At 38.6% G+C, this 144179-nt stretch overlaps 1 pseudogene; it reads left to right on the plus strand.

Annotated features, from left to right (window-relative positions):
* The first annotated feature begins 29438 nt into the window (after nt 1-29438).
* On the plus strand, nt 29439-96075 carry LOC149157704 (pyrophosphate-energized membrane proton pump 2 pseudogene; annotated as a pseudogene).
* Nucleotides 96076-144179: the final 48104 nt, after the last annotated feature.

Here is a 144179-nt window from a genome sequence, read left to right on the forward strand (position 1 = left end):
TTCATGTGTTTTTTCTTATTATTTAGTTCAAAATCAATATAAATAATTTTGTAGTGATAGTTTTCTATGAGGACTTTAACAATGAAAAATTGTGTATTAATATGTAAGATTAAATTCTTGACATGAGAGGTAAAGTCATGTTTACTATATTTGAATTACAATTCTTGCAACATTGTGTAAACTAAAATGAGGTCTTATGCATGTATAAAATGTTTCTTACATCTTTTTATGAACCATAAGAGAAAAAAATGGGCTTACACGGATGCATGAGAGGTTTTAATTTTTTCTTCATGGATAATGGCACAGTTTTGACTTTTCTTTTCAATGGTAATTATAAATAAAAGTTGAATTAATAAATATGTTATGGCTATGAATTAATTGATAAATAATGTGATGGTGATTATGAGGCATTTATTTGACTTTCAAATAGATTTGGTGATGCATTTTTCTTTCCAATTTAGATTATGTAAAATAAATATTTATTTTTATGTATTTATAAGTAAATTATTTAAAGTATACATCTTTATCATCGTGAACATGATGTAATATTAGCTAGGAGAAGTGTGAAAACATGAATTTTAGTGACTATCTCTGGATAAGTATGTGTTGGAAATAACACTGAGAGGGGGGGTGAATCAGTATTATCAGATCAATAAAACTTTTTCATTTCCATACTTAGGTACATATACGCTACTTCATCCAAGGGAACCCGCGTGTATACGCAACTGTGTCTAAAGCAACTACCGTATATCCAAAATACTTATGATTCAGTTAATCATTAAATGTTGATCTTTAGTTAGTGCATCAGATCTTCATTAACCATATGAACAGTAAGCAGGTGCAGTAAAAACAGAACAGATCATCAAACACAAGAAGCACACATGAACACCATGATATAAGGTGGAAACCCAATGTGGGTGAAAACCACCTACTGCAATTCGTTTCTATATTCCTTTATTAAGAAACTTCTTTTACAATGTACTAGTGCAGTCCTTTACCAGCACGCAGGCTACAACCTGCAGAAGGCTACAACCTTCTCTCGTTCTCCAGACTCTCCTGGAAGGGAGCTCCAACCCCCTTTGCTCTTGTACTAGCTAAGATACTAGTACGTAGGCGCCGACCTACAATCTTCTCTCCTCCAGGTACCACGTTTCATAAATTTTCAGACTGGATACTCCTGAAGCACAACACATAATCTGAAGGCCACGTTTCATCAAATTTTCATACTGGACCCATAAATATCATTGAAGCACAAAACAGTCAATACTAGCATCATCAATTTCTGAATCATTGAAACACTGAAACCCTGTCAATAACACAGTCACCAGAACACAGAGCAGATAACAGAACTCTGCCATAACCATCAAATCCATCTGAAACTTCAAATATTATCCTTCATAATGTATACACTACTATAATGAATCAAACCCGCGTACATACGCGCTTTTGCCAAAGACAACCCGCGGATAGATCTAAAAATAATTTCTCATAACTTGCAGCTGTATCAGACATCAGTCATACTCATAACACTTACAAAACAATACATGCGTCAGTATGTAGATCTAGAATAAGCATCATAAAGATAGTTCATTTCAAACCATTTGATCCCGATCTCTCCTTAGATCTTGTTCTCCATCAACCGGTGAGATCCCTCCTTAGCTCAGATCAATCAATGCATCATCAACGCATAACCTGCATCCTGGATCTCATACTTCTTCAGATATTCAAGACTTTTGGGATACACTTGCCTAATGATATTCTTCTCCTTTTATAGTCTTAGCCCTTGCTCAATACCACGGTCCAAAACCATAATAAATCAATACCAAGAGCCCAATACTTGAGATCAACACACTTGTCGAGATATCATGGTCCAAAACCATAGGTTCAGGTACCGAGGACTAACTACCACGGACCAAGACATAAGTTTTCCCACATGTACGCGCTTTTCCTTGCGTGAAAGTGCGTGTATACGCATACGCGTCTTCGGCATGTCCAACCCGCGTGTATACGCTGATTTGTCACAATGAACCTGCATACATCTTTTTCTTGACCTGCTGTACTAAGATCTGTCCTCTGATTACGTTGCCATCACTTGTATCAACCTCTGAGTGAGTTGCCATCAAGGACAACACTTGTATCATAATGCCAACAATCTCCCCCTTTGGACTTGATGGCAACCACCACACCAAGTCACTCTCCCCCTTTGACATCAAGGGCAAAGGGCGGACCAAGATATTCTCTTCCTTGGTATACCTTTTGCTGTCCATACTCCCCCTGAGTACATGCTGAAGTTTCTGATTGAGCTCCCCTTTGTATATGCCAAGTTGTATCAATCCATCCATGCTCCCCCTGAGCAGGTGCAAGTTCTAAGATCAGCAATTCATTCAAGACCATGACTATCATTCATCATATATGATCTGCACCATAAGCATCAGCATCCAAACCTGCAATACCATTCCTTTGATCAAGCAGAAAGATGTATCATTTAGCTTCATAGACTTTATCAACAACTTCTAACCATAATGCCAACAATGCATTATTTGAAGTATATTCTCCCCCTGAGCCTGAGCCAACCATGATCGAACCATTTCCTGGGTCTGTTTCTGCTGCCCTTTCTTCTGATCTCTATATACGCGACTCTGCAGCCTGCAACTCGCGTATATACACGACTTATCTTCATTATATCAGCGTATGCAAGATGGAATACTGAATTTCTTCACTTTCAGATTCCCCTATGTCTGTTATGTCAGCGAACTGAGTTATGTCACACCTTTCTGTCTCAAATTCTGTCTTCTTCAATTCCTGGAACTGTGATGATGTATGGTCCTCTTGTTTTGAATTTTGAAATTTGCTCCTGCATTCCCTTGCTTTATGTCCAAGTTTGTTGCATGTATAACATCTTACATATTTCATGTTCCTTCTATTGCAATCAATTGCTTTGTGTCCATATGCATTGCAGGCAAAGCAATATCCTCTGAAATACCTGGGATGCGATGATCTTTTGTGATGGTCTTGAACCATTCTACTTCTACATCTGGCTGCAACATATCCAAGATTATGACATACATAACATTCAACATTATTCAGTGGAGGAAATAATCGTCTATCACTTCCATAGTTAGGAGTAAAGGATTTTCCTTGAGGAATTTCTTTCCTTGGTTTTTCCTTGCTGAGCATTTCAGATTTCTCATTAGAGTTTCTTGCCTCACCTTGTGAGCTGGATTCACCTTCAACGGATTCATAAAAACCAAGACCAGTTTCGATAATAGGGGATCTTTGACTACCAAGAATGTCATCCAAAATCTTAGTACTATCTTGAAATCGCAACAATTTATCCTTTTCTTCTAATTTACCTTTTAAGATATTTACCTCAACCTGATGTTGTTCTTCCTTTTCCAGATACTGATTCCTTAGGTCTTCTTCAGCTTTTCTTCCTTCTTCCACTTGTTGCTTTAATTTGATCACTTCATGATCTTGATCTTCAAGAGCTTCTCTGTTCTGCTCTCTTGATTTTTCAAGATCTTCTTTTAGAGAGAGGATCTTTGATTCAAGTCTCTGAATTGTTATGCTCTGATCATTTACTATATCCTGCAATTTCTCCCTTACCCTGGTTACTGTCTCCAATTGTTCGTTTAATTTGGTAACTTCCTCAGTTTCTGCATTCTTATTTTCATATGCCATGAGACTTCTAATGTCTTCACTACCATTGAATGAGTCATTACTTTTAACATGGGTATAATAGCTTCTATTACCTTCTTCAGACATCCTTCCTTTGTTATGAGGGCATCTAGCAGCATAGTGACCAACTCTACCACATGAAAAACATTTGAAAGGTAGCTTACCTTTGAACCGTCCAGTTCCCCATTCAAGATTCTTGACAAAATTTACCTCATCTTCTTCCTCTGACATGTATCCTGATGCTTCGAATGCGGCTTCTGATGGTCCCTCTTTTCGCATTTCAAAAGCAGTTAAGATTCCGTGAAGCTGTGACATGGTGATTTTCTGCAGATTCTCCTTTTCTTCTATGGCAGACACTTTGGAATCAAATTTAGCAGACAGAGATCTCAAAACCTTTTCAACTAAGATGACTTCCTTAAATTATTCACCCAGATCCCTCATACAATTTACAATTTCATCCATACGCAGGAAATAATTAGCTATGCTTTCATTACTATGCATCTTAAGATTTTCATACCCGATTCTAAGAGTTTGAAGCTTTGCTCTTTTTACCTGATCATCTCCTTCGTAGCTCAGAATGATTTTGTCCCATATTTCCTTAGCTGATTTGAAATGCATGACCTTCATAAATTCTGATTGTGTCAAACTTCCCAATAAGACAGTAACAGCTTTGGCATTGAGCTCATATTGCTTTCTCTCTGCTGCATATGTAGGAGTTGCTGATGGGAATTTGTACCCTCCTTCTACGATTCCCCAAACTTCTGCTCCAAGTGATTGTAGATATGCAGTGGTTCTTATTTTCCAGTGGGTAAAATTGTTCCCGTCAAAGATTGGTGGCCTGATGTGTGCCTCTCTTTCTGGATTAGTCATCCTGATGGATCTTTTCCTTCAAGCGATCAAGCTACCTCTGAAGGACCTGCTCTGATACCAATTGTTGGAAATAATACTGAGAGGGGGGGGGGGGGGGGGGGTGAATCAGTATTATCAGATCAATAAAACTTTTTCATTTCCATACTTAGGTACATATACGCTACTTCATCCAAGGGAACCCGCGTGTATACGCAGCTGTGTCTAAAGCAACTAGCGTATATCCAAAATACTTATGATTCAGTTAATCATTAAATGTTGATCTTTAGTTAGTGCATCAGATCTTCATTAACCATATGAACAGTAAGCAGGTGCAGTAAAAACAGAACAGATCATCAAACACAAGAAGCACACATGAACACCATGATATAAGGTGGAAACCCAATGTGGGTGAAAACCACCTACTGCAATTCGTTTCTATCTTCCTTTATTAAGAAAATTCTTTTACAATGTACTGGTGCAGTCCTTTACCAACACGCAGGCTACAACCTGCAGAAGGCTACAACCTTATCTCATTCTCCAGACTCTCCTGGAAGGGAGCTCCAACCCCCTTTGCTCTTGTACTAGCTAAGATACTAGTACGTAGGTGCCGGCCTACAATCTTCTCTCCTCTAGGTACCACGTTTCATAAATTTTCAGACTGGATACTCCTGAAGCACAACACATAATCTGAAGGCCACGTTTCATTAAATTTTCATACTGGACCCATAAATATCATTGAAGCACAAAACAGTCAATACTAGCATCATCAATTTCTGAATCACTGAAACACTGAAACCCTGTCAATAACACAGTCACCAGAACACAGAGCAGATAATAGAACTCTGCCATAACCATCAAATCCATCTGCAACTTCAAATATTATCCTTCATAATGTATACGCTACTATAATGAATCAAACCCGCGTACATACGTGCTTTTGCCTAAGACTACCCGCATACAGATCTAAAAATAATTTCTCATAACTTGCAGCTGTACCAGACATCAGTCATACTCATAACACTTACAAAACAATACATGCGTCAGTATGTAGATCTAGAATAAGCATCATAAAGATAGTTCATTTCAAACCATTTGATCCCGATCTCTCCTTAGATCTTGTTCTCCATCAACCGGTGAGATCCCTCCTTAGCTCAGATCAAGCAATGCATCATCAACCCATAACCTGCATCCTGGATCTCATACTTCTTCAAATATTCAAGACTTTTTGGATACACTTGCCTAATGATCTTCTTCTCCTTTTATAGTCTTAGGCCTTGCTCAATACCACGTTCCAAAACCATAATAAATCAATACCAAGAGCCCAATACTTGAGATCAACACACTTGTCGAGATACCATGGTCCAAAACCATAGGTTCAGGTACCGAGGACTAACTACCACAGACCAAGACATAAGTTTTCCCACATGTACGCGCTTTTCCTTGCGTGAAAGTGCGTGTATACGCATACGCGTCTTCGACACGTCCAACCCGCGTGTATACGCTGATTTGTCACAATGAACCTGCGTATATCTCTTTCTTGACCTGTTGTACTAAGATCTGTCCTCTGATTACGTTGCCATCACCTGTATCAACCTCTGAGTGAGTTGCCATCAAGGACAACACTTGTATCATAATGCCAACAGTATGTGGAAAAAATAATATTTTTTGAGTTGTTCATTAAGAAATAATCAAATATATCATTTGCCAAAAGTTTAAATCTAATATAGTATCATTTTTGTATTATTTAACTCATATTTATTATTAACAAGAGTTAAATTTAAACCAATACAATAGCAAATAAAGAACCAAAATAACACCAACATATTATATCTTTAGGACTAGAAAATCATTCACTTGTCTCTTTAAGGGAGAACTTCCAATAAAAAATTCCGCAACTACAAGTAACTTCACAAATCTTATTTTACATTTCTTGATCCTCATCTTTAGAGAGAGAAATTTCCAATTTAAATTGGTAAGAGCTGCTATAAATGTTAAATTTAAATTGCTTGAAAAACTCATAACTTTAATAATAAATTAAAATTTATAAAATAGAATTTTTTAAGTTATAACTACGTTTTCTGAACTTGTTCACTCTGATGAGAAAATTCGTGAAATCCTATGTGTAGATGATTTACCATGGGAAGATCTCCATCACAGATCTTCATTTTTACCTGAGGATGATCGTTTTGAAAATGATTTCTCATCAATCTCTACGACTGAGTATGTCAAGGAACCTCAGAATCCAATGAAACATCCCGATTCAGAGTTAAATTTGGGAAACATCTCTCGAACTATTCCCATTGACATTTCGGTTAAGCCCGGAATTGTTGAGAACATTCATATAGGTGCCTCGTGTACAGATGACGAAATTCAATTATACAAGGCCCTATTTCAAGAATTCCACGACGTGTTTGCCTGCTCCTATGAGGAAATGCCAGGAATTGATCCCGCGATTGTTGTTCATGAGATCAAGACTTACCCGGACGCTAAACCCGTCCGGCAACGTTTGCGTCAGATTCACCGACGAAAAGCTGCTGCAATTAAAGTAGAAGTTGAAAAACTGTTGAAAGCAGGTTTCATTTATCCGATCCCGCTAACGGATTGGGTATCGAATATTGTTCCAGTTAACAAAAAATAGGGGACAATAAGAATATGCATCGACTATAGGGATAATAATCGAGCCTGTCCAAAGGACAACTACCCAACTCCCTATATCGATCAAATCATTGATGATTGTGTCGGCAACGAAATATTTTCCTTTATGGACGATTTTTCCGGATAAAATCAAATCAACATTCTACCTGCCGATCAACCAAAAATGGCTTTCATTTGTCCATGGGGGACGTTTGCTTATTGCAAATTACCTTTTGGGCTTAAGAATGCCGGAGCAACTTTTCAGAGGGCGATGTCTTATGCGTTTCATGACATCAAGCACATTGTGCAACCCTATCTCGATGACTTGCCTGCTCATTCATTACATCGAGCTAATCACCTCGTCCATTTACGTGCAATCTTTATGAGGTGTAGGCATTATCGTATTCGGTTGAACCCACACAAATGTGTCTTCTGTATAGAAACGGGTCGATTGCTGGGATTTGTAGTTTCGAAAGCCGGCATTCGCGTTGATCCCTCGAAGGTCGAAGCTATCATCAATTTGCCTCCTCCTTCGAGTCTTCGCCAACTCCAAAGTTTGCAGGGGAAAGCAAACTTTTTACGACGATTCATTCCTAACTACATCGAGGTTACAAAGGGTTTTACACGGTTGTTGAAACAGAACACTCAATTCTCTTGGGATGAGATAGCTCAGAAATCTTTTGATGCACTCGAACACGCGTTGACCCATGCACCGTTGTTGCATCCTCCCAACTACAACCAGGATTACTTTTAGTATCTCGCCGCCTCCCATTCCACTATTGGAATGGTCTTAGTTCAGGAAGATGAATTCGGAACGGAACATGTGATATATTACCTTAGTCACACATTAAATCCAACTGAGTTAAAATACTCACATGTGGAGAAATTGGCATTGGTAGCCGTTCAAGCTGTCCAACGTTTTCGTCACTACATTTTACTACGTAAAACTATGGTAACTTCGGATACCCTATGATCTACATTTTGACCAAACAATTGCTAGGGGGCAAGTACTCTAAATGGATCGTTATCCTGCAGGAGTTCGACTTGGAGTTTGAAAAATCTAAGTCTAAGAAATCCTTAGTTTTTGCAGAGTTAATGTGTGACTTCCCGCGTGCTGACACGGAAACTGTGGCGGAGGAGCCCATTGCGGACGAATCCTTGTTTCTAATCAGCACTTTAGATCCGTGGTATGGAGATATTATCGTCTATCTCCAGACCCAATCCTTTCGGCCAGAAATTTCAAGGTCTGAACGTCGGAAAATTCGCTTCCAGTCCCAACAATTCAAAATTATTGGAGATACTCTTTATCGCCGTGGGGCGGACTCTATTTTTCGACGTTGCTTAACTCATGAAGAAGCTGAAAGGGTTCTAAATGACTTTCACTCTGGAGCATGTGGCGGTCATATGTCTGGGTATGCCACAGCCCAAAAGATATTGTGCGCTGGCTATTTTTGGTCGTCCTTGTTTAAAGATTGTATTACGGCGGTCCGAAAATGCCACAACTACCAGATTTTTGATCGTAAGATGCGCACTCCACCTGCTCCTCTCCACCCTATAATTGCCGTTGGACCTTTTTCCAAATGGGGTATCGATTTTATTACATGTAACCCTCACTCGGCCGGGGGGCATGTGTATATCATCCTTGCGGTAGATTATTTTACTAAGTGGGCCGAGGCGATGCCTACATTCAAGGCAGACGGCAAGACAGCTGCAATTTTCGTGTTCAATCATATAATTGCTAGGTTTGGTGTCCCACAAGCGATAATCACTGATCATGGGCATCATTTTCGAAACATTATGATGACCGAACTTACAGGCCAGCTTGGTTTACGTCACGATAGTTCAACTCCTTATTATCCACAAGAAAATGGTCTGGTTGAGTCCATCAACAAAGTTTTAGTTATCATGATCTGACGAATCATTGGGATTCATCGGTCGAATTGGCACAACATGCTATTTTCAGCGCTTTGGGCATACCGAACTTCAGTAAAAACATCAACAGGGTCCACTCCTTTCCAACTAGTCTATGGTTTGGAAGCTGTGTTACCCATTGAGTGCGAAATCCCGTCACTGCAAATGGCCGTCGAGTTACTTCCAGCTACTTCCGAAGAGGAAAAGCGTTTGTTATACTTAGCTCAATTAGATGAGAATCGACGTGATGCTGCATTGGCGATCGAGACTCACACAAAACGTATGAAAGCTCAGTATGATCGGAATGTGACCCCTCGAAATTTTTCGGAAGGAGACCTAGTGTTATTGTATGATCAAGCTAATGATAAATTAGGCGCTGGGAAATTCGTTCCTATGTTGATCCAGGTGGACGTTGGTGGCCACCCACCTATCCCATTTGGACCCCCACAATTGTCCCTTTCAGTCTTTTCAGTTTCCTAAATTGTAGCACAGTTTACTATTTTTAGCAGTTTTTCGGGTCCTGAACTTCCAGAGCCGTTTTGAGGCCCTAAACAACGTTTTTTTGGGAATCTGGGGCAACATGGGGCAATGGACCATGTTGCCTCCCAAAGTGGTAGTACTCGGATAGATCTTTCTAACGAGCTATCGTACGCGTCAAACAGAGATCGTATGCCAAAATTATGACCCCGGGAAATTGATGTACCAATTTACCCAAACGGGGCCCACAATTTGGCGTTTCATCTTCCAGGGTTAGATTTCGGGATGTGAAGGGTTTTCCATTGTTTCTCAATAATAAATAGGCCTTCGAGCCTCATTGTAACACAGTTCAGAACAGTTCGAAACAGTTCAGAGGCATGTAGCCACCACATCTCTTCTCAGAGATAAGCTACCATCGCCCTAGCTGGTGTATTTCCATTTCTGGTTGTACGCATATTTCAGTATTTTCCATTAATGAAATGAAGTATTATTTCCGCTGCATCTTTGTGTATATGGTTATCTCTGTAATTTGTTGCGTTCCTGTTTAAATCCGGATCAGTGGTATCAGAGCGGTCTGCTTTGTCTCTGTTTTTCTTTGCATGTCCCCAAAAAGGTCGGGATATAAGGAGTTAGGGCTCGAATTGGTCGAACCTTTGCAAGACCAGCCTCGGAAATCCTGACGGCCTCCCATGGCGGATGAGAAGAAAGACGAGGGGGCAGGAGATCCCATCAAAATCTTGCTCGAAGAAGCCCTCGAGCGACAACGGAACGTGACGATGGACAGCTTTGCCCAGATCCTTCAGCGGCTACCCAGAAGTGACGCATCGGCTTCCAGCAGCTACTCTGGAAATGCCACGCCCTTTAAGGTACAAGTTAATTTTGAAATCCCCATATTCGAGGGTCAGATAGACGCAGATGCCGTAGATAAATGGTTAAATTTGCTAGAGGGTTATTTTTCTGTTCATGAATTTTCGAGTCGGGAAAAGATTGTTTTCGCTCTTCTCAAAGCAGCCCCCCACGTCAAGGACTGGTGGGAAACTTACTGCAAGCAAAAGGATGAAAGTACTGGCTCACTATTTTCAGCCGCACCCACCTGGAATTCATTCCGAGAGGCCATCAAGGAGCAGTACTACCCTGTCGGAAGCTATGAGGATGAATACATAAAGTGGACCACGCTGCGGCAGGGAAGGGACCAAGACGTGCCGGAGTTCACCAATCTTTTCCATACCCTTCGCACAAAGTTGGGTATCAAGGATTCGGAGCAACATTTGATACTCAAATATCGTGGCTACCTACACAAGTACATCGAAGAAATACAATTCCTGAACATCTCCTCGCTCGGCGCAGCATACCGATATGCCGTCAAGGTCGAGCAGAAGTTTAAGCAAAAGAAGCAAGACTTTGGATCTGCGAATCAAAAGCAGGGGAAAGGTGCCCCTAAACCACAGAACAAAGGAAAAAGCCAAGGCGGGACAGCCCAAGACAACCCGCCAAAGCTGCAAGCAAAGAACATCACCGCGAAGCCGAAAAAGGACACGGGAAAATGGTGTGAGTTCCATAAGAGCTCCACCCACAACACAAGTGAGTGTCGGGCCAAGCAGTTACTGGTGGCTGAGCTAAAGGTTTCAGAATTAGATGCATGTTCCAACTCTGAGTCAGAACCCGATAAGGGGAATGACAAAGGGAAGCAGATCATTGATGCGGATCTCAGCGCCACTGTTGCCACTGCCAAGATCCAGAAAGATGAGCCTGAAAATCCAGAGGAAGGGGAGCGTCTTTTCCACTCACAGATGTGGGTGAAGGGTTCGCCGCTACAATTCATTGTCGACAGTGGCAGCCAAAAGAACCTCATTTCAGCAGAGGTTGTGAAGCGGTTGGGCCTACCGACTACACCACACCCGCAGCCGTACAGTATCGGGTGGCTTCACGAAGGACGAGATCTGAAAGTTCGCCAGCAGTGCCGCCTTCCATACAGCATCAAGCCCTTCACAGACGAGGTATTGTGTGATGTTACACCTCTGGATGTTTGTGATGTATTATTAGGCCAGCCATACTTGTGGAGGCGACATGCTGTGTATGAGTCAAGGCCTCGTGCTGTCATTATTTCTTTGAGTAATTCATTATACAGGATACCAGAGATAGCCCCACCTACTGCCACATCTTTGACCACTGCTAAGAATGGCAGCAAGCTCATCTCACAGACCAGGAAATTTATCTGTCTGGTTCAATCCCAAAATAAAGGGAAGATCGTTGCTACCTCCATGACCCCTGCAAAGGGTTCCTCCATGCAGCAGCAGCAGCAAAGGGATACGGTCATGATAGAACACAGGAACAACTTCTCCTCACCCACAGAGATACCACACAAGTTTCAGGTGGGCAACAAAGTTTGGTTACATCTGCAGAAAGAACGCCTTACAAGAGCCCATCAAAAGCTCCGACCACTCCGACATGGTCCTTACACCAGTACCAAGGCTACGAGAAATAATGCTTTGAAGCACAACATTCCTCCATTACTTCGCTTGCACCAAGTGCTCAATGTGGACCATCGCCGACCATGCTTCCCACCATTTCTGGTCACAACAGAGATTTCATAACAGCTCACCAGAGACCCAGCTCAGCAGAAGCTTCCTCATGTCAGGGAGGAACTCAACGCAATGGGGACCATTGCTTCCTAAGGGGGGAGGAATGATCCAGGTGGACGTTGGTGGCCACCCACCTATCCCATTTGGACCCCCACAATTGTCCCTTTCAGTCTTTTCAGTTTCCTAAATTGTAGCACAGTTTACTATTTTTAGCAGTTTTTCGGGTCCTGAACTTCCAGAGCCGTTTTGAGGCCCTAAACGACGTTTTTTTGGGAATCTGGGGCAACATGGGTCAATGGACCCATGTTGCCTCCCAAAGTGGTAGTACTCGGATAGATCTTTCTAACGAGCTATCGTACGCGTCAAACGGAGATCGTATGCCAAAGTTACGACCCTGGGAAATTGATGTACCAATTTACCCAAACGGGGCCCACAATTTGGCGTTTCATCTTCCAGGGTTAGATTTCGGGATGTGAAGGGTTTTCCATTGTTTCTCAATAATAAATAGGCCTTCGAGCCTCATTGTAACACAGTTCAGAACAGTTCGAAACAGTTCAGAGGCATGTAGCCACCACATCTCTTCTCAGAGATAAGCTACCATCGCCCTAGCTGGTTTATTTCCATTTCTGGTTGTAAGCACATTTCAGTATTTTCCATTAATGAAATGAAGTATTATTTCCGCTGCATCTTTGTGTATATGGTTATCTCTGTAATTTGTTGCGTTCCTGTTTAAATCCGGATCATATGTGGCATGGTCCCTATATTGTTAAGCGAAAGCTAGCAAAAGGGGCCTATGAATTGGTAGACTTTGATGGGGACTCTTTGGGTAAACCCAGAAATGGCCTTTACTTGAAGAGGTACTATGCTTAAAAGAATGGGGTATGGAGATTTTTAGTTAGGATAGTTTTTTCTTTCTAGCTGGTGTGTTTAAGTTTACAAAGTGTGCTTAGTTTAGAGAGTGTTTTTTCGTCATTATTCCTGCTTATCTTGGTTTTACTCTTGATATTGCAGATGTTGATGCCTCTCCAAACATACATTGGATTTGCTGATGATGCTTGTCGTAATACACGGAACATCTCTTCCGCAGCTTGGGTTATCTATTCGCCCTCTGACGAGTTAGTCTCTATGCATGGGGTAAGCCTCGGTCAAACAACAAACAACATTGCAGAGTACAGTGCAGTGATTGAGTTATTGTCTGAATCTATTTCATTTGGGATTCGGAGTTTGATAGTGAGGTTAGATTCTGAACTCATTGTGTTACAGCTTAATAGAGTGTATGCCATTAGAAATCCAGTGTTATTAAGATTATTTTTGAGAGTGCGTCTCTTGGAACGTGAGTTTGATTACATTAATAACAACATATTCCAAGGTCTTTAAATACATTAGCAGATGCAATTGCTTCTCGAATGTTAAATAGACATTTGCAATAAACATACATGTAAATTTAAAACCATTCCATAACATGATTTACAAGATAAGCCGGGAATAGTGATATATATATATATAGGAGTGTGTCAAAAGATACATCGTCTTCGATCATAGGTTGAAAAACACCTTATGATCGGCAAAAATGATAAGTACAAAAAACAAAAATGTCATATGTGCCCACAAAAGGCGATCATCCTATCACTAGTGATGATCTCTATAAGAAACCACTGCCCGTGCCACCTTGCAAAGGAACCTCCTAAAAGGTCCCGAGACTCCAATCACATAGCGTTGAAGTCGACGAGGAATGTCGTCTATAGTGGTCTCAGGAATATCCCCTGTCAAGCGCTCAAGATGACCCTCCAACTCGGCCAAAACCTCTACTGATTCGTCTGTGGGGTTGGCGCGGGTGCAACTGGTTGTCTCCTCTCGAAAGGCCGGAGAGCGGCTGGTCGCTGTGGACCCACATCTGCATTTGAAATTTTTACTATCAGTTTTGAGACGATGAAAAATATAAAAAAAATTAAAATAGGAAAAGTTGAAAAGGATTTTACCTGACTCGTCCCACTGCTCTCTTGGTGGAAGAGCCATGTCTGGGTCACCACGGAAATCTATCCCAGCGTAAGGGAAATCCTGAATGGAAAAGACCTTGTTTTCCAACCATTGGAAATACTCAGGTTTGAACCGAGCAACTTCTGTCCTCTCGTCCGGGTGACGGGCCATGACTGCGACCCATCGCATCAGTTTGGGTTCTCGAGGAAGCCCAGCTCCAACAGTAAGGTGCTGTGGGATCAGCATAGGAACCCTCTCCAGGCCAAAACTCACGACCAAAGCCCTATAACCAAAAGTCTTTAGTCGTCCGCTCTTGGCCCTGGTCAGTTGGCCTTTCACATTGGCCAGCACAGCATTGCACCAGTTGAAGATGGTGCCTTGAAAGAAATCAACTGCCATACGCATCTGGGATCCGGTGGCAACATGTAATGCGGCAGCTCCGCAAATTTTGGTGACAGTAAACGCAATCACCATGAGCTCAGGACGGGATATGGTCTTTATGTCTATCCCTTTGTCTTTAGCCTAGCTGTTGCAGTACTCTAGCCGGAGGCTATCGACAGATTGGCCACCTGGCCTAGTCCCGTATAGAGTCAAGTCTTCGCCTCTCTTAGGCAAACCAGTCAAGAAATAAATGTCCTCCGGCTCGATTTCGAGCCGGTGCCTGCCAATGAAGAAACACTGGTCCTGTATGCTCCATCTGTCAACCAGCCACTGTAAGAAATCCACCTGAGCCCTCATGCCAGGAATGGTCCAGAAATTGTACAATTTGCACGCCCTCAAAGCATCAAGTGAAGGCTGATGATTCCATGCGGCGGTATCCACGTCCTCATGCTCTCGTTCATGCCAATCTAGCATGATATACTCTCTGCATCAAGTATAAAGATTAATTAAATTGCTAGAAAACATTTTGATTGGTCCATTTTTGAGAAATTTTGGGTTCAAAACCCTTGCGGCGAGGTACGCACCCTCCAAGTTAGACACAGTGCGTGGGTACGCACTTTATCTACACAGAAGGTGCGGACCCCGAGCTTTTTCCCAATGGAGAAAAAGTCGGGGTCCGCGGGTCCGCAATGGTAAACCTGCGGACCCCCGCGCGCGGATTTTGCGCCTAAAAACCCTCCCAAAAAATGAAATGAAGGACTAAATCAAAAAACTAAACGGTTGAAAATGAAGAGTAGGATGATGTGGATTACCTGGAGAAGACGGCGCTCGATTCCGACGGTTGGATTTTCCACAATCTTCATGGGAAGTTTTCTAAGCAAAAGCACTATTTTCTCACCCAAACTCGAACGGTAAAAATGAATTGACAAAGGCCCTTTTTATAATTTTTTTGAGTAAATAAATCGCAAATTTGTTTATGTTTCACTTTGAAAATGTATTTTGCAACGCTTTTATCCATTTCAAACAGGTATGAGTAATGTTTGTGTTTCTGTGCAGAATAAAGGATTATTCAGGTGAAATCTGTCATTTTCAACGAAAAAACAAGTAAAGTCATGTTTAAGCCCTTTTCTGACTCCTAAAATATGAAAAGATTGCCGAGCGTTTCTTTTACACTCGTTGAAACAGAATTAAAAGATGGTCCACTTACAGCTCTTTTCCGACCGTAAAAACATGAAAAGATTGCCGGATTTTTGTCGTTTCAAATTCGATATTGGTTATAAAACGACGTGTCGTTGATCACTTTTTTACTTTTTCGGATCAATGACACTAATAACGAAAAGTACTCCTTGGTCGTAAAAGATCAAGCGGTTCTCTCAAGTATTATTTTATACTTTTTCGGGCTTGGGAGACACAAATTTACGAAAAAGGTCAACCCTGGAGTCTTCTTAAGTTTTTCAGACTCTCTAAAATTGAAAAACGCCGAGTTTCTCCTATACTGGACTCGTTAAAATTTCACAGTAAAGGACCTGTTCAATTACAAACAGGAACGAACCACTCCTTCTTAGGGTTCGAATCTAAACTAAGTTGGACTCATCCGAAGGATGAGCTTATAATCAAGCAAATGTTATTCTCCTCAAGCTTGTCAAAAATAAAGAGGTACTTGCTAGAAATGGTGGGGAAAAGAGAGGAAAATGAGTTTGTTTATCATACTTTGTAACCACTCTTGAACACGACACTTTTATTCACCTGGGTTGGGAAATCCTTTGCCTAACAGTTGATCAAACCACATTGAAAGTCTTCAGCCGGTTTCTGGGTATTAACTTTGGGTCAATTGTTACCAAGCCATCTGTCGTGTCGTTATGTGTTCAAGAGGTCACTGCCAATAAGCCATTCATCTGCAAAATATCTGTCATCCATCTTGACCATCCCTGAGTCAGTCCTTGCAACTAAATTTCTTCAACTTGATCTATGATTTCGTGTTGTGGGCTTGCCTACGACGGATCGCTTTCTATCGACATCAGCACATTATCTAGAAAGATGATCTAGGAATCGTCAGTACCTTGAGATCTGCATGCCTCAATGGCAGGTTTCTCGCCTTTGACGACAATTTACATCATTGACTTTCGATCGAAGGATTCCGTGACATGTTCGACATCAACACATTTATTCACATCTCATGGATTGTACTGAGTACTTTGAGAGCCATTGACATCACTGGTGGTTTCTCTCACACTTGTTAACAATTTACATCATTGACTGGTAATCAAGTGGTTTCTACCATGTTTGACTTCAACACATTTATTCGCATGGATAGAATCGTACTATTTCGGGATATAGAAGTGAATACCCTGGATCTAGTTTCCACCATCCAGGCTGCGAGGAATTTTGTATTCATTATGTTGTGGACTATTCATAAACAGATGGCTACGTCCATACTATGTTCACACGAGTCTATACTTATGATGTTTTACAAGATCATTCCTATATCAGAGCAGTAGATAGTTTTCTAGTTAGTTTTGATCTGAGTATGGGAATGCCTACCTCAGCGATGATATGATCTCATATATATATCTTGCATTGAATGTTTTTACAGGTTCCGACTGGGCTCTCCACAAGATGATCCTCGAAATGATAAAGTACTTCACTCTTCCTATATGATAAATGAAATCCTTATCTACTACAGACTTCGCACTTTAGGGGGCAATCTGTTACACAAAAATATCGTCACCATGATTATTTGCAGTCAGTATGGGTCTATCATCACTTGTACTGTCCTCCTGAGTAAGTCTAAGACCTCAACTCTTCAAATCAAGCTTTGGAAATGAGAGAAAGACATTAAAAATCAATGTAACTCTGGTTTCGCACTTTCTCTCATGGTCACCTGCAGTCCCGCACCTTCTGTGTACAAAAGATGCGTACCTACCCGCTCTGTCCCTAACGGTGTAGGTGCGGACCCCTGTGAAAGTCAAAAGGCGCAAGTTTTATCTTTAAAAACTCACTTTGGGTTAATTCTAGAGTTTTCTAGAAGGAATTTTGACGTGGATTGTTCGCTCTGAGGTGGTTCATGCATCCCAAAAGAGAAGGAGCTAATCCCTTGACTAAAGGAGCTGTCCCTTTGAAGGAGGGCTTTATCCCTTTGAAGGAGGACCTAGTAACTTCCCTCCATTGCACTATAAATACAGGCATTGGGGTGAGGACTAGGGAGGTTAGAAGATGAACATTTTGAGGGTAAATGCTGGTGAAATTAAGACTCTTTGGTTGAGCTTGAGAGGAGAGATCACATACCTCTTGGTTCTATTGGAGAGTGAGTGAAACTTGTCAAAGTAGAGAAGACATCTTGTTGGACCCTGGGAGGAGCTTGTACAACGTCAAGGCAAAGGTTGTAAGGTTCTTCTTCTTTTGAATTAATACAATCAAACTCATTTTTCTCAACAAGTATATTATGTTATTTGTTTCATGGACTCCTTGACTTTCATGTTAAATATGTTTTATGCAATTGGTTTTTCAGGTGTTATTTAATTTGTTTGCCTTGTTTGTGTTTGCAGATTCGTGAAAAGGAGCTCATTTGGATCAAAGGAGCGAGGGCATCCACAAGCTTGCGTTGGACCAAAGGTAGGCCCTAAAAACACTTGTTTTCTATTGTTTATTGAAGCATATTTAGGGAAAGATAGTGTCTGGTTGGTTTGCTTTTCATTAGGTCTTCTTTAGATTCTAGGAAGGTCTATCTTGTCCGCAAGATCGACCCATTCCGTGCAACAGAAAGGAAAATTATTTTGGTCTAAATCTCAATAGAAGGCATTCACATAGTTGAAACATCGCCTCTGCTCTGCATCAGTGCTAACTTTACCAGACTAGAAACAACCATTTGAGATTGAGACATATGCCTCTGACTATGCTATTGGGGCAGTCCTTACTCAATAGGGGCATCCAATGGCATATCACAGTGAGACGCTTTCAGACACAGTCTCGAAGTAACCCACTTATGAAAAAGGCATGTATTCCATTGTGCAAGCCTGCCGACAATGGAAGCATTAAATTTTGGGGAAGGAAACGGTAATCCACACAAACCACCGACCCCTGCAGTTTATACAGACGCAAGGGAAGTTGTATAATGATTGCCATGAGAAGTGGTCCACATACCTGCAATAGTTCCATTTGAATATCACGTATAAGAATGGCAGCACCAATAATGTTGCACACTGCCTCAGCCGACCACCGATCATGGTGTTAACCAGCATGCTCAACTCTTGTGGGCATGAGACTTCTGATTAGCCACTTCTCTACAAAAGCAACCCAGAATTCAACCACACATACCAGACGCTCTTGGAGGGTCAACAAGTTCTAGATTTTCACCTCCAGGATGCCCTGTTATGCCACCTAGGGCACCTTTGTGTTCCTTCAAGCGAGCGTACCAAGATGATTTGGGAAGCGCACTACATTTGAGCCACTGGGAATTTCGAGGTCAAGAAAACAGTGAAAATACTGCAAAAGTATTTCTATTGGTTGAATCTTCAACGGGATGTTGGGAAGTACATCAGATCCTGCACTTCCTATGCCATTTCCAAACCAACCAATGAGCCCCAAAAGTGGATAATTATTTGGGCTCATTCAACCTCATAATTTGACTTAATCCACCATTCTCATTAGTTTATTGCATGTTTTTTATTATATTTATGCTAATAGAGTGAATTGGGTTAGTCATTATGCCAACAAGTCTAATGTGTGCTTTGTGTAGCCTTTTTGGTCAATTTGGAGACAAAATTGAAGGTATTAATGAGCACTTGGCAGCCAAATTCGTGGGAGAACAAGGGAGAGGATTTGTAGGAAGGTGTCCCCTTCATTTATGGGCGCTTACCTCGAATTCTCCACCATCAGCTCGGAGTTCAAGGGCCACCAAATCAATTAGCACAAGGGCAGCCAAGCAAGTCAAGTAGGACTGCAGTTAACTGCAAGTTTTGGGCAATCGAGTCCCTAAAGTTTAGGAGGACTGTTGGGTCCTCAATTTGTATAAATAAGAGGGCTTAGGGCCTTATTTCAGTTAGTCATTTTTGTTAGCTAGTAGTTAGTCTCTTTATAGTCATTTTTGTAGTCATTTTGTAGTTCAATTTTTAGGCAGTAGATTAGCTTTGCTTTCAGCACATTTTCAAGTTCTCCTTGTGGATAGTTTTTGGAATGTAACATTTCTTTTGATCAATAAAGATGAATCCAGCTTTGCACCAGCTTTAAATCTCTCTTAGGAGGTTGTAGATCTTGGGGTTGGGCCCATCTCAAGCGCCTAGTACCTCCTTTGTTTACTTTCATGTGTCTTTGCTGCATTCTTAGAATAAAATCTGCTATTTAGATTTAAATCTTGTTTTGTTATTTAGGTTGTTTTTGATGAGTAAAATAGCTTTTCATGCTCAGATTTAGTTGATAGGCTGTTAACAGAAAAAGCTTCAAGAAAAGGGCCAACAAACATCTGTGGTTTCACCTCTCCCTCAGTGGTATCAGGAGCTGTGACTAGGATGACTTTGTTGCCTACAAAAACACTGATTTTGCTTTTCCATGCAATCACTAGTGTTTGATCTTCATGTGTAGAAGTTGGTTACAAGTTCAGACTGTCATTTTCTTAGTTGCATGAGTTAAAATACATGGTTTCATTGCAGGTCACACTTCTGTTCATTCTCTTTATTGACAGCTAGCAAATTAGGTCAACGTAACTAGGTCTTTGAATTTACAAGTCTTTGTTGGTTCAGATTGGAAAAACGACTTGTAGAGCACTTGTACCACTCCTTCATCTGCTTATTCTCTATCAGCACCATCCAATCCACCCTCTACTTAGAGTCCTTACCTCACGTTTGCCACATTTGCTCACATAACCCTAGTTTTTGTACATCATTGTTTCAGCCTTCTTTGAGCCAACTTAGCTATCTACACCTTCTCACCACTCCATCCACCAGTCCCTGGGCCACTTCAGACCCCTATCCTACCTCCATATCCATTCATGCATCTTCCCTCACTCAACCATCCTCCAAAATCCAATTTTAAAACATCCTGTAGAAATTCCTGAAACATCCTGTAGAACCCCTGCAGACTTCCTGTAGAATCTCACGAATGAGGTTTCTTGATAGCCAAACTCTGTGAAACTCTCTAGAAGGGTGTTAGGGACCCATTAGGCCCTCTCTGAACCTTCCCGACCTCTTCCAAGAATTTCCTCTCGCCAATCCACCTCTGCATAGTCACAAACAGTTAAAAGCACATGCATGATAATTCTAATGACTTATTCAAAAATAAAAAAAGATGTTTTCTTCAAATAGAGGTAGTCTAGACACATGTATTTTACCTTCATAGAAATAATGGCATCTCTTTCAATAGTTTGCATTCTCTCCTTTGCATCAGTAGGACTAGCTGGTAGAATTAGGGTTTGCTAGGGTTTGTGTTTTCCTTTAGTTTTTCAATCTCTTTTCGCAAATAGATTAGCTTCCTTCGAGTTAGCTTTCATCCATCAATTAAAAAGCTTCTTCTAAGAGCTCATAGAAGTTAGCTTAACCTCCTAGGGGACTTGTGCCAGCTGACCAAGTGACAGCTGCGGCAAGAGCTAGTACTTGTGCATACAGCACCGTCGCTTCCAAGTTTGTTACGAACTGCTGGGTTGATAAAATTAAAGAAGGGAGTCTCAGGAGTTGCAGCATTATTGCTGCAATACTGGAGCCCACCACCAACCATCAAGAAGTAAGGCCTATATACTCCAGTTCCTACCCCTAGTCGACCTTGGGAGTCCATCTCCATGGATACATGTCGGGCCTTCCTTCTATTAATCATGGCAATGACTATGTTTTTGTGGTCATCGACAGATTCTCAGAGATGGCCATTATAGTGACCTGCAAGAAGAATATCATAGCAAAAGCCACTGCTAAACTATTCTTTCAACGAGTGTGGGTAGACTTTGGGATCCCAAAGTCTATCATCTCAGATCAGGATAGCAGGTTCCTTAGTACATTTTTTTCCATTATTTGGTCGATGCTGGACACCAAGCTCACTAAGTCCACAACCTTCCATCCCCAAACTGATGGCCAAACAGAGCTTGTCAACAAGATGATCGTAAACATTCTGCACATGTACACCTCAAAGCATCCACGCACATGGGATGAGAGCCTCCCCTATGTCCAACACAACTATAATAGGGCTCTCCACAACTCGACTGGCCACAACCCTTTTCAGGTGGGATTGGGATTCTAGCCACTATGTCCCATTAATGTGGCCATGCCGTTTGCAGCTACTCAGGCAAATTCGGGTCATGTCCAATCTGAAGATGATAAGGAAAACAAATTCATTGAGCACATTCAACATATCCGCCAAAAGGTCCACAAAATTCTGGAGAAATAAAATTCCAAGTACAAGTAGCGACATTATCAATATCGGGTGCCACACAAGTTTCAGGTGGGTGACAAAGTTTGGTTGTATTTGCAGAAGGAACGCCTCACCGGATCTTATTAGAAACTCAAAACACTCTGATATGGTCCTTACACCATTACCAAGGTTGTGGGAGACAATGCATTTGAGCTTAGCATTCCCCCATTCCTTGGCCTACACCCAATGTTCAATGTGGACCACCTTTGACCATACTTCCAACCATTGCTAGACACATCAGACATTGCAGAACAACTCACACCTACAAAGTTAAATCCTGATTGCATGGAACAAGCCAAAACTAATTGGATCATGGAAACACAGATCAAGAACACCTAACAACAAAGGATCTAACTATATCAAGTTTTCAAAGCAGGGAAACTCCTTCACCAGGGCAAGTGGCTCACCAGGGACCAAGTTTAGCAGAAGTTTCCTCATCTCATGGAGGAACTCAATGCAATGGGAACCATTGCTTCCTAAAGGGGGAGGAATGATCCAGGTGGATATTTGTGGCCACCTTCCTATTCCACTTAGACCCCCACCATTGTTTCTTTCATTTTTTCAGTTTCCTTATCTGTAGCACAATTTACTATTTTTGGTAGTTTTTCAGGTCTTGAACTTCTGGAGCCGTTTTGAGACCATAAACGACATTTTTTGGAAAACTTGGGACCAACATGGGTCATGGACCAATCTTAGTCATTCAAAAGTTGTAGTCCTCGAATAGATCTTTCTAACGAGGTATTGTGCGCATCAAACAGAGATCATATGAAACAGAGATCATATGCCAAAGTTACAACCCTGGGAAGTTTATGTACCAATTTAGCCAAACGGGGCCCACAGTTTGGGGCTTCATCTCCGAGGGTTAGGTTTTTGGATATTTATGGTTTTCCATTGTTTCTCAATAATAAATAGGCCTTTGAGCATCATTATAACATAGTTCAAAGGCATGTAGCCGCCACATCTCTTCTCAGAGATAAGCTAACATCGCCTGAGCTAGTCTTATTTCCATTCTGTTTGTAAGCATATTTCAATATTTGATATTAATGAAATGAAGTGTTGTTTCTGCTACATCTTTGTATTTATGGTTATATCTATAATTTTTTGTGTTCTTGTTTAAATCTAGATTATGCAAGCATGGATTGATGGTAGACACTGCCAAGATAGCTGTCATTGTTAATTTGGAGGCCCCGAAGAACATAAAACAGTTGTGCACAACTTTGGGTCATAATGGATATTATAGAAAGTTTTTCAATGCATATGTGCAAATAACTACACCAATGAAGAGGTTGTTGAAGAAGGACAACATTCTGTTGGGACGAATATTGCCAAAGTAGTTTAGAAATTTTGAAGGAGAAAATGGTCACCGTGCCCATTCTGGTGTTCGCGGATCGGAAAAAGGAGTTTCATGTTCATGTGGATGCATCTTGTATTGCGCTAGGTACGGTGTTGACCCAACCAGGTGAAGGAGACATTGATCATCCTATAGCATTTGCAAGTAGAAAATTATTAAAGGCGAAGAAGAACTACTTGACCACAAAGCGCGGATGACTAGCGTTGGTGTACGTGCTATATAAATTATGGCGCTATCTATTAGGCACACACTTCAAAATGTATATAGACCATGTTGCTCTAAAATACCTAGTCAATAAGCTTGTGTTGGGGGGAATATTTGCAAGTGGTTGTTGCTATTGCAAGAATATGATTTTGAGGTGATTGTGAAGCCCAGATGCCTGAATGTTGGTCTTGATCACTTATCCAGGATTGAGACTAGTGATCAACCTACAAATTTGGAAGAAGGGTTACCTAATGTGCATCTCTTTGTTGTTCATGTCGCAGACAATCACTTCGCATATATAATTCATTTTTTGTCTACAGGAACAACCCCAGAAGGATATTCAACACAGTAGAAGAAGCAATTGGTGCTCCACGTGGCTAACTTCTCTGTGATCGCTCGACACTTATACAAAATAGGCTTCGATGAGATACTACGCAGATATGTCCTAGAGTACAAACGACCAAGAATTATTGTAGAAGCGTATGCAGGAGTAGTAGGAGTACATTATGCAAGCAGAGTGACTGCACGTAAGATCCTGCATGCAGGACTTTGGTGGCCAACAATGCTTAAGGACTTCAAGGTGTATTGTAGGGCATGCAATTCTTGTCAGAGAATGAGGAGACCATCACAAAGGGACGAGTTGCCATTAAATCTGCACATAACCTTGCAGGTGTTTGATAAATGGGCGATAGACTTTGTGGATCCAATTTAGCCACCAGGGAAAAAGGCCAGGGCGCAATACATTATTACCGCAAATGAATACTTGACACGATGGGCGGAGGCACAACCGGTAAGAGACTGTAGCGCAGCTACCGCTACGAAGTTCATATTTGAGTTTATTTTGTCTCGGTTTAGTTGCCCTAAAATTTTAATGAGTGATAGGGGCACTGACTTCTTAAATGAAATTATTGGTATGATTCTTGAGGAATTCCAGGTAAATCATAAGAAGAGTACGCCCTATCACCCTCAAGATAATGGTACGGTAGAAGCCTTAAAAAAAATCTTGGAGAACGCTTTGACAAAGGTTTTCAATGTAAAGCGGAATGACTGGGATGTGTGCATACCACTAGTCCTTTGGGCGTATCGGACCACTTGTAAAAAGTTGACAGGCGAAACCCCTTTCTGACTGGTATATGAGCAGGAGGTTGTAATGCCCATGGAATACATTTTGACAAGTCTGTGGATTACAGCATTAACAGATATGGCTAATCGTGATACTTTGGAGGAGCATCTCACACAGCTGGTAGAACTGAAAGAAGATCGTTTCCTAATGGGATTTTATCAATAGGTGCAAAAGGATCGTGAAAAGGCATGGCATGATTTCCATATAAAACATTGTACCTTCCAAATTAATGATTTGGTATTGTTATATGATAGTAAATTTACAAAATTCCCGGGGAAGTTTCAAATGCATTAGCTAGGAACCTATGTCGTAAAATAAATTACCGATGGTGGCGCAATTCAACTTACGAAGCTGAACGGGGAATTATTTATGGGAAAAGTCAATGGAATTCGATTGAAGTTGTACATGGGTGATCCCACCCCTGCGCAATGACTATCTGATGGTGGGATATTCTTAGCACTCCAGGAAACTACAAGTAAGTACGGGACTATAAACTACACTGCCCAAAAGTTGGAAAGACGGAGTAATAGGGTTGTGCAATGGGTGGAAGAGAGGTGTAGAGGGTATTTACGCTAAAGAATTTTGCCACAAGACTCAGTGTCGTGTGGCTTGGCCAACAAATGACCATTGGAAGCACTGCAGATGACTGGATGGCAAAATTTTCGTTGAAAGGAGCGGGGAAGATGCATTTATGTAGCATATCTTTGGAAATTTGTCACCAAAGATGCATTAATTATTGAAAATATGAGGAATGGTTGGATTCAAATTAAAAATCATCTATAAATATGACTTGCTTCCCATCATTCGAAAACTTTTCTTCCTGGTAGTTTGTATTGAGATTTTTCACCTTGCCATGTGCCAAGTGCAGAACTGTATGTCTGAGCCTAATTGGAAAGAGATCTTTTCACGACCAGGGTTGGCTGATGTACCTAACTTTCTTCGAGAATGTTTTGTGGTCAATAAGACTACAACTCCCCCCTAAGATGGAAGCAACGCCATCTATCCCTATAGGATTTCTGACTACAGCGCCTAGGTCTCCTAGACCCGAGCCTTCTGTATCGCAACCTTCTGCATCCAAGGTGACAGATAAGAAGCAGAAGAAACCTTAGCAAGTCTCGGTAAGGAAATCACCATGGAAAACCCCACAAAAGTTCGTCATAAGGGGAAGATGGATTGGTCACAATAGCCGACAGAGCCGAGAGATTTGAGTGAAGAAGAACTACGTTGAGGCATCGAAGAGATTGATGCTAAGGAGGGTGAGCCGATGACTCAGCTACTGAAGTATATCCCACTGCGCAAGGCCATAGCTAAAGTGCCTAAAGATCTCGACAATGAAAAATTCATGGTGATTACACCACTCTTGCCTAAGAAGGTGGTGTTTGAGGGTGAGCTATTGGCCTACATACTGACTCTAAAAATGGAGGAATGTGACTTAGGGGATCATGAGAAGTTCCCTCATCTCATGCCATCCAAATACCTGTCCAAGGTATCTTTTGAAGAATTGGGGGTTACTCGGTTGGAGTTGATGAAGTGGGTTGCTGGTATTGGGGCCGTGGGGTTCCTGAACATGCTCTGGTTGCCGCATTTCAGTCACACCAACATAAATAGCATATGTATACAAAAATTTCTTACATTGGTGCACAATGGGTGTCTCTTATTGGGAGAACCCATCCCAATCACAGACATGCTAATCCACTGGATCACCTTGTTGCCATATCAAGGCATGGATCCGACAAAAGCGTTTGGAGGGAAAACATAGAAGAAGAAACTCACGGACCAGATGAAGAGTGAGTTTGGGATAATAAAGAAGTCACTCAGATATTCTATCCACTCTATCATGGATCCCGTGATGCAGTTTCCTGCGCATATATTGGCGTGCAAGATCATGCGTAAGTGTCGCACAGACAAATTTCTAACTCCAGTTATCTCTTTGGTCACATATCATGCAAAAGGAGTCTAGTAAAATTGGGCCCAATACTTGTGAAAAGAAATTTTGGAGAACTACAAGGAGGCCTAGGATGAGGGCAAGGAATTTCATTATGCTTGGTTGATGTTGTTGATTGCTTTAGTGGCGTGGCGAATGCCCGAGGATAGTCAATTTCCTCAGTAGGAGTCAGACCTCCCGGAGGCAGCGAAGTTCACTTTGCTTTGGGCTACAAAGGACCCTATGTGAGTCACTAAGAAAAATATATTTTGGGTCCTGTTTGAAATGGATTTGCGGACGATGATTAGCCAGAGGTTGAGGTTGTCATCCACACTATACACCCGGTATGAGCCCCTCACTGAATTCAAGACAAAATTTCACAACCTGCATGTTCGTGCTAGGAGGGATCCCGGAAGACATGGCACAAGTTTCCATACTTGGTGGCTGTGGAAGACCTAGTAGAGATCGTGACCAACTGGCCACCTAAATGGCTAACCCCATTAGATGCGAGTGCAAGTACAAGCAATGCTACGGAGGATACCACTGCACACATAACAGCAGCAGAAAAATAGAAGGAAGCACAGAAGGATTCCACCTGAGAGAAAGATGTGCAATAGAAACAGGTTGTTACTAGAGAAAAGGAAGCGACAGACAAAGCACAAGCAACCTAAGAAATGACAGTGTCATGAACCACCATCGACGTTGAAGAGTCTGATACACAGCAAACACCAAAACAAGAAGAAACAAAGGAAGAAGAGGGAGGGGGCGTAGAACAGGAAACCCCCTTCGTGGTAAAGAAGCAACAGAGGCAGACATCCATGGGGCAGCAGAAGAAATAGAAGTCTAACCGAGCAACCGGGACAACCCCGTTAGTCCTTACTGAGGGGGACTTGGATGAGATCGGTGACATGGTCCGGGACACCACGACTGACCTTTGGAGTCATTTCGTGGAATAGTACTAGCAGGCGCTGGGAAAGGTTCAACAAGACCTGCATTAGTTGCAAGTCCAAATAGGTAGAGTACAAACGAGTGGGGTACAATAGAGCTTGCATCAAGAGAGCGTGTATGTTCTAGATACAGACAAGACTTTGGATCTATGTATAATTAAGTTACTAGATGGAGCCCTACCAGGGGAAATTTTAAGAACCCCCCCTAAATTTATAAATATAATAAATGGGCGAATCTCCATGGTATATAGGAAAAATGGAAGGCGATTTTATCAATAATATAATATCTATATATAATTTTTTGGCGAATCTCTCACTAGGCATGGCGAATATTTTACTCAATTATAAAATCTTGTAAGATGTTGGTGAGTCTTTCACTAAATAATAAAACTTTGTAATGTCCTAGTGAATCTTAGCATAGGCTACATGCTGGTTTAATTCCCCCATTTAAATAGGCTACATTCTAGGCGAATACCATGGGTCAATACCATGTGCCATTTTGGTGAATACCATGGGTCAATACCATGTGCCATTTTTATTTTTATTAGAATATTTTACTCAATTATAAAATCTTGTAAGATCTTGGCGAGTCTTTCACTAAATAATAAAACTTTGTAAAGTCCTAGTGAATCTTAGCATAGGCTACATGCTGGTTTAATTCCCCCATTTAAATAGGCTACATTCCAGGTGAATACCATGGGTCAATACCATGTTCCATTTTGGTGAATACCATGGGTCAATACCATGTGCCATTTTTATTTTTATTAATTCTAATATTAGGGTTAATAATGGTTTTTTGCATGGTATTAATAACAATCTAGTCCATGGTATTTGTCCCATAGTAATTTGGCCATAGGTTTCACCTAAATATAACCCATTTTTTTAGTGTTCTTAAATATAAGGTGACTTATGGAGTAAATATAAAAAAAATGTTTTATTTGTTTACCATAGCTCTCGTTTATTTATATTTTTATTAATTTACCATACCTCTTTTACAAATATGGTATTTGGCCCATAAGATTCACTTAAATAAAACCTCTTTCTTGAGCCTTCATAAATAGAATGAGGGTTATGGACTAAATATAAAAAGAGGTTTCATTTATTTACGATACGTCTAGTTTATTTATATTTTTATTTATTTACCATACCTTTTGAGTAAGTATAAAAAGACGTTTTATTTATTTACCATACCTCCACTTTACTTATATTTTTATTTGTTTACACCCTTACATGTATATAAGGTGACTTATGGAGTAAATATAAAAAATGTTTTATTTATTTACCATACCTCTCATTGATTTATATTTTTATTAATTTATCATACCTATTTTATAAATATGGTATTTGGCCCATAGGATTCACTTAAATAAAACCTATTCCTGAAAATGGGCGAATGGAAGGTTGTAAGTCCTAATTTCAAGGGCTAAATTTACCTTTTTTACCCTCTCCCTTAAAATAAGGTGGGCTATTTGAGGTGATTTGTAAAAATGTACTATGATACAAAATATTCGCCCACTAAAAATTTAAAACCCCTTAATTTCGCCAAAGGGCGAACATTCGCCCCTAAAATTATCCTTGAGCCCTACGCACCGAGATAGAAGAGGCCAACGCCCAACTATTGTAGATCAAGAACCTGGGTCTCAACCTTGCGACACTTCTTATCCAAACCTTGCAAGAGCTTCACTAGGGGGTATCTGATGAGTTGAGAATTAGGGAGCAGTGAGCGCTACTGGTTATCATTAAACTGAAAACAAAAAACTAGTAGATCTTTGAAGAGAAGGTGCAGGTGCTAAAGGAGAAAGAGGAAATCACCGTGTGAAGCCAACAATTAGAAGCCGCCATTACATAGGCTTGCAATGAGCTACCAAAACTTAACATTTCGCCTGAAGTAGCTTCCATAGAGAAGGTCCAAAAGCTGGTCGCAGTAGTAAAAGATTCTAGGGACGAAATTGGTCAAGTCTAGTTCCAGCTACAGTTACAAATATCAGAGCTGCAATTGAAGCTACAACCTATGACTCCTCCAGAGGTCCGAGAGCAGCATGGAGTTGCTATCAAGGAGGGCATGGCCACATTAGAAAATGTAGTCAAGGGCTACACCGAGCTATTTGACAAGGCCATGGAGTTATGGCCTTCACTACAGGAGGACTCGACTCTACAAAAGATTGGCACGAACATCAAGGAAAAACAGAGGCAGTTTGATGAGATCCGATCAATTGTGCAAACACTAGTGCCAGTGCAACCATTCATATGGTTACAGGAAGGCAAGCTAATACAAAATGAGATTGATGAGTTGCGTTGTAAGGAATAAATTATCACTGCCCAAAAAAACCCTTGGACAGATGAGGCCAACCAGTTGACTCTATCATTACAGAGTAAACTTAAGGGCATGCAGTAGACTCAGAGGACCATGCAGGGCCTCATAGTGGAAGTCCCAACCACCTACAAATTGGTTGAGGAAGTGCAGAAGGATGTTACGGAGGGAACAATTGATCTACAGGTTTTGAAGTTGGAGTTTTGCGAACTCCAAGCGAAGATCAAAGTGCCAATCGAGTGACTCGAGAACGAGTCACAAAATTGTGTTGGGGCCTGTTGGGATAGGGTCCCCTGGGGTCAAGTTTTGGTTCTTAATTTTTTTATAATTGTAAAGTCTTCGCGATTTGTGGAAGCAAAGCACAAAGGTAATAAGATTCAAAGGGGCTTTAGTCCCTTAGGTTTTTAGGAGATAAGAAGTTTTGAGACCTACCCATGGTCCGCAGACCATGGTATTATAAAAGCAAAGGATATATATAGAAGGCTCATAGCAAGTCTAGAAGGTAACTCATAACTAATTGATAGAAAATCATTGTATGGGCAAGTAAGCTAAGGCAACAAAGTATGTTTCCTATACTTAGGCGAAGGGGAAGGCTCCTATAGCTGAGTCCATGGAGACCTTGGTAAGTCTGCAGGCTGAGTGCATGGGCCCTTGCAGATGAGTGCATGAGGAAGAAGAATCTGTACTTGAAAGAATACATCTAATAAAGGAAGTTTTGATCCATAAATTGTGTATCTATGTATCTATATTTACTTCTGCATTTTTTGTATTTTCGCTCTGTATCTGAAATTATATGAATGAATGCTTATCTCATGCACAGAAGTAGTAGATCAATATGATTTATTGATGTTATGAATTTTTAAAGACCTTCACGAAGGTATAAATGTTGTTTATGTGAGTTATTGTAATCACCTATGTTAGAAGGGTTAGCGTTCGCGAAGACAGAACTGAGCCCTAAAAGCCGTAGGAACCCATCACACAGACCTCTGGATGTATAACCCTGGTTCTGTCATCCCCCAATAATGCTTCAGGTGAGACTGCAACCTGCATTATGCGGGTTGTTGCTGAAAGGGCTAGCAGTTTAGGGTTTTTTTGGTTGGCACAAATAACTTTGAACCTGGGTCAAGGCCCATCAAGCCAACACTGCTGATCACATCAGGGTTGAGTGTAATGGATAGCCCTCTCACCATAGTGGTAGCACTTGTTCTTGCTTGAGGGTTTAGTGCCATGGAAAACTCATAGGCTATATCATCATCATATCCCTTGAGCAACTCAAAGAAGCCTAACCAGTGATGCCTCCTAAAGATATCTACCATAGGGGGATGAAGGTGAATCCTTGATGTATCTGTGGGTTCTCTTCTATTGAATCCCCCTCCCATTTCTCTTCTTTGGTTATAGCTAAATGTAGGAGGTTTTGTAGGTGAGATTCAGTATGGGTTTTAGGGTGGCTGAGAGCTTAAAATTTTTAGTGGATGACTATAATTTATACCATTTCTTATAGCCACACAATTTCCTTATATTTCCCCCAAACTCTGTTTAATTCTCAAGCTCACTGTAATTACTAGAAGATTGCAAAGGAGTTTTTTTTTTTTTCTCAGTTATCAAAGCATGAAAAAAAGATATATGGGACACTTAATTCTCACTGTGATGCTTGGGATTATGATAATTGATGACTAATATGTCCCTGTCACCCCCTTGTAGTCATCCTGTGGGATTCCAATGCTTCCTGTAGCTTCCTATAGGTTTCTGAGTTTCCTGTAGCTTCTTGTAGCTTTGTTTCCTATAGGATGGCCAGAGCAGGGTTCGGCTTTCTGATGGCTTCCCAAGCTGGTCCCTATCTCTTTGATTTCGAAATGAGCAACAAGTGCATGAAATTTTGGGTTTTTATGCCATTTATGGTCGAGGCTTGGAGCATTGTGCTGGCTGGCAGTGGTACGAGATTTCCTAATTGGGATTGTTGGCCCACCGTTGGTGATCATGCACTTGCTCCTCGTAATTATCACCCACTCCCACATAACTGAATCAACCACCTTTTTTACTGATTCCTATTGATTTGACACTCCAACATGGCATGCTGACTAGAAGTTCACTTTTGATCACGAGCTGAGGGTGGCCAAGTTAACTGGCCACCTCCAGCTTATAAAAAGATATTTTTCAACATTTATACATTTTCCATCATATCGTACTTGAGGAAGAGCTAGGTGAGTTTCCATACTTGTGCCTACCTTTTGTTGATTGATGCATGTTGGAGGATTGGCCTTTTGTGTTGTTTCTCAGGGAAGTTTTCCTTTGCTCTCTTCCTGTGTATTTCTTCCTACTTGTATAGCTGATTGCTTGTTGGTCCATGTGTGCAGGTGCTTGATATATCTTTGTTGTTGTTGTTGTTATGGAGCTTTGGCTAGGAGAAACAAGGTATTTAGGGATGATGGTGCTCCCCTTTTCTCTGGTTGGGAAGAAAAATTAAAGCTCAGGCTAGTTGTAGTGAGGGCACAGGTTGCTATAGGAGATCCTGTAGCCTCCTTTTCTTCCTTTTTTTCAATGATTTTTCTCAGAGGGAGGCTAGGTAGTGGTGTAGGGTTTGGAGAATGATGGAAGGGATTTGATGGAGTAGTGAATGGTTGGGGCAAGGGAGGACATTTCCTCTGGTATTTTTTATTTTTTATTTTTTGACATTTTCATGTGTTGTTTTAGTGAGACATAGCTAGATATGGGTATGGTGACTTGGACCAGGGATGCACAGATGATGGGTGATTGGTTTGATGAGGTGTAAGGTCCATAATCAACATAGAATAGGCCTTCCTGATGATTTTCCTATCAGAACCCCTTTCCTATAGCATTTTAGGACATCTTGTAGTGCTATAGGATCTTCCTTTAGCAACTACATGACATCCTGTAGCAAGCCAGAAAATGCAAAAAAATTGATTTTTGATGCATGAAAATGGATATGAGTGGTAGAGACATGGTTGAAATGAATGAGATGGAGTTTATGGTGGGATAAATGGAATGAAACTTGGAATGTTATCCCTATAGCTCTACATCTTTTACAACCTTCAAAAACCTGCAAAATCACAGTATTTATTAGTGGATAGGTTTGAGTTCCCTACCATGGTATTTTTTTTTTCTTCTTTTCTCTTTTTTTTGAAAGACACACAGGCTACCTCAAGCGAGGTTTTCAACCTGCTTGCCTACCTGGGCACCTCAAGGGATGTTTTCACCAAGGGGTCTTTTTATTTTTCTTTTTTCACTCTTGGGTTGCCTCCAAGAGTTTTTCAACCCAAGAGTGGGCCTCAAATGCCTCATAGAGGTTTTCATATAGGCCTCTTATTGTTTTTTTTTCTTTTTTTTTTTCCAAATAAAATAGTTTTCAAGAATTGTGTTACTTGGAATCTAGGACACTTTCAATCACATTTACCTCCTTACTAATGGTGTTGATGAACTTCTCCCTAGACAGAGGTTTTTTGTAAGCTTTCAATTTGTATCCATCGACAAGCAAGGAAATACCTTCTAATAAGCCTTGGTATTGCAACACAAATGTTGCAACTCCCAAGGCTACCAACTTTAATTATCAACTCGAGGTTCGTAAAAACTTAAGAGGTATCGGCACTATATGTGCAACATACAATGTGTCCTTCATTTTCTATCATGATGTAATGGATTACATGTATTGAAGTCAAATCCTAAACTAATTGCAAAAATTGAAATGCTCGAAATGAAAACCTCAACCTATTGCAAGAAAGAAAGTAGAAGGAAAGAAACCTATTCTAATTGCATAAAATAAATATCATGAAATAAATATCAACCATTACATTTCAAAGACTTTAGATCCATTAAAAAAGTTCATTTTATGTGGAAATCAATCAAATCATCATCGTATTACCCATTCCATAAATATGTCCATTAGCCAAAATCGCCAAAATGTTTTGCATGGGTAAAGAGGCAAGTCATGAGTGGTCTTTAGTCTTCCCTAATCATTTATTTAGATCCGGTCGTTAGTCTTCCCTAATCATTTATTTAGAGCCTAAGGGTCTCGATTCAACCCCGAGGAACAATAACCAAGCTTCTTGAGTGAATATGGGAAAGTATATGCATATTGGAAGGCTACTACAGGGTTTCCTATAGTACTACTACAGGAAACAACATATTTTCTATAGGGGGTTATAATTCATCAAATGACCAACCAAATAAAATCCAAATTGGATGGGACTAATGTTCTTATTGACTAGGACATATTAGGTCTCCATTTCAAGTGGAATCACTCAAAAATACCTCTGTTAGCCCATGCTAAAAAATGGCAGAAAATCACTGGTCTAAAATCTAGAAATTTGAGAACTATTGAGCTAGTAAATCTATCAAATTCCTAACCTAATCAAGTGAAAATGCAATGGGGTAATTTTTTATTAACTAGATTTTTTTTGCAATCTAATGCAAGTAGAACCAAATCCGTTGAAGCTCGTTATCATTCTCTAAAAGATAGCATAAATTTGCTATTATTTTCCACAAAGGAGTTCCAGAAATCTAGATTTGGGAATAAGAAAGCTAATCCAAGTAGCTCAATGATTAATATGAACTTCCAAAGCTTTCATAAGGATGAAATGATGCTTGTGATCCTACAAAATAAATTACATCAATCATTTAACCCAATCCTACAACAATAAATCATTAATACTAAATGAAAAAATAGAAAGAAGACAAGAACAAGAGATGCATGTGAATAAGAAGTGAAAGGAAGAAAAATAAATGATACAAAAGGGCTCTGAGATATTACACAGTATTTTTTCACCAACCCCGCATCCCCTGATCCCAGGTAGAGCTGGTCCCTGAATGGCATTTGTTCTGTGTCATACATCAAAATATGTGTCCACATCTTCCATATCACTCAAGAAGATTAACCATGCTCATTAATCCTGAAGTTGACCCTTTTTACCTATGTTTCAAGATTGTCGCAGGACATCAGTATCCTACCTGTGATGATGGCTCAAAGTGAACGAGAACCTCGTGACAACGTCGCAAGAGTACATCTGTTCTCAGCAACGGTTAGATTTTAAGGATCGTTGCAGGTCATCAGTATCCTGCCTGTGATGATGGCCCAGAATGCACTAACGCCTTGCAATGTCATCTCTAAGTCTCAGTGTTTAACTTGTGACAACCCAGATATGGCGAATTAGTTCAAACAGAATGCTTTTAGGTCATTCTGGAGCTAGTTGTTGGGTCAAGGAAGTTCGCCTCTCCCAATTTGAGATGGTGGTTCTGCCTTTTGAGTAACCTCCCTTGAAGATAAGTTTCCTCTCCCCTCATTTATGGAGGCTCCTCCTCTTATAAAATCATCCTCCATGACTATGATCAGAGAGTTTAGAGTTCTGAGAGCGCTAGTTGTGTTTTGGTGTGCTAGTTCTTATCTTGTTGGATTGATAGCTTACAGTTTGGATTGCCTTTCATGTTGTGGATTGAGAGTGTAAAATGGTTTTGTAAGAAGGAAGCCTTGTTGTGATTGCCTTAGTTTCATAGTTGTGCTTTTTCGGTGAGAAAGAGAGTCATTAGTCTTTCTGGGAGACCTTTGAGATTGAATGCTTATGGAGACATACTGATCGAACCCTTCAAGGAATCTTGCGATGTCAAGGCATGGTTGTAAGCTTTATTATTGTTCATATTAGTACAGTCAATGGTTATTTCCTATATCATGTATGAAATGTATGTTGATATCATATGGTTCCTTAACTCTATAAATAGATAGTTCGTTGTTGTACTCTGTTATGTGTTTTGTCATTTTCTTATGTTGTTTCAGGTGCATCATTCATTAAGGAGAAGAAAGCAATAGCCGAAGTGACGTGATGAAGACTTCATCAAACACCAGTTTAAGGTCGGCCTCTTCAATGAGAACTATTTAAGGAATTAGCTATTGTTTTTGTCTTGCTGTGACTAGACCCAGTCTAGCGCTAGAGGGTTTGTATCTGTCAATAGAGGGAACTTACCTACATCACATGTTAGCGACTCCACTGGGGAGTCATTTGTGTGTTGTCTCTTGTTTTTTCTCTTGATTTGTTTTTATTGAATTACATAGTGTCTCCTTGTTTGGGACTGAACCATCAGTGTTTTGGATTTCTTGAGTAGATTTGGTAGTCCACCTCACTGTTTGAGTGATAAGCCTGGTGTCTTTCAGCTATTTTTTCCTTGTTTTCCCTCTCTGTTGAGATCGTCACTGTTTAATTCCTAGCAGCTGTGATGAATCACTCTTATCCTCTTTACCCAAGTTGTACGTCGTGGATATCCCGTCGTACAACTGTGACAATTCCTGAAATCGGATAGTCTCTAAGAACAGGTGTACCCTTCTGACGACGTCGCTCAGTTGCCTATGTAACGCCTGCGACGATTTTGCGATCGTCTCATGTTGTCAGTCTTACCCCTACGACGATTCCTGTAGAGTTTCTTTTTATAGCCCTACCTCCTGAATAGGCCAGTGTATCTTGTCCTTTGTTGTCTCTTACATCTCATTAAGCTTTTTTTTACTGTGTTTGCTAAGGCATATCCTTCTCGATTCCATTTGTATGAGTTTTGGTTTTTGGGCTGTGTGACCTAAGTCTTTTAAGGTTTCGTCAAGAATTCACTTGTTTTGGGTTGCTTGTCCTTCCAAGATTCTACACTACATCCACAACAGTCTTGTTGATTTGTTTGAAGTTGTTTTCTTGCTACTTTCCGATCTTCTTGGTTGATCTATAGTAATTGGTCATCAAACTAGCTTGTTGTGTTGACTTGGTTTCCATTCACTATTGAAGCATAGATTACATTTGCTTTTTGATCAATCAAGTTGTGCATTAGCTTGTTTTTTATTTATTCCAAAAATAAAATAAAAAATTGCACTCATATAGTATACGAAAATGAAAGCATGTTTGCATTAGTAGATTCTTTATGATTAGGAATTGAAAAGCGAAATTCGAATCTTTCATTTTTTCATCATAGTATTTGTGAGATAAGTGGAAATCGATGCATTGTGTTTCCTATTGATTGGATTACTTGCTTGCACTGTTGTTCTTGCATTTTCTTGTTTGGAAATGAACTCCTTACCCTCATTTAGGTAGTCGTTCATCGAAAGGAATGGTTTTTTGCTCATCTAGTTGCATTCTAGGGGTGTTAAAGACACATTCGATAAGGCCTTGAAATCGAAACTTAAGTCAAGATCAACTATTAAAACCTATTGAATGAACTCAAAAATGCATTGGAACATAACACTCACATATCTAGAGGTGTAGGCTAGAGACGTGTTCCGACATTGTTAAACCTAGTTGCTATTGTTTTCACTAAGGTTGGGTGATTCCTCCTTTTGTGATTCAATAGGTACTAGTACGGATTTGTGCTCCCCATACAGTCGCGTATATATTGGGAGACCCCACTAGGTTATCATCCTATTATCCATAGGAAGCCGAGTCTGTTGCCTTACGAGTCGCAACACACCGAACACAACATTCGGGAAGATTGACTACCGTACGGAAAGTCCTTGGTCATTTCTCTTTCATTTTATTACCAATGTGTATATGCAGTTTTATGATTTTTCTGGTAAACCTCTTGCCTAGAATTCCAGAGTAGTCACTTTCATTCCTTTTCGACTCTTTAAAAGTAAAAGGATCATCTGAGCACTTGTCCTTTCAGGCTCATTAAACTTTGAAGGTGACTAGATTCATCTTTAGCCTCTTTCTCAACTCTTTAAACATGAAAAGGCAAAGTTTTGTTCCAGCGTCATAAAATTTATTTGCCACGATAACATTTAACCTATTAATCTTGGTCGCATTGTGATCATATTTTGATAAATTTTTTGTAACTTTATTGATTTTCTCCTAGACCTTGTGAGCTAAGCCATCCTGGCGGACTCATTGATCCCGTCCTCTTTACCAAGTGACGAAGACTTTGCATCTCCTGCCTCTTTTGAGGTATCGAATGTTGGTGGTACCCTTCCCATTGTCCCAAGTGTTTAGCCTCTTGACTCTTGAGCTTTGGGAGAAGAACCTTTTGATTTCGATTGGGCTCCTCTCTACGAGTATTTAGACGACGATATCCCATCTACTCCTCCTAGTGTTTCGGTTGCAGTGGCTTCTTCCAACATGGATGAGACAAGTACCGTTAGCAGTGAAGAGAACCTTATGTCAAGTGGAGAACTTCCTCTTCCCCTGAAAGGTTTCCCTTTTAGCACTCCTCTTGGCGTGTCATTACCATTGTGCTATCGTGCCTTGTATGACATCATGAGTTCCACATCTCTAAATTGGAGTTCTGTGTGGTCTCATACTATGGCCCCAACTTTAGGGCCTTTCATGGCTACAACTTCCAGACCTCAGACTTAGGTTATATTGGTCACGTCCATTTCGTCAATGCCCAGTGTTTGTGTGGCTTCTACAACTCCTTCCATTAGTGCAGCTACTGCGTCCTCAGTGATTACTACTGTTGTTGGGCCTTCTTTTGAGCCTGCTAACACTGGTCCTTCATCCCTGGCATCCAGAGTTATTCACCCTATAGGTAATATACCACTTTCTTCCGGTTCCATTCCAGTAGGGTGGTCATATGAGAAATACATGTTTGCTCTTCAAAACCCGAATCATAACCCTCTGGGATCCCAACCACCATCCTATCCACATAACTTATTGCACTATTATGATCCTCAAGGAGCTCATATTTATCACAATGGGTATCTCCCTCTGGAGCCCACAGTCGAAGTTTCTATTCTGCTCTCGGTTGCCTAGAATCACACCACTTATCATGGCCCGCAAAGCCTACCTTTTCAAGGGAAACCATTTCAAGGGCAACCATTTCAGGGGCAACCTTCAGGCCTACAAGGAAAAATATTTCAGGGACAACCTTTGGCCACCACAGGTACCTCTTTTATTTATTTAGGTTAACCTTCTGGTCAACTAGGTCAGCCTCAATTCTAGCAAGGCCAACCTGCTATCCAGTAAGGTCAACCCTCTGGTCAAGCAGGACAACCTCAGATCCAGTAAGGCCAACCTGCTGTCTAGCAAGGTCAACCCTCTGGGCAAATGGGCCAGCCTCAGATCCAGCAAGGCCAACCTTGTTATGAAACCATCTCAAGAAAAGATAGAAAAGATAGATCAACGCCTTAGAATTCAGCCTCTTCGATGGGGCAACCTCCTTTACATTACATAAATGAACAATTCTTGAATGATTCAAATGACAAAACCTCCTTTCTATATATAGGAGTCTAAGGAGTCACAATATAATCCAGCTGACCTAACAACAATAATATAAAGCCACAAAAATAACAATAGAGGGATTCTATGGGGCACAGAAATAACAATATGGGGGTAATAGGGGCACAACAATATAAATAAGGGGTATAACTACAATAGTAATGGGGTAATCACTAGTATTATAGGGACCCAACATGCCCCTCTCCTTCAAAAAAAGTGTTGTCCTCAACGCTTGAGTAGTTCTGGATACTTCTGCATAAAATTCTCATCCTCCCATGTGGAATCTTCAGCGGATAAGTTCTTCCACTTGATAAGATACCCTGAAATTGATCGATTTCGTACCTGTCGAGTTCTTGTTTTTGTGGCTGCTTCTGGTTCCAATATAATTTTCCTTCCTCGTCAAGTTCTGGCAATATTGTTTGAACTGGGAGCTTGTCGCCTATAACCTTCTTTAAACATGAAACATGGAAAACTGGGTGCAATCGAGAAGCTGCAGGAAGCTCCAATTTGTATGCCATAGTACCAATCTTTTGCAACACCTTGTACGGACCATAATACTTTGGTGATAATTTATTATCCTTCTTAGCTTGCTTTAGGGACATTTGCTTATATGTTTGTAGCCGTAGGAATACCCAATCACCTACATCAAAACTTCTTTCACTGCGATGTTGATCTGCCTGTTGTTTCATTCTATTTTGTGCCAACACGAGGTTATCCTTTAAGAGTTGGAGGACTTGTTGTTGATGTTCGATGTGATGTTCCACTGCCTGAACCTTAGAATTTTCTCTTAAATATGATGTGATGGATGGTGGTTGATACCCATAAAGTGCCATAAATGGGGTCATTTTTGTTGATGTATGGAAGGAAGTGTTATACCACCATTCAGCGAGAGGCAACCATTTGACCCATTGTGTCTGTTTATCAGATACAAAGCAACGAAGATATCCTTCCAAACATTTGTTTACTATCTCAGTTTGCCCATCAGATTGAGGATGATAAGATGAGCTATGAGCTAACTGAGTACCAAGACAAGAAAATAATTATGTCCAAAAATTTCCAGTGAAAATGGGATCTCTGTCACTTACAATAATCTTTGGGTTTCCATGTAGCTTTTGAATTGTTTCCATAAATGCAGTAGAAACTGTACTGGCTTTAAATGGATGTGATAATGCACAAAAGTGTGCATACTTGGTAAGTCTATCAACTACCACCATGATGACACTCTTTCCCTCAGACTTGGGTAAACCTGTGATAAAATCCATTGAAACCTCCTCCCAACGTTGGCTTGGAATGGATAAAGGTTGTAATAGACCCGGTGTCTTAATTGTTTCAACTTTATTTTGTTGGCAAACCAAACATTCCGCCACAAACTTTTGAATATCTGATTTAAGGCCATCCCAAAAAAATTCCTTCTTAACCCTGTGGTAAGTTTTTAAAAATCCTGAGTGCCCTCCTAAGGGAGAAGTGTGCAATTCCATAAGAATCTTTTGTTTTAGCTGGGAATTCTTACAGAGGTATAAGCGATCTTTGTACCATAACGAATCATTTTGCCAGCTAAATGTATCAGAAGTACTGGAATCTTGTTGTAGCTTTCGAATAAGTGCCCACACTTCTTCGTCATTCTTCCATTCCTCCCTTGCTTCGTTTATCCAATCTGGTTGGATAATAGAAATGGCACACAACAATGCTTCCACATCCTCATCCTTTCTTGAGAGTGCATCTGCCACCACATTTTGCTTCCCTTTTTTGTAGATGATTTCAAAGTCATAACCCAACATCTTTGTGACCCACTTTTGTTGCTCTTCAGAGGATAATCTTTGTTCTAAAAAGTATTTAAGGCTATCATGATCCGTTTTTACCTTGAAGTGTCTTCCCATTAGGTAGGGTCGCCATTTCTTAAGTGCATGGAGTATTGCCAACATTTCCTTCTCATAAATAGCTTTGCTTAAAAACTTTCCCTTGATTGGACGACTTTCAAAAGCAATGGGTCTTTCATCTTGCATTAGAACAGCACCAATTCCATTTCCTGAAGCATCACATTCCACAATAAAGGTTTTTGTGAAGTCTGGTGTAGCTAAGACCGGTGCTTGGCACATTGCCTCTTTAAGATGTTCAAAGGCCTTTGTTGCTTCCGGAGTCCATGAAAATGAATCTTTCTTCAATAATGTTGTTAGAGGTGCTGCTATTCTCCCATAATTCTTAACAAACTTGCGATAATACCCTGTCAACCCAAGAAATCCTCGCAGATGCTTTATGGATGTGGGGATTTTCCATTCCTTAATGGCTTTAATTTTGCTAGGGTCTACCTTAACTCCTTCATGAGATACAATATGACCCAAATATTCCACCTCCTGGACTCCAAAGAAACATTTGGATCTTTTTGCATATAATTGTTTCTCCTCCAATAGTTGTAGCACCCTGTCAACATGTTCAACATGATCCTTCCAAGACTTGCTGTAGATTAGTATATCATCAAAAAATACTAACACAAATTTTCTAAGGAATGGTTTGAAAATTGAATTCATCAAACCTTGAAATGTTGAAGGTGCATTGGTAAGGCCAAAAGGCATGACCAAAAATTCATAATGACCCTCATGAGTTCTAAATGCCGTTTTCGGAATGTCTTCAATCTTCATTCTGATTTGATGATATCCCGAACGAAGATCCAACTTGGTGAAGTAAATTGATCCATGCAATTCATCCAGTAATTCATCAATGACAGGAATGGGGAACTTATCTTTAATAGTGAGCTTGTTGAGCTCCCTATAATCCAGACACATGCGCCATGATCCATCCTTCTTGTGCACCAATACTACTGGAGCTGAGAAAGAACTTTGACTTGGTTGAATTATACCAGCCTCTAGCATTTCTGCAACCATACGTTCAATTTCACTTTTTTGGACATAGGGATATCTGTACGGCCTGATGTTTGGAGGAACACTTCCTGGAATCAGATGAATAGCATGATCATGATCACGCATAGGTGGGAGACCTTTGGGAGTCTCAAATACCTTGGAATGATTGTCCAGGACTTTTTGGAGATCTGGAGAAATAGATGATTCCAATGTGGAAACATCTAGCGAACATAATTGTGCAATTACACCTCTTTGCTCCTTTTTTAGAAGCTTTGTCATGCCATTAGAGCTGATTATCTTTCCTGGTTTCCCTGCAATACCCCTTAATTCAACTTCCTTTCCTTCCGTAGAAAATTTGATGAAAAGTTCTTGAAAATTAAAAGCTATTGTACCCAAGGATTGTAGCCATTGGACTCCTAGTACAACATCAGCACCTCCCATTGGAATGGAAAGCATTGGGCTAGTCAATACATATTCTCCCATGGATAGCTTGATATTATGGCACTTTCCAAAGCAATTTATTGTTCCTCCATTTGCAATCATCACTTGACACTCTGGTGCTGGATATAGGAAGCAATTCAATTCTTTTGCTACCCTACAATGAATAAAATTGTGGGTGCTTCCTGAATCAATCAACACTATTACCTTTTTCTTCTTGATTTGTCCTTCTATCTTGATGGTTTGAGTGGTAATTCCCGCCAATGCATTACAATATATGGTCAGATTTATTTGTTCTTCATCTAGGCTTTGTTCCTGGAGTATATCCTCTTCTTTTGACCTTTCTTGCTCCTTTTCTTCTTCCTCTTCACAATCTATGTAGAATAATTTCTTCTCAGCACACTTATGACCTTTTGTGTATTTGCTATCACAATTGTAACAAAGCCCTTTTGCTCTTTTTTCTTCCAATTGTTGTGGTGTCAACCTTGTAGGTTGTGGAAGACTAGGGGCAACAACACTTCCGTCTTTATAGTTGTGAGTGGTATGCTTCCTAGTTGCCATAATTTTGCTTTCCATTTTTCTTGCTAACCTGAATGCCTTCTCTAATGAATCAGGTTCCCAAAGGCGAACATCATGTTGGATATTATCCTTTAAAGACCCTATGAACACATCAATCCTATGCTCCTCTGGAATATCTTTTACCCTTATGTTCAATTTTTGGAACTCCTCAATGTGCTCCATTATTGAACCCTTTTGTTTGAGACTTATCAATTGGCTAAAAAAAGTGTTGCTTTTTGTATCCTCATAATGTGCTATCAATTCTTCCGTAAAAATTGCCCAAGTGATAAATTGTTTACGAGAAAAAAGCCATTGATACCATACAAACTGATTTGGTTCCAAATATACAGTTTCCATACGTACCTTTTGTGCATTTTGCACATTATTGAGATCGAAGAATTGCTCCATCTGTAATATCCATGTGGCGGGATCCTTGCCATCAAACTTCCTCATATCGATTTTTGGAATATGGTGATTCTTCGATCCAACATTAGCGTCTATGGAATCATGATTAACATTTCTTTTGTTCTCATCATGAGTTTCCTTTACTACCTTTTCACCATTAGTAAGTATTTCTTGTAGAAAATTTGTCAAATCTGTCTTCAAATCTGCCATGCTTGTCTTCAAATTTGTGTTCAAATCTATCTTCAAATTGTCCATCTTAGCTTCCATGCCATTCATCTTAGCTTCCACGCCATTTATCTTAGCTTCTGTTAACTTTTGTGAGCGTGACATTTGTTGCACTTGTTCTTGTAATTTTGATATATCATGTAGCATTTCTTCCTCTTCTTCATGAGTCATGCTAGAGCTTTCAGGTTCCTTACTAGGTGTTTGCATTTTCTTTCCTAGGGGCATCAGTTACCGATAATAATGCTCTACTATGCCCTTTGAATTCCTTCAAAATAAATTTTCAAACCAAGCTTAAGCAAAAATTTAAAAAAATCTACACACCTTTTTTCACTTTGTAGGAGCTCGATATTGCCTCTGATGTATCTATGTACTTTCCAATCATCTAGTTTTGAATTTGTGACTTGTAGTAGCTCTCTATGTCCTCTTTCCAATGCCACTAGTCTGATCCAAATTGGATTCTCCAAGAAAGTGTTATGCACAATCTCCCAAGATGGCCTGATTATAGACCTTTCCAGAAGAGCGAACTTGTATGAAGTGCCACATGTACAATTTTCAATCTTTGGTTCTGAAAAAGATATACAAGAAACTACAGTCTATCCTCTTTTCGTACCTTCTTACAAAATTTCAATCTGATTCCCAGTGAGAAAGTTATGATGATTTTCCCCAGGTCACCTGTTTTGAATGTAATTTAGGAGTCTACAAAAAGACCAACTTCCTCAGATCATATCTCCACAAATATCGCGCGAAAAGATCTGAAATTCGGACCCAAGGTTCAACGCGCTTTCTTCTCAAATGGGTTCTTTTTTCGACTTCTGAAACGTCACAGAAAAAAAGTTAGAGCGAAAATTCCACGATGACCTGTTTGGAGCAGCGAAACCCTAAAATCCAAAGCTCTGATACCAAATGTTATGAAACCAGCTCAAGAAAAGATAGAAAAGATAGATCAACGCCTTAGAATTCAGCCTCTTCGAGGGGGCAACCTTCTTTACATTACATAAATGAACAATTCTTGGATGATTCAAATGACAAAACCTCCTTTCTATATATAGGAGTCTAAGGAGTCACAATATAATCCAGCCGACCTAACAATAATAATATAAAGCCACAAAAATAACAATAGAGGGATTCTATGGGGCACATAAATAACAATATGGGGGTAATAGGGGCACAACAATATAAATAAGGGGTATAACTACAATATTAATGGGGTAATCACTAGTATTATAGGGACCCAACAAGCCTACTGTCTAGCCAGGTCAACCCTCTGGTCAAATAGGTTAGCCTCAATTTCAGCTAGGTCAACCTATTACCCAGCAAGTTCAACCTTCTGGGAAAATGGGCTAACCTCAGTACCAACAAGGCCATGCTCCTCGCTAGTTGAGTCAACCCCAGTTTCAACAAGGACATCCATCCAGTCAAATTAATCCACCCCTTAGTCAACCGAGCGTTCAGACGCTAGCTGTTTCTCAAGCCGCACCTAGTTTCTAGACTTAGGCTAAACTCCAGACTCAACCCGGTCTCCAAACTCAAGTTGGATTTCAAGCCCAAGCTATTTATCAAATGTAGCCTGGGCCTCAAGCACAGTTTGGATCTCAGCCGCAATACAGTCTCCAAGTACTTCAGCAACCCGAAGGGCAACCTCAGGGTGCTCTGTATCAAAATTATCGGAAACCGCAGGTCAATCCTTATCAAAATTTCCAACAACCCTATGCTACCCTTGTTGGTCAAGCTGGTAACTAATGGTTTGCTAGTGGTAAAAATCCGGGACAACAACCAGGTTATGGCATTAACCTGCCTAACTATAACCCTTATAGACACAATCCATGGAGGCAAAAAGGATCTGGTTGGAACCCTAATGTTAGCCCTTATCAAAGGCCTATGATGTCCTTTAATCCTCAATTACCTTTTATGACAACCTTGGAATTGCCCGATGTGTCCAAGCTGACAAACGACCCTATCCTTCATAATCTGTATTGGCCACCAGTTCCAACCAAAATTCCTGGTGATTGTCCTAAATTTGATGGTAAATATGGAGAGTACCCCTAAGCGCATGTTATGACTTATCACCTCTGGTGCTCATCTAACTCATGGCTTGATGATTCTATCCGCCTCCATCTTTTTCAAAGGATTCTCACTAGTTCCACTGCAAAATGGTATATTGAGCTTGCTCGTGGAACTTTCCAAGACTTCAATTCGCTTGCAATGGCATTTCTTACCCATTTTCAGTTACCGATTCATTATGAAATAGGAACACATCTCCTTACTTATCTAAAACAGGACACGACTACTCACATCTTCGATCATATTCATGAATGGAGAAGGTGGCGCCGTTTGATTAAATTCTGGATCCCTGATCAGCTTCTGATTGATTGGTTTACTACCTCTTTTGTCGATCCGATAGCCCGAGATATTTCTATGGGGGCATTTGTTACTGAAGAGCAAGCTATTGCACATGCTCAGTATCTTGATTTGGTTTATTCCTAATTTGGTACGTTGTATCATGTCTTTCTTGACGTCGACGGTGTTATTGGTTCCGTTGTTTCACCTTCCCAAAAGTCTTCCATGACCCCTGTGAAGCAAAAACCTACTACTCCTAGTGAAAATGCTTCTCATTCCACATCTAATACTGGTAAAACCTCTGAAGTCAATGCCATCCAGTCCACCGCAGCAGATAAAGCTTAGAAAGGTAAGAAAAAGGGGAAAGGTAAAAATAAAGTCGATCCACCGAAGCAGGACCCTCCTAAGCCTCTGGCCGATGATGGTTCTAAATGCAAACCTAAGTATCCTTGTCTTATCTATGATGAGGATCACTACACTAAAGACTGTCCTAGACGGTCTAAGGTTAGTCGTTTGCTTAAGGGGACTCTAAGAACTCTTGTTGTACTTAAAGAGCCTTTTCCCTCTCAACAAACTTAAATGGTGGTTGATCAACCTCAATCCTCTTCCACTTTTGGTTCCCAAGATTTTATGGGCGGGACTATCCCTATTCATGTGAATACTTGAGCGAAAGAATATCCTCCGTCTGCCAGCAAGGAACCTGAAGTCCCTTCAAATGTTCCTTCATCCAGTTCTGGCCCTCTTCATATTGAACAGCCTAGTACTCAGTCTATCATTCGACCTCCTACTAAGGGTGTCCTCTGGAAATCTTCTTATAACCCCAATGCTCGTGTCGCGTAGCACTATAGTATTATTGAAGATTTAGCCCAAGATCCTTTGGATATGTCAGCTTTGGAAGTTCTTCAGAGTTGTCTCTCTTAACGGAAGTCTCTGTGATCATCCATTGGTGGCATTGACTCGGCTAATTTGAAATTAATTACATTCGATCTTGAGAACCATGTGCCACAATTGCCTCATCAAATTGCTTTTCACCTTTAAGTCATCATTAACTCGAAGAATATTCATCGTATTGTTATTGATGAGGGCACCTCCACTTGCATCATGTCTGTTGCTTGTTGGAAGGCTATCGGCTCCCCGTCTTTGAGTCAATCTCCTAATACTTTGGAAGCCTTTGATGGAAGAGATTCTCGTCCATTTGGTATTCTCCCACGCTTTCCTATCACCCTGGAAGGGAAGACAGTTGAGGTCGAAGTCGAAGTTGTTGATGCTAATTTGACTTACAACCTTTTTTTGGGGCGAAGCTGGACATATGCTATGCGTGCGGTGGATTCGTCATTATTTCATGTACTTCATTTTCCTCATCAGTGGAAAATCGTCACAATCGATCAGTTGTCTTTCTTCGCTTCCTCTTCCTCAGATGGAAATGTTCCATTTGTGGAGCATACCAGTATTCCATATGAGAGTGTGGGTGCTGGAATTTTTAAAGATCCTACCCTTATGGGTTTTTTTTCACTCCCACCTCCCAATGTTGCCTCTGTTAATATGATTTATGTCAATCCTGATCCTTGGGTGATTCCCCCGTTGATCAGGTAGATTCATGGGGTGAAGTTATGTCATTGAGCCCTACCAAGCTCAACTATGTTGAAATTGTTTCAGCTTCGGTTTCATCTTCTGACTCTGCTCCTTTGAGCAGATCTCTCGACACGTATGTGCAATCCCCTTGGCTTGGAGACATTGTTTCTCCAGATCCGTTACAAGAGACGTTTCCTTCCGATGAAGCAATTCTTGAGACTATGTCTTTTGAGGATCCTCCTTGGTTCGATCATCACCATCATTCCTCGTTTCTCCCAAGCCATGGGGCCATGACTACCTGTCTAGAGAAGTTTGCTTCATGTATTCCTTCTCAGCCACTTCAGATGCCTATCCTGATTCATGAGGTTTTTTCTGAGGGAAATATGGGGAATATTACGCAAACCATGCCCATTGACATCTCTATTAAACCAGGGATTGTTTAAAATATTCACATTGGAGTTACTTGTTCTCCAGAGGAGATCCAGCTTTACACAGAATTTTTCTGTGAGTTCAGTGATGTGTTTCAATGGTCATATGAAGAAATGATCGGTATTGATCCAAGTATTGTGCTACACGAGATACCTACATACCATGGTGCCAAGCTATTTTGCCAATGTTTACGCCTTGTGCACCGGAGAAAAGCCACGAACATCAAAGGAGAAGTTGAGAAACTTCTCAAGGCAGGGTTTATTTATCCTATCCCACTGATAGACTGGGTATCTAACATTGTCCCTGTGACCAAAAAGCAGGGCACTATTAGGGTTTGTGTTGATTATCGTGACATCAATCATACATGTCCGAAAGATAACTATCCTACTCCCTTCATTGACCAGCTTATCGATGATTGTGCTGGGAGTGAGATATTCTCTTTTATGGATGGCTTTTTTGGTTACAACCAGATCAATATTTCACCTGTCGATCAACACAAAACTACCTTCATCTGCCCATGGGGTACTTTTGCTTACAAAAAGCTCCCTTTTGGCCTGAAAAATGTCGGTGCCACTTTCCAGCGAGCAATGTCCTATGATTTTCATGACATCCATCACATTTTTCAGCCATATCTGGATGATCTTCTGGCTCATTCAGCTAAACACTCTGACCATCCAAACCACCTCCACAAGATTTTTCTTCACTGTAGACATTACCGTATTCATCTTAATCCACAGTGTGTCTTTTGCGTCGAATCCAGTAGACTCCTTGGGTTTGTCATTTCTAAAGAGGGCATTCATCTCGATCCCCTCAAGGTCAAATCTATACGGAATCTCCCGCCTCCCACTTCTTTGCATCAGTTGCAGAGTTTGTAGGGAAAACCCAATTTTCTACGTCGTTTTATCCCTAACTATGTCGAGATTGCTAAAGGTTACACGCGTCTCCTTAAGCATGACACTCCATTTATTTGGGATGACATCGCCCAAAGGTCATTTGAGCAACTCAAGACACTTCTTGTTTCTTCTCCTTTGTTGCATCCACCCGACTATCATCGTGACTATTCGCTTTATCTAGTTGTTGCTGATAGTACTATTGGTATGGTTTTGGTTCAAGACAATGATGATGGTTCCAAGCACGTTATCTATTATCTTAGCCGCAACCTTCTTGACACTGAGACTCGTTATGCTTATGTTGAGAAGCTCACCTTGGCAACTGTCCAAGCTGTCCAATGCTTTTGTCATTATATTTTGTTGCGTACGATGACCGTGATTTCAGATTGCAACCTGATGACATACATTTTGTCATGCCAATTGCTGGGGGTCAAGTACTCGAAATGGATTTTTATCCTTCAAGAGTTCGATTTGGAGTTTACTACTGCCAAGTCTAAAAAGTCACTAGTCTTCGCTGAGTTAATTTTCTTGTTACCATCTGCTTCCACTCCCTCTCAGATAGAGGACCACATTCCGGATGACACACTTTTCTTGATCAGTACCCTCGATCCCTGGTACAGTGACATTATTGTCTATCCCCAAACGTCTTCCTTCTATCTGATTTGTCTAAGGATGCTCGGTGAAACATTCGCCACCATTCTCAACCTTATCGTATTGTTGGAGACACTTTATACCGTCTTAGCATTGATTTTGTTCTCCGTCGTTGTTTGAATTTGAGGAAGCTAAATGAGTTTTGAATGACTGCCACTCTGGTGTGTGTGGTAGTCATTTGTATGGTTATGCTACTACCCAAAAAATCCTTCATGCTGGTTACTTTTGGCCCTCCATTTTTAAGGATTGCATTCTGGCTATCCGTTCCTATCACGTGTGCCAAATTTACCAGCGAAAGATGCATGCGCCACCTTCCCTTTTGCACCCTGTCATTATCATAGGCCCTTTTGCTAGATGGGGCATTGATTTTATGACCTGTAACCCTCGCTCAGTCAGGGGGCATGGATATATCATCGTTGTCGTCGATTATTTTACGAAATGGGCCGAAGTGATGCCTACATTGTCTAACAACAGTAAGACAGCTATGCAATTCCTATTCAATCATGTGATTACCCGATTCGGAGTCCCTTAGGCTATAGTCACTGATCATGGTTCCCATTTCCGTGGTTATATGATGACTAAGTTGACAACCCAGTTAGGCTTGCGTCACGATAGTTTGACACCTTATTACCCTTAGGCCAATGGCCAAGTCGAAGCCATAAACAAGGTATTGGTTACTATGCTTCAGCGTACCATTGGAATGCACAAGTCCAACTGGCATTTAATGTTGTTTTCCACCCTATGGGCCTACCATACCTTGGTTAAATATGCGACCAGATTCACACCATTTCAACTGGTTTATGGTCTGGAAGCTACACTCTTGATTGAATGTGAAATCCCTTCTCTCAAATTAGCTGTCGAATTGCTCCCGAATACTACTCTAGTGGAAGAGCGCCTTCTTTATCTAGAACGGTTGGACGAGACTCGTCAGCTTGGTTCTTTAGTTATTGAAGCACAAAAGAAGAGGGTCAGGACTCACTTTGATCAGATAGTCAATCCATGTTCCTTCAAGGAGGGAGATTTAGTCCTATTGTATGATCAAGCTAATGAAAAGCTAGGGGCAGGTAAATTTGAACCCATGTGGCATGGGCCCTATATCGTCAAATGAGTATTGCAAGATGGGGCTTATGATCTAATTGATTACAAAGGTAACCCTTTGGATAAGCCCCAGATTGGGCTTTATCTTAAGAAATACTATGCATGAGATTTTCATCCATTGTTGTGTACATAAGTGTGTTTTTCATTTTGTACATGTTTGGCTTGGTTTGTAAGAATTTGCCACTTATTGTGTCCCTTTTAATTCTTATGCAGATGTTTGTCGCACCTTATATCGGTTTCGCTAATGGTGCCTGTCGCAGTACCCGGAATATTTCCTCCACGGCATGGGTTATCTATGATCCTCACGGTGAGTTAGTGGATCTTCAAGGTGTTTGTCTAGGATGTACCACAAACAATGTTGCTGAATATAGCACCATCATCGAATTATTGGCTGAGGCTGTTGACCTCAATATTCGTGCATTAATTGTGAATCTAGACTCCCAGCTTGTTGTTCTTCAACTTAACGGGCGTTATTCCATCAGAAATCCTCAAATTTTAAGGTTGTATTTACGGGTTTGCTTACTGGAAAGGAATTTTGATTATATCACATATCGACACATTCCTAGAAGGCTAAATACGTTAACTGATGCATTGGCGAATCAAGTATTAGATAGACATTTGCGCAATTTATAAAAATCATAAGCAAGCATTCAGACACAATAAGTAGATATAGTAAAACATAAATAGATGTATATCATGTGTTGCGCACCATGGCGCTCATATATATATATATATATATATATATATATATATATATATATATATATATATATATATATATATATATATATATGTATGTATGTCCAAAAAAATATGTGTGTTCAGTTACATCGTGAGACACATGTCTCTCAAAAATCTGCAGAAAAGCAACCTAGAAGTCTACTATGCATTATGCTCTCTATAACAGACTACTATTCGGACCAAGCGTCAAAGCAGCCGGAGTATCCTATTCGACACACCCGCGGTGTGTCGCTAGTACTGCCTGGGAATCTCCTCGAATCCTCTATAGTATGGGATCCCCTCAGTCAAGCCCTCTAGGTTACGGGCTATCTCCTCCTCAGCATCTCCACCCAGAGGTGGTAAGTAAATCTCTCTAGCAGCCCTCCAGGGAGTAGGAGTGAGACCTACTGGTCTCTCAGGACCAACATCTACAAAGGATTGAACATAATAATTAGAGCATTTATATTTAAAATCCAAAAACAACAAAAAATTACAAAAAGTTTGTCGATCAAGCTGAGTATTTCACCTCTCTCATCCCATTGTTCGCCCGATGGAAGCAGCATGTCTGGATCTCCCCTAAAGTCCATCCCAGCGTATGGCCAATCCTCGACTACAACTTGTTGGCGGTTCATCGACTCAACAAATTCCAGACCCCATGATGTAGGCTGGCCACTGCCTCCTCGCGGCATCACGATCGCCCATCGAGTTATTCATGTCTATCGTGGCCCTAGCCATCCCAATGTCACATCCTGTCTCTGCAGGATTGGCACTCGCTCCAGCATGAATGGTATCAAGACAGAGTCGTATCCGAACTTTTTTTCCTCACCCTGATGGCACTTGGTCAGTTGTCTCTTCATGTTGAGAGACACGGCCTCTGCCCAGTTAAACATAGTAGGGTTCAAACAATCTTAGGCTAATCATAATTGGGTCTTGGTTGCCTCGTGCTGGGATTGGGAGCCAGCTGCTCTGGTTATGTTAAAAAGCAATACCCGAAGTGATAAATCATTAACAGTGACAATTTGCAGCTTGCCACTTGTTGATGATTTCGGTGCTCCTTGGGGGCACAGTCGTGTGATAAGTGTGTCCATCGAGTCTCTAATGACCCGAGTTCCCACCATGCAAGGCATCTTTCCTCTCCTTAACAAATCAGTCAAGAAATAGAAGTCTGTGGCATCAAATTCTATTTATGGCCCACGGATTATGAACTTGCCTTCATTTGGATTCCATGCTTGGATTAGGTACTCCAGGAGATCCAATTGTGCTCTTAGAAGTGGTGTTAGGAAGAACTTTAGTAACCCATAGTTCCGCAGGATGTTCAGACACTGAGGATCCACCATTCCCATGTCATCATCATGGTCGTGGGTATGTTCTTTTCATACAAATTCCATTGTTTATCCCTGCATGCATAAACATCTCGTTGCTAAAATATATCCAACCATTTTCACTTTTTAAAACTGATTAAAAATGAAGTTTTTTGGGTTCTGGCGCTCGTCACAATTGTTCTTAAAACAACTGTGACGGGCTTATTTGCATAGTTCACAAATTCTTGGTTCATCGCAGGTGTACATCACTTTCCTACAATGATCCTGTTTTTGCCCCATGAAAATTTCTCGATCGTCGCAACCCCGAGGGGGAAACTTGCGATGACCGAGGTAGAATTTTTTATCAAAAAATTCCTTTAAACCTCTGTCTAAAAGATGAAAATGCATCTAATTTGGGTGAAAAAAACAAAGGTAGGGATAGAGTATTTACCTGGAGGAAGCGCAAAATATAGTGGACCACTAAGTTTCCCGGAATCAATCGCCCAGTTTTACAAGGTACGCAATGTTTGAAGTTTTTTACCACTGTCAAAAAACACAAGTAAAATGGTTTTTCACCATAATGTCTCTTTTATAACCTTTTTTTCAAAAAATTTAGGGTTTTTCTTAAGGTTTTAAATTAGGGTTTTGACCTATATGCATGTTTTTGTGAGGCGGATCTTATGCTTGCATTTTCTTCTGCAGTGACAGGTGTTTCGAGCACTGGCGGTGATCGATGTATGAATTATATACTTAGTCAATACCGAAAAATCTTTTCCAAGTCAACTTTAAGCTCTTTTCTGACTCTTGAAACGTGAAAAGATTTTTGAGCCCTTGTTGTTTCTAGCTCGTTAATGGTTATGAAACGTCGTGTCCCCAGTAAGTTTTTTACTTTTTCAGGCTGGAGGCACTATTTATGAAAATTACTCCTTGACTGCAATGGTCAAGCGGTTCTCTCAAGTATTGTTTTCTACCTTTTCGGGCTTGAGAGACACAAACGTACGAAAAGGGCCCCTTTGGAGTTTTCTTTTCTGTGTCTTTTTCAAACTCTCTAAACATGAAAAGAACTTCAAGTTTTGCCTATGTCGGACTCGTTAAACCCTGACGACATTAGACTCGTCACCATGATGAGGCCTGAGCTTCTCCTCCCTAGGGCTCGTTAAAATTTCACTGGGTTGGATTTTTCCAAAGGATAAACTTATATTGCAAGCATATGCTATCCCCTTCAAGCTTGTGTTTCAAAAATAATTAGGGTACTCGCTAGAAATGGTGGGGGAAAATTTGGAAATATATTGTTGATTACCTATGGCAGCTTGTTGCTCTTGAACATCAAAACCTTTGTTGCTTCTCACCGGGTTTGGGATATCCTCACTTCGTCATTAGCCTTTTAGGGTTTGGGTTCTTCATTTTTCCTCATTCCATTCAATCCATGTTGTCTCTGCATGACCTTCGATCCCTTGATACCAAAATGTTGCCACATTCCAGAGTCATTTCGCCGATATGTTCAAGAGCTTAATCCTTCTGCAGTTTGCACACTTACACCCTCCTCTGATTCTTTGTTTCATCCATCTACATCTTTTTACTTTATGGCCCTCCTATAACGAATCACTTCCTATCGACGTCAACTCATTATCCAGGAAGTTGATCTAGAGACTCTTTTCTGGTACCTTGGAGCTTGCATACCACAATGGGACGTTCTTCACACTCGACAACAAGCTTGCATCATTGGTCTTCAATTGGTGATTTCACAAGTGTTTGACTCCAGATCATTCTTCACACTTTTTGGATTGTACTCGTGTTACCTTGAGAACCATTGACATTACTAGTGGTCTCTCTCGCACTTGTTAACAGTTCACATCATTGGCCAGTAATCAAGAGATTTTCTAGTATGCTCGACTTCAACACATTTATTCGCATATTAGAAATTGTACGATGGACAGGTTGGGATTCAAGACCCTGGGCTCAAATCACACAAGTCCAGGTTGTGTGGATTAGTTATACATGACTCTTTTGATTGGATGGCTGCGACCATACTTATGTTTTCATATGGTCTTTTCGACTGGATGGTTGCGTCCATACCACAGACTAGTTCTATTTGTCTTTTGAATGGCTGTGCCCATACCTCGACTACATGTATTTCTTTCACTATCAGAGATATCAGTTGTACTTTTGTCTGTAGATCCTCTGTGATGGTGTTCCATTTCAGTTATAGTTTCATAAATCATTTCACCCCTCCCACTCTCTTGGCCTTCATGCTTTAGGGGGCATCTGTTACACAGTATTTTGTCGCTGACCCTGCATCCCTTGATCCCGGGTAGACTCGGTCCCTGAATGGCATCTGTTTTGTGTCATACATCAAAATATGTGTCCACATCTTCCATATCACTCAAGAAGATTAACCATGCTCATTAATCGTGAAGTTGACCATTTTTACCTATGTTTCAAGATATCGCAGGACATCAGTATCTTGCCTGCAAAGATGGCTCAAAGTGAACAAGAACCTTGCGACAACGTCGCAAGAGTACATCTGTTCTCAGCAACGGTCGAATTTTAAGGACTGTCGTAGGTCATCAGTATCATGCCTGCGACGATAGCCCAAAATGCATTAACGCCTTGTGACGTCGTCTTTGAGTCTCAGTGTTTGACTTGTGATGACCCAGATATGGCAAATTAGTTCAAACAGAATGCTTCTGGGTGGTTCTGGAGCTGGTTGTTGGGTCAAGGAAGTTTGCCCCTCCCTATTTGAGATGGTGGTTCTGCCTTTTGAGTAACCTCCCTTGAAGATAAGCTTCCTCTCCCCTCATTTATGGAGGCTCCTCCTCTTATAAAAGCATCCTCCATGACTATGATCAGAGAGTTCGGAGTTCTGAGAGTGCTAGTTGAGTTTTGGTGTGCTAGTTCTTAGCTTGTTGGATTGACAGCTTACAGTTTGGATTGCCTTTCATGTTGTAGATTGAGAGTGTAAAATGGTTTTGTAAGAAGGAAGCCTTGTTGTGATTGCCTTAGTTTCATACTTGTGCTTTTTGGGTGAGAGAGAGAGTCATCAATCTTTTTAGGAGACCTTTGAGAGTGAATGCTTATGGAGACATATTGATCAGATCCTTCAAGGAAGCTTGTGATGTCAAGGCATGGTTGTAAGCTTTACTTTTTTCATATTAATACAATCAATGTTTATTTCCTATATCATGTATGAAATGTATGTTGATAGCTTATGGTTCCTTGACTCTATAAATAGATAGTTCGTTGTTGTACTCTATTATGTGTTTTGTTGTTTTCTTATGTTGTTTCAGGTGCATCATTCATTAAAGAGAAGAAAGCCATAGTTGAATCGATGTGACGAAGACTTCATCGAACACCGGTTTAATGTAGGCCTCTTCAATGAGAACTATTTAGGAAATTAGCTATTGTTTTTGTCTTGTTGTGACTAGACCCACTCTAGGGCTAGAGGGGTTGTCTCTATCTACAGAGGAAACTTACCTGCATCACATGAGGCTCCTGGGATATCGAAGCCCAAGGAAACTCAAAGTCCTATGAAGGAGACCAATATTTATAAGTTGAACATGTCACCAATCTTCATTATTTCCATCAATACAATTACATCCCTACAAGAAATGAAAGTGAAGCTGCAAAAATACAAGTTATCTCCACAAGACAACTAATAAAAATCAACCCCTAAAGGAAAATTCAACTTGGTACTTATAAAAAATGATTAATAAGCATTTCCCATGAAAGGAGGAATCCTTCCCCACCAAAACCCCTTGATTAGTGGATTTGGTTCCCAATACTAGGAATCTGCATTAAATGGAAAGGAACACATTCCTAGGTTTTCTCAATCACTGGAGCTCCACAATATGTGCCATAATTCCAAAATATCTTGTTGATTTATTATTTAATATTGATCCTCCTGTAGTATGGAGAAGGTCCCTATTTATCTCGTCCTCTAAACCTCCATAATCTGCCCAATATTCTCATAATATTCCACATAAATAGATAATATTATGCACAAATATGCAATTATCCATAAACCTTCCTAATGAACATATTAAATGTAAAAATACATTATCTAATGCAAAAAGAGAGGTTTAATATGAAGAAGGATGGTCAGATGGGCCATAATTTACTTCTAATTTAGAGGCATGGACCTTAATTTATTTCTAATTTAGAGGCCCATCATACCCCCCTACTGAAAGTGTTGCTCATCCTCTAAGCAATGTAGTGACCTCATTGTGCCTCATTCATGGCCCTGGAGGCCTCTCTCTTGTGCATTCCTTAGTTCTTTCTCTTAAGAATCTTGGTTTGTAAGTTCTGCAAGGACAAGCACAAAAATGTATTTGTTCTTATCATCATTGTTTTAACAGTATTTCAATCAAAAAACATAACTTTCCTCTTTGCAAGTGAACTCTGTTGGCTTGTAGATCCATTTCATTCATATCCTCTCCCTTAAAACCTTCATTCCATTTTCACTCATTTTTCAAAAAATGTTTGTGCATAGAAAAAATCATAGTGTTTCTAGAGACCATTAGCTTGCCTTCTTCCCCTTATTCAATATGGATTGTTGAATATTTTTCAGTTTGGCAAGGTCTTCCACATCCTTTTCTAACCTTCTAATACTTTTTTCCACCATTTAGACACCTCCGAACCCTTCAAAATGCCTTTAGATGAGAACTAGGACATCTTGTAGTAATTTTTTTGTTTCCTGTAGTACTACTATAGGAAACCCTGTAGTGGTTCCTGTAGTACTACAAGATACCCCTTTTAAACCTGTTTTGAGCATAAATGATAGTCTGAGCCTAAGATAGGTCCTCAACTTGACTTCCATGCCTTTCTCCCCTTTGTATAACATCTTTTAAGCCTTGTACAAAAGCTAGAAAGATATTAGAAACCTCTTGGAAAGCCTCTTTTCATCACCGCAGTTTGAGTTTCGTTTTGGTGGTGAATGCCTTATTTCCTTTTGTTTCCTTCTTATTCTCTTTTGTGGCCTAGATGATTACCTAATGGCCGTGGAGTTCTCTGTTTTGATTAGGTCTCTGTTAGGCATTGCCATTTTGGGTTTTAGCACAATTTGTTCCTTTCTTCCTTCTTGTAGCATCATTTTGTCTTCCTGCAGCAGCTATTCATTCTCTTTCAATGTCTTCTAATTATATCAGAGTGATGAGGAATGATGTAGAGGGTTAGGAGGGTGATGTTAGGGCTCAATGGGAGTAGTGTAGGTTTATGAAAATGGAGAGGATGTGCTCTGTGTGTGTTTTTCAAGAAATTTTCAGGGTGAAACAGAGTGTAGGGTTTGTGCTTGAAAAATATTAATTTTGTATTTATGAAATGGGATGAATGAATGACTGATAGATAGTGGATATGAAGTGGATGGAGGGCTTGGAGTGATTTGGTGACTTGGCCTTTGCATAAATTTCCTCTTTTAACTATTATCCCCATTCCTCGAAATCATCACCCTTCATAATTTGGATTTTCCACATTGCATGAGTGAAGGAGTGAGATGAAATTAACTATTTGATGGTGGTTGAGACTACTGACCCATCCTTAGCTTATAAAGCCTCATCTCTCATGCATTGACAACAAATTTCTAACTATAATATGCTCAAGATAAGAGTTCAAGAATATTGCATACATGTACCTACCTGATGGTTGTTGGAGAGACATGCATGCTGCAACTAAGTTGATGATTGATCCATGGTCCTTTAGAGGTGATAATTTTCTTTGTTTTCTTTTGCATAGGTCTTCATAGCTTGGTGATTATAAACCTCTGTCTTCCAGTTAGCATGAGCAAGCTATCCCAGTCAAATCCAGCCTTCTTGGAGTGATGGGCTTGTCTATGGGTGATTTTCACCTTCCCTATACCTTATTCCACCATTAGTCACCTTTCCCACACTTCATTCAACCTTTCCTACCATCTCCTAATATTTTGGCCTATTTCCTGTAGTAAAACAAGGCATCCTGTAGTAGAACTAGGACATCATGTAATAGTACTACAGGAAATAACAGATTTTCCTTGTTTTGTCCATATCTCCCAAACGGTAGAATGGATTGACTTGAAATTTTTTGAGCAGGTTGCCATCATCCTTATCAACCTCCCCATAAAAAAACTCCTGGCCAATGGATGCACTAATCTTGAGAAAAATTAAAAATGGTTTAAGTTGATGGAGGCCAATTTATTGGAAACCGTGCACTAGAATTTTCTGAAATTTCTTGGGCATGTTACCATCGTCTATATGCATGTCCCCATGAAAAAGATTTTTAAATGGATTAATGAATACCAAGAAAATTCAAAAATGGTTGTAGGTGATGGAGGTCAATTTCTCAAAAAATATGCACTGGAATTTGATGAAATCGCTTGAGCATGTTACCATCATCCATATGCATATCCACCTGAAATAGCTTGCAAAATGGATGCATGGTTTTCAAGATATGACAAAAATAAATTTGTGCTCTATGTATTTATGTTTCTTATAGTAAAAAAAGAGCATTATTGTATTATTTCAGGACAACAAGGAAAATGAGTGATAAAAGCTTTGGAATGATGAGTGGATGGTGGAAATAGACGAGGATGATGGATTGGCATGGCCTTGGCCCTTCTGCAACATCTGAGAAAAGGAGGAGAAAGTCCAAGTTTGACTTCCTTTGACTAGAATTTTGACCAGTTTCTCTTTTCTTTGGTGCCAACTTGCTTTTTTTGCTTCCATCCATTGGAGAGCACATACACTCATCAAATAGATACATGGACTGAAGATTTTTTTATTTTTTCCTTTTTTTCTTCTAGGCCTACTAGCCGCCTCAATGAGGTTTTCAACTCGTAGGTCTGCCTAGGCGCCTCAAAGAGGTTTTCACCTAAGATCTTTTCTTTTTCTCTTTTTTTCTTGTTTCCCAACTCATTGACCACCTCATGGAGGTTTTCAATCAATGAGCCAATCTTAGGCACCTCAAAGGAGGTTTTCACTAGAGTTTTTTATTATTTTCTCTTATTTTTCAATTTTTATTTTTTTTCCTATCCTACTCTACTTGAAAAAACAAAATCATTTTCAAGTGTAGGAATAATTCCAGTGAAGCCAAGTGCACATCAATATGATAGATAAACTGATGTGTAGGCTTGAAATGTATGCTTTGACATGTACCTGAATTTGAGAGATCAAATACTTTGAGTTTGATGATATCAAGCACAGTTGAAGAAGAGAGGATTATTACAACTAGTTCTTTTTAATATTTAAAAATAATAATAATGTATTTTTATCATTATATTTTTATTTCCAGATTTGAACATTATTATTTTTCATCCATATTGATGCATTTGGAATGGAAAAAGTGGAGGAATCAACTCATGAGACCATTTTTACTAGCGGGACTGAGTTTGGCAAAACAAGATTTAAAACCTCACGGGAGTGTTTTGAGGCATCAAACGATTTTTTTTCGAGGTAAAACTTTGTCGCTCTAGTGCGGCATCATTTCATGTTGTTCTACATACATAGATATTTCCAGTGATGCAAAAAGCGCATAAATCAGAATCTATATGCAAAAATTATGCTACTCAGAAGTTGACCTTCCTGTTTTCACACCTATAATTCAGGAAGATGTTGCGCTAGCCCCAATTATTCATGGAAAAGGGGCTATCCACATGTTTTCTATGTAAGAGACTCTAGAAGATTCTATATTGTAACACTAATTAAGAGTTGATATAATCAAAATTAACCATTAGTAGGCTATCGGGCTGTATTATAATCGGGCCACTAGGAGGAAGAGGCAATCCATTCTTTCGAGAGAATTTTGTTCCAAAGCTGAGAAAATATATCCAAGAGGGATAGGAGGTAGAGCACACAAGGAGGATGTGTATATTTTAGCAGCCCATGGGTGTTTTGGGCAAATTTAGTGTTTCTTCAAATGCCTAAAACTCTAGACCTAGTATCTAGTCTAGAAACAGTAGACAAAGTAATTCGTCACTTTTTCTATAGTTAACAGATAAGAGAAAGAAGAACAAAGGTACCAAATTGTAACTTTCACTCGATCCCTGTCTCCTTTGATCGATTTCGCCACTCCTTTCCGTACTTAACTCGCTTGGAAAGTACCTGCACACAAGCCGAGAGAGAAACCCATCAAAGCATACAATAATGACGATCTGTTAACTAAACATATCATAGAATCAAGAATACAATATACATCATATAAACACATGAATGGAAAAAGCTTAGAATTCTTTTTTAATAAAAGGAAAGATTACAACCCATGTAGATGCATGCATGATTCAGTGTCATCCTTCCAGCTTCAAACCCTTCTCCCCTCATGAAGCAACAATTTGACATAATTACAATACTCTTACTAATCTCATTCAAACAACATTTCCTTAGCTCTAGAAATTCCACCCTAGACCAGCCTTCAAATGCTTGGTCAATTTATAGTTGAATGGAGGAGGTTAAGCCATTAATGGTGCTCATGAATGCTTTGCCAAAATTGGGAAGTGGTTCCATGGAGGAAGGGATAATGGATTAAGGTTCATTCATCCTCTTCCTCATCCAAAAGCGAGCTCAATCCATTTGGAAACTTCCATAAGCATCCATTGGATGAGGAATCCAATGGATTCATTTCAAAAATTTGATGAATCTCTCTCAACGCAGGTGAAACAAAGGCCAACTGCATTTCAGTGCACCCAAATAGTGTAATTTCTGCATTGCAATGCAGCCTGATAAAGGGCCACATATGTTGATCTCTCTAGGGGCATTTTTTGGATGAATGGTGACATGAAACTCTTGGGAGGCAAGCATGATGTAGGTTGAATTAATTAGGGAATGAAAACAACTGAATTAGGGATTTATGAACCCTAATAATATGGATTTGGAATCTGGGGTTGATGTGCCCAAATTGACCTGTAACAGTTGCCCCCTGAAGCCTGAAGTTGAAAATAAACATGTTGAGTGAGATGTTTTACCACTTGGAGAGAAGGTTTCGAAGCGGAAGGATACCTGCATCAGTTACAATACATATATCATGATACTTTTATTTTTTCTCACAATTTCTAGTTGAGGGAAGGCATACCCATGCTCATCTTATAAACTTTCATTACATGTACGAATATAGTCATCTGCAGATATAGACCCATGAATGGTTGACCATGAATGTAAGGCCATTGTACATTTGATATAGTACTCCTAAAAAAATATATCGCAGCCCAGATGGATGGAACTAGATCTAGGGTCTTCAATCTAGTTCAATCTTCACTCAATGTACAATTCTAACCATGTGAATAGATGATCTGAGGTTGAACATGGAGAAACATCATCTGATTACCAGCCAATGATGTAAGTTGTTAACAGACGCGAGAGGAATCATCGGTAATGATAATGATCTTCAAGGTATTGTAGTACAATTCGCATGGTGTGAATAAATGATCTGATGTTGAACACCAAACGAAGTCTTTTGTCGAAGCAATTGATGTCAACCTATCGCCAGAAGCGAGAAACCTGCCATTGATGCATGCAAGCCTCAAGGTACTGAAGGGGTGTTTCTAAGTCAACTTATTAGATGATGTGCTAATGTCGACAAGAAGCGACTCGTCGCAAGAGGGCCTTGATGTATCCCACATCAACGACACGAAACAAGGTAAATGATTTTTGGAGATGAAACATCGACTGACGACACAAGGTTTAGGAATGGAGAACATGAAAATGAAGGTTTACTGTATTGTGAAGGATGAAGTTGTGAACTGAATGACTTCTCTTGAACATATCGACGACACTAAAGTGAATTGGTAGCATTGACCAAAACAAAGTGATGGATGGTATGATAGACCAATGGTGTGAAAACCATCAAGCTATGAATGACCCAACCCACATAGTCACGGTGATGAGGTGAAAGTGTCATGTTCAAGAGTGACCTACTACCATAAAGTGTTCTCAGCTTTTTCCCATTTTCCCCAGTCATTTCTAACCAATACCTCTTTATTTTTATCAAGCTTGAGGAGGATAACATATTCTTGTTGTATAATTCCACCCTTCGGGTGAATCCATCGCTATTTGATGCTTTAACGAGTCTAGCGAAGATGAAACTCGACATTGTCTAGATGGACAAGTTTGTCACTATTTTATGTTCTTAACAAGTTTAACGACAAAGATAACTCGGTCCTTTTCATGTTTAGAGAGTTTGAAAAGGGACGAAAAGGAAACTCCACAAGTTTATTTTTGTAAATTTGCCTCTCAAGTCCGAAAAATCATAAAATAATACCAGAGAGAACCTATTGATCATGTTCGATCAACAAGTACCTTTTTCGTAGTTAATCTATCTCAGCCCGAAGAAGGGATAAAACTATACTGAGTAGATATCGATTCTAATCTGTTAACGAGCTATAAATGACAACCCCTCGGTAATCTTTTCATGTTTAGAGAGTCTGAAAAGAGCTTAAAGAGGACTCCATTTTGAGGAACGAGTGGTATCTAGGGTAGAAACTGGTTCCAATGATGTTGGAGCTTCTCAAAACATGTGGATTTATGTGAAGAGGTTGGCTAATAAGACCACTCATTGCAACTCCTTAAAAAAGTTAAAACAACCAAGTGAAAGTGTATGATCAGCCAAAGGAATGGTGGCAATGGGACAAAAAAAACCAAGGCTCATCTGAAGAAAAAGGCTGATAGAATGGCAATCATGAGGGTTAAAAATGGAAATGGGTTCATTTTTAGACAAGCTTGAACCATAGGGAACTATGCTTGGATTCAATTTCATGTTTACACAAGCTTAAAACAACAAACTATGCAAGGATTTAGTTTCATTTTTACACAAGCTTAAAACGAAAAAACTATGCTTGAGATTGGTTTACATGCCCTTAGCATGATGAAAGGAAGAGTCTCTTTTAACCATATGGAAGTCACTACGGTGAAGCAGGATGGTTATCAAACACTTTTTGGCTTCGTCCAAATAGGGACAAAGGTAATTAGGGTGATTCCCTTCACATAACCTACAAGGAGACTGAAATTTATCATTAGGTGCATGCCCCCAAGCTTCATTACATTCACCTAAGTAGACTACTTGTGGCTATGAGGTGGATGGAATGAAGGTCTGCTTACGAGATCAAGTGAAAGACTCGACTGGGATTTTACGAGATCTAATCAAAGACTTGACTTGGAACTTTTCTCCAAGGGTCCTTCTTTCATTTTTTAACAAGCTTGACACAAGACAAGGAACTCTACTCATTCCCTTAGTTTCACTTTTTTAACGATGTTGAAACAAGATCAAGAACTGTCCTCATGGACCTGTTTCATTATTTTTAACGAGGTTGACACAATAAAAGAACTATTCGCATATTCCTTGTTTCTTTTTTAAATGAGGTTGACACAAGACCAGGAACTATCCTCGTAGCCTTGGTTTCATTTTTTAACGAGGTTGACACAAGACAAATAACTATCCTCATACTCCTTGTTTCATTTTTTAACGAGGTTGACACAAGACAAGGAACTATCCTCAAATTCAATCACAATTCATAAGAGGTCATGAAGCAGAGATCTAGTTCTAGTGCCCCCCAGTACATGATGTACAACATCACTGAATTGATCGTCAGTTGATGTAGGTATGGAACAAGTTGCCACATAATTAACCCATGGCGGGGATGATACCATTGGTACAAAAGGACCAATTAGGGACGATGGTTGATTAGGATCTATATTTGGACCGGGAAATGAAAGCTGGTCAACGGTAAAAATTCTGCCTTCATGCGGGAAACACATCACTCGAAAGAGTGTGGAAATAATAGCTCCCATGCCATAAACATAGTCGCGCCCAAGTAGTAAGTTATAATCTAAAGGGCCTAGGACTACCATCACATTCAGATAAATGGTTTTTCCTCCCAAAGTAATAGGTAACTGAGGGAGGATCCCTAATGGTTGACTCGTTCCTCTGTTAAAACCCAACAGATTCTGGGTAACTGGTACAAGCGGCGACGAACCAAGCGCTTGCCAAGTAGTTGAGGAAAGGATGCTTACCGATGCACCTTCATCTATAATAGTGCCTGATACAATCATATTACAAACTTGTACTATGATCTAGAAAGGCACATAAGAAGGAAGGTTGAATCCTATCAGTCGATTCCAATCAAAGGAAGTGACTAGTCTACTTGGAGGGGGTACCGTAGAAATGGGAGGATTAACCCCTTGAGTTACAAGAGCGGAGGATTTTCCTCTTGTCTTGATGGAAGAAGAGGACTACCCCCAAGCTCATTAGAATCTGAAGAAACAAAAAGAACCTGAGTGTTATCATTTTTACTCTCTTTGGGAAAGGTACAATTTACTGAAGGTGAAATCGGGTCAACTGTTGCCTCGACATGTTGAATTGGGTCAGGTATAGACTCATAGGATTCACTTTCAGAGAGAGTGTGTTGGACTGACGGTTGATTTGAGTCAGTCAATTCATCAATTAGTGAAGGATTTAGGGATAGTTTCCTGTAACCAAATGGAAGTCGCTGCGGTAAAGCAGGACGGTTATCCAACACCTTTTTGGCTTCATTGAGATAGGGACAAAGGTGAATGGGACGATTCCCTTCACATAACCTACATGGAAACTTAACTTTTCCCTTATTTCCATGAACTTTACTACCACTAGTTGATGGTGTGTCACCAACATGATCTCCAAAAGTTGATGACATAGGATGGTGTGAACGAGAAGACCATTCTTCTAAGATCTAAAGAATATCAGGACAATTTCGAAGAATATGGTTTCCCGTACAAAGTTTGGATATCGAACTTTGTGAGGCTTGGATGGTTTCTCATCAGATGTTGCATTAAAAGCAATGGTTTCTTGGTTTCCCCTCTGCTGAACTTGCTTCTTCTTCTTCTTCTTCTTCCCTTTCTTTTTCTTCTTAGCCACCTAGTTACTAGTACCAATACTTTCACCAGGCAAAGAGGAAGAATGGGAGGAAGAAACAATCGAGGAAGAAGGAAAAGGGTCAACTTTAGGATCAACTGGAGGTTGATTTTGTCCAGTTGGAGGTGTACTAAATTGCAGAGAAATCACGACATTTTGAACCAAGGAGGTTGAAAACAACCATACTGGCAAGCCAATGGTAAATCTCAGAAGGGACAATGTAGCCATATATGGAGCACCAATATTTCCAAATGGAGAAAAAGGACTAGGATTCCCATCAAAAGGAATTCCTTGATTGGTGGACTCCAGATTTTTCGCCATATGCTTCAACCTAAGATCAACTAAGGAGCCAGCATGGAGGATGTTATCTGTGGTCAATTAATTTTTACAACATTGGAACACAACTTTGCTTTTTCATTTTTAAAGAGTCAAGAAAAACAAAAGATGACTCTCGTTGCTTTCGATGTTTAATGAACCTGAAAGGACAAGTGCTCAGATGATCCTTTTACTTTTAAAGAGTCGAAAAGGAATGAAAGTGACTGCTCTGGAGATTCTAGACAAGAGGATTTACTAGACAAATTGCAAAACTGCAATATACTGTTATAGATCTCACCCAAAAATATATGATAATAGAAATAAACCCAAGAAATAACAAGATCTTAATATAGATAAATGATTCTTTTTATTGGTCAAACCCTTAAGGTAGGGCAACACCATACATTCACTCCTTAAAGAAGGAAAACACTCCACAAGCCATATGCATGTTCATACAATATTCCTTGACATCCCTCAATGTGGAGTCTCTAGCCTCTATATAGGCCTCATACATACAATACCATGGTTCCCTCAATACCATCTATCTAATACCATGGGCTTATTGCATTATTGCTAACTACTTGTGGTCCCTTACATGATACGGATTAACCACCTTATTTATTACTATTGTCCATCCCATTATTATTCCATTGGGTACCTCCCTTTGTACCCCATATTATCCCCCCTAGGTATACTACATTCCACCCCCCTTAACATGTTTCATCCTCGAAACATGGGAAGAACACAAATAATAAGATCTAATCAAAAGAGTATTCCATTGGTACTATGCACATGCATCTAGCCATCCAAGAGAAAGGTGAACCCTCGATCCAACTGGTGCCTCACTCGCTTGAGAAGGAAGTTGACCGTGGTGGTTCTTCTATGTTGATGTGTAGTAGGTGGATCTTCGCTCCTTTCTATCTGTCATGCGGGGGTTGTTGTCCTTGTGGCTAATTGGTTTCCATCTTGTTAATTGTTGTTTTGCGGGGTGATGTGGGTGATGATATGTTGAAGTTTCAACCCACGATATTTTTTTCTTTAATTCACCCCTTACTGGAGCCTGACAGTTATCTGGTGCATGTTGTGGTGTCTTATCTTCCAATATTGCTTCAACCACTGAGCCCTCATATGATGTATCAGCACTTGTAGCTTTTTCGGCTTCAACCTCTGTTTGTGTTTGATTGTCGATCATCAGTGACTCATCATCTGATATGTCAGTCCCTGGAACATCTTCTACTTCAACCTCCGTGGAATCTACCTATTTATTGATGGAAATATCCTGTAATGTAATTTTCTTCTTTTTATACCAGAGCTTCAGAAATTTATTCTGCACATTAATATTTATAGTACCCACCGATTCCATCCACAGGGATCCCAAAACAACATCCTCATTAGCCATATATGAAGCATAAAAATCAGAATGCAATACATACCTGTCCATAGAAATCTTCAAATCTTTATAAACTTGCACCTGCTCATTATTAATCTGTGTGTGCTCCATGTGTTTTGCTAGCACTTGTGATTTTTTTTCCAAATTGACATTTATGAGATTTTGCTTGCAACTAGGATTTATAGAAACAAAGATCTTCTCCTTCTGAATCAACCCATGAACCTGCAATAAGGATATACTGGTAGGAAATAACCCCACATGTTTCCCCTTATCATGTTTTCTAGCATGAGACCATTTTTCTAAAACAAGGAATTCGCTCCACTGAATTGTTAAGTGAGTCCCACCATTTAACAGCCTCATATTTTAGATTAAATAGTAGGTGACTTGTCCAAAATTGTTTGTGTCAAGATTTGTGATATTAGATAAATTCTTCAATAGTAGGACCCTTATGGTTCCCTGTAAAAAAATTCCTTTCTAGAAACCATGAAGGTTTGGAAAAAAATTCACGCACTTGGCTAAAATTTGAAATGGCCACATTTCCGTCAATATTGCTCAGAATATTTATTATGACCTGTTTTCAGAAATGGAATGACCATTTTGCATATTCCCATATGATAGAAATCCTGATCTAAGCATTGAAATTTCAGATCCACGCTGCAACTCTCCCGCCGTCACCAAAAAATCTGAAAATAAATAAATAAATAAATAAATTGATTTTAAATCAACGATATCTCCCTCATCCAGACTCCAATTTCGCTGATTTTTTTTGAAATTGGATATTTTTTCACAAAGAATCTAGATCTACAATTAAATTTTGTAGATTTTTCCCCAAAATGTACAGATCTACGCCACAAACTCGCTGCCCCGAAAAAATGTCTGCAACAGCACTGATTTTCAGATCAGCGATATCTCCTTCATCCGGACGCCGATTCAGCCGATTTTTTTTTTTGAAATCTGGTATTTTTTTACAAAAAATCTAGATCTTCAATTAGATTTTACATAATTTTCCCCAAAATGTATAGATCTGAGCCGCAAACTTGCTGCCCCGAAAGAATGTTTGCAACACCACTGATTTTTAGATCAGCAATATCTCCTTCATCCGGACTCCGATTCGGCCGATTTTTTTTTTTGAAATTGGGTATTTTTTCACAAAGAATCCAAATCTATAATTATATTTTCAATATTTTTCCCCAAAGCATACAAATATGATCTACAAACTCGCTGCCCCAGAAAATTCTTGTAAAAAAATTAAAAAAATTCTCCACTTTTGCCCAAGAAAGTGCTCTGATACCACTTTTTATACATCTCACCCAAAAATATATGATAATAGAAATAAACTCAAGAAATAAAAATATCTAAATATAGATAAATTCTTCTTTTTATTGATCAAACCATTAAGGTAGAGCAACACCATACATTCACTCCTTAAGGAAGGAGAACACTCCACAAGCCATATGCTTGTTCATACAATATTCCTTGACATCCCTCAATGTGGAGTCTCTAGCCTCTATATAGGCCTCATACATACAATACCATGGGTAATTACCATGGTTCCCTCAATACCATCTATCTAATACCATGGGCTTATTACATTATTGCCAACTACTTGTGGTCCCTTACATGATACGGGTTAACCACCTTATTTATTACTATTGTCCATCCCATTATTATTCCATTAGGTACCTCCCTTTGTACCCCATATTATCCCCCCTAGGTATACTATATATACACCTTGGTGATAAATGAAATAGAAATGACCAAGGACTTTACGTATGGCAATCAATCTTCTTGAATGTTGTGTTCAGTGCATTGAGATTGGTAAGGCGGCAGAATCAGATTCCTAGGGATAAAGGATTTCAACCCATTGGGGTCTCCCACTATATACTCGACAATACATGGAGCACAAGTCCGTACTAGTACTTATCGAATTAGAGAGGAGGAATCACCCAACCTCAATGAAAACGATAGCCACTAGGTTTTAAGACGCTGGAACACGTCTCTAGCCTAGACCTCTAGATGTTTTCGTTGACTTCCAATGCGTTATTAGGTTAATTGATGTAAATTTTAGGTTGATCTTGCTTAAAATTTGCCTTTGAGGTTTCACCACGAGATGCTTTTCAAAATTCCTAAGAATGAAACTAGAATGAGAAGCACTCTTTCCATTTGTTTTCGACAATGAAAATCCTAGCTATGAGGGATAGAGCATACAAGTACTTTTGGATCAAACAACAAAGAGCACAAACTAATGCAATTCCCTAAACCATTCCTTTTGAACACGCAAGCTCAAACTCTAAAATTAAATTTCATGTATTTCTTTTCCTTTTCAGTTCCTCTTAATGTGAATGATGCAATAAGAAAAACTAATGCACAAACGATTCAGAATTCTTTTCACAAAAAATGTCAATTTATGACAATTTCTCTTAAAGGGAAAGGAAGACTAAATGACACTTTCAACTTTAAAGAAATGAAGATTTTCGACACTTTAAATGAAAATATGAATCAAATGCACAAATAGATCAATAAAGGAAGACTTGACGACACTTCATTTTTTAACAAAAAAATTGATCGAAACTACTTTTCGACAATGGACTGCAAATGATAAAACAAATACATAAAAAAACATTCAACAATCCAATCTAAATCAGGTCGAAATAAGGAAACAAAGACTGTTTTCAGAGACAAGACCTCATCTATATCCAAGAAGCAATTCAAACAGTTGAAAATTGTCAAATGTGTTCAGTTCCTAGATGGGAAAAGTGACCCTAAAGGGATCAGCGAAGGCCACAGCTAGAGACAGTGCGCTGAATCGCACTGAGTCTATGTAGAAGGTGCACTGAAGTGCACTGTGTCAGTCATAGAACTACGTTGATCACAATAAGACAATTTTATGCTCAAAATTGACTCAACTTTCAGTGAATTAGACTTGAATTCGATGAATAACAGAAGGTATAATATGTCAAAGTGTTTTAAGAGATTGATAAGCTACTATAAGTGATAGGATCGTTCCCCAATAAGGTCACCATTTTGTTTTGGGCAAATTTAGTGTTTCTTCAAACGCCTAACCCTCTAGACCTAGTAGCTAGTCTAGAAACAACAGACAAAGTAATCCATCGCTTTTTCTATAGTTAACAGATAAGAGAAAGAAGAACAAAGGTACCAACCCATAACTTTCACTCGATACACTAGTTAGTTCAAAACGCGTCGACAAATGGTACTCCATGTGATTTTCGCTGAAAAATCTCTCACAGCCATAACACACTAGTGTAAAGATCCTAAAAACCACTGCAACATTGATGGCCATATAGAGGAGAAGTGTTGGAAGTTGCATCCAGAGCTAAATCCGAAGAACAAGAAGAAAGATAATAAGAAGAAGAATCTCATGTCCATTGATTCGAGCAACCAAGTTGAAAGCACCTCGGATGTGGATGAGAATATCATATGTACATCAGTGCAGAAGGAGGTGAATCTAAGTAGCCTTCAACAATAGGAATAGAAAGAAATGACCAAACTCTTCCATATAAAGATACAGGTCAATAAGACAAATATTGATGCTCTATTTGAATCAGGATCGCAAATCTCATTGCAGCAGAACTCAAGGTAACTAAACAGTGAAAAAATATATTTTCTATCGATGTTGATTTTGTTGATGAAGTAGATATAGATGTGGTTCCCCTTTATGTATGTGGAGTCGTGTTTGGGATTCCACACATGTACATGAGTGATGCAATATTCATGAGGAGAGTCAACCAATACTGGGTCATCAAGGATGGAAAATCGTTCATCATCAACGCGCATAAATGTAAGTTGAAAATTTCACTGGTAAGTCCCAACGAAACCAAGAAATTCATCAATTCCAGCAAGATGTTTTATTGTTTTTAAGATAAATTTAGTTTGAAGAGGAGTCAATAAGAGGGAAGGCATCCCTGGAGGGGTGTACCACGAAACAAAAACAAAAACTGGAGGAGTTGCTATAGGCATACATGGATGTGTTCTGAAAGCCTAAAATACTAGCACCTAAGAGGGAAGTGGAACATGAGATCCAACTATTTTCGAACTCCCCCTTGTCAAATATTGGGTTGTACAGGAAGTTTTTTATAGAAGCAAGTGAGTTGAAGAAACAATTGCAGCTACTACTGGAATAGAGTTTCATTCAACCGAGTACATCACCACATGGGTCACGCATCATCATTGTGCCGAAGAAGGATGGGACTTGGCGGATGTGTATATATTACAGGAAATGGAACAAAATCACGCTCAAGAACATATACTCCTTGCCCAGGATAGATGATTTCTTGGATCAGTTGCAGCAAGAAAAATAATTCACCAAGTTGGACTCGAAGTCTGGATATCACCAAGTTCGATTCAAAGAAGAAGATCCCTGGAAAACCGCCTTCAAAACCAGACAAGGTTTGTATGATTGGTTAGTCATGCCATTTGGCTTGTGTAATGCACTAGATACATTTATGAGATTAATGAATGATGTATTGCACCCTTTTATATATTCATTTGTTATTGTCTATTTAGATGATATACTAGTATATAGTGCTACTTTGGAGGAGCATATGTCACATTTGACACAGTTGTTAGAAACATTGAAGAAGCACCAGTTGCTAGAAAATCTCAAAAAGTGTGAGTTTTCGCAACAATATTTGGTGTATCTAGGGTATGTGATCGGTGGAGGAGATATGAGTATATATTCTTCCAAGATGGAGGCCATCATGAAATGGTTGGTTCCTAATAATGTTTATGAGGTTAGGAGTTTCATTGGGGTAGCACAGTAACTTAGGAAATTCATAGCCTAGTTTTCAGCAGTAGCAGCACCGCTCCATGCCATAACAGTAAGTGGCAAGAATTTCTAGTGGTGAAAATGTCAGCAAAGGGATTTCGAAGATCTAAAGAAGAAGATCATCCAAGCACTAGTTCTGGTATTACCAAACTTGCAGCAACCCTTTGAAGTGGAAAAAAATTTGAGTGGGTATGTTATGGGAGTTGTCTTGATGCAGGGAGGAAGGCCCATTTGCTACCATTCTAAAGTATTTCTTGGGGTAGTTCTTAACTACCCTACCTTCAACAAGAATCTCTATGTGATGATGTGAGTTTTGAATAAGTGGATGCATTATTTGATGGGTAAGGAGACAGTAATCCACATAGATCATCAGTAGTTATAGTACTTGCAGGCCTAGAGTAAGCTACAACATACCAGTCATTACAAGTGGGTGGGTTTTTTACAGTAGTTTCATTTGGTGATCAAGTATAAGAAGGCAACACAAACAAGTTGGTCGACATGCTTTCAAGGTTGCCCACATCAAATATCACAACTTTGGAGACACATGGAGACATTAACCCATGATGTATAGAGAGAGGCATATTTCGAGGATGAAGACTTCAAGGAGGTGTATCAGCAATTGAAGATTCAAAGTCATGTGCACGATGGTGACAACACCGTTGACTACCATCTCCAGGTTGGGATAAACTATGTGTTCCTAAAGGTGATTGATCGCAGATAATTAGAGAGGCTCACACCCCCAAGGTTGCAGGAAACTTTAGTATAGGGAAGATCATTGCTACCTTGTAGAGGTATGTGTATTGGCCTAAGATGCAAGAGTAGGTAGCTAGGTTCATAAGAAGATGCATGTTTTATTGTAACATCAAGCCTAGAAACATGAAATAGGGTCTATATCATCCCTTACCTGTACCTACTTGTCATTGGGAAAGCATTTCCATGGATTTTGTGGGAGGTTTGCCGACAACCAGGAAGGGACATGACTACCTGTCAGTGGTAGTTGTTAGGTTCAGGAAGATGTGTGTTTTGATGCCCTGTAAAAAGATCATCAACCGACAATAAGCAACAAAATTGTTCTTTGGACAGGTCTGGGTGCACTTTGAGATACCAAGAAGCATCATTTCAGATAGGGATACAAGATTTCTCAGTGCGTTTTGGACTACATTGTGAGAAAAGATGGACACAAAGTTGAAGAGATCTACAAAATTTCATCCACAAATATATGAGTAGACAAAAGTATTCAATAGGACTTTGCTGCAACTTCTAAGGGGATACAACTAGAAGCATATGAAGACCTGGGATGAAAATATGGTATATATACAACATTCTTACAACATAGCAGTCCACACTTCTACAAGAAAGTCCCCATTTGAGGCTTGTTTTGGATATTTTCCACCTTCACCTTTGGATGTTGCGTATGGGAAACAAGGAAGAGTGAGGGAAGATCTTACAGGAAATTATTTGAGGGTTGAAAAAATTATAGAGAAGATCAAGAAGATCCATCTACAGGTACAAGACACACTGGAGAAGTCGCAGGAGAAGTATAAGGTTATGCATGATTAGCACTAAACAGAGAAATCATTCAAGGTGGGAGATAGAGTATGCTATAGTTGAACAAGGAGAGGCTACAGGGGCCTGATAATAAAATTAAGGATTTGAGGTATGGTCCCTTAGAGATACTGGAAAAGGTAAGTGTTAATGCCCATCAACTCAGTTTACCAACATATATGTGCATTTACTCAGTTGTGAATGTAGAGAATTTGAAACTCTATGATCCTTCCATGCTAGATCAGGAAGAGGAATAGGTCCTACCTTCTATGGAGGATTTAGCACCATATGCTCACGCAGAGTTTACAGAAGATACAGTTTTGTAGAAGAGGTCTAGAACTACGAGATGGAGGCAGCATGAGCTTTGGTAGATTGGGTTGAAGGGACAACCTCCAGGCAAAGCTAAATGGTACACCAAAGAGAAGGTGGAGAAAACATTTCCTCACCTTATTTAGTAAAACGTTTTGGGGACCAAAAGCCTCCCAAAATGGGGGGTGTGGTCTCAATCAAATCATTATATTTGTTTTCTTCCATATCGATGCATTCGGAGTGGAAAAAGTGGAGGATTCATCTCACGTAACTGTTTTTACCAGTCGGACCCAGTTTGGCAACACGGGGTTTGAAACCTTCTAGGAGTGTTTTGAGGCATCTAATGAAATTTTTGGGTGGTAAATCTTTGTTGCAATAGCGTGACACCATTGTATGTTGTTCTACACACAGATATCTTTCCAACCGCACAAGAAGTGTGTCAATTAGAGTCTGTATTCAAAAGTTATGTCACCCAGAAGTTGACCTTCCTGTTTTCACACTTATAATTCGGGAAGATGTCGCATCAGCCCCCATTATTCATGGAAAAGGGGATAGTCACGTGTTTGTGATGTAAAAGACTCTAGAAGATTCTATACCATAACTCTAGTTAACATTTGATGTAGTAAAAAATAATCACTAGTAGGCTATCAAGCAGTGTTATAATCAGGCCACTCGGAGGAAGAGGCATTCCATTATTTTGAGAGAATTTTATTCCATAGCTGGGAAAATATAGCCAGGAGGGATATGAGGTAGAGCACACACAAAATATTTGTGCATTGTAGCAGCTAACGGGCCATAGGCCTTACTTCTTTGCACCTGCAATCATATTTCCAAACAGAGAAAGAGAGCGAAGCGACCTCACCTTCCAATAGGCTTTTCTCCCGAAAGGATTTCCCAGAGCATATTTTTTGTCTTATGTCTGTGTGTGTGAGCTTATTTTGTTGTTCTTTATTTTTCTATATAATTTCCATTTGCATGCATGCACTAATTACAGTAAAATCAACAAATCTAGAAATTAAATAAAATTGTATAGTATAGAACTTCAGGCTCTTAATATAATATTATCATATTTGTTGTGACAAATTGTCCAATGTAATATCTATGGCAGTTTATGGATCATGCGGCCGTCTCCCCAACCCTCCCCACGGCCCTTATCACCCAAGCGGGGGTGCACCAAGCCATTGATATATATATATATATATATATATATATATGAAAAAAATACATTCAAGAAAAAATATATATCTATATATATATATATGATATTGTATTTTTATTTTGAATGTTTTTTATTTATTGTTTTCAATCTCATGCTTTATTTTTTTCAAATATATATTTTTAGCGTTTTGGCCTTTATTTAAATTGCTTTGTAAATTGTAATTTTTTTTAATTATATTTTTTTATTTATTTCTAAATTTTTATTAATGTTTTAATTTTTTAAAAGTGTGTTTTATTTTTATTTTATTTTTTCGTTTTTATATTTTTTTTCAATTTTGTTTTTTAAATAAAAGTTTATTTTAACATGTTTATAATGATTTTATTTTTTATTTATTTATTTTTCCATACATATAATCTAATTTTTGTTTTAAATGTCTTTTATTTTTATTTATTTTTTTCTGGTTTGTTTTTCCAATATATGTTTTTTCTTAAAATTTTATTTGAATGATTTTGTCTTTTTAATCTTCACTTGTCATCATTTTTAGACATCAAATTCATAAAAAAATTCATAAAATTTACTATTTTTTGAACATTTGTTTTAAGTGTTTTTATTAGGAAAAATTATTTAACATGTTATTTTTAGTAAGATCATTTTGAAATACGTATTTTTTTATAATTATATCCATATGCAAAATGTTTATCTTTTGTTAATTGTTTAAATATTTTTTTTAGATTCATGTATATTCAAATATTAATTAACGATATATAAATATATATAAAATTGTAACTTCAAAATATTAAATTTATTATTTTTATTTAATTTTGAAATAAAATTGAAAATTTCATTATAAAAAAACATTGCAAAGAAAAACAAAAAAAAATCATAAAAACCCTTAAAAAACAAACATCTATGGATGAAAAACAAGAAAAAGAATAAGGCAACTTGAACAAGGTTAAATAATCAACATTTTTAAAAAATTGCACATACTTACTACATAAGAAAATTTAAAGTGTAAAAAATATACCAAAAAAAAAATTGATGATGCATCAACGCTTTTCAAAATTTGCATGAAAATCACCAACATTTTTAAAAAGTTATCCATACTTGATACATAAGAAATTTTGAAGTGTCGAAAATAAGCCCCAAAAAAAAGGGGTTGATATTGTATCAACACTTTTCAAAATTGGCTTGAAAATCGCTATTGTTTAAAAAAAAATGTGCATACTTATACATAAAAAAATTTAAAGTGTCAAAAATGTGCTCCAAAAAAATGTGTATTCCAAATCAACACTTTTCAAAATCAGATGATTTTTTCAACCTATAAAAAAGTGGGATCTAGGTACAATTCTTGTTTGATTGGAAACTCTGTTAGTTTTGAAACAAGAAAAGTTGTACGAGGATGAACACCTTATTTGACTTTATAAATGCTATCTAGTTTTTATTTTAAAAGCCTAATTATATATTACTTTGTGAGACATAATTCATTTAAGTCTCAACTTAAGAAAATATATATTATTTCCTCATACTTGTTCGCTGGTTGAAACATTTTTATAAATAATATTGCCAAAGATTTATATGGAAGAATTTTCTTACCCAACATTGGTCGACATGCATGGAGAATTTTTACTCTGTCAATTTCGTGGGTTTTGCATTTACCTTAAAGGGGCATATTTATTGAATTCTAAGTCTCTTCACCTTCATTTTTTCTCATAGAGGAACATACATCTTTTCCAAGTGATAAGTTCATTTTTCGAAGGAAAGAACTGCTTTGAGTCCAACTCAATGAATCTCACTCATCCCATTACCTCACATAAAAAGTCTTTAGATTGATAGTTGTAGGGAAAGATGACAGAGTCAAAACTTTATAAGTATTATATCCATTACCTTTAAAATCTCTTGTACGACCCCACCCTCTTTACCCAATTGCAAAAAAACAATTCTTTACACAAAGTTTATCAAAAGGGTGGTAAAAGAGGGTTGAAAACACGTGTGAGAAGCACAAGTAAACATGTTGGGACACTAAACAGACTCGCTAGCAGTAGGACTATGCTTGTGTGGTACTAAGACAATTTTTCCAGTAATTTTTCTAGTCTACTAAATAGGCTCGCTAGCAATGAAGCAATGTCGAGTGAGGGAGATTATTTATATTGATAGATGTATACTTTCTTTAAACTTCTTATTTGTATCTCTTCTATCACTTGCATGAGGTAAATTTAAAATTAATTATTTTCGTAAAGACTTGGATTCCTAGTTTTACACTTATCTTGCTTCAAGTACTTATCTTTTTAGAACTTATATTGTTTGATCAATAAATGTGAGACCCATGGGAAATACTTTATTATTTGAAGGCTTGATATAATTCATCATTTTAGCCCTTTTGTAAATTTGAACTCATTACATTTTTAACCAGAGATAATTGTTTCTTCCCTTTGTGTCGTCATTGTTGTGGCAAAATAACAATCCCCAGTTTACATTATTATCGTCATAATAATATTGGAGACCCTTTATGTAAATTTTGGTCATATTACTCATTTCATGCTTTGATTTTGTTTAATTTTGTGAGATTTTTATTTTTCTCAATTTTCCGTTTTGATTGCTTCATTGTATGCAGTTTCTCGCCATCTTCCCAACAACTAATTTTGTTGAGTTTGGATTTATGGTTTGAAAATGGAACTTGTTCAAAGTTTGATTGAATTTCACTGTCTAAACTTAAATGTGTAAAAATTATATATATATATATATATAATTATAATTAATTAACTTGTAAATATTATTATTTAATTAATTTATCTATTAATATTAATTTCTAATTAATTATTTTTACTTTTTATGTTTTAATCTACAAAACAGTCGCAACCAAAAATCTCTATACATAATTACATTTATTTTGAAACTTCACAGAAAAATGGTGAAATACATCAAGCACATGAAAAAACAATATGTCTCATAAACTATCTTTAACGTCATAGACGTTAAAATTGCTTTTTCCCAAATTGAATCCTTACATAAATTTATTATCTATTTTCGCAACCAAAAAAATTCTGTACACATTTTCTTTTTAAAAATTCCTGGGATGGTCAACATCGGGATGACCGGTTTGGGCTTCGAAAATTTCGTATGAGTTTTTCATGTATAGGCCATGGGAAGGAGGTCCCACCTCCACGTGGCCTCCTCCCATTTCGCCTCCAACATGATCATTATGAAGTATAAGAAACCTTACGTTGAATTTAAAAATAAATAAATAAAAGTTCGTAGTCATTCACTTTTTATAAAAAAATTGTTTATTAATATTTATTAATAAATTTTATTTATATGTTAGTTAATTTTTAAAAAAAAAATCAATACTTTTATTCGTTAGATTTTATTGATAAAACTGTTTTTAAGACTGGTATAATTATTAATATTAATAAAAGTCACTTAAAACTGAATTTTAATAATTGCTTAGAAATTTTGTTTAAATTATGTATTTTATGGTAAGTCGTTAGTTTTGGAATTCAATATTTAGAAGGTTTTAATTTGAGTTTTACTCAATTAAATGAGGTTCAGGATAGTTTGTTAGAAAATTAGAATCATGGAGAAGATTCTGGTAGTAGTTGCGTGTTAATTTTAGGTATGTTCTATGCTAGAGCAATTTATTTTAATTTTCCAATATTTTTTCTAGATTAGCAATCACATCAGCATTAAAGTAAACTGCAAATAGAACATAAATATAAATCGCAAAAGACAAGCCAAGACAAGAGGACACAAGATGTGGCGCTACCCAGGGACAAACCCCAATGTGGAGAAACCCTTGATCAGTTCTTCTTTTATGTTCTTCAAAGTTCAACAGAGAAAGTGAGAGAGATAGTACATTTACAATAAAAGTCAACATTTTGACTTTTGATATTTGCATGAGATCAATTGAAGACATATTGCTTCAACTGATTCTCCAAGCTGACTGCTTCACCTATCGTAGTGTTGCATTTCATCCATTTGTTGCACCTTACCGTGTAGCACCATGTTGTACCATCACAGTGTTGGACCTTGATGATTGCGCTGCTCTCATCATGTTCTCATCGTCATGCTGCTCATTACTAACATGCACATCATACTGCACCATACATTATCATGTTGTCTCATACATCAGCATGTTGTCTCATCCATCATCCTACTACTCATTATGCTACATCTTCTATCATTGTGCAGCCCTATTCATCTTCATGCTGCTCCTTATTGAGATCACTACAGAGATGGTCTCTACATATTCTTCAAGCCTTGCAACTGTACCCGCTGTAGATCATGATATGAGACCGTTCATTCTTGTCATTCTTTATTATCACTATGCCGAGGTCATGAAAGTGCATTTCTGTGGGATCACTGGAATCCTTCTCATCATAATTATGATGGGACTATGACTGTATCTAAAGAGTAGGCCGAGACAAAGAGTGTTCAAGACTCTCATCTTCACAAGTATGCTTGAGACTGTTATGTCTTCATGACAGCGTATCTCCATGACCATCTACAGGGTATCTCCATGACAGTGTATAGATGTCTTTATTGACTTCTTGTAACTTCGATTCCTCTTCATGACAGCAGATAACTGCAGCTACATGTCTTAATTGCGGTTCCATATACCTGACTGCGGCTCTTCTATTAACTACAGCTACATGTCTTTACTGCGGTTCCATATACCTAACTGCGGCTCTTCTATTAACTACAGCTACATGTCTTTACTGCGGTTCCATATACCTAACTGCGGCTCTTCTATCCCTATGGCTTCATATACCTTGGCTCTCTGCGGCTAGGTGTCTTCCTCACTGCGGCTAGGGCCTGCGGCCTTTGTTACCCTTACTGCATCTCCATTACCATGACTGCAGCTTTGTTACCCTGACTGCGGTTATGGACAGACTTCTCTGCAGTTGTGGTGCGTATAAACTTCTCCATGACCGTTTCTAGGGCTTCTACGCTTTAGATCTAGAGCATCATTCGTACATAGGCCATCGTATCCTCTATGTGTCTCTCCTTCACCAAAAGCCCAAGACGTGGAGAGGAGGAGATCACATGCAGAATGTCTCTCAAATGACTTCAAGTCCTCACCTATTTATACTAAAATGTAGATGATGAATAGACATGACTATTGGGCTTCTGAGCCTACACAAGTTGCTGGCCGACTTGACAATTTGTCTTATAATATAAATAAATTCATAACTCCATGAATACTTATCGGAATCCGATGATCTTTAGATCAATCCTACACCTCTCGATGAGAGGGATCCAATAAAAATATCAGCTGTCATAAATGAGATGACCCACATGGAGTTTGGCCCTAGTTGCCAATTCTAACACTCCCTCTCAACTAGGGAGAACTCCATCCGTTGATCCATATGTCTGACTATACTATCTTTGCCATCAATGCCCTGCACTACTTTGCTCTGCTCTGCTTAGCTCTGCAGGCTCTCCTCTGCTAGCTCTGCTCAGCTTTGCTGGCTCTGTTCTACTCACTCTGCTAGCTCTACTTTGCTCTGCTCTACTCTGCTCAACCATGAAGAAGAAGAATTGATCGCGAATGTGTCATACCATTCTCCACTGACCCAAAGTCAGTCTCAAAGTGTGTACCACTGGTCCCAGACCAGTCCTCAACCAACCCGAAGTTAGTGTCATAGTAGGTACAACTCCTACCACTGGTCCCGGACCAATATCATTGATCCCAGATCAATGAAGGTCATCCTAGCATAGGGAGTACGGTAGATACAGCAATGCATCCATTGATGCTACTATGGTCCCTATCCTCATTTCCCTGCTCATTGATCAGATGAGAGGTACTTCCCATGAGTCCCAGACTGCATGGGTAGGATGCCTCGACAGGAGAACTAATCATCCTGTCCATAGGAGAGTGAATCATCCTATCTAGTGGATGCCATGGAGAACTAATCATCCTGGCCCACAGGAGAGCGAATCATCTTGTTCCACAATCGCCATGGAGAACACATCATCCAGGCCTCATAAGAGAACTAATCATCCTACTACATAATCGTCATGGATAACACATCATCCAGACCTCACAGGAGAACTAATCATCCTTCTACATAATCGTCATGGAGAACACATCATCCAGACCTCACAAGAGAACTAATCATCCTACTACATAATCGCCATGGAGAACACATCATCCAGACCTCACAAGAGAAGTAATCATCATGTAGAACACATCATCCAGACCTCACAGGAGAACTAATCATCCTACTACATAGTCACCATGGGGTGTCACAGGGAAATTTTTGATTCTTTTACCCTGTACACGTACACCACCAGGGGATGGTGAGTCACCCTGTGGTCATATGTCACTCCAAGAAGTACCCCGCCCCGCCCCCCCCCCCCCCCCCCCCCCCCCCTGGAGCTCCAAGAGCTCCATACATCATATAGGACCCTCATCAAAGGGTTTCTGAACGACACCAAGTCATTCTCGAAAAGTCAAAAATTTGACCTTTCCTAGGGGCTTTGTCAGAATGTCGGCGACCTGTTCATCTGTACCGATATGTTGGAGCCTTATAGCTCCCCGCTGCACCATATCTCGAATATAGTGGTACCTGATATCGATATGCTTGGAGCAATCATGAAATACGAGATTCTCTGATAAACGAATCCCACTCTAGTTATCACACAGGATCACGGTGGTATCCAATGTAAATCCAAACAGCTCACTGAAGAGCTTTCGTAACCAAACTGCCTCACAGGTGGCCATGCTAGTAGCAATATACTCTGCCTCGGTGGTGCTCAAAGCCACTGACTTCTGCTTCCTACTCATCCAAGATATCGAAGCAGAATCTAAAGAGAACCAGCACTGAGAAGTGTTCTAGTGATCCTCCACACTACCTGCCCATTCAACATCATGCAGTTTCATATTTCCGACAGTGTATGTCAATCCATGAGAGATTGTGCCCTGAATATATCTCAGAAGATTCTTGGCACCAATCCAGTGAGGCTCAACCAGATATGAGCTCACCATGCTAACTGCAAAACATATGTCCGAACGGAAATTCACCAAGAACATCAACGCAAATGAGTTTATGAAACTATGGTCCGACATCACTACCATATGACTTCTAAAATTTAATATCCTTGAGGTAGTCACAAGTTTGCAGTTTACCATTCCACATTCAGAATCCAACTCCCTCTTACTTCTATAAATGAGAGGGTCTACACCTGTCAGAAATAGGTCGTCCTCATAAGGTGCCAGTATGAGAGATCTATCATCCACAACCTTTGAGTAATGGTTTGGATTGGTTTCACTTCTAGTGAATCTCAGTTTCATCGAACAACTATCAATCCTCTCATACTATGCCCAGGGTGTTTTACTTCAAGCCATAGAGGGTTTTCTTCCACCTTCATACGTGAGATTCCTGATTATCAATCTCAAACTCCTCGAGTTGTTCCAAAATTGTGGACCTGCTGCATGAGGGGAATGGTCCCCTTATAATATTTTCCTTCAGTACATCTCAGGCATGTACCTTCATGTTCTTTTTGAATTCAAGCATCCCTGTCACCATCTGACTCACAGACTTTCGGTGCTATGTGTCAATAGACATGGTCCCCAATGGACTTCCTGTAACTTGATACAACCCTGAACTAAAAAAAAACATCTTGAAAAATCTGTTTTCAAACACGTACCTTTCCATCGACGAGTGCCACCTTGAAACCTTCGACTTCCATTGCTGAAATGGACACCAGGTTGTTCTTGCGATCAGGTACATAAAAGAGATTTTGTAAATGAATCAAGTTACCCTCATTCAATTGAGAGGTAACATTCCATACACCCTTTTTCGGAATAGGTGGCATTGGCTCCAAGTATAATCCCACGATTGTTTCCATCTCTACCAAATTAGAGAGTGCACCCTTCTGTCCTATGAAGTACTTGTCATTCCTTTGATCATTGAAAATGTCCCTGGAATGACTGTAATCAACACCAAGTGATGTGTCCCAGCCATTCGGATACTCCTTTGCATAATGGCTGAACTAGTTATCTGTCTTTCCTTCCATCCTGAGATCTGGTCTTCCAATGAAGTGATCTTAAGGTAGACCATCAAAAACTTCCACTGCATCATTCTGATAATATTCTCTGCTGCGACTTCTCCCTCAGTGAATTTGAAGAGGGATGAGGAACCCATTTATCCTTTTGTCGAGTCCCAACTGTCTTCGGTGATTGCTCTTTCACTCTTGCTTGGGAATTGTCTTCACCTCAGCTCTGATACCATGTTGATTTTAGGTATGTTCCATGTTACAGCAATTTATTTTAATTTTCCAATATCTTTTCCAAATTAGCAATCACATCAGCATTAAAGTAAACCGTAGATAGAACATAAATATAAATCACAGAAGACAAGCCAAGGCAAGAGGACACAAGATGTGGCGGAAACCAGGGACAAACTCCAATGTGGAGAAACCCTTGATCAATTCTTCTTTTATGTTCTTCAAATTTCAGCAGAGAAAGTAAGAGAGATAGTACATTTACAATAGAAGTCAACATTTTGACTTTTGATATTTGCATGAGATCAGTTGAAGAAATATTGCTTCAACTAATTCTCCAAGTTGACTGCTTCACCTATCGTAGTGTTGCATTTCGTCCATTTGTTGCACCTTACCGTGTAGCACCATGTTGTACCATCATAGTGCTGGACCTTGATCACTGAGCTGCTCTCATCATGTTCTCATTGTCATGCTACTCTTTACTAACATGCCCATCATGCCGCACCATACATTATTATGCTGTCTCATCCATCAACATGTTGTCTCATCCATCATCTTGCTGCTCATTATGATGCATCTTCTATCATCGTGCAGCCCTATTCATATTCATGATGCTCTTTATTGAGATCACTACAGAGATGGTCTCTACATATTCTTCAAGCCTTGCAACTGTACCAGTTGAAGATCATGACATGAGACCATTCATTCTTGTCATTCTTTATTATCACTATGCTGAGGTCATGAAAGTGCATTTCTGTGGGATCATTGGCATCCTTCTCATCATAATTATGACGGGACTATGATTGTATCTAGAGAGTAGGCCGAGACAAAGAGTGTCACTTCAAGACTCTCGTCTTCACAAGTATGCCTGAGACTGTTATGTCTTCATGACAGCGTATCTCCATGACTGTGTACAAGGTATCTCCATGACAATGTATAAATGTCTTTATTGACTACGTGTAACTTTGGTTCCTCTTCATGACAGCAGATAACTGCAGCTACATGTCTTTACTTTGGTTCCATATACCTAACTGCGACTCTTCTATTAACTATGGCTACATGTCTTTACTGTGGTTCCATATACCTGACTACGGCTCTTCTATCCCTGTAGCTTCATATACCTTGGCTCTCTGCGGCTAAGTGTCTTCCTCACTGCGACTACTGCAGCCTTTGTTACCCTTACTGTGTCTTCATTACCATGACTGCAACTTCGTTACCCTTACTGCGGTTATGGACAGACTTCTCTGCAGCTGTGGTGCATATAGACTTCTCCATGACCGTTTCTAGGACTTCTGTGTTTTAGATCTAGGGCATCATTCGTACATAGGCCAGCATATCCTTTATGTGTCTCTCCTTCACCAAAAACCCAAGACGTGGAGAGGAGGAGATCACATGAAGAATGTCTCTCAAATGACTTCAATTCCTCACCTATTTATACTAAAACATAGATGATGAATAGACGTGACTATTGGGCTTTTGAGCCTACACAAGTTGTTGGTTGACTTGACAATTTGTCTTATAATATAAATAAATTCATAACTCCATGAATACTTATCGGAATCAATCCTGCACCTCTCAATGAGAGGGATCCAATAAAAATATCAGTTGTCATAAATAAGATGACCCACATGGAGTTTGGCCCTATTTGCCAATTTTAACATTGTGTGACTAGATTTGGTTATTTAATATGCCTAAAATTTATCAAAAGTAGAGGCTACAAAATTGTAACAAAAAACCAATTTTGGAATCTATTTTGAAGCAATTTCATTTTCCAAAACTCATGTTGTTGCACATTGGTTTGAAGACAATCTTCTTGGGCCAAAGAGGTTTCAACAAAGATCATTTGGAGGCACACATTTATTTTCATTTTATTTATTTAATTATAATTTATTTTGAGAGTTGTTTTCTAAATTTTGGTATTATGATTTTCATGTGCAAATCTAATTGGTTTTTGATGGAATTTTTGACAACATTTTTTGAAGAAAGTTGTTGAAGAGATGAGACCAATGAGTTGGAGCAATGAGGTTGATCCAACAAAAAAAAAGAAGGAATTTTAGCAGCCCCAAAATCAGAGAACAAATCTCCCTTCCAATAGCTTTCATTTCTGAAAATTATTGTAAATTACAAATATCAGTTTGGAGAATGAGGAAAGGGTTCCAGATCTGAAACCTTGGGAGAGATTATCTACAAAAAGAGGGATTTTTTGCACTACTATAGATAGCAGCAATTTTGTAGAGAATTAGCTAGTTTGGACCAGTTATAAAGAAATGTATTACAATTCAAAAAATTCATGATATCATGAAATTTTATGAAAAATTATGTGTTGAGAAGCTTTGATCATATCTTTAACTTTTGTACACTTTTTTTAGAGATAGAGGTTGACTAATGGTCTACATTTAATAAAAAATTGACACAATTCTTGATTCAAATAAGTATGTAGTTTTTGGGTTTTGCACTATTGTAAATTCATTTAATTATATGTTTATTTAAATCATTTGAAAGTAATCTTTTAATGATAGATCTAATTGATATCAAGTTAAATAATGAATTCGAATAGATAAGCATGGCATAATTGTTAACTATTTAGCAAATACATGTTAATTTTATCTTCGTTCTAATAATGATTGTTTTATGAGAACTATTTCCTTAATGCAATCATATTATTGAGTTTGAATTTATTTTATTTTAATTTGGATGTATGTGTAGCAGAGATATGATGACTATTCATTGGATAGTTGAATGTATATACCTGTTTGAATCAACAATAAGTCCTGGAACTATTTCCTTAGCTTACTAACTTCATTTTTATTCTAAATTCAATGTTGGTCCAAATCTCTTTTTACCTTGTTCTTGATTTAGAAAGGGACTAGTCCTTCTTTTAATTGAGAAAGATTTAGAATTTATTTTCTATTACTTGCATCTTAGAGTAGACTTTCATTTAGAATTAAATCTATTACATTGTATAAGTCTATTTACGCAATAGAAGTTTTAGGTGTGGCTTGATTGAGCCATTAAATTAGTGTGAGGACTGCCTTCTTGCATGTGCACTGCAAGAAGGTAAGTTTGATTTCCTCTTTATATTGGTAGATAATTAGAATATCACAAGTCGCCAAGAAGGGTGAGTGGGTAACTAGACCTAATAGAACCAGTTGGAGCCATCATTACAAACAGAAAAGAGTCTGATTTGGGACTCTAACCGGGTGATCTTCCTAAATGTTGATGAGGTCATTTTTTGCCATCAACATAGGGGTATGTGATAAAGTGGTATCAAAGCTTATTTTCAATCTAGTAAAAGGAAAAATAAAAATTTTGGGTACCCCGTAACCTTTGTAAGTGATTGAGGGAAATGGGTATGTTACAAAGTGGTATCAAAGCTTCCAAGTTCAACACTTCGAGTAGATGAGCTCTAAGATAGGTGAAATGAAAAGAAAAGGTGTTATGTTGAACGTTTGGAGATTAAATTTTGGAACTCTATGTTATTTGAAAGAATGATTGGTTGTTGGGTGCAAGTGTTTTCTATTTTTTCAATATCACTAGTGATTGTGTACACATGCATATGAGTTTATGTGAAATAATTTTGTTATATATATGAATACACTAATGTTACTTAAATATAGATTTGAGTCGATGCAACAAGATAAACATGGAGAATTCTAACTAGATTCCCTAAAGCATCCCAACAATATTGCAAAAGTTCATGACTGAATGATATAGTAAAAATTGCGAGAGGGAATCTCGTAACTTATTTCTTTCTAGTTTACACTTTTCTTAGATGTTTTGAGAAGTTGGCATAAGTTGATGAATAATAGCATAGGCATAATAAAATGCAAGAGATTAAATATTTTATAGATTCATGTCCATAAAATAGGTATTAAATAATGATAGGCAAGATGCATGTCTATCAAATAGGTATTAAATAATGATATTCTAGATGCATGAAGGTATGTTAAGTGCACACAGTAATGGATGTGTAGGAATAAAGACTTTTAGTACTTCGTTGTCATAACATGATTAAGATGAATAATAGTGGTTAATGATAAACATGTAACCAGGAGTAAGTTAACAACACAATTAGGAAGCCAATGAAAGTGTTGCATGTAGTCTTGGGGAACCAAGGCTATGGAAAATAAGGTGTTGATGAGAGCCTACAAAAGGTGAAATATATGCTTGTTGATATTCATGTTGTGAAAATGTGGTGAATTCATTAATATGAGATTTTTTATCAGTAAGTGGTCTTTTCCAAATGAGAGTTCTAAAAAACATTGATTATGATTATTGAAGTATTAATGGAATGCTTGATTAAGAGCATGATATGAGTATGTGCTAATGAGATTTCATGAAGAAATGAACATGTTTTAAGACAATTGTACTAATACCATGAGTGTTGAGATATCTTATATGCATAGGAGTGCAAGTGGGTGTTAATTATAGCATTGTGGTTGATGACTATGTGTTGATTGTAGATTATTTCATGGCTACTAACCTTGGTAAAAGGTTGATTTCAAAATTTGATGATGTTACTACTAGTAAAAGGTCGATTTCCAATCTTGTGATAACATTGTTATAAACATATTAATATGTATTCTTGATTCTTGGAACATGTGACCAGCATGAATTCTAGATGTGTGAACAGATGCGGATCAACATGTTTGGTAATAACATGGAAAGGTCACATCTTATTTGTGTATGTTGATGTAACTAAAAACTGGGTGTGTGTAACAGTACATAAGAAGACTCAATTACAGCAAGAAGTAAAAGCATGTGTAGTTGTATGGTGCAAGATAGCATGGACTAAGTCCATCGTAAACAAGAAAGTGGAAGATCCCTCCAAGAGTTATTTCAAGGGATGTTAAAATTTTAAGGTTGCAATAAAACCTTTGAAAATACTTGGTCTAATTGTGTGAGTGTGTGTCTATGTGTGGTGAAGGAAACATTAAACATTGGAATGCATGGGATTAAGATGTTGTGGGTTAATGAAAGTTTTATATGTTTTGTATTTTATTGATTAGCTTCATATTTTCTTTTTTTGTTTTGACTATTGACCTCGAGCATGGTCATGTTGTATGAGTTGTTATTATGGGTTGTTTTTGCAAGCTTTTTATCTTTCCTTGCCTCTTCTTTATTCTTGTCTTTTTGTTTTGGTCTTAGTGATTGTTGAGTATGGAGAAAGGAAAGAAGAGGACCTCTAGAGAAGATCTGAAGTAGAGCCCAACCAAAAGTGCAAGATCTTTCTTAAACCCTGTGCATAACATAAATGGTAGTCAAATGGTAGAATAAGATGATATAACAACTAATATGGACCCAAATGAGTCCACGTGAAATAAAATGAGAAGTAATGCAATAACCATAGAAATGGCACAAAAAGGGAAGTTCTCCTAAAATTTAATACGGCATGGTTGAGATATGTAAACCATAATGACACTATGTGGCTTGACAAGTCATTAGTTGAAAACCATCATAGTAGCATGGTAAGTGATAAATCTCTAAAAATGTGATCATTATGTGATGGCATGGGAGCAAAATTTGTATTTGCCATGATTGGGTAATGTAGCAAGGTTATTTAATGGGTTCCAGGTTGCATGGAACATCGTTGGGCGAGTGGGAAGGAATGGTCCATTGTTGATATTTAAGTTATATTTATGCTCTTAACAATTGTGGTGAGCATGCATGAAAAGGGAGAAAGGGTAAAAACGATAGCTTATGAACAACATGGATGAGGGCGTCATGAGTTAAATAAATTGTTGAATATTGTAATAGAAAAAGTATTAGCTGATAGCACTAATGATGGTAGTAAAAGGAAAGAAATTGGGGGATAATTCCTTTGGTTGAGTTTGGAAACTATTATTTGCAAATTAATGTATGCTCTACATGGATAATAGGATGTTTTTTAACCTTAAAACCGTGAATTAGCTATATTTCATGAACATGTAAATGATGAAATAAATTAAATGTTGTGATACAGGTGGCATGATGAAGTTATGAGCTTAGGAAGAATATTTCCAGGAAGGCATTACAGCCTGTGACACTTTGTTTAACTCATGGGAGCAAGGCATAACCCATACCTTGACAATAAGACTCCATGAGTAGTGTAGGGGAGCATTCCAAAATGTGACTTATCCTTAAGACTCCATGCACATGTCATTAGACCATGACAAATGGCTATTGGGTTTTAAGACTCTAATGACTACTGCCACACACATGAAATCCATTGGATAGGTAGAATGCACATAATGGTGATTTCCCAGGACTAAAAGGGTGAGTGGCTGATTAGAAGAGTATGTAGGAAATCCCTTGGACATGTATACTACCCAGAATGGAGGTTTCCTGGGCCCGGAAGGGTGAGTGACTAATGGAGACCCATGTAGGAAATCCTTTGGTTAGGTACAGTACCTGAAATGGGGGTTACCTAGGCCCATAAAGGTAAGTAGCTGGTGGGAGAAGAAATATACCTATGCTCACTAGGAGGTGAGCTTGATAAATCCATTGGGAGTTGTGTGAAAAGAATGTTTCAAGCAGTGTGGCCACCATCGAGTGTTGTCATTGGGGCTGAGAACCACTCAATGAGTTGGGTTTGAGGATGGAGCTATATGAAAATATTGTGCGGGGAAGTGTGACTACCACTCAGTGTTGCCTTAGGGCTAAAAACCACATGGTGAGCTAGAGTTGAGGATGGAGCTGGCTTAAAACTATGTGGAGCAAACACAACATTGATTGTTTACTTCAACTGATAAACCACTTAATGCAATAGAAAATAAGAAGTTATAGAGATAAGTATTCATTTTCAGTTTAAAGAAATTTTGTTAATATTATGCTTTAAATTGGTTTAAAGTTTTGATTCATAATGACTTGAGTTATGTTTTAATATAATTATGCTATGTTCTAAAATGATTTAAAACTTTATTATCATCTCTTATGACATGTGTTTCTGATGTATGACAATTAGTAAACTTCCCAACACATGTATATGAGTTTGATTGCAAGGTAAGCATCATCAGCTTAATGACATCAGTGTATGCAGCAACATAATGGAGCTTAAGACTTCATAAACTTGGTCATTTTGGTGACATTAGAACCCTTTGATATATATTGGTTTCCATGAGGTGTGTCATGACACGTGTGTTTTCAACATCATAATGGAGCTTAATACTTCATAAACTTGGTCATTTTGGTGACATTAGAACCCTTTGATATACATTGGTTTCCATGAGGTGTGCCATGACACGTGTGTTGTGTTATTAAATAAAGGCATAGGAATGTCTTGGCTAAGATAATTCTTCATCTAATAGGAAGCCTTCTGAAGGGATGGATTGCCCGAGGGACTGAGGAAGCAAAGAAGTGGATTCCTAAAATTGGAAGGTGAGTGACTACATGGAAGAAGAAATGGATTTCCTAAGTGACTAATGAAGTACAGAAAGGGATGTTGGAACTCAAAAGATGAATTGGTTTTCATAGAATCATGTGCATATCAATTGGGCTCAAGAATGCATTGAGTGTGTCTTGGAAATCAATGAGCTTTCCTGAAGGAAGATTGAGCATAGTGATGGCATGGATGGACATTAGAGGTGGATCATGCTCCAGAATTGAGTAATTGAATAGGTAAATGTGCAATGGAAACACTTTGGACCCAATGAAACCACCTAGGAGATGGCTAAGAAAAATAAGGGTGTTGTACCCATCTTTTGTTGTTAAATAATTGTATATAAGAGTTATTTATAAAGCTCAGTTTTGTTTTAGTATTATGCTTCTAAGAACACTAAGGACGGTGTTCCCCTTATCGGGGTCGAGTTTGTAACACCCTTGATATACTCCCCTTAATTTTTGTAATGTAATTGTGCTTTGATTATGAATGATTGCAAATTATTTGAATGGCCTGAAGAGTCAGACCACGGATCCATGATCTAAGGGGGGGAAGGAAGAAGAACATGAGAGGTGTTAGTTGGATCCACTACTTAATCAAATTTGCAAATAACAAGAAACATCTTGAAGAATGTTCCTAATAGACACACGAAAATTGATAAAAATGCTTTCAAATAGCAAGTGGGGGTTTGCTTTTTGTTAAATGAAAGAAGTTTGAGGAGAGAATTGGGTTTTGTTGGGAAATAATCCAAACTTGTGAGCATGATTACCAATAGAGATTTCTTGAAAAATACCCTTGTATCATGGATCTGACTCAGGGGTGACTATTGAAAGAAATACAAGTTGTAGCTAGTCTATTACTTAGGTGGAAAATCGAAATCCCACCTTCATTTTTAGCCATTGTTATGTCTCATATAAGTTTTATTAATTGAGATCTATTAATACAATTATTATTTCTTTATTTAAATTAATATATATCTCTATGATAATTTTGCATAGTTGTAGGAAATTGTTGCATGGAATCAATAGGAAAAATTCCTTAACTGTTTTATGGATTATATTGAAATTATACCTTGAGGCTACAAGAAACATGTCTTGATTTTTATGTGCAAGTTAATGTTGCATGTGGACATGCAAGGCTTTGTGATTACAATTGCTCACATTCCTGCTATAACTTTGTTGAAAATGTAACTAATATCAGTCTTCATAATTGTTGTTTACCTCATGAAATGATGTAATTTTTATATATTTGAAAAGAAAATTACTGTAAAAGATCAAAGAACAATTATTTTTATAAGAATGGGTTTCATTCTCATTTGATTATATTTCTAGGTCTAAGAACCCATTGTGTCCTTCTGTTAGTCCCTATAATATTCCCCTTATTTTAATTGTTAGTGTAGCCCCCTATTGTTGTTGTTGTGCCCATGCATCCCCCATGTTGTTATTTTTGTGCCGTATAGAATCCCACTATTGTTAATGGTGTGCCCTTACATTTTTATTGTTATGTAGGCTCTAACTATATTGTGACCCCTTAGACTCCTATATATACAAAGGAGGTTTTATCTTTTGAATCATCAAAGAATTGTTAATTTATGTAATGTAAAGGAGGTTTACCCCTTGAAGTGGATAATATTTAAGTTGTTGATTTATCTTTTCTTCTACTTTGTGAGTTGGTTACATAACATTTGGTATCATAGCTTTGGATTCTAGGGTTTCGATTCTTGAAATAGGTCATCTTTGAATTATCATTATAGTTTTTTTTCTACAAAGCTTAAGAAGCTTAAATTGAAACCGTGTAGAACAAAAATATTGATGAACTCTTTGTGTGAATTTTAGATCTTGGTTCTTTATACTTTCGGAGATATGATCTGAGGAAGTTAGGGTTTCTGCAGACTCCATAATTCCATCTCAAACAGGTGCCCTAGGAAAACTCATCATAAATTTCTCTCCAAATGTCAGATTTGAATTTCGTAAAAGGTGACTAAAATTTCATGGACTTTAGTTTTTCTTGTATCATTTTCAGGGTTGAAGGTCTAACAGTGACACATGGCGCTCCATATAATTTTGATCAACTGAACCAGACTATAATCAAGTCATCGTGGGAGATTGTGCATAAATCATTCTTGAAGAATCCAATCTTGGTTTGACTTGTGGAGTTGGAAAGAAGACTCAGAGGGATACCAAAGGATGAAATTTCATACCATGGAGATCCAAAATTACAAAGATACAACAATTTCAATATTGATCTCCTAAAAAGCATGAAAAATATGTGTATTTTTTTTTAATTTGCATAAATTTTGTTTGAAAAATCAGTTTGAAGTGATTCAAAGGGCATAGGGAAGCACAAATATAATTGTTTGATTCTGAAATGCCTCAAAAAAATGGACACACCTAGTAAGCAACCAGAAATATCTACCACGACACATGAAGAAGAGGAAGAAACCCAACATGATATATCAAAATTACATGACCAAGTGCAACAAATTTCGCTCTCGCAAAGAGTAACCAAAAATGAAATGGAAGCTACCATGGATGGTTTTAGGAATGTTTTAAAATCATACATGGAAGGTTTGAAGGATGGATTAAAAGCATACATGGAAGTTATGAAGGATGGACTAAAAGCGTACATGGAAGGTTTGAAGGAAGGTTTGACAAAGTTGCTACAAGAAATGCTTCCTAATGGCGAAAAGTTATTCTGTGAAACTCATGATGAGAATAAAAGGAATTTTCATCGTGATTTCAGAGACTATAACTTTGGATTGAATACCCACCATATTCCAAATATTTATATGAGGAAGTTTGATGGTAAGGATCCAATAACATGGATAGTAAAGATGGAAAAATATTTTGATCTACACGATGTGCAACACACACAAAAGGCATGCATTGCATATTTATATTTAGAACCCAATCATTTTGTATGGTATTGATGGATTTGTTCTCGTAAATCACTTGTCACTTTCTCAATGTTTATAGAAGAAATGATAGCACATTATGAGAATACAAAGAGCAACACCTTCTTTAGCTAGTTGATAAATCTCAAACAAAAGGGTTCAATGGCATAGCACATTCAAGACATCTAAAAATTGAATATCAGGGTAACCGATATTCTAGAGGAGCATAGGATTAATGTCTTCATAGTGAATTTGAAGGATAACATCCAACATGAGGTTATCCTTTGGGAACCTGATTCATTGGAGAATGAATTCAGGGTGGCAAGAAAAGTTGAAAGTAGAATTATGGCAACAAGGAAGCCTACCACTCACAACTATAAAGATGGAAGTGTTGTCGCTCCTAGCCTTACACAACCTGTTGTCTCTCCCAAAGACAGCCTTGGATTGCCTACAAGGCTAGTTCTTGGGCGCATATAAATTGGATGTATCTATTATTATCCTCATGAAACCGAAGGCATCATATGCATCTTCTACACATAGTAATTACAAATATACAAATATACACATAACAACATGGGTTGGTTCCTTCATCCAGGGATATAAGCCATGTACTTCTGGTATCCTTTCACATATAAAACTCACAAGAATAAGGCAAAAACAAGAGGAGGCCGAGTAATCAAGGACTTACAGTTTAATCAGATTTTGCAGAATAATGAAAGAAGAGAAAGGGAATAATAACTCATCACATAGAGCTTGAAACATCAAGAGTTCTATACTTATCCGAGTTAAAGATAGACATGTGGATGTAAGAAGAGCCGATGTTATGATTTCAGGAAGCACACATTTAAAGATATAATCTCAGACTTGGATACAGGCATATGTATTAACTAGTTAAAACCAATGAATCTGTAAGAATATAAGAGATATTTCTGGAAACAATTGCTTGAAATCAGAGAGGAAGTACGAACATAATGGAAGTTTAATAGAGAAACAACATACTTTAATAATCGAACATCGGAATCACCACTGTTTCATATATTAAGAAAGATGTAGATCTGGAATCCATACAACTTCAGAAGCACACACAGGTTTTTCCTAGAATTTAGAACATTTCTTCAATGTTTCTTCCTCCCTTTTATAATGAGAGGGAGGGTAAGAAAATTAGTTACAGAAATATCTTCATGTGGAAATTTACAGTTGTCAGTATGAATGGTTGTCTCAGCGTAAATATTCTAACTATTACACTAGGGAGATTCCTTTCTTGAAAGAAAAACAGAATAACAATACAGTGATCAAAACAACAAAACGGAATTAATCTGTTATCACTAAACAAATTTCAAAGGAAAAGGGTAAGGTAAGAAAGATTTGGTCTTGGTTATTCTCATGCTCCTTTCATGCATAAGAATCACTTGGCAAACTCAAGGTCAGCATACCTAAAAGTTCTTTGAAGGCTCAAGCAAGGCAAGTAAGGTAATCCTAAATTTTGATATGAATTACCTTTGTGAAGTTTTCCTTGAAAATTGGTGCCTCTGCATAGTTTCAAGGCAGATGAGAAGGACATTTCAAGATAAAAAGCTCAAGACAGTCGAATTTGGCATGTAAGCTGTGTTTTTGAAATTACACAGCAGTTTCGTAGCGCGCTACGAAACTGCTGTAGGTGATGTTTTTTACAGGCATATTTCTCTGTTTTAAGTAGTCAACTTCCAGGAGGTATTTAGAGCAGCTGAAAGAATATTTTCGAAAATTGAAAGAGGTTTTTATTCCTAACATACTGAACTAGAAAAACCTCTTTCAGTTTCTTCAAATTGATTATGAGCTGGGAGAAACGAGTGACTAAAAGTTGCGCTACGAAACTGCTGTAGGTGCAGTTTTTAATTTCCTGTTTTACACATCTTCTTCAAAGATAGATTCTGGGCGGTAGGGAAGGTGTTTCAAAAAACCAAGAGAGGCTTTTGTTAAGCACGGATTGGTTCACAAAAACCTCCTTCAGTTTTTCCAAATACGTTTTCTGTGAGAAATTATGAGCTCTGTCCCAAGACATATTTTTCAGCCAGAACAGCAGTTTCGTAGCAGCTGAAGCTAAATAATCCAATCTCAGTCACTAGTTTTGAACTGCAAGTGGAAATGTTGAAAAGGGAATATCTTCAAGGGATCCTTCAAAATTATCAATCTTCAGCAAAGTTAATACAGGTGGAGAGCATATATTTTGACAATGGATATGTTTGGGCCAATAGCTGATAATGCAGGTGGAATTGTGGAAATGAGTCAACAGCCTGAAAGTGTAAGAGAAATTACAGATCTTCTTGATGCAGTCGGGAACACCACAAAAGCAACCACCAAAGGCTTTGCAATTGGATCTGCTGCATTAGTTTCTTTTCTTTTATTCAGTGCCTATATGAAGTATCAGCTTATGCTCATCAACCATTTACGCAGGTTGATATAGCTATTCCAGAGGTATTTCTTGGAGGTCTATTGGGATCGATGCTTATTTTCCTATTCAGTGCATGGGCATGTTATGCAGTTGGTCGAACAGCCCAGGAAGTTGTTAAGGAAATGCGGAGGCACTTTATAGATTGACCTGGCATAATGACAAATCAAGAGAAGCCAGGTTATGCGCGTTGTGTTGCAATAGTAGCAACTGCTTCACTTCGGGAGATGATAAAGCCTGGTGCTTTAGCAGTTGTATCTCCTGTTTTAATTGGTGTCTCATTTAAGATTCTGGGTCAGTATACAGATCAGCCTTTACTTGGTGCCAAAGTTGTTGCTTCAATGCTAATGTTTGCAACGGTCTCTGGTATTCTCATGGCCTTGTTTTTGTATACTGCTGGAGGTGCTTGGGATAATGAAAATTGAAGATCTGAAGGCACAGCAGGTCAAAAGGAGTTTTTGCAATCAGATGCCTGGGCAGTAAATATCTCAGGGAAAAGACAAGCTGTTTAAAAAATTCAGCAGTTTCGTAGCGCGCTACGAAACTGCTGTAGGTGTTGTTTTTTAACGCAGACAAACAGTTTGATAAGATGATCGGAAATTTTCAAAGGAAACACCTAAGGGACATATAAGAGACCAAATGAAGCTATCATAGCCATTCAGATGATGACAGGTGTACCTTTAAAAAAGTGAAATGTTTTGACTCAAGTTTAAAAGTTTTGTTATAAAGTCACTTTATACCGGTCATTAGGGTTTGGAAGGAGTTGCATACGATGAGTTTTGGCTTGCACACCTGTCCATTAATGAAGCCTCCAACACATCAGGAACATGGTGGTGCTCTATATTTTTGGGTTATTAAAGAGACTTAAAGTACATGCTGCTGCATATTCGAAGTGATGGGGGACCAGAACCGAAAAGTAAGGGATATTCTCAGCCAACACGGAGCAGATTAAAGCCTTCAGTATCCAAAGCCAACATGGGGCATTAACTGCTCATCTCATGCCATCTCAGCCAAACGAAAAGGAAACCAGGTGTCAAAGCTGCAAGGAGGAATCATTCTACGAAGGATATAGAGTTAGAGTTATAATTAAATTAGAACTCTTTAGAACTTCAGTTAGTGGTTATTGTATTAAATAGTTTGTTGCAAAGCAGAAAGGTGTCATTAGTGGCAGTCATCGAGCTCCCCTCATGCTGAAGGAGGAAGCTCCAAGTAGTTAGAGTTATGTTTCTATATATAGCTGAATCATCTATGTAATGAGGGTTGGATATTTGAGAAAACAGAGTATTGTTTTGGCTTGTGTAAAAACTCAGTTTCAGTAATACAATTGACTGCTTTTCTTCTCAGGATTCATACAGTGTTTCAATGCTCAAGATATGTGGTTTTGCTTTATCCTTAATGTTTTTACAGTTGTATAAATACACAATCACTCAGAATTCACTTTGCTGCTCTGATTTCCTGTGTGTATTTGTAAGCTGAGGTTTCTATGAGATGTGTTTTGAGTATTTAAACATCACATGCCCTGACTTCTATGTATGAGTAGTGTTATAGTTTACTGAAGGATGATTAACTCCATAAGCCCAATGGAAGTCTTTGTAATGTCTGTCCAGCCAACATATTTGTTAAATTCACTTTGCAAGAGTTAGCCATCTCATCAATAGTCAAAATCAATAACCTTTTGAGAGAGCCCTCTCAGGCTAAGGAGGCTAAGCCTTAGTCAAAAGATTGGTCTGAAACAGTTACACAGAGTCTACCTGGTCAGCAGCCTTCCAGTGCTTGATTTTGTGATAACATTTTGGTGCGTCTGCCGGGAGCCTGAAGATTATTCATTCCCGAAATCAAGAGGCTGAACTTCTGAAGGTAGCAGGAGCTCAGAAAACTTTTTGAGGCTGCAAATCTACCTTGGCGACTCCATTGTTGAAGAATTCAAAATTCATAGATTCATGGTGATTCCACTGGAGTTATGAAGGACTCAGATGCTACCATTCTCATTTCAAGAGCTTCTTAGAGTTAAACATGAGGATGTTTGCATTATGTTATTCTATGATTCATTTCAAGGGAAATGTAAACAGTGGATTGAAAGCTTTCCTGCCAAATCCATTAAGTCATTTGAAGACTTTTGGCTTATGTTTTTGGAAGAATGGATAGATAGATCAGATGTGGTGGCAAAATCTCCTTCAATTCAAGGTTTCAAACAATGGAATAATGATCATAGTAATGGAGAAACAGATGAAAGCATTTTCTGGGTGAAAGCATTTCTGGGTGAAAGCATTTTCCAACTCTTCCTAGGTAGTGATGGAGGCATTGGGTAGATCTTTGAACCGTTTTCTGGCTTCTCCCTCGAGACTTTGTACAAAAAGTCTCATGACCACATCCAACTGATCCACATCTAGGATGTGAGGAAAATAATTGAAGGCTTCAATGTGACTCTTTGTTGTGTTATCGTCTTCCCCATTGAACCTAGGCAACTGCTTTAGGTGGTTTTGGGGCATTGCACTCAGAGGCTGAGGTAAATTAATATGTGCATATTTATTTAGCAAAAACCCTGGTAGAGCCATATGGAGTGGTGGAGGGGGATTAAAATTTTCTTGAGGAACTAGGGTCAAGACCATAGTGGTTGGAGGAGAAGAAGGGTATCTCAATGCCTTAGGAGTAAGTCCTGAGTAGTGAGCAACAGTGGGTTGAGCATTGGAGGCAGAGATGGTAAAGGCTGATGAGATGGTAGTACAAGCTGGGGAGTTTTCTCTTTCCCAACTTTCTTGGAAACTAACTTTTATGGATCAGATACAAATGGGGCTTTCTTTTGGGATCTATCTAATTGAGTATGAGGCCTTTTAGAAGCCAGGGTTATGAATGATAATGAGGGGGGTGTGGATTCTCCAAGGTGATATGAATGCAATCAAAACAGACTTCGCTCACCTACACGGAGGGTGTTCAATTTGTTGTATCCCCGGGGGAAAATCCTTCAATTAGATCCCCGGTAGTGGCACCAAAAGATGGTGTCTCTCCCAAAGACAACCTTGATTTCTTACAAGACTAGTGCTTGGGCGCATCTAAATTCTATGTATCTCGTATGATACTCAAGAAACTGAATGAATCATATGCATCTTCTACACATAGTAATTACAAATATACAATTATACACATAACAGCATGGGTTGGTTCCTTCATCCAAGGATATAAGCCATGTATTTATGGTATCCTTTCACATATACAACTCACAAGAATAGGAAAAAACAAGTGTAGGTCGAGTAATCAAGCACTTCCAGTTTAATGAGATTTTGCATAATAATGTTAGAAGAGAAAGAGAATAATAAATCATCACATAGAGCTTGAAACATCAAGATTTTTATACTTATCTGAGTTAAAGATAGATAGGTGGATGTAAGAAGAGTGAATGTTATGATTTCAGGAAGTGCACATTTAAAGATATAATCTCATACTTGCATACATGCATATGTATTAACTAGTTAACACCAATGAATCTATAAGAATATAAGAGATATTTCTGGTAGCTACAATTTCTTGAAATCAGAGAGGAAGTGTGAACATAATGGAAGTTTAACAGAGAAACAACATACTATAATACTCGAACATGGGAATCACCATTATTTCATTCATATTAAGAAAGATGTAGATCTGGAATCCATACAACTTCAAAAGCACATACAGTTTTTTCCTTGAATTCAGAACCTTTCTTCAATGTTTCTTCCTCCCTTTTATAATGAGAGGGAGGGTAATAAAATCAGTTACAAAAATATCTTTAGGTGGAAATTTATAGTTGTCTGTATGAATGGTTGTCTCAGCATAAATCATCTAACTATTACAGTAGGGAGATTCTTTTCTTGAAAGCAAAACAAAATAATAATACAGTGGTCAAAACAACAAAAAAGAATTATTCCATCGCAATTGAAATGATGGTTTCTGGAAATATCTTCATACCACTCTTCTTTGTTGGCCTTTGGTCCTGGCGTGTTCCTACTATGTCATGGTTAATCCTCTCTCGGCTGGTTCCAGGTCACTCTCAATCTTTAACAACCTTTGAAATAGCTACCAACTCATATGCCTTGTTAACCTTATGTTAGATAATATCGGTGCCCTCAAAAGTCTGGTGTCATGTTTCATGGAGTACCCGGGAGCCTTTTGAACGCTGACCTTTTAACACAGGAACACCATGAAACATGCGAGCCTGACTGCCCTTTACTCCCTTGAGAATACAACCCCCTTCCACTTCTTATTTTATGTGATCGAGGGCTTGAACTAAGCGCTTAGTACTTTGGGCGCTAAGGCTATAAATTGTTGTGTGTGTGCCTTTTCCTTTGTTACTTGAAAACCATTTAATAACCCCTTACACCGCATTAACCGATATCCTGGACATGAGACCCTTATGAAATATAGCCTATGGAACATCGCATCCGAGGGCCCCTTTTTCTTATCACAATCGCAATCCCGCATCCAGCGCTGAATACACTTTCGCTTATGTTTTTTCACTAAACAGTTATGATCGTTGATATGCGAGATGACATCATATTTTCCATGTGTCACCCTATGAGTGGTGACACGTGTCACCTGGAAATGGCCCAATAGGACCCCTGAAAACTCTGAAATCGAGTGACACATGTCTGCCTGCCACGTCAACATCTGTATTGCCACGTGTCCTTGGTACTGCCACTTGTCATCCATATTTCCATATCATTGGTGACGTTAGCTTCCATGTCTGCTCTTAGGACCAATCATAGTTTTCCATGTAGCCCCCTGGAGGAGAGATAAAAATGCCTTCTTGGCCTTGTTTTTTCATGCTTTTCCTTTGTATTTGGTTTTGTCGACCCCCTGACGATGTACCACTTTATCGCAATATCGGTGGTTTGCAGGTCTTTTTAAGTTGAATCCCCATCGATGCCATGTGGGGGAGAAAGAAATGGGGTCGCCCATCCCTATTTTTCCTGCCTCTCCTTTGTTAAACTATTTTAGTCCTTCCCCAGCGATACAACATTATATTGCAAATCGGTCCCCGCAAGTTCTTGGAGTATGCAGTGACTACGTGCCTGTGATGACAACCGATTTGTGTGATTGAGATATCAGCCTTTGGTGCCAAGAACTACCAATAATCCTTAAGTGTGAGCCCCAAGAATCTGTCGATTTTCGATTGTGATTTGCCCTCCATACTTAGCCATTTATCGGTTTGCTGGGCTTTTCCAAGGTAGACCTTCAAAATGCTTTATCTTCTGCTCTAGGAGTCCATTGTTTGAATTCCATATACCATTGGAAAGCTCTTTCCAAGAACTACCCAGTGGGGAGGTTCTGATTTAGCTCTAAGATCTTCTATGGCCTAGGAAAGGGGCTCCAAACTTCACTGCTCTTGGGAAACTTTGACCATTTGAAATGCAAAATGTAGTGAGTGACAACACAACCTACAAGGTTCACACCACAAAAATTGGAGGAAAAAAGAGAAAAATGGATTTGTTCAGTTGTGATAGCAAATACACTATAGGTCATAACTGTGCTAAGAAGAAATTATTCTACATAGACTATGAAGAGAAGGAAGAAAAGGAATAAGAAACATTAAAAGAGGAGGATATACACCATGAACCAACCCTAGAGAAAGAAGAAATTAATCTAACCATATACCTTAATGCATTGGAAAAAATTAGCACCCATCAAACTGTCAAGATAGAAGGATATATAAATAAGAAAAAGCTAAAAATCTTGATTGATTCAGGTAGTAGCCATAATTTTATTTATTGTAAGATAGCCAAGGATTAAATTGCTTCCTATATCCAGCACCAGAGTGTCAAGTGATGGCTGCAAATTGAGGAACTATAAATTGTTCTGGAAAGTGCCATAATATCAAGTTAACCATGGGGGAATATGTATTGAATAGTCCAGTTCTTTTCATTCCAATGGGTGGTGTTGATGTTGTACTAGGATTCCAATGGCTACAATATTTGGGGACGGTAGATTTTAATTTTCAAGAACTTTTCTTGAAATTTTTTTGGGGAGGAAAGGAAGTTGAATTAAGGGGTATCGCAAGGAAACTCAAAAAGGTAATCAGCTATAAAGGTATGACAAATCTTCTAAATAAATAACAATGGGGCATAATTGCACAATTATTCTCACTAGAGGTTCAAACATCGAAATCATATATTTCTCCATATCTCCAAAAAGTCTTGGATAATCATTCCAAGGTATTTGAGACTCCCAAAGGCCTATCACCTATTTGTGATCATGATCATGTGCCTACCACCTATTCGTGATCATGATCATGTTATTCATTTGATTTCAGGAAGTGTTCCTCCAAACATTAAAACTTACAGATATCCCTATGCCTAAAAGAGTGAAATTGAACGTATGGTTGTAGAAATGCTAGAGGCTAGTATAATTCAACCTAGTCAAAGTTCTTTATCTACTCCAATAATATTGGTGCACAAGAAGGATGGATCAAGGCGTATGTGTCTGGATTATAAGGAGATCAATGATCTCACTAATAAATATACATTTATCATTCCTGTCATTGATGAATCGTTGGATGAATTACATTGATAAATCTACTTCACCAAGTTGGATCTTCATTTAGGATATCATCAAATTAGAATGAAAAATAAATACATTTTGAAAACAAAATTCAGAACTAATGAGGGTCATTATGAATTTTTGGTTATGCATTTTGGCCTTACTAATGCACCTTCCACATTTCAAGTTTTGATGGATTCTGTTTTCAAACCCTTCCTCAGAAAATTTGTGCTGGTATTTTTTGATGATATACTAATCTACTACAAGTCTTGGAAGGATCATGTTCAAGATGTTGACATGGTGCTAAAACTATTGGAGGAGAAACAATTATATGCAAAAACCTATGAGTGTTTCTTTGGAGTATAGGAGGTAGAATATTTGGGTCATATTGTATCTCATGAGGGTGTTAAGGTAGACCCTAACAAAATTAAAGCCATTAAGGAATGAAAAATCCCCACAACCATAAAGCATCTCGAGAATTTCTCAGGTGGACAGGGCAGTATCACAAGTTTGTTAATAATTATGGGAGAATTGCAGCACCTCTAACAACATTACTGAAGAAAGATGAAATTTCTTGGACTCCATAAGAAACTAAGGCCTTTGAACATCTTAAAGAGGCAATGTGCCAATAATCGGTCTTAGCTATGCCAGACTTCACAAAAACCTTTATTGTGGAATATGATGCCTCACGAAATGGAATTGGTGTTGTTTTAATGCAAGAAGGAATACCCTTTTCTTTTGAAAGTCGTCTAATCAAAGGAAAATATTTACACAAACCTATTTATGAGAAGGAAATGTTTACAATACTACGTGCACTGAAGAAATGGATATTTACCTAATCGAAAGACACTTCAAGGTAAAAACAGATAATGATAGTCTTAAATACTTTTTGGACCAAATATTATCTTCAAGGGAGTAGCAAAAATGGGTAACAAAGATGTTGGGTTATGAATTTTAAATCATCTACAAAAAACGGAAGAAAGATGTTGTTGCAGATACACTCTCAAGAAAGAATGAGGATGTGGAAGCATTTATTTTTTCCATATCTATTATCCAACTTGATTAGATAACTAAAGCAAGGGATGGATGGAAGAATGACAAAGAGGTGTGGACACTCATTCAAAAATTGTAGCAAGATCCTATTACATATTATACATTTAGATGGAAAAATGATTCATTATGGTACAAAGATTACTTATATATTTGTAAGAATTCCCAACTCAAGCAAAAGATTCTTTTGGAATTACACACCTCCCCCTTAGGAGGTCACTCAGGATTTATATAAACTTACCATAGGGTCAAGAAGAAATTGTTTTGGGATGGCCTTAAATATGATATTTAGATGGTTGTGGCAGAATGTTTGGTTTGCGAACAAAATAAAGTTGAGATAATTAAGACCCTTGGTCTGTTTCAACCTTTAGTCATTGCAAGTCAGCGTTGGGAGGAGGTCTCAATGGATTTTATCACAGGTTTACCCAATTTTGAAGGAAATAGTGTCATCATGGTGGTAATTAATATACTACCAAGTATGCACACTTTTGTGCATTATATCATCCATTTAAATCCAGTACAGTTACTACTGCATTTATGGAAACAATTCAAAAGATACATGGAAACCCAAAGATTATTGTAAGTAACAGAGATCCCATTTTCACTAGAAACTTTTGGATGGAATTATTTCCTTGTATTGGTACTCAACTAGCTCATAGCTCATCTTATCATCCTCAATCTGACAAGAAAATTGAGATAATGAACAAATGTTTAGAAGGATATATTTGTTGCTTTGTATCTAATAAGAAAACACAATGGATCAAGTGGTTACCTCTAGCTGAATGGTGGTATAACACTTCCTTCCATATTGCAACAAAAGTGACCCCATTTATGGCACTTTATGGATATCATCCAACATCCATCACATCATCTTTAAGAGAAAATTGTAAGGTTCAAGCAATGGAATATCAAATTGAGAATCAACAACAAGTTATACAACTCTTAAATGGTAACCTCACTCTACCGCAAAATCGAATGAAACAACAGGCAGATCAGCATTGCAGTGGAAGAATTTTTTATGTAGGCGATTGGGTATTTTTACAGCTACAACCATACAAACAAATGTCACTCAAGAAAGCTAAGGAAAATAATAAATTATCATCCAAGTACTATGTTCCTTACAAGGTGTTGCAAAATATTGGTACTATGGCATACAAATTGGAGTTTCCTGCATCTTCTCGAATACACCTATTTTTCCATGTTTCATGCTTAAATAAGGTTATCGCTGACAAGCTCCCGGTTCAAACAGTGTTACCAGAAATTGACAAAGAAGGAAAATTCATATTTGAGCCTGAAGCAGTCACGGAATAAGAACTCGACAGCTACAGAATCGATTAATTTAAAAGTATCTCATTAAGTGGAAGAACGTACCTACTGAAGGTTCCACATGGGAGGATGAGAATTTTATACAAAGCATATGGAACTACTCAAGCATTGAAGACACCACTTTTTTGAAGTAGAGGGGCATGCTAGGTCCTTATAATACTAGTGTATTCCCCTTTTTTTTATTATTAGTGTAGCCCCTTATTCTTATTGGTGTGCCCATGTATCCCCCATGTTGTTATTATTGTGCCCTATAGAATCCCACTATTTTTTTTGTTGTACCCTTACATTATTTTTGTTATGCAGGCTCTGATTATATTGTAAACCCTTGGACTCCTATATATACCAAGAAGGTCCTATCATTTGAATCATCCAAGAATTGTTCATTTATGTAATGTAAAGGAGGTTTCCCCCTCGAAGTGGTTAATTTTTAAGTCATTGATCTATATTTTCTTATGCTTTCTGAGTTGGTTGCATAATAGCTTCTGGGGTTGAGTCATGAGTCATTTTCATTATTATCGTGTCTTAGACCCTTATTGATCTTTTTGTATCAAAGAAGAAAAAAATATTTTTATGAAAATTGGTCATGTAAACCTCCTCCACCAAGTCAGCCTCAAAGAGCCATCAAGTTGGTATCATAAAGGAGCTTCAACCACTATATATAAGTTATGACTTTGACCTATTGTGGCATCAGTCAAGTGGAGTTTGATCTGCAATCACAAGTGTGAAAGGCTAGAAAAGGAGGTGAAAAGACTTGAAGAAAGAAGATAAACCCTAGCAAAGGAAGGATGAACCCAAGCAAAGAAGAAGAGGTTGTTTTTCTCTTTTTTTTGGCGCACACATGTGATTTTCTAGGGTAGCCAGGGTTCCTGTAGGTCCAAATTAGGCAAGAAAATGAAGTGTAAAAGGCTTAAAGAAAGAAAAATAACCCTAGGGAAGGAAAGAAGACCATTTTCTCTTGTTTCCAATCCACACGTGCAAGAATTTTTATTTGTAGGAGGGTCGAGAGTTATAGTTTTGCAATAGAGGACAAAATTTTGTTGCAGGAAACTGAGACTTGACGTTTGATTGAATCCAAAGAAGGTTGAATTGGGTTGACTTTTGGAGATATTGACTAGAGTTTGACTATATTTCTTGAGACGTTGACTTAGTGGATTGGAGGAGGTATTATTATTGGTCTAAGGGTCTTGGTTGTCTTATTTGATTTGGTTCTTGAAGAAGAGAAGAGAATTTTTTGGTTTTCCCCTAGAAGAGGGGTTTTTCCCTGGCTAAGAGATTACATACTATGTCACTTGTTGTCTTGATCTTCATGCTTTTGGTTTTTGATAGTTTCTTAATGATAAGAAGATAAAATAAGACATAAAAGAATCTAATAAGAATTCAAATACATCACAAAATAAATCAAAAGAGTGGATCAGTCAAAGAAAAAGGTAGGGCATCCCTTAACACATCTCTTACAATGGCACCAAAAAGTGATGGCCCTCAATATTGTAGCAATAATGCTACAACTCCCAAGAGTCTTAGCTTTAATTATCAACATGGGGTTCATAAAATCTTAAGAAGAGTTGGCACTATATGTGCAGAGAGCACTATCTCTTTATTTTTCAAATACTCATGCAAGTGAGATATGTTTGTAATGTAGATTAGATGATCGGAAATCCAATCAATTTGTCGAGCTAACTATGCTACAGGAAAGTGAAATTATATAAACAAATTGTAGAAATGAAATGGCACACACCTATGTTGATTGTGGGAAAATGGAAAACATTGTTTTCTTGAAAATAAAAGACATGTAAAGTAAACCTAAAATCTATGTTGCAGAAGCTAAAAACAACACTCGAAAAGCATATAGTAAAATCATCTAAAGGAAACTTCAAGAGATATCTACTCTTTCAAACTCCATCTTCAACATCCAAAACATGCTCTAATATGATAAGGAAACTAATTAATCAAGAATTTATTGTTGAACTAGACAAGAAAATGGGTTGTTTGTTGGCTACTACAGGATTCCTTGTTTTGCTACAGTAAAAACCAGCAAGCTAGAAAACTACTAAAATGCAAATCTAGGATTATAGAATGGGGTAGGTATGATGGGAAATGATATTCTTTAGCTATCAAGAGCATAAAACAATTGATTATAAGCTTCAACATTATGAAACCAAGTTATATTCACCCTCTATAATCATAATTTTTGTTGCGCATTAAAACAGGAAATTGCAGAAATTGTAATAGAAAATGAAATGAAGTGGAAAGACACTTGAAAGTGAAATCATATGAAATATGAGTGATCCAAGATGCTGAAAATTTGTATAAATTACCTGCAAAGAAAGTTAGCTCATAAAATTACCTACTTAACCAAGCATAAATTTATCAAACTATAATTTCCAGAAATGTTGATTTAAGAGCTAAACAAAGAAAATGCAAAGCATGAAAATGAAAATAATAGAAATACAAGAGGGATCTAAAGTTCTTGGGTTGGGATCAACCCAAAGATGCTCAAAGTCCTTGAGGAGGAACCAAGCTAAGAACTCAAATAAGAAATTGTTTCCATTGACTTAGAGATTGTCTTACATCAGAAAATAAAATGTTGCAAAACTTTCTCATAAATATACAAAGCCTAAGCTTCATTCTAATTTGTACCTTTCGCTTCTCCCTCTTCCTTAAGGGCCAACTCAAATCCCTTATTTATACATCAGGTGGGGGAGTAACCATCTGTGGAGGAGCATCCTCCTTGAGAGGATGGTTTTATTTCCCCCCAAAAAATAATAAAAAGAAGGGATATTTCCCAAAATATAACTTGCAACAATATGAGGAGGCATTAAATGCCCTGATCCATTTGTGGTTGAGTCTTCCTACAATAGGGAACAAGTCCCTGGTGTTGTCTAGGTAAATCCTCTCTGCAGACAAAGACGATCCCTCTAGCCCAATGAGTGGGACTAGCAACCTACGTGACAATCTACAAGACACTTTCCTAAATTACAATTGAAATGAGAGAAGAGGAAGATGGCCTACCTCGTTCTGATGTTATATGGACTCCTTTGTTGAAGATCTTGAATAGCTTGTTCCTTAGGCTTAGCTCTATTTCTCATAGCGTTTAGATACATGCACAGGATATCAAAGACACAACGAAGCATACAAGTGCAACAAGAATAATCGAAATTAATCTACTTAGCAAATCAAGGAGCATTAAGATAAATGATGCATTAAAACAAACATTTATGGAAAGTGAACCAACAGTTGTATATATTAATGAAATAAAGGAGGAAGCATACAACCAAGCCTTGATGTCAATAATTTATCCTTGAGTGAATGTCCAATTCCAAGCTCAAGCTCTCCAATCACTCCTCCAAGCCAAATGAGTAGCATGTAGGCACTATCTCAGCATAAGGGTGCAAATAATCAGAGACCAACCATTTTGGAATGTGAGAGGATGAATATATAGGTGGAGAGGGAGTTAGGATCTCTCCAAAGATAGGGGAAGGCCATCATATTAAGGAGGTAGTTCATAGGGATAAGATCAAAGGGAAAACTTGGGTGAATTCAACCACATCCATGCCAAACAACCTCCAGCTCATCGTTCTGGAAGCCTCTAGATCATGAATATTTTTTTCCTCTTTAGTAAAACTTGCCTTTTAGGGATCATCGTGAGTATCCAAGTAAAAAGTGTACTAGAAGCATGAGGCTAGTATAGTGCAACTTGTCATCAGCACTAGTTTCCAGTGTCACGGCCGCGCTAGTCCTAAAATTAGGATTTTAGAGCTTGCTTCTTCACGAATGGCTCAAGGCATGTTTCCATCAGTGTTTCAGGGAGGATCTAAACTGCATATCAGGATGGGTACACTGCATGATTTCCAAGTTTTGGGCACTTCAGGGTATAACACAAGAAATTGCAGGAGGCATGACAAAATATTGTGTAACAAATGCCCCCTAATGCATGAAGGCAGAACAAGGAGTGATGGCTGAGATGCTTTACGAGTGTTGGAAATAATACTGAGAGGGGGGGTGAATCAGTATTATCAGAAAAACTTTTTCATTTTATGCTCAGAAACATATACGCTACTTCAGTTAAGTGAAACAGCGTGTACACGCTACTGTGTCTAAAGAAACCAGCGTATAACAAGAAAACTTATGATTCAGTAGCTTATCTTCAGTAAATGCATCAGGACATTATTAACCATGATAGTAAAACAGGTGCAGTATAACAGAACAGATCATCACACAGAAAACACACACATGAACACCATGATATAAGGTGGAAACCCAATGTGGGTGAAAACCACCTGCTGCAAGTCGTCTCTATCTTTCTTTAATATGAAACTTCAGTTTACAATCTTTTGTACTGGTGCAGCCTTATACCAGTACGCAGGCTACAACCTGTTGAAGGCTTCAACCTTCTCTCGTTCTCCAAACTTCCTTGGAAGGGAGCTCCAACCCCCTTTGCTCTTGTACTAGCTAAGATACTAGTACGTAGGTGCTGGCCTACAATCTTCTTTCCTTCAGGTACCACTTTTTATACATTTTCAGACTGGATATTCCTGAAGCACAACATTACAATCTGAAGACCACAATTCATTCAACTTTCATAACATATCATTGAAGCACAAAACAACCAATACTAGCATCATCAATCTTTGAATCACTGAACCACTGAAACCCTGTCAACACCAGTCACCAGAACACAGAGCAGACTACAGAACTCTGCAATAGCAGTCAGACCCAACTGCAACCCCAAAAATCAAACTTCAAAAGATATACGCTACTTCAATGAGAGAAACCCGCGTATACATGCGCTTTTACCAAAGACAACCTGCGTACAGATCTAAAAATACATTCTCTTAACTTGCAGCTATACCAGACATCAGTTAGACCCAGAACATAACATTGCGTCAGTATGCAGATCTAGAAATACGCATAATCAACCATATCATAATAGTGCATTTCAAACCATTAGATCCCGATCTGTCCTTAGATCTAGTCTTCCATCAACCGGTGTGATCTCTCCTTAGCTTAGATCAAGCAACCCAGAACCTGCATACCAGATCTCTTTCTTTTTCAGATATTCAAGACTTTTCAATTGTATTTGCCTAATGATCTTCTTCTCCTTATATAGCCTTAGGCCTTGCTCAATACCAAGGGCCAAAACCATAGAAATCCAATACCATCAACTTCAAAACTAGGGATCAACATGTCTGTCGAGATACTTTGGTTCAAAGACATAGGCTCAAGTACCGAGGACTAACTACCACGGACCAAAGGGAAGCTTCTCGACATGTACGCCCTTTTCTGTTCATGAAGCTGCGTGCATACGCGACTTTTTATATAGCGAACCTGCGTATCCGCGACTTAGTATATAGCGTACCTGCGTGTATACGCAACTTGGGCTTAATGAACCTGCGTATATGAAATTTCTCTTCATACTTGTAGTCTGGACTGAGATCTGTCATCAAAGAGAGTTGCCATCAAGGACAACACCTGTATCGTAGCGCCACACCTGTGCCAAAATGCCAACAAGCTCCCCCTTTGGACTTGATGGCAACCCCAAGATCCTTAGAACCATTCTCCCCCTTTGTCATCAAGGGCAAAGCGCTGTGCTCCCCCTGAGTATATGTTGATATCTCTGCTTGGCTGTGCTGAAACATGCTCCCCCTGACTGTAGGCAATATCTGCAAAAGATGTTCTTCAAAAGAACCAAGACCTTCCTATTACCAAAAGACTCAATACATGCATCCATACTCCAAGAGGGGATACATCAGAAAGTTACATATAACAACCAATTATATTACATCATTCATCCCATGCATAGTGGGGAAACCAACATAGGCCGTTACATGACCTTGACACCATAAAAGAGATAAAAGAGATACATGACATAGAGACAACAAATCTAGACCAATACTTATGAAAGTCACAAGCAACATCTGATAAACATCTTTTAGATCAGCGACCAAGATTTCCTTCTGAGCTCCTTCTCCTAAAATCAACAACAGTTGTGTACTAGAACCAAAAGCATCTAAATGCCAACAATGCTTTATGAGACTTTAAGTTGTTCCCCCTGAACCTGTGCCTGCTGCACCCCCTGAAACTGTGCCTGAAGAATTCTGGCATACCCATCTCAGACCTTTTCCAACCAGAGTCTGCCCTTGCTGTTCAGAACTCCATATACGCGACTTCTCCTCCATAAAACAGCGTATGTACGCGGATATGCCTTCTACAACACGCGCACATCATACACGCGACTTTCCCATCATAAATCTGCGTATATACGCGGATATCCCTTATGTAACTTGCGTATACCAACTTTTCTGTAGAACAGACAAGCTTCAACAGCAGGATGAAGCATCAAATACTCCCAGCTTTTGTCTGAGATATTCAAAAGTTTCCCTGGGCAGTGGTTTTGTGAGAATATCAGCAACTTGTTCCTTAGAAGGAACATACTCCAACTTGACCTTCTGCTCAAGCACTTGTTCCCGAAGAAAATGGTACTTGAGTGGTATGTGCTTGGTCTTTGAGTGCATGACTGGATTCTTTGAAATGCTGATTGCACTTGTATTATCACATAAGATAGAGACTGGTGAAGTGCAAGTGAATTGAAAATCCTGCAAGGTCTGCATCATCCAAAGAAGTTGTGTGCAACAAGATGCCGCAGCCACATATTCTGCTTCAGCTGTAGATAAGGCAATCGAACTCTGTTTCTTGCTGAACCAAGATACTAATTTGGAGCCCATAAAGAATGCACCACCACTTGTGCTCTTCCTGTCATCCACGCTTCCGGCCCAATCTGCATCTGTATAAGCATGAAGTGTGAGATCTGTATCTCTAGGATACCATAATCCATAATTTTGTTTCCCTTGAAGATATTTGAAAATTCTCTTCACTGCCTGAAGATGAGTCTCCTTTGGATTAGCCTGAAATCTCCCAACTATTCCGACTGCATGCATGATGTCTGGTCGGGTACCTGTCAAATAAAGCAAACTCCCAATCATGGATCTATAAGTTGGTTGATGAACTGATGTTGATTCATCATTTGCACTGAGGCTGCATCCTGTAACCATGGGTGTACATACTGGCTTTGAATCTTCCATGCCATACTTCTTCAAGATCTGCTTGAGGTACTTGGTTGAGACAAGAAGATGCCTCCTTCATTTTGTTGGATTTGCAATCCAAGAAAGTATGTCAATTCTCCAAGTAGTGACATTTCGAATTCTTTCTGCATAACCAAGGCAAAGTTTTGACTCATAGTCTCTTCATTGCTGCCAAAGATAATATCATCTACATAAACAACAAGTATTAGCAATTTGTTATTTTCAACTTTTATATAGAGATTGCTATCTGCTGATCCTTTTGAAAAGCCTTGTTGGTGAAGATATTTGTCCAATCGATAGTACCAAGCCCTTGGAGCTTGTTTGAGACCATAGAGAGCCTTTTTCAATCTGCATACAAGGTTTGGATCATTCCCAAGAATGAAACCATCTGGCTGCTCAATATATACTTCTTCTTCTAAGTCTCCATTCAGAAAGGTTGATTTCACGTCCATTTGAAATACCTTGAAGTTTTGAAAACTTGAGAGAGCAAGGAACATTCGGATGGCCTCAAGTCTTGCAACAGGAGCAAAAGTCTCTTCAAAATCTATTCCTTCTTGCTGCGCATACCCTTTACAAACAAGTCTGGCCTTGTTTCTAATTACTTCTCCATTTTCATTCAATTTATTTTTGAAGACCCATTTTGTCCCTATGAAATTTTTATCTTTTGGTCTAGGAACCAATTCCCAAGTGTTGTTCTTTTCGATCTGCTCAAGTTCTTCATCCATTGCTTTGACCCAGCATTCATCTTTGCATGCCTCTTTCACACTTTGTGGTTCAATGGAAGAGAGTAATGCCAAATAGCTTGAAGCTTCTGCAATTCTTCTTCTTGTTTGTACTCCTGCTTCTTTCTGCCCCACAATCTGAGATTCTGGATGATTCTTTTGAACATATCTGGATGGAGTCTTCTCTTCTATTCTTGTCTGCTCCTTTGGTTCTTCTTGAGCTTCTTCTTCTTCTTGAGGTTCTTCTTCTTCATCATTCTGCCTTTGAGGGTAGCCTTCATCTTCTTCAATGTCTTCATGATGAACTTGCCTAGGAATATATCCCTTCTCATCAACCACTACATCAATGCTGTCAACAATTCTGCCAAGTCTTTTATTGTAGCACTTGTATGCTTTGCTATGTGGAGAATAACCAAGAAGAATGCCTTCATCTGCTCTTGGTTCAAGTTTGCCAAGTTGCTCGTCAGTATTCTTAATATAACATTTGCTCCCAAAGATTTTGAAGTGCTTCACCGAAGGAGTCTCACCACTCCAGAGCTCATGAGGTGTTTGAGTGTTGTTTACTCAGACATTTTTTTTGTTAAGAATAATAACCGCAGCATGTGCAGCTTCACCCCAGAAAGTTGCGAGAGTACCTGATTCATCAAGCATAGCACGAGCCATTTGTTGGATTGTTCTGTTCATTCTTTCCACCACCCCATTTTGCTGAGGAGTTCTAGCTGTAGAGAATTCTCTTCTTATCCCATGTTCTTCACAGAAATCGAAAAATTCATTTGAGGTAAACTCCCCACCTCTGTCAGATCTGAGGCACATAATTTTGTGTCCTGATTCATTTTCAACCAAGGCTTTGAAGGATTTGAATTTTTCGAATGCTTCATCTTTGTGCTTCATAAGCCCTAACCAGACAAACCTGGAGAAATCGTCAATGAATAATATCAAATATTCTTCTCCTCGAGGTGTCCTTTTCCTAAATGGACCGCATACATATGTATGGACTAGCTCAAGAGGTATGCTGGCTGATCCTTCCTTCTCTGGAAAATTAGTTCTGGTTTGCTTCCCAAACTGACAAGATTTGCATATAGTGTTGTCTGGAATTTTGATATCTGGAAGACCACGAACTGCCTGATATTTGCATGCTTTCCTTATTTGTGAAAAGCTTAGATGCCCCAACCTCCGATGCCATAGCCAGTGTTCATCATCCTTGCTCAAATAGCATTGTTGTGGTCGTTCTTCAAATATGTATAGATTATTTGGAGTCCTTCTTCCTTTGATCACTGTTTTACCTGTATCAAGATCACGAACACAACATCCATTTGATCTAAATATTACCTCTGTTCCTTGATCGCACATCTGACTGACACTCAGAAGATTATGCTTCAATCCATCAACATACAAAACATTTCTAGCTTTGACCTTCTCTTTCAATGGAGCAACACCTTTTCCTTTTATGGCTGCAGAGATATCGTTTCCAAAAGAAACTTTCTTCCCCTTTTCTAATGCGGTATATGACTCAAGCTTTTCTTTGTCCCCTGTCATATGCTTCGAACATCCGCTGTCAATGTACCATAGACTTTCTTGACCTTCTGCATAAAAGGCTATCCCACATCTTTCTGGTTGCGGTTCCTTTATTCTCCATGTTCTGACATTTGAGGTTTGTTCCTTCTGAGTTGTCTTCCGGAACCTGCTCCTGCATTCAGAGTCTTCATGACCAAAGTTATTACAAATAGAGCATTCAATTTCATTTTCAAGAACCGAAAAGTTGTTATAAGTCCTTTTCATGGTTCCAGTCATTCTCCCTTGCTTTTGAGCTTCTCTAGTCATGATTGTCTTGTAGGCAACACATTGAGCTGCTTTGTGACCGAAGTTATGGCAAGAAAAGCATTGGCCATTAAAGAAACTTCTGCGATAATCAGATCTATCATCCAACCGATTGTAGCTTCTATTCACATTCATTCTTGGAGCAAATTGGGAAGATTTTATCTGTGGCTGATTGTAGCTTCTGTTTGTCCTTAAGGCAGTTTGTCCCCGAATTTCTTGATGGTCTTTATTTGTTCTTGAGGTAAATTGTCCTTGATTCACCTGATAACTTTTATTTGGCCTTTTCTCGCTTCTCCTTGCTGCATCAAGATAACTTTTAGAGGTAGAGGCTTGAGATGTTTCTCCATTATATCCAAGACCTGTCTTGATCAGAGGAGATCGCTGCACATTGATAATCTCATCCAAGGTTTCAGATCCTTTAACAAATTTAAGATTAATCGCTTTTGTTTTCTCAATCTCCTTTCTAAGACAAACAATCTCACATTCCAATTTTTCAAGATGTTTTTCCTTTTCAGCTAGTTGACATTGTAGAGAATCAATAATAGCACTCTTCTCTTCTAAGCAAACTTTGAGATCTTTCATTTCTTCACAAAAGCCTTCTACATCTATAGCATCCACGTAGTCATCATCTTCAAAAGCCATTAAAAGTTTATATCTATTACCTTGTTCATCTTCATCACTATTTGAAAGACCATCACTATCTTCATGAGTGTAATAGCTTTTCTTCTTTTCATTTTGTTTCTTGTTCCATTTAACGGGTTCCTTTCCCTTGTCATTCTTATCTTTGTGAGGACATCTGGCAGCATAATGACCTACTCTTCCACAAGCAAAGCATTTAAAAGGTAACTTACCTCTGAACCTTCCAGAACCCCTTTGAAGATTTCTGACAAAATTTGATTCTTCTTCTTCATCTTCTGGCATGTGACTTGCTTCATAATAATCTCCTTTGCCTGAAGCCTTGAAAGCAGCTTCTCTTCTGTCTGATGGACCTACCTTTCTCATTTCATAAGCAGTTAGAATTCCATGAAGCTGATACATAGTAAGAATTCGTAGATTTTCCTTTTCTTCTATTGCAGACACTTTAGATTCAAATTTGGGGGACAATGATCTTAGAACCTTTTCAACCACAATAGCCTCTTTTATTTCTTCACCCAAGTTTTTCATGCAATTAACAATCTCATCAACTCTAAGGAAATAGTTAGCCACACTTTCATCATTATACATTCTGAGAATCTCATACTTAATCCTGAGAGTTTGAAGTTTAGCACGCTTTACCTGTTCGTCTCCTTCATAGCTCGTGACAATCTTGTCCCATATTTCTTTTGCAGATTTATAGTGCATTACCTTCATGAATTCCGATTGGGATATACATCCCAATAGAGTACTGACTGCTTTCGCATTTGTTTCATATTTCTTTTTCTCGTCTGCATCTGTAGGAGTAGCTGAAGGAAAAGTGTAGCCTGTCTCTACGATGTCCCAAACTTCTGTACCAAGAGATTGAAGATAGGCAGTAACTCTTACCTTCCAATAATTGAAGTTTGTCCCATCAAAAACCAGTGGCCTGATTGATGCTTCTCTCTCATAGTTGCTCATGATGAACGATCTACCTTCAAGCGATCAAGCTTCTCTGAAGGACTTGCTCCGATACCAATTGTTGGAAATAATATTGAGAGGGGGGGTGAATCAGTATTATCAGAAAATTTTTTTCATTTTATTCTTAGAAACATATACGCTACTTCAGTTAAGTGAAACAGCGTGTACACGCTACTGTGTCTAAAGAAACCAGCGTATAACAAGAAAACTTATGATTCAATAGCTTATCTTCAGTAAATGCATCAGGACATTATTAACCATGATAGTAAAACAGGTGCAGTATAACAGAACAGATCATCACACAGAAAACACACACATGAACACCATGATATAAGGTGGAAACCCAATGTGGGTGAAAACCACCTGCTGCAAGTCGTCTCTATCTTTCTTTAATATGAAACTTCAGTTTACAATCTTTTGTACTGGTGCAGCCTTATACCAGTACGCAGGCTACAACCTGCTGAAGGCTTCAACCTTCTCTCGTTCTCCAAACTTCCTTGGAAGGGAGCTCCAACCCCCTTTGCTCTTGTACTAGCTAAGATACTAGTACGTAGGTGCTGGCCTACAATCTTCTTTCCTTCAGGTACCACTTTTTATACATTTTCAGACTGGATATTCCTGAAGCACAACATTACAATCTGAAGACCACAATTCATTCAACTTTCATAACAGATCATTGGAGCACAAAACAACCAATACTAGCATCATCAATCTTTGAATCACTGAACCACTGAAACCCTGTCAACACCAGTCACTAGAACACAGAGCAGACTACAGAACTCTGCAATAGCAGTCAGACCCAACTGCAACCTCAAAAATCAAACTTCAAAAGATATACGCTACTTCAATGAGAGAAACCCGCGTATACACGTGCTTTTAGCAAAGACAACCTGCGTACAGATCTAAAAATAAATTCTCTTAACTTGCAGCTGTACCAGACATCAGTTAGACCCAGAACATAACATTGCATCAGTATGCAGATCTAGAAATACGCATAATCAACCATATCATAATAGTGCATTTCAAACCATTGGATCCCGATCTGTCCTTAGATCTAGTCTTCCATCAACTGGTGTGATCTCTCCTTAGTTTAGATCAAGCAACCCAGAACCTGCATACCAGATCTCTTTCTTTTTCAGATATTCAAGACTTTTCAATTGTATTTGCCTAATGATCTTCTTCTCCTTATATAGCCTTAGGCCTTGCTCAATACCAAGGGCCAAAACCATAGAAATCCAATACCATCAACTTCAAAACTAGGGATCAACACGTCTGTCGAGATACTTTGGTTCAAAGACATAGGCTCAAGTACCGAGGACTAACTACCACGGACCAAAGGGAAGCTTCTCGACATGTACGCCCTTTTCTGTTCATGAAGCTGCGTGCATACGCGACTTTGTATATAGCGAACCTGCGTATCCGCGACTTAGTATATAGCGTACCTGCGTGTATACGCAACTTGGGCTTAATGAACCTGCGTATATGAAATTTCTCTTCATACTTGTAGTCTGGACTGAGATCTGTCATCAAAGAGAGTTGCCATCAAGGACAACACCTGTATCGTAGTGCCACACCTGTGCCAAAATGCCAACAACGAGATTTTGCAAGGACGAGAAAAAACATTGTCAGGAGACCTCCAAATCAAGGATGCATATACATATACATATTTGATATCAAAACATGAATCCATGGTATGGACGCAGCCATCCGAATAGAAAGGGATATGTGAAAATATCCACGTCATGGGTGCAATCATCTGAATGAAAAGGATCATCTGTAATTCTAAGATCTAAGGTATGGACGCATCCACCCGATATAGAAGGATCATAATCATCATAAATATAAATCCCCATGGTATGGTCACAGCCATCCATATAGAAGAAACATGTTTACAATCATGAATAATACATAACTCCATGCAGCCTGAGTTATATCATAAAAAACCCAAGGTCTTGCGCTCCATCCCTAACCCGATCAAAGTACGAATCCTAACATGCGAATGAATGTGTCGAAGTCAAACATGCCATAAATCCACTTGATTATCATCTAATGATGTGGACCATTAACAGGCACGAGAGGAACCACCAATAATGACAATGGTTCTCAAGGTACGATAATACAATCCATGAATGTGAAAATGAAGCTGAAGTCGAACACTCGTGGAATCATTTGATCAAAGGCCAATGATGAAAACCTCTTGTCAGATACAAAGAACCTTCCATTAAGGCATGCAAGCTCTAAGGTACTGAAAGGGAGTCTCTAATTCACCTTCTTGGATAATGCGCTGAAGTCGACAGGAAGTGACCCGTCGAAGGAGGGCCATGATGATTCTCACATCATCGACACTAAACAAGGAATAAAGTGGAATGAATGAGTATGATCCAAGACTGTAGAAAAGGTTCAGACAATGTATAGGTAATAAATTACAGATACGACTTCTCTTGAACATTGGTGACACGACTCTAGAGTGTGGCAGCATTTGACTCAACATAGTACCAAGGGTCATGATAATGAAATGGAATAGTCAGATAAGAGGAAAAATGGATCACCCAAACATGGAAAGACAAGTGACTGAGTGAGGATATCCCAAACCTAACATGAGAAATAGATGAGTGTCATGTTCAAGAGCGATAGGCTGCCTATACAAGAGATGTTTCACTTTCATTTTTCCCCACTATTTCTAGCAAGTACCCCAACTATTTTTTATCACAAGATTGAAGGGGATAGCATATGCTTGTCGTATAAGTTCATTCTTTGAATGAATCCATCCTAGTAATTTTTACAAGTCTGACGGAAGAATAACTCGGTATCTTTTTCATATTTAGATATTTTGAAAAACTCGATCTTGTCATGGTGACAAGTCTTTCGCCATTTAATTTTTTACGAGTCTGCCGGAAGAATAACTCGGTATCTTTTTCACATTTAGATATTTTGAAAAAGAGACGAAAAAAAAACTCCATCATGTCCCTTTTCGTAATTTGTCTCTCAAACCCGAAAAGGTAGAAACGAATATTCGAGAGAACCTCTTGACCATGTCGACCAAGGTGTGCTTTTTCATAAATAGTCAATCTCAGCCCGAAAAAGGGGTAAACGTATACTGAGACAACGTCAATTCATTTAATTTAACGAGTTTGAAAAGAAAAGTACTTGGTTATCTTTTCATATTTCAAGAGTCAGAAAAGAGCTTAAAGATGACTCCACTCGAAGAGTGGTATAAAAGGATAGAAATTGGTTCCATTGATGATGGAACTGCTCAAAACATGTAAAGGTCAAGAGATTGGATAATAAGACCACTCATTCCAAATGTTCCCTGGGAAAGGGTAAAACAACCAAGTGAAAGCATATGATGGGCCAAAGAGATGGTGACGATGGAATGAAACAACCAATGCTCATCTAACAAGAACAAGTTGATAAAAATGGTAATCATGAGAGGTAAAATGGGAATGGTTTCATTTTTATAAAAGCTTGAAACATGGGAAAGTATGCTTGAGTATACTTGAAGATGGTTTCATTTTTCAAAAGCTTGAAACATGAGAAAAAACTATGCTTGGATTTGGTTTCATTTTTACACAAGCTTGAAATGGAGACAAGCTATGCTTGAGATCAATTTTCATGCCCCCAACATAATGAATCAATCCGAGTAACATGCCCCCCAAGGTTCATTTCATTCACCTAAGAAGAGTACTTGTTACTAACAGGTGGATGGAATGAAGTTTTACTTACAAGATCAAGTGAAAGACTCGACTGGGGTTTTACGAGATCTAATCAAAGACTCAAATTGGAAGGGGATTTGTTTCATTTTTTAATGAGCTTGACACAGGAAAAGAACCATGCTCATGACAGCTTGTTTCATTTTTTACTAAGCTTGACACAAGTAAAGGAACCATGCTCATGGATACCTAACTCATTTTTTAACGAGGTTGACATGGTAAAAGAACTGTCCTCATATCCCTTGTTGGGCCTTAGTTTTGGTCTTAGTTTTGGTCTTATTTTTGCTCTAAGAAACTTACTAATCCATCTATTTGCCATCCATTTTCCCTTCATTCATCCCATTTTGATGTATATTTGATATCCATTCAGGTATTTAATTTTAATTTTTCAATTTCTAAATTTTTTATGAAAGTTTGGTTTTAAGTGCAAAATTGGCAGATTCAGAAATTCCCGTAATAGCTCTATGGTTGATGTGGTTGCAGGACACTTGGGCACTAATTGAATGCATGGATGGATAGCTTGGGAACTAGGACTAAGACAGCTATGCTTAGTTCAAACAGAACAAGCTTTATTAGGCCCATTTGGTGCTAGTCAATCATGACTAGTCATTCAAAAATCCCATAGAAATAGGGCAGTTTTGAGATTCTATGGGATTGGTCATATTTCTTGGGATGGGAGTAATTAATTTGAATTAGATAGATGGATGAGAGTAGATGGGTTTGTTTGAGTGAATATAGATCAGTTTGTTTCATGAGACTTCTTATTTAAGAGCCAAGACTTTGATGGCTTATGTATTGACTGACTATACTTTTATGCTGTGACACTTTTGGATTGAAGAGTTAATTTGAAGACTTGTGCTATTATTATTTTTCTGTTCAATTCTATGGATGTGTGACTGAATTTGAGCTTCTGATATCACTTCTCAAGTGTGCAAGGCAAGGGTGGAGGGCCCCCATTCCAAGCTAAGTACACTTCCTTGTTAACTAGTTTTATTTCTTGTAATCTGGTTATTGTAGAACTGGTTTTTCAAAGCTTTATTTCAGATTGCTTTATGGTTCATGCATGGTGATTGATTTCATTAGTTCTTGGCCTATTCATCACTTTATTAAGTTGGAAAAACAAGTGTTCAAGTTGAGCATCCCTTCTACTAAAATGATGAATTAAAACTAGTTTCCTTTGATTGCATGCAAGTAGTTTCTTTATGTGATTTTGGTATTGAGATGAATGAGTTATGATGAAATACCTTATGTGTCTCTTAAGTTAAGAGCTTCTTTCATTAATAATTTATCCATCTTAAGTTCTTTGTTTTAATCTCTGATTCATTAAGTGGTAATTGAGGCAAAAGTGGACTTCTTGAGTCAAGAACCATTTCAATATTTTTCCTCTTTTTAAACTAATTGAATTAGAGTTGTAGGATGTATTGCTTTAAGCTTTTGAATAACTTATCTTTCAAGGTTTGATTACATCTTATCTTCACATATAGTGAACTTGCCTCAAAGCATAAACAACCAGGATTGATAAGAAATAATTGTGTTAATTTCGGTAAACAAATTAGCTCAACATCCCTTGTTTCATTTTTTAACGAGCTTGAAACAAAACAAGGAACTTTGCTTCATGCCCTTGATCAAATATAAAAAGAGGCCATGCCTTCCAAGAGGTTCTCATCATATAGTAGAACAACACTCTGGAAGGGATACATGTCCAAGGATCCAAATGAAAAATCAGGCTCTAATGCCTCAGTACATGTCCTAGTACATCACCTACTAGATCATCAGTAGATGTGGGCATGGAACAGTTAGCCACATAATTAACTTGTGGCAGGGATGATACCGCTTGCATATAAGAACCATTTATGGATGATGGTTGATGGGGAGTTGATTCAATACTAATTAATGTAAGATGATCAACAATCACATTGCTTCCTTTATGAGGGAAACACATCACTCGAAAGAGAGAAGAAACAAGATCTCCCATGATGTAAACATAGTCACGGCCAAGGAGTAGATTAAAATCTAAAGGGCCTTAGACAACCATCATGTCTATATAGACAGTTTTTCATCCAAAAGTAATAGGTAACTTAGGAAGGATCCCTAATGGTTGACTGGTTCCTTTGTAAAAAGCTAACAGATTTTGTGTGACAGGGATATCTGAGGAGAACCTAAAGCTTGCCATGCAGTTGAGGACAGAATGATAACAGATGTGCGCTCATCTATGATTGTGCTAGATACAGCGATATGTCAAGCCTGTATTGTAATATATAAAGGCACATAAGACAGAAGACGATATCCTCCCAGTCGAATCCAATCAAAAGAAGTGACCAAACTACTTGGAGGGGGTGTTGTAGGAATAGGAGAGCTACCCTCTTCCTCTATGGGCACAGGAAAACTACTGTCATGCACCTCGGGAACAGGAGGATTTCCCTCCAGTTGATTTAAAACTGAAGAAACCATAAGAACCTGAGTGGTACAAGGTTCACTCTCTACTGGACAAGTACAGTTAACTAAAGGTGGATCCAAGTCTACCATTTTCTCAACCAATTGTTGGTCGAGAACGGATTCGCGAGACTCACTTTCAGATAGAGTGGGGTTGACCAGAGATGACTTTTGATCAATAACCAAATCAACTAACGAAGGATCAGGGGAAAGCTTTCGATGACGAGTCAGAAGACGAGGCTAGGAAGCAGTAAGGTTTTCCAACTCTTTGGAAGCTTCATCCATAAGAAGACAAAGGTGAATGGGATGATTACCTTCACACAACTTACAAGGAAATTTGACTTTTCCATTTTTCCCATGGACCTTATTATTACTATTTGAGATTTTGTCACTAGCATGAACCCCAAAGTCCGATGAAAATGGTCGATGTGAACCTATGAATCACACTTCTAAGACCTTAGGAATATCAGGACAATTCCGAAGAAGTTGGTCACCCTTACATAACATGCAAGGGAATTTTACTTTTTGGGGTTGGTTGGAATACTTTTCTACATTAGTTGCATCAATAGCAATGGTTGCTTGGTTGTCCCCTTGCTTATTTGGCTTCTTCTTCTTCTTCCTCTTTTTCTTCTTCTTAGCTTCCTAGCTACTAGAATCCAGACTTTCACCAGGCGAAGAGGAAGAACGGGGTGAAGAAATAGGTGAAGAAGGTGAGGGGTCAACTTTAGGATCAACATGAGGTTGATGTTGTTTAGGTGGAGGAGAACTCGGTTGAAAAGAAGTTTGGACACTCGGAATCACCAAGGTCGAAAATAACCAAACTTGCAGACCAATGGTCAATCTAGGAAGCGACGACGTTTCCATATAAGGAGCACCAGTATTTCCAAAAGAATGAAAAGGACTAGGATTCTCATCAGATGGATTTCCTTGACTAGTAGACTCAGGAAATGTTTCTATTGGTATCAACCTAAGATCTACTAAGGAGTATTTCCATAGGAAGGATGCTTTTCCGCGATCAATTAATTTATTTTAGAAATTAACAAAACAAAATTAAAAAAGGGGTAAGTTAGGAAAGAGGTTTACCAAGTATTCGTGAACTGTTATATACACCTTAGCCAAAACCAAGAACTTAACTTACAATGTCCAATCTCCCTGAATGTTGTGTTCAATGTATCATGTTTACAAGGCAACTGACTCAGTTACCTGTGGCTAAAGGATAGAAACATAATGGGGTGTCCCAATATATACGCGATGGTATGAGGAGCACAAGTCTGTGTTAGCATTATCTAATGCATAGCCATTCGGTGAGAGCATTCCCATATACTTGGCATACTGAAGTGCCTCCAATATACCTAAAAGTATTGGAGAAACTTCAATATAATTATGTACTGGAACGGGATTTCACCCCCGGTACACATTGCAAGTAGTTAACAACATCTACTAGGTTTATAGACATTGGAAAACGTCTCGAACCTAGGCCTCTAAATGTTTTTTGTTAAGTTCCAAATGCTCCTTAGGTTGTTTGAGGTAAATTTTAAGTTTATCTTCAATTAATTTTCAGTTTGATGGTTCAACGATGTCACCTAAATTTCTATTATGCAACTAAATGATAAAAATGAAATATTTTCATTTGATTAAGGCTAAACTAATGAAGGAAGAGAGACAACCAAATAATGAATCAATTAAGTAAAATGCATCAAAATGCAACTCTTTATGTTTCTAATGCAAAATGTAAAAATGAAGTCTAATCTTTCATTTTCACTAACTAATGTAATGCCAAAATGCAATCCTATGAGAAACAAAAATCACTTTCCTTTCACGAAGATGCACTAATCTTTTCATTCTTTTCCTTTCACTTTGATTCAACAATGAAAACTAATGCAATGAGCAAAGGAAAAATGCAATCTAAAACAACTAAAATGAAAATTTCATTCACTTATGGTTTTGAATGCAAATTGTTTCAAAAATACTAAAATGAAGAAATCTTTCACTTTTATTTTCGAAACAAAAAAAATCACAACAAGCATTCACTTTCATTTCTACCAAAGCAAACAACTATAATCTATGTTTGAAAATGGAGCAAAAGCAATCATCAAAGCACCAATATGACTCAATACGAATGAAAATAACTTCACAATCATGAATCGAAAGCAACTTGAAAATGGTGTCCTGGCTGTGGCAAGACTCCTACATGGAAACAATAAATCTCAGAGAGACAAACCAAGCAATGAGCGAAGGGTGACCTAGAAACCCTATAAACCCTAGAAGGCAATCAAGCTTCAAACATGCATCAACAAAGCCAAGAGACAATTACAATCACACAAGGATAACAATCAAGACAAACACATTGTAGTTACACTAGAAAATCACTGACAGAGGTTGAAAGCAACTGAAAACAAGAAGAAACCCTAATTTTTTTTCTCTCCTCTCGGATCAACATGCCTATTAAAGGAAAAATGGCGATGAAAGGTAGAGCAGCGTGGCTATAATTTGAAAATTCATGTTGTCAGCGCTTCTGTCAGAGCAGAAAACACGTTGAGAAAGAAAAATAAGGAAAAAATAAAAATTCTTCAAGATCAGAGAAGGTTTGACACTCTTAAGAAAAAACCAATGACTGCAAATATCTACAATGATGCACACAAACCAAGAAATAGACAGTTGGTCAAACTCATCAGAGAATTTGATCGAAGGAATGGATGGAAAGTGTTATAGCTTCCCTAGTGGAGTCACCATTTTGTTGTCTAGGTAAATCCTCTCTATGGACAGAGATGATCCCTCTAGCCCAATGAGTGGGACTAGCAACCTACATGACAATCTACAAGACACTTTCCTAAATTACAATCGAAATGAGAGAAGAGGAAGATGGCCTACCTCATTTTGATGCTATAATGCACTCCTTTGTTGAAGATCTTGAATCTCTTTCTCCTCGCACTTAGCTCTATTGCTCACAACATTTTGACACCTGCATAAGAGATCAAAGACACAATGAAGAATACAAGTGCAATAAGCATAATCGAAAGTAATCCACTTAATAGATCAAGGAGCATTAAGATAAATGATGCATTAACACAAACATTTATGGAAAGTGAACCAGCAATTGTATATATTAATGAAATAAAGGAGGAAGCATACAACAAAGCCTTGATGTCAATAAGCTCTCCTTGAGTGAATGTCCAATTCCAAGCTCAAGATCTCCAAGCACACCTCCAAGCCAAATGAGTAGCATGTAGGCACTATCTTAGCATAAGGGTGCAAATAATCAGAGACCAACCATTTTGGAATGGTTGAGGATGAATATATAGGCAGGGAGAGGGAGTTAGGATCTCTCCAAAGATAGGGGAAGTCACTCATCTCAAGGAGGTAGCTGATAGGGATAAGATCAAAGGGAAAATTTGGGAGAATTTGACCACATCCACACCAAACAACCTCCAACTCATCATTTTGGAAGCCTCTAGATTACGAAGCTTCTTGTCCTCTTTGGGAAAAATTGCCTTGTAGGGATCGGTGCTAGTATCCAAGTAAAAAGCGTTCTGGTAGCACGAGGCTATTATAGTACAACTTGTCATTAGCACTAGTTGCCAGTGTCATAGTCGAGTTGGTCCTGAAATCATGTTTTTAGAGCTTGCTTCTTCAGGGAAGGCTTAAGGCATGTTTCCATCAGTGTTTCAGGGAGGATCTGAACTACATATCAGGATGGGTACACTGCATGATTACCAAGTTTCAGGCACTTCAGGGCATGACACAAGGAATTGCAAGAGGCGTGACACTAGAAGCCTCTAGAAAATGAAGCTCCTTGTCATCTTTGGGAAAACTTGCCTTTTAGGGATCAGTGTGAGTATCCAAGTAAAAATTGCATTGGTAGTGTGAGGCTTGTATAGTGCAACTTGTCATCAACACTAGTTGCTAGTGTCACAGTCGTGCTAGTCCTGAAAGTAGGGTTTTAGAGTTTGCTTATTTAGGGAAGGCTACATGAATGTTTCCATCAGTTTTTCAGGGAGGATCTAGACTACATATCAGGATGGGTACACTGCATGATTAACAAGTTCTAGGCACTTTAGCGTATGACACGGGGAAGTGCAGGAGGCATGAAAAAATACTGTGTAACACCTAGAATCTCTCTAATGCTGGATTGTTCCTAATATGCTCAAAATGTTTATAAATCCTGCACAATAAACATAGTAAGGCTCATAAAGAATGAAAATCACAATGAATCCTCTAGGAACTCACTAATCTAGGAAAATATACCATTAAGTGCACATAATTTTATTTGCCTAAGAGTGGACTGATGGGCCTTATGATTTACATATTTTGGAGATGTGTTAATTCTACTTCTTTATCTTCTCAATCTTCATAGTCTATGTAGAATAATTTCTTCCCACTATATTTATGCCCCTTACTATACTTTCTATCATAGTTGGAACATAGTCCATTGTCTCTTCTTTCATCCATTTGTTGAGGATTCAAACTTGCTAGGTTAGGAGAGGAAGCATGATTTTCTCTATAGTTACTAGTGACCAATTTTGTAGTGGCAATATTTTTACTTTCAGATTTTATTTCCAAATTAAAATCATGCTCTATATATTTAGGTTCAAAGAGACTCACCTTATTTTGAATGATTTCCTTTAAATTTCGAAAAATATGTCTAAAAGAATATTGTTTGAAATCTTCTTTACTGAGATTCAATTTTAGAATTGTTCAATGTGCTTTGTAACTGGATTCTTTTGTCCAAGATTTACCAATTGACTAAAAAATGTATTACTTTTATTATCCCCATAATATGTTATCAATTCCTCTATAAAAATGGACCAAGATATAACATAATCATTTTTCCTTTCATGAATGCATTGATACCATCTAAGTTGGTCTTGTTCTAAAAACATAAATCAATATTTACTTTTTGTAAGGACTCAACTTGGTGTAGATCGAAGTATTGCTCTATTTGGAATATACATTTTATTGGATCATTACCATCAAACTTCCTCATATCAATCTTTGGAATGTAGTTGTTCCATGGTGCTTGTTGAAAAATGTGTAACTAGGTTTGGTCTTCATAAGTATGAAATGTATTTTTTATTCTTGTAAATTATAAAATGAAGGAAAAATTATTATTATTATTTTAAAGCATGGGTTTCATGCTCAAGGTATTTTATTTTATAGGTCAAGCACCCATTGAGTGCCTCTAGGGTTTTTCCTAGGTCAAGAAGTCAAAAGAGTCATTATCATAAGTTTAAGACCCCATCGGGCACATTGTAGTGTGTAAAGAAAATTATTTTTGTCTTTAAAAGTGTCTAGATACCCTCCAAGACCAAGTTGGCCTGGAAGCTAGCAAGTCAGCCTAAAGGAAGAACCACGTCCACCTTGAAATAAGCTTATAAATAGAAGAGGACTCTTTCTACTTGAAGCACATTCACTCGCCACTCATTCTAATGAAGGAAGAGGAAGGAGAAGGCAGCAAAGGAAGAAGAGCATGTAGAAGTTTTTTTTCTTTCATCTATTTTCTCTCACATGTACTAAGGAGAACTAGGGTTTCTGTAGCAAGACCTAGGGTTTATGTCTTCGATTTTGATCTTGGAGAAAAGGAGACAAGTAGGTAAAGTGAAGGTCACCAAGGGTAATCCTCTTGCTCCTGAAGTGAGGGAAATTCAAGCGAAGGTAAAAGGAGGACTCATAACACAGATCGAAGCTCACACATGTGGTAGTAGCAACTACTTGGGGGCCAAAATTTTAGATCTATAGTGGAGGTCAAAATTTATGCAGCTGGAGGATGAACAAGTACTACTAGAAGAGATTTGACTGGGTTTTCCAGGATTAGGGTTAGCACATCATCCGGAGAGGATGGTCTTAGTATTGGAGGGTTATGAAGTCTATAGTAAGGTCTTTGAATTCATCAATTGAAGAATATATAAGGAAGAGAAGAGAATTGTGGGTTTTCCTCTCAAGTGGAGAGGTTTTGGCCCTAGCTTGTAGCTTATATTATGTGTTCTTGTTCTTTTTGTTTTGGTAGTTGTTTGATGATTCACAAACATAATAATAAGTAAAATAGCATCACAAGTAGTTATCAAGAATCAATCATAATCGTTTCCCTATTGAATTCTCAACATGGTATCAGAGCTAAGGTTGGCTGAGGGCATCATGAAGATCTCCACTACATTGAAGAAGTTCATCAAGTGTTCAAAGGTAGCAAGCTATCTCAAGAAAGGAATCAAGGAAGCATGGAACCTCTTATTCCATATAAGTAAGAAATTAATTGAGGAAAGGGATGAAGTTCTCTTCTCGGCACTCACCCACACATTCCACGACAAGAGCATTTGGGTAATTGATAGGGGTGCATCTAGGCACATGGTATGTCATCACAAACAATTGAAGACTCTATCAAAGGGAAAATATTCTTACTCAGTGGAACTTGGAGATAAAAAATATATCCTTTGAGAGGTATTGGATCAACCTTTATAGAGTTGGAGAATGGAAGCAACATTCACCTCAACAACATCTTATTTGTTCCAGGGTTGCATAAGAACTTACTTTCCATTTCAAGTCTAGAAGATAAGGATGATATAGTAGCTTTCATTTATGGAAAAATTTTAGCATGGAGTAAAAAATAAAGCATAGAGAATGATAGAGTAATTGGAATCAAATAAGGAAGACTTTACAAGTTGATATCTCCTCTAGCACAACCTTTTGTTCATGTTGAAATTAACCCATGTAAACTCTGGCATAGAAGATTTGGTCAACTACATTTCAGAATACTTCCAACTCTAAGTTATGGTAGTAGATGGGATACCTAAACTGAAAGAAGAACATGAAGGAGTATGCAAGGGATGTGCATTGGATAAGAATACCAAGAGACCATTTGGAATCAGTGCTTCACAATCAAAAGAAATCTTGGATCTCATTCACTTCAATGTATGTGGCCCTATGACTCCTAAATCACTTGAAGGTGATCTATATTATATCATAGTTATAGATTATCATTCAAGAAAGACCTGGGTTTACTTAATGAAAACCAAGGACAAAGTATTTAAAAAATTTCAAGAATTCAAAGCTAAAGTGGAGAACCTTGTAGAAAGAAGAATCAAGACATTAAGATCCAATAATGGAGGAGAGTATATATCCAAGGAGATTATAGAATTCTATAAGGATTTTGGGATTAAGAGGGAGTTGATAGTCCCATATAATCCTAAACAAAAAGGATTTGCAGAACGAAAGAACAGATCCATTTAATAAATTGTAAAGGTGATGTTACATGATAAAACTCTACCAAAATTTATGTGGGGGGAAGCCATGAAGACAATAGTATATATTCAAAATCAAATTCCCCACAATTCGCTAGATAATAGGACTCCTAAAGTATTCACTAGGAATAAACCTATTGTAGAACATCTCTGAATCTTTGCATATCCTATATATATTCATATACCAAAGGACAAAATAAAGAAGTTGGATCCATCAGGGATGAGAGGAACATTTGTTGGCTACAACAACTCCTCTAAGGCTTATATAATCTACATAAAGGAAGGAAACCATACAGAAGTAAGTCGAGATGTCATATTTGATGAAAATATCACATCCAATAAATCTAAGGAACTTCCCATGGACTCAGAAGACGAAGAACTTCCAGTATTTGAAGAAAAAGTTAATAGGGAAGGAGAAGAATATCATCATGAAGATGAGGGTCCCAGTGAACCCATTCAACCTGTGGTCCTCCCCAAATCAAGAAAGATACCAAAATGGTTTAAATCTACACTACTTGATGCAAAAGGTCATGGGGTAACGAAAGGATAATTTAGGGAAAGCAAGAAACCCAAGAGATATTATAGGTATGTTGCATACATGACAAATCTAATAGAATCAGAACAATCCACTTTCGAAGAAGTTTTCAATCATCAGGAATGGAAGGATTCCATGACTGAAGAGTATCGATCTATAATGAAGAATGGATTTTGGGACATCGTACCTAGGCCCGAAGACAAATTTGTTGTAACTTCCAAGTGGATCTAAAAGATCAAACATGCAGCAGTTGAAAGTATAGATATGTATAAGGAAATATTTGTGGCTAGGGGCTTCTCCCAATAACAAGGCATCGACTACAAAGAGACATTTTCTCCAACAAAAAGATATATAAATATTCATTCATTGGTCCCTCTGGTAGCATCGATGGGATGGAACATCCACCAAATGGATGTCAAGACTGTGTTTCTAAATGACACAATAGATGAAGAAGTTTATATATATAAACCATTGGGATTTGAAGTTAAATATAGGATTGCATATGTTTGCATATTGAAGAAAGCATTATATGGCCTCAAGCAAGCACCAAGGGAATGGTATGCTAGAATGGATGTATACCTAAAAAGAATAGGCTTCACAAAAAGTTTTTTTGATCTAAACCTTTATATCAAGGTTATAGATAGAGAACCTGTAATCATTCTTTTGTATGTATATGATCTTCTCTTGATAGGTGTATAAGGTCAAATTGAAGCATGTACGAAGCAACTAGCAATAGAATTTGACATGAATGATTTAGGGCTGATGCATTACTATTTGGAACTAGAAGTCTGGAAAGGACCTGATGAAGTTTATTTGGGTCAAGGAAAGTACGTGATCAAGATGTTTAATAAGTTTGACATGATGGACTGCAAACCTATGACCACTCTGATGATCACAAACTTGAAGAGACTAAGGAGTTCTGAATCGAGCCCTGTGGATCCTTCCAAGTATAGAAAACTGATTGGCTCACTAATGTACTTGGTGAACACTCAACCAGACATATGTTTTGCAATAAAAATTCTCATTCAATTCCAAGTGCAGCCAAATCATGATCATTGGATAGCAGCAAAACATATACTAAGATATTTGTGAGGAACTATCCACTATTGCCTAAAATATGATAGGAGGAATGATGTCCACCTGATTGGATATACAAATTCTGACTAGGGAGACAGCAAGAAAGATGGAAGAAGCACTACGGGAGGGTGTTTTAGTTTGGGATCCTCTATGATATCATGGATGAGCAAAAAGAAAGACATTGTTTCTCTGAGTAGTGTTGAGGATGAGTATGTTGCATCCTGTGAAGTAAGCAGAGAAGCAGTCTAGTGAAGGAAGTTGTTATCTGACCTATTCAAAGGACCGATGGACCCTACAGTGATACATTGTGATAACACCAGTTATATATGATTGTCTAAGGATCCACTATTTCATGGAAAGAAAAAGCATATAAACAATAAGTATCACTATATTCAGGAGCTAGTGCAAAATGGTGTGTTGTAACTACAATATATCTCCACTGATGAGAAGGTAGCTGACATATTGATGAAATTTATTTCTAACAAGAAGCTTGTGTACTTGAGAGAGAAGATTGACTTGGTTGATATATCCTTCCTAGTTGAGAGGAAGAGATAAGAAAATCATTCTTGTCTTCACTTAGGAAGACAAAATAGAGGATTGGGTAATCATATGGCATCTGACATTCTTTGAGGATGAGGTAGGGCATCTAAGATAAAAGTAGTCATGGACCGATATTCGTTGAGGACTATTATCCAAGACAAGAATAGTCCAAAGAAGGTCATATTCGATGAACACTCAAGTGGAGTATGTACCTTGAGATACAATGACGATGGTGTCTATAAATCATTGGTCCCTCCAACATTGTGCTTTGATCTTGCGGAGAGATAGAGTTGTTATTCAAGGCCTTGCTATATGAAAATGTTGGTTGATATGATGCTATACATATGGTTTACCAATCTGACTCTTCTTATGAGATCTCTTCAGATTGAGAATGTCCATGTACCTCTTATGAATACCTCCCTAATTAAGAGGGAATGTTGTAAAATGTCTAACTAGGTTCGGTCTTCATAAGTATGAAATGCATTTTTGATTCTTGTAAATTATTAAATGAAAGAAAAATTATTATTATTATTATTATAGAGCATGGGTTTCATGCTCAAGGTCTTTTATTTTATAGGTCAAGCACCCATTGAGTGCTTCTAGGGTTTTTCCTAGGTCAATAAGTCAAAAGAGTCATTGTCATAAGTTGAATATCTTATCGGGCACATTGTAACTTGTAAAGAAAATTATTTTTTTCTTAAAAAGTGTCCAAATACCCTCCCAGACCAAGTCGGCCTGTCAGCTGGAAAGTCAGCCTATAGGAAGATCCACTTCCACCCTTAAAGAAGTGTATAAATAGAAGATGACTCATTGTACTTGAAGCACATTCACTCACCACTCATTTTAGTGAAGGAAGAGGAAGGAGAAGGCAACAAAGGAAGAAGAGGACAAAGAATGTTTTTTTTTGGGCCATTTTCTCTCACATGTGCTAAGGAGAACTAGGGTTTCTGCAGCAAGACCTAGGGTTTCTATCTTCAAGTTCGATCTTGGAGAAAATGAGACAAGTAGGTCAGGCGAAGGTCACCAAGCGTAATCCTCATGCTCTTGAAGGGAGGGAAAGTCAAGGAAAGGTCAAATAAGGGATCAAAAGACATATTGAAGCTCACACGTGTGGTAGTAGCAACTGCTAGGGGGCGAAATTTCAGATCTACAGTGGAGGCCGAAATTTCTGGAGCTAGAGGACGAAGAAGTGCTACTAGAAGATATTTGATTGGGTTTGACAGGATCAAGGTTAGCACATCATCTGGAGAGGTTGGTCTTAGCCTTGGATGGTTTTGAAGTCACTCTTAAGGTCTTGGAATTCATCAATTGAAGAATCTATAAGGAAGAGAAGAGACTTGCGGGTTTTCCTCTCAAGTGGAGAGGTTTTGGCCCTTAATTGTAGCCCATATTATGTGTTCTTATTCTTCGTGTTTTGGTATTTGTTTGATGATTCACAAATATAATAATAATTAAAAAAGCTAATAAGTAAAATAAAATCACAAGAACTTATCAAGAATTAATCATAATAATTACCCTATTAAATTCTCAACAGTGCTAACATGAATTCCTAATGATGCGGATCTCGGAACGAAAATTACTCATTATGGTTATGTGATTCAATATTTTTTCCCTTCAATTGTGATGAAAAGTTTTCCATATGTGATTGAGTTCTAGAACAACGTTTTTCCTTATTTTCATGATTTCCTTAGATCTCAATATCCATTTTAGGAAGCCTTCCAAGATAAGTTTTTACATGGAATTCATGGATTTTTCCTTTTCTTCCATATTCTCTTGGAAACCAAATAAATCCACATTTTTCAACATACAACCATCCATTTCATTAACTTTATTCTCTATTTGTGAGAACCTAAATTCTAAGTCTTCACTTTCTTCATATGTTTTGGATGACCCTTTAAGAGGCTTAGTTGGTGTAGTAACTTTTTGATCTTTCCTTGGAGCCATGTGAGAAAACAATAATAGTACTCCTCTTTATCACAACTTTCAGTGACCAGAAAACTTTGGATCTACTAATCAAAATTTAATGCACTTGTAATGTACCTTTTAAACCTTAATTTGGAGAATATATGAATGAATTAATTTTTTCTTGATACATTTCTAAGATTTGATCTGTTATAAATCTAAAAAAATGATTTTTAATACTTTGATATGTCTTCTCTATAGTTCCGTAGATGTGACCAGAATATGATGTGTCAAGTGAAAGTTATGGTAACTTTCCCCAAACTTATTGATTTTTTGCCTCTTCCCACGAGAAAACTTGTAAGCATGCCATGTATCCAATTCTTTAAATATAATTCTAAAATTTGTACTTGAGGTAATTTTGTAGGTCTCCTAAGATCCATGAATATTTTAAAGTCTAAAATTTTCCAAAAACCAAGTTATAACAAAAATACCAAGTTGACCTATTTGAAATCGATTTTAGGATCCTTCACAAACCCTAAATTTCATAGAGTAGAGCTTCAAAATTATAGCAAAAAAAACTTTGAAATTTGAACCATGTGTTCCTTGAGATTTATCCTTAATATGGTCCAAGTTTAAATTTTTGAAACCTCCTAGAAAAAAATTATATTGACAATGTCAAATTAACATGTTTGAAACTAATTTAAAAATAATTTACGAACCCTAACTTTCTTAGAGGATATTTATGAACTTATAGTGAACCATATTTTCACTGAGATTTCTTCTCAATGTGGTCCAAGTTTCACCATCTAAAACATCCCATAAAAAATGTTATAGCGAAAATTTTGAACCACCTCGTTTGAAATCGATTTTAGGAGCATTCAAGAACCCTAACTTCCTTAGAGAATATATCTGAAACATATCGAGAAAAGATATAAAAATTGAATTAGATATTCCCCAAGATTTCTCCTCAATATTCTCCAAGTTTTCTATTTGAGAGTTCCCTAAAAAAAGTTATAGTGAAAATGCCAAAATGACATTTTTGAATCAACAAAACCCTCGGATCATGAGCTTTGATACAAAATGTTACCTTATGCTTTAAAATGATAAGAAACCAATAATTACAGTCCTCTTCAAGGGGAAACCTCCTTTTACAATTAATACAAATTACAAAACAAGATTTGATGATCCTAAGACTAGGTTTCATTAGTGTATATATATAGGAGACAAACTATACTATTATAATAAAATGGGACCATGAGAGGTTGTAGCCTACATTAAAATATAACAATAGAATGTAATCGCTCAATATATAGGGATTAATAAGGGATTTTGGGGTTTATATTGGGCTTAACAAGGTCTTGAAGTGTCAATATCATTTATTAGTTTGGGACTTCAAGGTGTAGAGTTGAATTATCCAAAGATTAATAAACAAGCATATGTTGTTTTTAAAGTAGTAAAACACTTCAAACCTTTTCTTCTGAAGGCCCATAAAAAAAATTATAGTACCCCATTCATCCATTCAAAATTTTCTATTTTGAAAGGATTTTGGAGTTAAATGAGCTAATTGGATGATCACACTCTAGGATTGTGACCTTAAAATTAAGCCAACCAAGATTGTTAGAGGACATTGCAGATTAGCAAAAAAATAAGAAGCCTCATAGGAAAGTCATGAGGAAGGCTAGGCGAATGAATTAGAGGTAGGAAAATTTGATGTTTTATATACTCCAATTTATACAAACTATTATAGGATATTATAATATATATAGGCCTAGTTGGTGGAGTATTCCCTCACAAGAACACATAGACCTACACTTCAAGGACCCATGGATTACCCATATGCACTTGCTTCTCTACTTCCTTGCAACACACTATTATTCCCAGCCCATGGATAACAACTTCTACAATTGAGGAAAAATTAAATGTACGTGATTTTCATGTCGATGTTGACATACATATACCCATCAAAAGGTGTCTCATTTAGTCCACTCATGTGTTGCATTCATACCTAACATGATTGATGATGATATGATATATGACTTACCCAATGATAATATGGTACCACTTGACTATTGCTTTAAGATAATGGATCAACTTCCATAGACTATACCACTTTATTTGTTGTTTGAAAAGGCCCTGATCCTTTTATCCAATATAGGAAGACCTCATATGAGGTATAGGAGGGCTATCGACTCCAACTATCCATCAAGTACAACAATGTTACCAACTTAACAATAACTTTACCATGTTCTCATTTTTTTCGAGGTTGCATCAAATCATAATTTTCATACTAATTTTGAGAAGTGATGATGTAGCATCACCCTTTTTTCATTCCAGGGTTAAAGTTCCAACATTTTTTAACCGTGGCATTAAAAACCAAATATCATGATTACAAAAGACATGAAAAACCGGAGGATGGCGTCCGGGCGTACTAGGGTTAGCAAGGGCTTCGGTTAGGGTTTCGGGTTTCTGCAGTCAATGCATGAACCCTCCGTCTCCGCATCCGTCCAACCCTGTTACAGTTTTTACCCTAACCGCGAGCTGCAGTTTTACTTGCTGGTAACTTCTGGGAGTTCTGAGCCCTGACCCGTGACTAACGGCGCGACCTGTGACGGAACTTCAACAGCTGCATGGACCGTTTTTTTCATTTTGCAACTGTCGTTTTCTCCCGGTTTTGCTCTCCGTTCCGAGGTGTCTGCAGATCCTAGGAGCAGCTGGCAATGGAGGATATTGAGGCCGTCGATTATTCCGCGGACCCATTGGAGGGGGTCTCCATCTGGCGCACCCCACTTGATACATCCGGAGGTATGTACAGCTCGGATTTACCTGCTCAATTTCCGTCGTTTCCGTTTAGTGAATCGCTTTCGCACCCCCCGGTTGTCCTCCCGGATGACCCACCGACTTGGCCTGCTCTTACCACACCCCCGCACTCTCCGGCAACCCTAGGGTTTGTTTCAAGCTGCATCACAAACCCTGGTTCACTTCCTCTGGTCACGGGCTCATTACCCCTCCATTATCAAAACCCCTCTCTTCCCGGACCCTCTATTGGCATCCCTGTCTCCATCGGACACTCTTCCGGCAGTTTCACTGCCGTACCTCCGCTCACAGGCCCCCCATCGTCTACAGGACCTCACGGCCCCTCTTCACCCCGATTTTCGGCATCGCAGCAAGCAAATCCCCCACCATCTGGTCACCCCACCCGCCATCCCCCTCCTCGGGGCCCTAAACGGAAATACAAGTGCTTCAAATCAAGGGAGGAGGACGTATTTCTCAGATTGGAAGAAGACATTCGCTGGGGTGAGGCCATGGATTTTGCTGATCGTGTTTTGGTCGGCCGCATCAGGGGCCGAAGTTACTCGGCAGCACGTTTGAAGCAATGGGCAGCGGATGTTTGGGGCCACCATTTGGTGGATATCCCCTTTGTGCAGACCTTCGTGCGGGGATGGTTCGCTCTGCGGTTCGCGCGTGCAGATCATACTAACTGGGTCCTATCATCATATTGGCATTTTGACCATGCTCCGGTGCTTCTGAAGAGATGGACTCCTCTATTTGACCCTGAGACGGAGCAAATTGGCATCGGACCGGTATGGATTCGGCTTCCTGGGCTTCCTCTCCAGTACTGGTCAGAAGACATCTTCAAAAGGATTGGCAATGCCATTGGCGGATATATGGGCTATGACAAATCCTATCAGCAGACGGGAATGATGGCCTACGCCAGGATACTCATAAACCTGGACACGAGAGGCGGACTGCTGGAATACATTACAATTCAGTGGAGGGATACTGAGCGCAAGCAAATCATCGATTACGAAGGGGTACCATACAGGTGTCGCAGATGCCACCAAGTAGGCCACCTTTATAGAGATTGCCCTCTCCTCAAGAAATCAGTATCGAATGGCTCGGAGGAAGCAGTCCCACAGCCGCAGGACATACCCCCTGAGACTCATCCAGTTCAGACCTCTGGGGAACAGGATCGCCCTCAGAACGTGGAGGAACCAGGGCGAGCCGAACCATCTGACAATGCTGGGGATCCCTCTGTTCCGCCTTCGGCCTCGCCACACCTGCAGCCAACAACTGAACAAGAGGACTTGGAGCAAACGGGTAAGTTTACTATCTTTTCTCCGTCTCCTCCTCCTTCATGTATGACTTTGGGCATATCATCTCAATTCACTGCATCTGCATCCATCAATTCTATATTATCCACTGCATCCCCTGCATCCACACCACTGAATCAGCACAATCACACCTCACTCTCATGCACCCTACCACTCCCTTCACCGGTGGCTCCTCCATCCAGAATCACTTCGACTCTGGCCTCCCTCTCATTAAATTCATCACCGTCGCCTCCCCGGTATTCCCTTCGCCCCCGCATGAAGGACAGGGGTCCGGATGCAGTTGGACTCGAACTGAACCGCATGTCTATGTCCCTCAAGAACTCCAGGGGTAGACCCTCCCGCATTACCAAGGCAAGGCATACTGCTGACGAAGAAGTCGCCCTGGGGCGACAGCAGACTATCTTCCGGGCCCTTAGAGCGAGGAATGGCCCAGCCCCCCTCCCCTAATGAAGTTTCTTTCTTTCAACTGCCGGGGGTTTGCTAGTTCAGCCAAAAAACTAGCACTTAGGAGATTACTCCTAACATCACAGATGGACTTCATTTTTCTTCAAGAGACCCTCTGTCAAGCTGAACCCCTCATCCATACTCTCTCTGTCTGGCTCCCTTCCTGGACCTTCCATGCATTGGATGCGTCCGGAAGATCTGGGGGAATGGCCATTGGGGTTAATAACAAAGTTGCGGAGATCAAGAACACTTTTGGAGGAAGAGGGTTTATAGGTCTTGATATCTGTACTCATTCTGCTGTAAACGACATCAGGATTATCAATGTATATGGCCCTTGTACAGACCGTGCCAATTATTGGAGTACTTTACTTGCATCAGAGCTGTTCCAGGCAGACAACATTATTCTTGGAGGAGATTTCAATTTCTCGCTCGGATATAGTGAGTCATGGGGGCACTCAGCCCAGGTCGACACCCTCACTGATACTATATCCAGCTTACTAGAGGATCATCACTGGGTAGACATACCGTCTGCCAAGCTCCAATATACTTGGACAAACAACAGAAGTGGAAACCAAAGCCTTGCAAGAAGACTGGACAGATTCCTTATTAAGGAATCTCTGGTTAATGATCTTCCCAGAGTTCGGCAATGGGTTGGAACGGGAGGCATTTCTGATCATCGGCCGATCTTCTTAGAAGCTGAAGACCTAACCCATAAGATTAAGAGCCCTTTTAAATTCAATGCCTCTTGGTTACAAGATCCCTCTTACATACAATTGGTGCATAATTACTGGCAATCCAATGCCATCAGAGAAGATGAGGACATATCAGTGGGATTCGTAAGGAAACTCACAGAACTCAAACAGATCACCAAGAACTGGGCTCACCAAAAACGCCTTCAGGATAATCTGATTTTAAAGGAGGCTGAAAGGGTCATTGCTGAATTTGAAGAATCATCAAATGGGACTTTCCCCTCCCCGGAAAGCAAGGAGAATTTCACCTCACTTATTGCCAAACGCACTCAAATCTTGAAGGAAAGGGAAGAAAGCTGGAGACTTAGAAGCAGAGCTATATGGCTCACCGAAGGAGATGCAAACACCAAATTTTATCACAAGTTTGCAAATGGCCGCAAAGTTATTAACACTATTTGGGAATTAAAGAATGATCAAGGGGTCACTGTCTCCTCACAGCGGAATCTGGCCAGATTGGCCAATGAGCATTTTAGAGGCATTTACAAGGCTCCTGAAGAAGCTAATATCTTGGAAATCATGAGAGTGGCTGAGCTCTTCCCCAGATATATTGAACAAGAAGATGCTGATGAACTGCAGAAGGAAGTGACGATGGCAGAATTAGAAGCTACCCTGAAATGGTTCAAAAAAGATAAGAGTCCTGGTCCAGATGGATGGACCATTGAATTTTATCTTGCATTTTTTGATCTTTTGGGCAATGACCTCCTGAATATAGTCGAAGATAGTAGAAGAAGAGGTCGTATATCCTCAGCCATTAAATCCACCTTCATAGCACTCATTCCTAAATCAAATGCCCCCTGTACTTTTGATGACTTCCGCCCTATATCACTCTGCAATTGCCTCTACAAGATTATAGCTAAGACTATTGCCAACCGTCTCAAGCCCATTCTATCGCAACATATATCCGCTGAACAATTTGCTTTCCTGCACCACAGACAGATCCATGAGGCCATTGCTACTGCTCAAGAGCTCATGCACACCATGCAGATCAAAAAACAAAAAGGAATGATCCTCAAGGTGGATCTGTCCAAGGCATTTGACAGAACCAACTGGCTATACTTACGGTTGTTGCTCACTCACCTGGGCTTCCCTTATGAATTCATCAAATGGACCATGAGCTGCATCACTGATGTATCTTATAGTGTTTTACTAAATGGGGAAGCTTCCTCTTTCTTCACTTCAGAGAGGGGACTCAGACAGGGATGTCCACTCTCCCCTCTGCTGTTTTTACTCATAATGGAAGGGCTGAGTAGAATTATTACAGCTGCACGAGATAGACACCAGTTATCTGGTATCAAGCTTGCAGACCATCTATTCCTCACTCACCTTTTATTTGTTGATGATATTCTTATTTTCCTGAATGGCAGCGTTGGAGACTCCACTATACTCCATAATTCATTCCTTCTCTTTCAACATGCTACTGGTATGAAGATTAATGTTCATAAATCCACCATTACTACTTTTGGATGCTCTATCAATGAAATAGCTTATGCTAATCAGCGATTTCCTTATAACAACTTGACCTTGTCAGAAGGTATTAAATATCTTGGTTTCAGACTGAAACCAAATGGCTACAGAATAGCAGATTGGTTATGGCTTATAGCCAAGGTGGAAAAGAGACTACAAGTTTGGTATCACCGATACCTATCTCGAGCTGGCAGACTGATACTTATTAAAGCTGTGATTGAAGCCACTCCGGTATACTGGATGGCTCTCACATGGATTCCCAAGGGCATCCTCAACAGATTACAACATATTTGCAGTCGATTTCTTTGGAAGGGCCACCAGCCAGGCAGAATCTTTGCCTGGGTGAAATGGGATACTATTGCAAAACCCAAACGCTGGGGGGGTTGGGGTATCAAAAGGCTTGACCTCTTCTCTAGAGCTCTGGCTGCCAAACTTGGATGGCAACTTCTCACCTCTGAAGGTCTCTGGACCAGGGTAGCATATGCAAAATACATCAGACCCATGAATGTGATGGATTGGATATGTAGTCAACAGAGAACTAATCATAACATATCCATCATATGGAAAGCTGTTATTGGCACACTACCCTTATTACGAGAAGGATTAACTTGGCGCATCAAGGCTGGTAATGCAGTCCGAATAGGTCTGGACCCTTGGGTTGGATGTGGAAATACTCACAGACTTTCAGATGGTCTCATTGGACATCTTAATGACAGAGGTATCACATACATTATGCATATTGGTGATCAAGCAAACTCCTCCTTCCTACATCAAGCCTGGACCAGCGCTCAAGCATTAGATATTCCGGCACAGTGGCACAATGAATGGGCAGAGTACACGGATGCACTCACTCAAGCTCATATCAGACTTACTGATGGACCTGATGAAATCATTTGGGCTTATGCAAAACATGGAGCATATACCCCGAAGCTTGGCTACCTAAAGCTCATGGAGTCTCATAAGCCACATATTATCCATCCCACATGGAAGGCTTTATGGAAACTCAAATCAGCCCCGCGTACTCGACTGCTCATGTGGAATATCATCTTCGATAAAGTACCTACGGGCACCAATCTTATGAAGCGATCCTTCCATGGACCCTTCCGCTGCCATCTCTGTCACCAGGATGAAGAAAGTACTTTACACTTATTTCTGAATTGCTGCATCACATTACATTTTTGGCATGACCTCTCTTCACATCTCCCGCAATTGAAAAACTGGCATGGTCACAGCATATTGGAGGCATGGGAGAACTGGAACCAAGAACATTCGGGGAAGGCCATTAATATTCCGCTTCTTGCATGCTGGGCAATCTGGATTGCCCGGAATCAGGCTATTTTCAACCTCAGAGCCCCCCACTGGCCTACTATCCTTCTTCATACCATTGCGGAATACAACATGATACCTGATGAAGAACACAGAGGCCCTGTTCGCATCATTAAACAATTGGACATTGACAAATCCAAACCATGGGCTTTTTTTGATGGTTCTGCACAAGAGGTGGGCTGTGGGGGAGGCGCAGTACTATATCTCAATGAATCTCACAGCTACAAAATACAAATAAACCTAGGCAGAGGAACTAATAACTATGCTGAACTAAGCACTGCCAAGCACCTCATACACTTTGCCATACAAAAACAATGCAGACATCTCCAGCTGTTTGGTGATTCTAAAATAGTTTGCAATTGGCTGTCTGATGCATCTCATTGTCATGCATTTTCATTGAGGCACATATTAGATGAGGCAAAGAGGCTGACTACATCTTTTGAATCATTTGCTTGTCGTCATATCTACAGGGAACAAAACACCATTGCAGATCAACTCTCCAAAGAGGCAGCGCACAGACAAGGAGACAATTGGCTGATACAGGAGGAAATCGAAGGGTCATTTTATCAGCATTATCATAGACCCTTTGATGATCAGATGGCATAATGGGCTATAAAGGCCCACTTACAGATTTTCACTTGTTTATTTTGGTTGTCAATAGTTTGTACATATCTCTACATATTTAGCACTATACAGCACTTTACTTTTGATATATATGGCTCTCTGCGTAGAGCAATGAACTCCTATTTTGAACACTGTTAGTTAACAGTTTTGGACAGCTCCCTGCGAGGAGACAACCTGCTTTAATTTTGTTTATATAGTACTACAGACTGATCTTGATAGGCACAGTTGCCTGTATATGAATGCCTCGGCATATACAAAATGTAATTTCTTAACTTTAATAGAAATTACGACTTTTTCCCAGGGAAAAAAGAAAAGACATGAAAAACCACGCTGAAATGCAAAAGTGGTGATGCAGCATAAACTCTTTTTTTCAAGGTTAAAATTCCAACAAAAAAAAAATTAATCATGGCATTAAATACAAAATACAATTTTTTTGAACTTTATCGAGAATATTTTTATTAATTTAAAGTCACTATGCAAAGGACACAATCAATATAAATTATTATATCTTATGGTGTTTCTCCAAGATACAAGGATGAGACAAGCATAATACCGCTATCATATACCATTTTCTTACAAATGTTTTCCTTTTATAAGGTAGGATTTTCAAAAAATATCCACAAGTACACATGCCAAAAAGATCCTAATATAAAACAAAATTTACAATCCATCAAAGGATTATATCTTACTAATTAGAAGGAGAGTCTCCCCTCGATTGGTTCATATAATTTAGCTCCTTGGGTTCATTTGTATACATTAGGTCCTTTATCTGAGGCTATTCTACTCGCTTACTGCTCCTCTGAGTCAAATCCTTTAATTAGCTTATGAGATATTCCATCTCTCTTGGAACTGAGAAGGTTGATTTCCTATTGAAGGTTACTTAAAATTATCTCCCAATTTCTTAAAGGGTCAGAGTTAGTCACATTTCTCATACCTTCCAATGAGCTAATGAGCTAGAGACTATATGAAAGAGACAATCCACTAAAAAAAAGTTTAGCCTAAAAGGCAAGCTGAAAGGACCACCTAACCAGGGTATGAAATGTTCCATCTAATACCCTGAACCCAACAAAACCTTCAGAATATAGCATATATTACAAATACACCACATTTCTTGCCATAAGAATAATAAAACTTAAAGATACTATAGCTCATTAAGCCAAGAGAAGGAGCCCAGTTAACAACACAAAGGCTTCTTACCAGTTGAACAACTAACACAGAGGCCTCCTAATAATTAGGATTAGTTTGAGATGAAAACCATCCAAGAAGGATAAATAACATAAATCGAGAACAAATGAAAGCATACGACGCCAAACTCATCACAACAATACTGAAATAGTTAAGAGCAATAGAAGAGAAACAAATGAGATGACGAACCTCCAACAAACTACCAAGCGCATAACAAGCCTAGGGGGAAGGGGCCAAATTTATCAAGCCCAATTTCACAAATAAAAATACCCACTTACCAAGGGTCAGGATTACCTCAAACCTCCCAATCCTTTTGGTTAAGTCACTCCCAATAGGGATAAACTTTAGCCCAGGAAACACCTCATTCAAGAACAGCACCAAGGAGAGACGATGGTTGGCCAACATATAATTTCTCCACACACAGGGCCACCATAATTCATTTTGCTAGACACTTATATGGTACCTCCACAACCAAGATGATGTAGGAACCACCTTGTAAGAAATTATGGATAGATTTTCCTCCTTCAAGGAGCATAATCATCTATTATTTCCTTCTCCTAAGGAAAAGTACAACATTAATGGCTTGTTGATCTCTATTTTATGTTGTTGAGGCATTATCATCATCATCCTACCTCCAACAAATTTGATTAGAATTCATGAATTTATCCTTTGTGTTATCATTCCTCATATCACCATAAATTATCATCGTAGTTATTATGTCCTTTCCACAAACTCCTAAATTTATCTTCATACCTTCCCATATCCTTCACATGATCGAGCATAATGGAATTAAATTTGCCTTGCTATAGAAAGATCAATCCTATGGCATGTTTACACATAAGACTACTACATTTAAATAGTGGTCTTGAGGGAGTGTCACTTATCACTCCCTGGATGAGACATAAAAATGATAGCTAGGAAAATGGGGCATATCCCCTTAGCCATCTCCACAACATCTCGTCCTTATTAATATTCACAGTTAAATTTGCAATGTGATCAGTTGTCAAATTGTTTATTTGCAGAATATGGAAGCATTTTTTTTAGTAATTTTATTGTAGAGACTTAGGATTCTATAGAAGATGTTCCTAAATCTCGAATCCT

This window comes from Pinus tabuliformis, chromosome 5_2, assembly GCF_031772625.1.
Source record: "Pinus tabuliformis cultivar Carrire ecotype Pingquan chromosome 5_2, CPIR1, whole genome shotgun sequence".
NCBI classification, from domain to species: domain Eukaryota; kingdom Viridiplantae; phylum Streptophyta; class Pinopsida; order Pinales; family Pinaceae; genus Pinus; species Pinus tabuliformis.